The sequence below is a fragment of the Leucopleurus acutus genome (genome assembly GCF_964270905.1).
Source record: "Leucopleurus acutus genome assembly, chromosome: 7".
NCBI classification, from domain to species: Eukaryota; Metazoa; Chordata; class Mammalia; order Artiodactyla; family Delphinidae; genus Leucopleurus; species Leucopleurus acutus.
This window is the reverse complement of record NC_139150.1, coordinates 36,726,527-36,862,614: the sequence shown is the minus strand read 5'-3', so window position 1 is coordinate 36,862,614 and position 136,088 is coordinate 36,726,527. Positions and strand designations below refer to the sequence as shown.

At 50.0% G+C, this 136,088-nt stretch overlaps 11 protein-coding genes across 21 annotated transcripts in view; 5 read left to right on the top strand and 6 right to left on the bottom strand.

The window, feature by feature from the left end:
* Positions 1-9,564: 9,564 nt before the first annotated feature.
* SIT1 (signaling threshold regulating transmembrane adaptor 1) lies at positions 9,565-10,513 on the bottom strand (the record flags this gene model as incomplete). The annotated part of the gene is made up of 5 exons (XM_082842243.1): positions 9,565-9,798; positions 9,890-9,951; positions 10,039-10,097; positions 10,184-10,319; positions 10,441-10,513. The coding sequence occupies 5 exons, from the start codon at positions 10,511-10,513 to the stop codon at positions 9,565-9,567; spliced, it is 564 nt and encodes a 187-aa protein (XP_082698369.1).
* Positions 10,514-15,370: 4,857 nt separating this feature from the next.
* CCDC107 (coiled-coil domain containing 107) lies at positions 15,371-18,291 on the top strand (the record flags this gene model as incomplete). Of its 2 annotated transcripts, none has more annotated exons than XM_082841956.1 (6): positions 15,371-15,537; positions 15,626-15,786; positions 17,511-17,571; positions 17,661-17,751; positions 17,848-17,960; positions 18,044-18,291. In XM_082841956.1, the coding sequence occupies exons 1-6, from the start codon at positions 15,432-15,434 to the stop codon at positions 18,289-18,291; spliced, it is 780 nt and encodes a 259-aa protein (XP_082698082.1). In that variant the 5' UTR covers positions 15,371-15,431. The 2 variants fall into 2 exon arrangements, with proteins under 2 accessions (XP_082698082.1, XP_082698081.1); XM_082841955.1 differs by having other exon boundaries at positions 17,508-17,571.
* Positions 18,292-18,811: 520 nt separating this feature from the next.
* Positions 18,812-22,020, bottom strand: ARHGEF39 (Rho guanine nucleotide exchange factor 39; the record flags this gene model as incomplete). The annotated part of the gene is made up of 9 exons (XM_082843007.1): positions 18,812-18,847; positions 19,031-19,119; positions 19,373-19,602; positions 19,765-19,893; positions 20,141-20,211; positions 20,811-20,929; positions 21,191-21,311; positions 21,579-21,673; positions 21,883-22,020. The coding sequence occupies 9 exons, from the start codon at positions 22,018-22,020 to the stop codon at positions 18,832-18,834; spliced, it is 1,008 nt and encodes a 335-aa protein (XP_082699133.1). The 3' UTR covers positions 18,812-18,831.
* Positions 22,021-30,790: 8,770 nt separating this feature from the next.
* Positions 30,791-36,303, top strand: CA9 (carbonic anhydrase 9; the record flags this gene model as incomplete). The annotated part of the gene is made up of 11 exons (XM_082842451.1): positions 30,791-31,190; positions 32,036-32,065; positions 32,319-32,489; positions 32,623-32,765; positions 32,847-32,939; positions 34,007-34,073; positions 34,910-35,067; positions 35,275-35,419; positions 35,550-35,576; positions 36,024-36,105; positions 36,237-36,303. The coding sequence occupies exons 1-11, from the start codon at positions 30,806-30,808 to the stop codon at positions 36,301-36,303; spliced, it is 1,368 nt and encodes a 455-aa protein (XP_082698577.1). The 5' UTR covers positions 30,791-30,805.
* A 1,132-nt stretch (positions 36,304-37,435) lies between these two features.
* Positions 37,436-45,047, bottom strand: TPM2 (tropomyosin 2; the record flags this gene model as incomplete). Of its 3 annotated transcripts, none has more annotated exons than XM_082842393.1 (9): positions 44,844-45,047; positions 44,275-44,400; positions 41,041-41,174; positions 40,825-40,942; positions 40,657-40,727; positions 40,442-40,517; positions 39,879-39,941; positions 39,651-39,720; positions 37,436-37,579 (listed from the first exon to the last, which is right to left on the bottom strand). In XM_082842393.1, exons 1-9 carry the CDS (start codon positions 44,955-44,957, stop codon positions 37,497-37,499), a joined length of 855 nt encoding a protein of 284 aa, XP_082698519.1. In that variant the 5' UTR covers positions 44,958-45,047. The 3 variants fall into 3 exon arrangements, with proteins under 3 accessions (XP_082698519.1, XP_082698521.1, XP_082698520.1); XM_082842395.1 differs by lacking the exon at positions 40,442-40,517 and adding an exon at positions 40,122-40,197; XM_082842394.1 differs by lacking the exons at positions 37,436-37,579; positions 40,442-40,517 and adding exons at positions 38,609-38,691; positions 40,122-40,197.
* Positions 45,048-50,539: 5,492 nt separating this feature from the next.
* On the bottom strand, positions 50,540-82,556 carry TLN1 (talin 1). Of its 3 annotated transcripts, none has more exons than XM_082843027.1 (58): positions 82,242-82,556; positions 76,145-76,312; positions 75,804-75,901; positions 75,410-75,539; positions 75,156-75,308; positions 74,749-74,891; positions 74,512-74,639; positions 73,726-73,786; positions 72,967-73,071; positions 72,484-72,639; positions 71,612-71,713; positions 71,366-71,442; positions 70,959-71,139; positions 70,671-70,784; positions 70,449-70,557; positions 70,051-70,259; positions 69,788-69,886; positions 69,333-69,383; positions 68,613-68,780; positions 68,128-68,422; positions 67,399-67,565; positions 66,413-66,541; positions 66,134-66,250; positions 65,918-66,031; positions 65,578-65,712; positions 65,283-65,411; positions 65,005-65,107; positions 64,659-64,867; positions 64,195-64,314; positions 63,792-63,989; positions 63,461-63,600; positions 63,184-63,277; positions 62,992-63,081; positions 62,755-62,877; positions 61,318-61,461; positions 60,668-60,829; positions 60,289-60,429; positions 60,014-60,195; positions 59,681-59,813; positions 59,362-59,463; positions 59,106-59,276; positions 58,871-59,020; positions 58,662-58,763; positions 58,463-58,582; positions 57,553-57,699; positions 57,216-57,382; positions 56,924-57,107; positions 56,708-56,833; positions 56,487-56,603; positions 53,439-53,624; positions 53,190-53,297; positions 52,559-52,664; positions 52,235-52,359; positions 52,008-52,133; positions 51,812-51,874; positions 51,519-51,701; positions 51,240-51,368; positions 50,540-51,110 (listed from the first exon to the last, which is right to left on the bottom strand). In XM_082843027.1, exons 2-58 carry the CDS (start codon positions 76,272-76,274, stop codon positions 50,985-50,987), a joined length of 7,677 nt encoding a protein of 2,558 aa, XP_082699153.1. In that variant the 5' UTR covers positions 76,275-76,312; positions 82,242-82,556; the 3' UTR covers positions 50,540-50,984. The 3 variants fall into 3 exon arrangements, with proteins under 3 accessions (XP_082699153.1, XP_082699154.1, XP_082699155.1); XM_082843028.1 differs by having other exon boundaries at positions 82,284-82,556; XM_082843029.1 differs by lacking the exon at positions 69,333-69,383.
* Positions 82,557-82,600: 44 nt separating this feature from the next.
* Positions 82,601-86,761, top strand: CREB3 (cAMP responsive element binding protein 3). Of its 2 annotated transcripts, none has more exons than XM_082843035.1 (10): positions 82,601-82,729; positions 82,941-83,078; positions 83,184-83,331; positions 83,408-83,475; positions 83,584-83,682; positions 84,892-84,998; positions 85,109-85,177; positions 85,824-85,908; positions 86,006-86,090; positions 86,169-86,761. In XM_082843035.1, exons 2-10 carry the CDS (start codon positions 82,941-82,943, stop codon positions 86,483-86,485), a joined length of 1,116 nt encoding a protein of 371 aa, XP_082699161.1. In that variant the 5' UTR covers positions 82,601-82,729; the 3' UTR covers positions 86,486-86,761. The 2 variants fall into 2 exon arrangements, with proteins under 2 accessions (XP_082699161.1, XP_082699160.1); XM_082843034.1 differs by lacking the exon at positions 82,601-82,729 and adding an exon at positions 82,763-82,845.
* A 36-nt stretch (positions 86,762-86,797) lies between these two features.
* GBA2 (glucosylceramidase beta 2) lies at positions 86,798-97,688 on the bottom strand. 3 transcript variants are annotated; one of them, XM_082843030.1, is made up of 17 exons: positions 97,073-97,688; positions 93,887-93,978; positions 93,474-93,589; positions 91,188-91,406; positions 90,642-90,881; positions 90,314-90,416; positions 90,002-90,155; positions 89,786-89,911; positions 89,415-89,587; positions 89,077-89,181; positions 88,760-88,867; positions 88,508-88,659; positions 88,279-88,385; positions 87,989-88,131; positions 87,794-87,909; positions 87,503-87,694; positions 86,798-87,207 (listed from the first exon to the last, which is right to left on the bottom strand). In XM_082843030.1, the coding sequence occupies exons 1-17, from the start codon at positions 97,405-97,407 to the stop codon at positions 86,920-86,922; spliced, it is 2,769 nt and encodes a 922-aa protein (XP_082699156.1). In that variant the 5' UTR covers positions 97,408-97,688; the 3' UTR covers positions 86,798-86,919. The 3 variants fall into 3 exon arrangements, with proteins under 3 accessions (XP_082699156.1, XP_082699157.1, XP_082699158.1); XM_082843031.1 differs by lacking the exon at positions 97,073-97,688 and having other exon boundaries at positions 90,642-90,876; positions 93,887-93,980; XM_082843032.1 differs by lacking the exon at positions 86,798-87,207 and having other exon boundaries at positions 87,567-87,634; positions 87,761-87,909; positions 97,073-97,504.
* A 729-nt stretch (positions 97,689-98,417) lies between these two features.
* Positions 98,418-101,665, top strand: RGP1 (RGP1 homolog, RAB6A GEF complex partner 1). Its single transcript, XM_082843033.1, has 8 exons — positions 98,418-98,615; positions 98,993-99,129; positions 99,418-99,501; positions 99,603-99,752; positions 100,027-100,173; positions 100,385-100,512; positions 100,719-100,908; positions 101,415-101,665. Exons 1-8 carry the CDS (start codon positions 98,500-98,502, stop codon positions 101,636-101,638), a joined length of 1,176 nt encoding a protein of 391 aa, XP_082699159.1. The 5' UTR covers positions 98,418-98,499; the 3' UTR covers positions 101,639-101,665.
* A 188-nt stretch (positions 101,666-101,853) lies between these two features.
* On the bottom strand, positions 101,854-103,615 carry MSMP (microseminoprotein, prostate associated). The gene is made up of 3 exons (XM_082843036.1): positions 102,711-103,615; positions 102,417-102,525; positions 101,854-102,043 (listed from the first exon to the last, which is right to left on the bottom strand). The coding sequence occupies exons 1-3, from the start codon at positions 102,838-102,840 to the stop codon at positions 101,863-101,865; spliced, it is 420 nt and encodes a 139-aa protein (XP_082699162.1). The 5' UTR covers positions 102,841-103,615; the 3' UTR covers positions 101,854-101,862.
* Positions 103,616-136,007: 32,392 nt separating this feature from the next.
* Positions 136,008-136,088, top strand: part of NPR2 (natriuretic peptide receptor 2) — a gene marked incomplete at its 5' end in the record, with an annotated part of 17,019 nt that continues 16,938 nt past the window's right edge. For all 3 annotated transcript variants that reach the window (XM_082842045.1, XM_082842044.1, XM_082842043.1), the window contains one exon: positions 136,008-136,088. This exon is cut by the window's right edge and continues 586 nt beyond it. In XM_082842045.1, coding sequence (XP_082698171.1) covers positions 136,008-136,088 — 81 coding nt within the window.

Here is a 136,088-nt window from a genome sequence, read left to right as displayed (position 1 = left end):
GTTTGGTAAGGCAAATTTCTCTTTTTCTTTTAAAATATTTGTCCTTGACTCTTCTTTGAGATACAAATTGGAACTATCTTAATGGTATACTTTAATTTTGGAAGAATTGACATTTTTTTCTGATATTTTATCTTCCCTTCCAAAGGGAAGGGAAGAGGGAGTGTTGAGGGAGTTCCCCGGTGATCTAGTGGTTAGGATTCAGCACTTTCACTGCCAAAGAGATGGTTGCATTTTCTGTTTGTCCCACTTTTGCTTTGTATCTTTTAATTATATTGTATAACTTTCTTCATATGAGTACATATGAAGTCTTTTTTTTTTTTTTTTTTTTTTGCGGTACGCGGGCCTCTCACTGTTGTGGTCTCTCCCGTTGCGGAGCACAGGCTCTGGACGCACAGGCTCAGCGGCCATGGCTCACGGGCCCAGCCGCTCCGCGGCATGTGGCATCTTCCCGGACTGGGGCACAAACCCGCGGCCCCTGCATCGGCAGGCGGACTCTCAACCACTGCGCCACCTGGGAAGCTCTCTTGTTTGTCCTACTTTTGCTTTGTATCTTTTAATTATATTGTATAACTTTCTTCATATGAGTACATATGAAGTCAATTCTTGACTAAATTTACTTACTATAAAAATTCCAGTCATAAAAAAAAAATGTCCTGGGAATGTAATGTACAGCATGGTGACTATAGTTAATAATATTGTATTGTATATTTAAAAGTTACAGACTTCCCTGATGGCACAGTGCTTAATAATCCGCCTGCCAATGCAAAGGACAGGGGTTCAAGCCCTGGTCGGGTAAGATCCCACATGCCACGGAGCAACTAAGCCCGTGCGCCACAACTACTGAGCCCTCATGCCACAACTACTGAAGCCCACGCGCCTAGAGCCCATGCTCCACAACAAGAAAAGCCACCACAATGAGAAGCCCGTGCACTGCAACGAAGAGTAGCCCCCTCTCACCGCAACTAGCGAAAGCCCGAGCAACAAAGACCCAATGCAGCCAAAAATAAATAAATAAATTTATTAAAAAACAAGTTACTAAGAGAGTAGTTTTTTTAAATTAATTTTTATTGGAGTACAGTTGATTTACAATAGTTTCCGCTGTACAGCAAAGTGAATCAGTTATGCATATACATATATACACTTTTTTTTAGGTTCTATTCCCATATAGGTCATTACATAGTATTGAGTAGAGGTCCCTGTGTTATACAGAGGTTCTTATTAACAGAGTAGATCTTAAAGGTTCTCATCACAAGCAAAAAAAAAATGTAACTATGTGCAGTGATGGCTGTTAACTAGAGGTACTGTGGTAATCATTTCTCAATATATACAAATATTGAGTCATATTGTACACCTGAAACTAATATGATGTTATATGTCAATTATATCTCAATTTTTTAAAAATTTACATACTGTATCATAGTGGTTACAAGGGTAGTCTCAGTGCCAGCTGCCAGGATTCAAATCTGAACACTTAACATGTTACCAGCCAATGATCTGGGGTAAATCAATTAATCTCTCGTTCCTCAGTGTTCTTTTCTGTAAAATAAGAATGATAATAGTAATTGATCTCAAGAGGGTGTTGTGAGGATTGCTTAGAAGAGTGCATGGCATTATGGTGACTATAATTGTTATTATCCAAGAATTTTATAATTTTATAACTGAATTGAATATTTCCCCATTTTCAATTTGAAAAGATGCTTATTGCTAGAATAGGAAAAAAGCAATTTGTTTTCATTATATTTATCTTGTATCCAGTCAACTTTCCAATTTGTATTGCCTTTTTACTAGTTTTTTTTTTACTAGTCTGGAATTTTTTGATAATATAATCATATCAGCAAAAAAAAAGCTTTATAATTTCTCAGATAATCATAACAATTCATTCCTTTGTCTTACTGCATTTGATAAAACTTTCAAGATACGTTAAACAATGAGGATAATAACAGGCTACATTTCTGTCTACATTTTTATTTTAATAAAGTGATTTTAGTGTTTCACTATTAAGAACAGTACTTGCTATTTAGTAAAAAGTCTGATATATTTAAGCAGTATTCTTTTTTACTTAGAGTTTTTATTAGGAACAGTATCAAGTTATGCTGGCTCTATGTATTAAATATGGGAGCTTTTCTTCTTTTTCTATGACAAGTTTAAATGGCATGGAAATTACCCTTATTGAATGTTAGATAAAGCTCAGCTGTGGCACCAACTGAACGCAGTCTTTTCCAAAAGTAGATCCCTAATTACCTTTCTATTCTAGTTTTTTCTAAGATCAGTTGAACCATTCAACCTTTCCTCTTTCTTTTGGGTCAATTTTGGTAATTTATATTTTTCCTGAAATGTATCCATTGCCTCTAAATTTTCAAATTGTTTGCTGAGTAATTTTAAGTTGCACTTTTTAATAATTCTTTAATTCTCTCTTCTAACTGTAATAATGTTTTCTTTCTCATAACTAATGTTTTCTATTTTTACTCTCTCTTTTTTTCTCCTCGCTTGGGCTTGCAAGAAGTTTTTCTATTTTATTAGCACTTTTAAAGAACTTTTAAAAAATTTGTGCTTCTTAGTATTTTTGTTTGTTTCCATTCATTCATGTCAGCTTTTGTTATTTCCTGATTACTTTTGGTTTCTTTCCTTGCTATTTTTCTAATTTTTTGAAATAACTATTCCCTTTATTTTACCTCTCTTTTTAAAAGCTTGCTATCTTTATGGTATTTCAGGGATATAATATATTATATGATACAGGGTAATTGAGATGGTTTCTGGTATTACACTATTTTTTCATTCAGCATTTAAATTTTGCGAACACAGTAATTTTGTCACTTTTTAAAACCAGCTTTACTGTATTGCAATTTATATATATATTAAGTTTTTTTTACATACATTAAATTTTATCAATTTTAAATTACAATCCTTGAGTTTTGCTAAATGTATTTGGTCATGTAACCACCACCACAGTCAAGATACAGAAGATTCCCAGCACCCCAAAAGTTCTCTCCTACCGCTTTCTAAGCAGTCCTCACACCAGTTTCAGCCTGAAACTTAAATTCCCTTTGTTGGATATCAGCATTACCACTGTTTTCTGTTTATCTGCCTAGTATCCCTTTCCCACATCTTTATTTTGAAAGTTTCTTCATCACTTTAAGTGTGTTTCTTTTAAATAATATGGACCAGAATTTGATTTATAACCGAGTCTGACAGACTTTTAATGGAAGAATTCAGTCCAGTCATGTTTACTGTAATGAGTGATGTATTTGATTTGTTATTTCCATCTTACTTGTTTTTAAATTTCTTAACATTGTTGTGAACTCTTCTTTTCTTTACCTTTGCTGGATTGTGTTTACTGTAATGAGTGATGTATTTGATTTATTTCCATCTTTCTTGTTTTTAAATTTAACATTGTTGTGAATTCTTCTTTTCTTTACCTTTGCTGGATTGAATGAATGGCCGTTCGTCCCATTTCCCCCCTTGTTATTTGGAGTTCATCATTCTACTAATAGTTACTATCCTTTGCCCTGCTCTCTATATAGGCACACATGACTCTCCTAGTGTGTGAACCCAGAACAGCTATTTCCATCCTACTCGATTTATCTTCTACTTCCTCTACACCCGAATAAGATATGGTCTTTAGATGATTTTCACTACCCCTCCCTCTCTCTTTCATCCTCCCAACCCCTCGCCACTTAAGTGCTAGAACACTTACCTTCCCCTTATCTCCACTTCCTGATTCCATAGTTTTATTGAGATAATTTAGTCATTATTAGAATTTCCCTCACAGTGTGTTCCATCTGTTCCAAGCGTCCTTATTTAGCATTTTTATTACATGTTATAAATACATAGAGATATAGATATAAATACATAGATCATGGTTCGTTGCTCCCCACTGCTTTCTTTCCTCTTCTCTTCATCTTCCCCTATCTTGAAGTCTCTGTTCTGATTCATTTGTTGTTTCATTAGAGTCTTCTCTTAAAAGTATTTCTCAGATGAGCTACTGAGTGATTATTGCAAATCTTCAAATATCTTTCTTTCTTTCTTGGCTGGTTCTGGGTCGCAGGTCTTTTCTCTCATTAACTCAAATTCAGTTCTGCTGTCTTTTAACTTCCACGGTAGCAGATAAGAAGAAAGAACTTTCATTCTCCCTGGATATGTGTAAGATTTCTCATATCCTTAGAGCTTAGGAATTTTAACCTGTATGTGGCTAAGTGTGTGGGTTTTTTTCTTCTAGTTTTATTGAGATATAATTGACATACAGCACTCATAAGTTTAAGGTATACAGCATCAAGATTTGATTAACATACATCATGAAATGATTATTACAATAAGTTTAGTGAACATTCATCATCTCATATGGATATAAAATTAAAGAAATAGAAAAACATGTTTTTCCTGTAATAGGAACTCAGGATTACTCTCTTCACAACTTTCATATATAATGTGCAGCAGTGTTAGTTACAGTTATCATGCTGTACATGACATCCCTAGTATTTATCTTATAACTGGAAGTTTGTGCCTTTCGACTGCCTTCATAAGTGTGTGTCTTTTCCTACCAATCCAGTCTGTAACTTGAGTCTTTCTTCAGCTCAGGGAAATTTCATCTATTATTTAACTATGACCACTCCTCTCCTGTTCCTTTTTCTCCAGGAACTCATAGAATTTGCAGTTAAGTCTCCTGGGTCTGTTCCAATTTCCATCTTTCACCACATGATTTGCATCTGCATATTTTTGTTCCATGCTTTGAGATATTTCATCTATTTGATTTTCTAGATCTGTTTTTGAGTTTTATCAGTGACTATCCTCTCCTTTGATTTATCTATGGACATTTTTAGTTCTGATATCACATTTTCATGTTCAGGGAAATCCTTTGTGTTTGAGCTTCACACATACCTCCTCCAGGCTCTCATTTTTTCAGTCAGAGGTTCATCTGTTTCCTCCAGCAGGTCTCTCTGCCCTCTGGTTTGTTTGCATTCTCCCAGCCTCAAGGGCTGAGAAAGTCAATCCACCATGAGTTTTTTGGAGAGTCAGGGAAACTCAGTAAAGCCATTCATTGTTCCTGGGAAGCAGGCTGTTTCTGGGACTTGCTGCCTTCCTGAAGGTCTTTGCTCTTGGCTCTGAGACTGTTCTCCAGAAACTTGTCTGCAGGGAATTCTCTCAGCCAGGAGTTCAGCAGAGCCCACGTAAAGCTCATCACCTAGGGATTTCCCTGGTGGTGCAGTGGTTAAGAATCCGCCTGCCAATGCAGGGGACACGGGTTCGAGCCCTGGTCAGGGAAGATCCCACATGCCACGGGGCAACTATGCCCGAGCGCCACAACTACTGAGCCTGTGCTCTAGAGCCCGTGCTCCCCAACAAGAGAAGTCACTGCAACAAAAAGTCCACGCACCGCAACGAAGAGTAGGCCCCACTGCCTCAACTAGAGAAAGCCTGCGTGCAGCAATGAAGACCCAACACAGCCAAAAATAAATAAATTAATTTTTTTTAAAAAAGTTCATCACCTATAGCTGGGAGCTGTTGGGGGGTGTGGAAGCTTCTGTAGGGTGGCCACATGCCCAGAATCCCCTCGCTCTGGGTAGTCTAGGTATTATTGACAGATATAGTGATATTCACCAAAAGACTTAAAAACAGAAGCCATTAATAGTAGGTGCCTCTGGGAACTACAACCTTTTACTTTGCTTTTTCCCCCTCTTCTAGGATTTCTCAACTTTGGCATTTTTAACTTTTGCGGCCAGAAATTCTTTGTTGAGATTGGCTGATCTGTGTGTTTAGTGGCATCCCTGGCCTCTACCCACTATAGACCAATAGCACTCCCTCTCCAATTGTGACAGCCAAAAATGTCTCCGGATATTGCCAAATAAACCTTGGAGGGTACAGTCACTTCTGGTTGAGAACCACTGTTGTATACCCTTCAGATGTATTTGATTTTTTTTATCATGTGCTCACACTATTCCTATAAACATTTAACTGAGGTTATGAGACAGAGGAGGACATACAAAGCTGTTGTGAGGAAACAGAAGCATGAAGTAGAGAATATACATTAAGGGATGCTGATGCAAATTAGCAAAGTGGGAAGAAATTGGGAAATAAATAAAAGAGGCAGAGACGGAGAATCTGAGTCACAGGACTGGAGGAGCAGGAGTGTGAAGACCCACATCCTCCTGTCCCAAGGTCCCCAGTGATGCCAAGATCTGAGATCCAATAACAGTCTGCACAGGCTCAGTCAGATCATAGCCACTGTTCTGGGATTCCCATTCCATCCAGTCTCTTAATTACCCCAGGTTTCCTTACAATAAACACCCCTCTACTTAAGCTAGGCTAAATGAGTGTATTCCTTATCAACAAAGTCCCTGTAGATTTAGTGCCCAATAAAGAGATGGCTCCCCACTGTTGCTGCCAGTATTATATTCCCTTCTTAGCACCACACTTTAAGAGAGATTCTGGTCAAGTGAAACAATGGGAAGGATGAGTAGGCTGCAAATATGGTCTATAAAAGAACTGTAAAAGGAACCTTAGAAAGCTCTTCCAGGGAAGAAGGGGGGAAAAAAGGCTTAGGCCATCCAGCAAGACTGGCTTCCAATTCCTCCAGGGCTGTCATGTACAGGAGGAAGAAGACTGATTGTATGCCTGTAGCTTAGGAGGCAGAATTGGTGAAAAGTAACATGCAAGCAGATTTTACTCCCCCCGCCAAAAAAAAAAAGTCTCAATAAAAAAGATAGGAAAGCAGCATTTGGTAAGGTAGTGAGCTCCGAATCTCTGGGAGTGTTTAAGAAGAAGCTCACAGTGTGGTTCCTGCAGTGGGTATAAGTTTGGGTCAGATCTGTCAGCCTCCTTCCAGCTATACAATTCTATAGAAATGTAAAAGCTTGGCAAGAGGCTAGGTTAACTCACATAGTATGCAGAAATCTCTTAGGGTCAAATGGCATGATAGCACATTCAAGTATTAAATCAGAGGAGGGTGGCTGGTGGAGGAGTTGAGCAATGAGGTTTAGCATCTTCAGCTGGCCTTGGTCAGCTGGTCTTTCCCCACAGAATTAGTCAGAACTCGTGGTTGGAAGAGTTAGAAAATCTAACTTAGTCTGACTTAAGCAAAAAAGGGACTGTATTAGCTTACATAACCAAAAAGTTCAGTAGGCGGGTCTAGCTCTGGGCATGGCTGGATTCAAGGTTTCAAATGAAGTCATTAAGACTTGGTCTCTCTCCGTGTCCCAGCTTTGTTTCCCTCCTTTGTAGACAAAACCAGCTTGTAAGTTTAGAGTTATCTTGACAGTGCAGAGCAAGGTCAACGTTGGAGGGGCCTTGCCTGAAGGGGCTTCGAGGCCCTTCCCCACCTATAAGTAATTCCTTAAGAACTTCCTATCATTGAGCCTTTGACGACCCAAAGACCCTGCCTCTTTTCATCTTGAGCCTTGAGCGTAACCCTGTTCTCCCAGCCGGAATCTCAGGAAGAGGGGGAACGCGGGGCCACACCCCCACCCCCGCGGGCCCTGGTGGCTTCCCCTAAGGATTCGCCCCTGGGAATTTGCCGAGGACAGGGCTCTCCTTCTGGCTGGAAACAGACACCAGTGAGGGAAGGTAGGCTGCTAGGGAAAGCACCTGGAGCTGTGGAAGGGGCGAGAACTACCAGGTATTTCGTGAGACGAGTTGATCAGCTAGCGAGATGTGGCAAGGGTGTCTGAGGCGGATCTGGCTGCCCCGACTTATTTCCTAGACTCAGGGACCAATTAGTAAGTTGCCACAGTCCTGGCGTTCAGTCCTGAGGGCCTAGGCTAGGGCACGAGCCTCGGTGATAGGCGAGATAAGACGGTAAGAAAAACTCAAGGGTTGTAGGAGGGGGAAGGCAGAGGGTCCAGGCCTCGAGAACTGGAAGGAGAACAAAGTTCAAATAGCACCCAGCTTCAGACAGAGTGAGTCCGCTAGGTTCCGCGAACGGGGGAGGCGGCAGCTCTGAGAGCTACACGGCCAGTGCTTCGAGAAGCCCCGGGAGACTTTCGGGGTCAGCCCCGCACGGTCTGGACTACATCTCCCAGCATGCTGTGGGCAGGGTAGCATTACGCCTGCGCAGAGGTGGTGACGAGGCCGCGTCGCACCAGGCGGGGGCGCTCGGGGCTTGGTTCGGGCGCCGCGGAAGCCCGCGGGGAGAGGGAGATCGGGGAGCGGAGGTCGGGTTCCTAACTTGGCGGCGTTTAAGACCTCGGCTGCGGCTCCCGGCTCGTCCCAGGAGGTTGGCGGGACCCCTTGCTTCTTCCAAGGTCAGGGCGTCACGTCTCCCAGGCCGCGGACACGTTGAGCCGTCTTTAGCGCAGCAGCCCTCAGAACCCCACATCCCGCTGCCCGCGGTTCCCCGCATCCGGTGCCCGCCCCCAAAGCCATCTTCCCTCCCACACAGCCCCAGCTGCCTGCCGTTAACCGCGACCGGGGCCTCTTCTGGGGAGGCCCAGGTTGGGGGTCCTCAGAGGTCCAGGAACCCTGGGGCATTTGGGTTATTGTGTGTGCGTGGAGAGGCGTGTCGCCCTTCTCATTGGGACCACCATGCTGGTCTCAGGCTCAAGGTTCCCTTCTCTGTGATTTTCTCTGGGACTCTAAGTAGGAAGGAGAGAAGTTTGGAAGTAAAAGCCTCAGCTTCCCCTTTTTTTCTGCTCAAACCTCAGTAGGGTCTGTCAAGAGATCTACAGAGGCTGTAGGGGAAAATGGCCCAGACCTCAGGCTGTGGATGATGGCCCTGGGGAAAGTAGGTCAGAGGGTGGGAAACTTGCAGACCGCAGGTGATGGGAGTGGGGAGGCTCTGTGTGCAAATCCTGGGGACGTTCCCGCAGCAGCTGGGCTCCGGCCTCCACCCGTAGCACCCACCCCTGCATCACTGATGCTGCGGCCCTTCTTGGCCCCTCTTTCCCAGGTAGACGCTCCCAGAAGTGCTCTGTGCAGAGAGCAGAGGTCACCGCCCCACCATGTGGGGCCTGTTGCAGGTTTGTGGCTTTCTAGGTGAAATCTAAACACTTTTTCAGAAGTTTTATTTAAAAAATTGGGCACATAACAGAGATGGCAGGATGGAGACTGGTATTCTGCCAGGGTTCTCAAGTCAGAGACCAGGCTTGGGTTTCTCAGGTCACTGAGCTCCAGGACCCCTCCAGCTTGTGGGCTCCTGAGGAGGATGCCCATCTGTGTCCTCTCAGACTCTTACCACCACGCCCCCCCCACTTCTTGTGTCTGAGGAGACACTGTGGTGTCAGGGGTAGACTAAGAGGCAGCCAGAGTGGGGAGGATCGGGTTAAGCTCCGGAAGGAGTGAGGACCTGGGAGTTTGGGGGTTGAGAGGAATAGATAGAGGGAAAAAAACGGTGGAGAGGGGGCCACTGCCTTTGCTTCCTCCACCCTCAAGAAACGGGGGGCCTGCCATTCCTCTGAGATGTCTCCCTCACAGCTCAGATAGGAAGTTCGGGGAGCATAACTCCTGTGACTGAGCAATGGCTGCCTGTCTTTAGGGGGTGGTTGGGAAACAGTCATGCCCCAGACAGAGTAGCAGTAACCCTGGCAACAGAGGAGGCGGGGGAGTTGTATGCCCCACTGTGCCAGGCCCTCTGTCTCAGCTGGGTGCAGGCTGGCTGTTGGCGTAGGCCTGGTCTGGAAAGGAAGCCCGGGCTCTGCGGGTCTGGGCACACACTGAGGCGTAGAGCTCCGGCTCGGGGCTCGAGGCCTGGGGCTTTGGCTCAGGGTCCAGCACCACCTCCGAGTACTTGATGGGGCTTCCAGGGCTGGGGATCCGGCCCTGAGGAGGCCTCAGCTGCAGGCTGGTATAGCGCATCACCTCCTCTGCAGCCTGGAGTTGCAAGGCTGTTAGAAGTTCACTGGACCCTTGAAAAATCCCCCACTACCTTCCCTCCCCTCTTCTTCAGCCACAACTGACTCACCCTGGCAGGGCCTCCAGGTGTTGGATTCTGTTGGTCTGGCCCCGGTTCTTGAGACAGTCGTCCTAGAACAGGGAACAGGAATCTGGTCACTTTTTGTTCCTCCCCCTGCACCCTGGCCACTGTGCCCCTACCCTCTGAAAGCTTCCTACCTGTCTGTAGATAATGCAGGTTCCCGTACAGAGGGACCTCTTCCGCAGACTCTCCAGGCCTGCAACACAGAGTTTAGGGGATGAGAGGGTGCTTGTTGGTAAGGGGGAACTCTCGATCAACCCATCTCTATTGCCCCCCACTCACCGTCCCTGTCCCGGATGGTTCCTGCTCCAGCCACTAGTCCATTGGAATAAGTGCACAGCCAGTGAGATGAGAAGCAACAGCGTCACAGCCCATAAGAGGGCCCATAGTCCCCAGGCCTTGGTCACGGAGGGGATTCCTGTATTTGTGAGAGGATGGGGGTGTGTGTGTGTTACTGCCCAGCCTAACCCTCCAGGTCCCAGCTGGTGGGACATGGAGCCACGTGACCCCTCCCCCTGCCCCTGTCCCGCCCAGCTCACCAGGCAGTAGCAGATCCGTGTAGTTGTCACTTCTGCTCAGACCTGCTGGTACAGAAGCCGAAGTTGCAGGCATCCTGCCCTGAGCCAGGGGGTCAGCCTGATTTATGGCCCAACACAGCTGCGGCAGCCCCCTTTACTCCCACCCCTCCCTGGGCCTGGCCCCCCACGGCTCAGCACCTCCAATACGGGTGGTGGCAAAGTTACTGGTTTCCGGGGAGGAAGGGGGCGGGGAGGGATGAGTGAAAGAACAAAGACACCACCTTGTGCCTGCACCTGCACTACCCAGCAGTTCCTGGGCTTCCGCCCCCACCCCCATCTCTCCTCTGTACCCTGTAGCAACTTCTTCGGCCAGAGAAGAGGCAGGCCTGAGTTTACTGAGCCACTGGGCAGGTGAGCTCATGAAGACCCCAAGGCGGGCAGAAGTGGCATGAGGCGGGAGCGACAAGACAAGGAAGCCAGGCCTTAGGACAGAGATTCCTTTCTGCCACAGGGTGTATGCCTTTTCTCTCCAACTCTGAGTCCCATGACAGAGAACAGAGAACGTATTCCTCAGTGAGCATGTTTTGAAGTGAAATGTGATGAGGGGGCCCCCTGGTACTTACAGTCCCACTACACCCTAAGGCTGACCCGAGGGGCGTGTGTTAAGATGACCTTTGTCGTTGTTATTATTATTGGTATAATAGTTTGGGGGCTAGAGGAAGCTTGATTCCCTCCCCCTGGTCCACTTCATCCAAACTGTCCCTAGGAGCTGTCAAGCTCAAAAGTTAGCTGATTCAGATCCTTCATAGTTCTTAACATGTACACCCTCAAATGTTTTACATCAAACATTGAAAAGGGTTTACTTCCCCAGATCTTGATTTTTCAATGTCCTTCACCAATAAAGACAGTCAGGGTGTCATGGAGAAATGCTTGGCTCTGGGTCCACTCTCAGGAAGAAGTAGAATGAAAGCTCATATCTGACAGCAGTGATGTACTTGAAAACTAATTAGGACCCAGAAGGATGCAGAGGCAGGGTGAAGGGCTCTACTGGCACATTGCAGCACACTTTGGACCTCAGAAAGGAAGATATTGGGTTACACACATTGGATGGAGGAAAAGAATTCATGAACCCAAGGGTGCCTTTAAAAACACAGGAGCGGGAGTCAGGGAAGGAAAGGTGTTCTTTAGAGAAGATGCCAACTGTGAAGTGTAGTTGTGCAGAATTAGAGAACCACCATCTGCTACCCACAATGCCATCACTGAGCCAGCAAGAATCCTCACGGGTGGTCAAAGCCTTTATTAAGGAACAGGGTACCAGAGACAGACCACTTGTGATGATGACAGGGAAAGGGACCTTCATCATGACATTCACAGACACCTCTTGAACCAAGTGCCCAAAGTGATGTTCTGTGTCCCTAATGGGATGCAGTGGGAGGAACTCTACATTGCCCATGTGATGTCCTGGACAAAAATGTTCAATGGGAATCAAATTATGAAGAAACAATTAGGCAAATCTAGAATGGGGGACACTCCACCAGACAAGTGACCTTAAGCTTTCCTAAAAGTCAATATCATGAAAAACAGAGATGGGGAGGGACAGGAGCAGTGTTCTAGATTGAAGATGAGTGGGGGCTGATGGATGTTTTCATTGCCTTGGTGATGCTTGTGCTTTCATGCATTATACATATGTCAGCAATCATGAAATTGTGCACCTTTGTTTGTACTTTATTGTTTGTCAGTTATACCTCAATAGATGTATTTTTTAAAAGAGAATTTTTTTCTTGGTTAAAAAAGCCTGAAGCTAAATGACAGTGTATGAACATTAATTGAGATTCATATTTGGAAAATAAATTTAAAGATGGCTTAAAAAAAAAAAAAGTTAGCTGAATTAGAGCAACCTCTGCCCCAGATCTGTCCTGGGAAACAGCCCTGTGTTTCCACTTGTTTGCTTCAGGGAGCAGCAGAGTACCTGCCCTGCCCAGAAACAGCCCAACCACATGGGAGGCTGTTGATGTGGGAAGAGGGATTTAAGTTCCAAATATAAACCTTAGACCAGAGGTCAGAGATCTGTTTTGTCTGGCCCATACAATGTTTTTTAAAAATTTAAAATCATTGCAGTAATGTGCCAAGGATGGGGATGGCAGGAGAGATCCTGCCCCTCCAGGCAATAAGAGGGTATTGTCTGTAGAGAATTTAAAAACAAAACTGACTAAAAATCAGTGTCCTTTTTTATTATCACCAAGTTTCAGCAATTCTAAAAAATGTCAGTGATAAAATATTCCTTTCTCAAAAATATTTTGTAGATCTACATTCTAAATTGTTGTAGTTACTGATGAGTTTTAATACTACTATATAAGCTTCAAATTAGCACATTTATATTACTTATCCTTTAGAAGTTTTCTAATCTACGACTTCCCTGGCAGTCCAGTGGTTAAGACTCCATGCTTCCACTGCAGGGGATGAGGGTTCCATCCCTGGTCAGGGGAATTAAGGTACTGCCTGCGGTGTGGTGCGGCCAGAAAAAAAAAAAAAAAACTATTATAATCTACATGGAAGTTAATCTGTAGAACGCCCAGTTATACAACTGGCTCCTGACACAAACAGGTTCATTTTACATGTGTTTATAGCCAGAATTAGTTCTTAACCATTTGGAGTTATTCTTTGGTTTGGGCACAATTTCTGTCTCCTATGATATTACACAGTCCTGCATTTAACCAGTAGATTTACAATGAACAATGGTAGCACAGTGATTAAAAAGTCAAATAAAATGACGTTGAGTTACTTTAATTCTGTCATTCTAGGTGACCACTTAGTTTTTATTTGTATTGAAAATTTCTGGAATTTACTGACAAATGGAATTTTAATGAATCTTTGCCAAACATCTTTATGTTTAAGACTTTTTTTTCAGGGCTTCCCTGGTGGCGCAGTGGTTGAGAGTCCGCCTGCTGATGCAGGGGACATGGGTTCGTGCCCCTGTCTGGAAAGATCCCATATGCCATGGAGCGGCTAGGCCCGTGAGCCGTGGCCGCTGAACCTGCCCGTCTGGAGCCTGTGCTCCGCAACGGGAGAGGCCACGACGGTGAGAGGCCCGCATACCGCAAAAAAAAAAAAAAAAAAAAAAGACTTTCTTTTCCTATTTGTATGTCTGTTGCTTCATGTGAAAGAAACTTTTTTGATATGAAAATTAGTAAAAGGCATTCTTTAATCAACTATGCGTGGAGACTGACAAATCTAGCTGTATTCTCTATTAAATAGGAATATGCAAAAATTACTTTTGACGAATTTGCAGAAGTTAACTTTAAAAAAGAAATTAGAGTTATCCATTACTCAGATAGGTTAAATGTAAGTATAAGTTTTTTGCCCCTTTCTCAAAAAATACAATAATGTAACTAAGAAATATTAACCCATTACCCTTTCTTGTTCTGTAATGTATATTTAATTTTAACTATTTTTTTTATATCGTCAAGATTGTATCTACAGAGTTCAACGAAAGAAATAATTCACTGTTTGAATTTCTGGCCCTTAGTAGTTTCTTTTCTGGACACTATTGTTTCATTTCCTGATTATTACTGAAAATAATTTTGTTATATAGAAGAGGAGACTTTTTAAAAATCTCTCAGGTGTCAAATATGCTAAGTCTACCACTGATTCCTCGTCAACATTTAAAAACTGGAGATTTCCAAATTTTGAAATCCCGATTTGTTGATCTATTGGAAAAAAATCAGAAGAGCTGGCAATAGTGGGCCCAAATTCCCTAAAGGCAACAATCAGCTGGGGCCCATTTATCCTATTACACCTGGCCTGAACCACTTATTTACATTGATTATGTCAACTGGCTTAGAGTCGAGGATTGGACTACTCTGCTCTGCAGCCCAGGCTGCCTCTGGGTGGTCGGCTAGTCAAATAGGAGAGGCAGGATTCTAGCCCAGGCAGAGATCAAACCTTGTTGTGGGGCTTCCCTGGTGGTGCAGTGGTTGGGAGTCCGCCTGCCGATGCAGGGGACATGGGTTCGTGCCCCGGTCCGGGAAGATCCCACATGCCGCGGAGCGGCTGGGCCCGTGAGCCATAGCCGCTGAGCCTGCGCGTCCGGAGCTTGTGCTCCACAACGGGAGAGGCCACAACAGTGAGAGGCCCAAGTACAGCAAAAAAAAAAAAAAAAAAAATTTATCGTGTTACCATGCTACACGATAAATGGTGGCTATTACAGGCACTTGCCAGATGGAAAGGGTGGGGAAGAGGAAGCCGTTGCACGAAATGGGAATTGCATAAAAATGATACAGTGATGTATTAGGCCACAGGAGGAACAAGTAGTTAAGGGGAGGAATAAGAAGTAGCCCAGGGGTGTAACTTGCTACTTTCTAGAAAGGTACAAAAGTAGCCGCGCTGAGAATGAGCCCCGTGTGGTTGGTGCGCACGATGGCGCACTGCCTGCGTAACTATAGAAGTAGACGGATGACACCCCCAGCAACACGCCGCTCGGCTCTCCCACCAGCTGCGGGATCGCTTCTTGGCGGCTTTAACCGTGAGAAGCAGGGACGGTCTAACGTACATGCGCACGCGGCACTCTCTGCCAGAGGTCCGGGGACTTTCCCCTAGGCGCAAGGAAGGAACTAGTCCCCAGTTCGTAGCCTAGGAAACAGGCCTTCAGCACAAGCTACGTTGTGAGTCTCGCGGTCTAACCTTTTATAGCTCCACGGGGAAATTTATTTTTCGGTTAGGGTGACGAAATTGGTGGCGTGGCAAATAAAAACCACTTCCAGTTATAATCTTCTAAGACTGTACGCTTCTGGAGACATCCTGGCTAACAGAATACCTATATAGAGGTAAGAAATGAACTAATTTCTTAAATGAACTAAGCTGGACCCACAGTGCTATGCAAATAGGCCTGGCCCCGCCCACACACTAGGTGGGCGTGACCTTCCTGGGAAGCCCGGAGCTGAACGGGCTCGGGAGCGCTCGGGTGCGTCCGACCTACGCCGGCGCCGCCTCGGTTCTCGCGGTGTCTGCCTGCAATGGCGAGCGTGGTGTCGCTCGCGGGTTCGCTGGGGCTGCTACTTGTGTCAGCGCTGCCCGAGGTGCTCGGAGACCGCACCAGCCCCGACCACCGGGCACACCCAGGTACCAGCGAGGGCAGCTGGAGGGAGGCTGGGACTGCCCACAGGCCCCAAACCCCAGCTGTACTGACCGCTTCTGCCCTCCTCTTCAGGGGACGCCGCCCAGGTCGGCCCTGGGGCCACGGAAACCCGGCGGCGGCCGCCGCCGCCACCGCCCAAGAACCAGCGCGAGCGGGCCTGGGCCGGGGCACTGCCCTTGGGGGCGCTGTACACGGCAGCCGCCGTGGCTTTTGTGCTGTACAAGTGTTTACAGGTGCGGGACGATCAAGGGTGGGGATGCCCCGAGCCTGAATCTCCCCGGGGGACGCTATGGTACCAAGAAGAAGACACATTTTCCCTTCAGTCTGTAAAATGACAAGAGTTCCCTGGCTTTCTAAGATTATGGGGTTATTTTGAGCATCCAGCGTGGTAGTGGATGTGAAGGGCCTTTGGTAAATTGTAAATAAATAATGATCATCACATTTAATCCTCCCAACAATCCAGTGAAGAGGTTTAGTCACTTGCTCAAGACCACCCAGAGCTAGTAACTGGTGGAGCTGGGATTTGAACCCAGCAAATGTCCATACTACAGTAAGTGCAGTTCCCGGTGAGATTCCAACCTTGGCACGAGCAGTTGATTACTGTAGCCAAAGTGCTTTTAGAGTTCGAGGTAACAAGCAGTCTCAAGTTCTCCTTGGGAAGGAGGCCCTGCAATGTGAACTGACAGTATATTGTGGTGGATTGAAACTGTTGAAATGGAAAGTAGTACCTCCCAGGGCTCTCCCTTTAGCCCTGGCCCTATCACTTACTTGCATTGGAATATAGAGGGCTGAGCCAATTTGGAGATGATATGAAACTAGAAGGGATGGCTAATCGTGATCCAAAATAGACTTGACAGGCTAGAATGAGGGACTGAATATAATGATGAAATTTTACAAGGATAGATAATAAATTCTATTCTTGGACCCAAGTATAGTATGAAAGAAACATAATTTGGCAGCAGTTTATTATTTGACAAAGTTCAGTTGTGTGATGTGATAACCCACTTCCCAAATCAATGCTAGGAAGGAGGTATTGTGCTTTATCTTCTGATCAGAACACTCCTGGAGAATGTTACTCTCTTGAGGGCACTGTTTTAAGAGCAGTACATGCTCTTAAAACAAACCAGAGTAAAGCAACCAGAGAAAACCGTGTCAAATGAGCACTGACTGCAAAAGATTGGCACTATTAAACCAGAGAAGACAGGGGGTATGACCAATTGCTTCAAATTCCTGAGGGGCTATCACGTTGAAAAGATATGATTTTGGAAGGCTCTGATCAGTACCATGAAAAGAAGATGCACACAGGACAGTTTCTGGCTTTGTGTATAAACTAACAACCAGAACTTTATCAAACTGATGACAGCTGCTCCTTCCTGGAAGTGTTTCAGTAGACTAAACAACCACGTGCGGGGCATACTGACATGTTGCTTCCTGTCCTGGCTGAGGAGCTGGACTAGTTGTGATTGTGATTCTCTGAGGTAAAAACCCACTAGTTTTGTCTACCTGAAATTGTCCTCCTCCTTCTGGCTTTGGAGACTGAGGTAATTTATTTACTTATTTTTTTGTAAATTTATTTATTTTATTTTGGCTGCATTGGGTCTTCGTTACTGTACGTGGGCTTTCTCTGGTTGCAGCAAGCGGGGGCTGCTCTTTGCTGAGGTGTGCAGGCTTCTCACTGCAGTGGCTTCTCTTGTTGAAGAGCACAGGCTCTAGGTGTGCAAGTTTCAGTAGTTGTGGCACGTGGGCTCAGTAGTTGTGGCTCACGGGCTCTAGCGCGCAGGCTCAGTAGTTGTGGCGCACAGGCCCAGTTGCTCTGTGGCATGTGGGACCTTCCCGGACCAGGGCTCGAACCTGTGTCCCCTGCACTGGCAGGCGGATTCCTAATCACTGCACCACAGGGAAGCCCCAAGACTGAGGTTATTGAGAACCTCATTGCCCTTGCCTTTTTCTACAGCAGGGGAAAGATGAGGCTACTTTTCTCCAAGAGGAGGGAGACAAGAAGGATTCACTGCAGTCAGGTGGGTTTTGCAGAAGTCTGTACTTGGGGGGGATTAAGGGACAGCAGAAGGTTGGTAACCATTGCTCTCCTTTTCTCCCTTACCCCCAGAGCAACAGCTGGCCCAGCTGACACAACAGCTGGCCCAGACAGAACAACACCTGAACAGTCTGATGGCCCAGCTGGAGCCCCTTTTTGAGCGGTAAGCAGAGCAATGACCCTGTGGCTAGGGGAACTTGTGGTAGGTGGGAGAGGTGGGCACAGAGATTGGGCAGCCTCTGAGTGGACATATCTGCAGTGTGACTACCCTGGCTGGAGCCCAGCAGGAGCTTTTGCACATGAAGCTACAGGCCATCCACCAGCTGCTACGAGAGAGCAAACCAAACAAGGGTGTGGAGGTTCCAGAACCAGGTACAGGGTTGGGAGGTGAGAGTCTGGTGGAGGTAGAGACAAAGCCTCTCAGACTGGAACATGCCTGATCTTCCTCTTCACAGAGGCCAGCACACCCTTTCCTGAGGACTTATCTATAGAGGAGGACGAGGAAGAGGCTGGTGACAGTCAGGCCTGGGAGGAGCCCCTAAACTGGAGCACAGGGACGAGGAACCTAGCTACTCCCAGGGAAATGGAGCAGGGGCTAAGGAGAAGATGCCGGAAGGCTGCAGCAAAGGGCCCCAGTCACAGCCCCCACCGGGAAGGAGGGACAACAGCTGACAGTTTAGTAAAACAGAGTCTGTTCTTGTGACTGGATGATCCTGTGTGCTTTTTCCATTCCAGCTGGTCACACACACACACACACACACACCCATACTAGGTGCCTAAAAACAACTGGGCCTTCTTGAAAAGCTTCCCTTATTAGGACATAAAGAGGCTGTCTTCCAGTGCAGGAGCTGAGAAGACAGAGGGAGCTCCAGTCCTTCTCTTTGTATTCCTGAGGCCGCCGTCATGCCAGCCTTCAGGGCACAGAAACCCCTTTTCTCATATTGCATAGCTGAGATAAAAAGCTTCTCCAAAAAAGAAAAAACTTTACTAAAATCCTGTGGGAAAATAAATTATAGAAACTACATACAACATAAAAATAGCTGGTTCAGCTGAGATTCAGTTGGGTCAGGTTTGGTGTCCAGATTCTCAAGAGCTGGTCAAATGACATGGCGTGTCTTGGTCTCACGCAAACACAGAATGACCCTTCTCAAACCGTGAAGAGTCTGTGTTTTGTTAGTACTGAAGAAGATTCCTTTGTACTCCCGACTCCGAGGTATCCTGGACTCGAATTTGTAAGATTCCTCTAGTTCTTCTGGCTGCTGTGGAGAGAAGATAGTCCAGGCACTGGCATGAGCACTCTTTTCTGACAAAACCACCCAGGGTGTTGGCTGGGGGAGTGGGGTGAGGGGTGCGAGTGAGCTCCAGACGTGAGAGAGGCCCCAAACTGCTGCCTCCAGCTCGTGGGCCTCACCACAGCACTCTTCTGAAGGGAAATAACTTACCTGCTGGCCAAAGTCAGACTGCGGTACCAGTGCGACAGCTCCTCCTGGTCTGTGGACATAAGCAGTAGCTTCTCGTGGGGAAAGGACAGCTAGGGAGAGACCACCTCTTAGCACATGGCTCAGAAATGTCCAGCCTTAAGCTAAAGGCTCTGCTGTTTCCATTGAGGTAATTTAGGGCTGAAGTGAGAACCAGGTATGAACCCCAAGCCCTACTATGCTCTCAATGTAGGTGGCTCAGTTCCTGTGAGGGGGGCCCAGGCCTAGGAGATGAATGGTGCACAGGCACTTGAGGTATATTTTGGGCCTCTCCTACCTCACCTAGGGCTCTCGCCTGTTACTTACGCTGAGCAGTCCACCACAGGGGCCTCCTGAGTGGCCAAAGACCCTGTGGAGTTGACACTCAGCCATGGGGTAGAGGGCCTGGCAAGCAAAGGTGCCACTCTGCAGCAGATGCAATGCAGGTCGAGGCTTGGCCATGAGGAGTGCATCAGAGAAGAGGAAGAACATTCGGGGCCGAGGCTCCCCTCGGGGAGGCACCACCAGCAGCCAACCCTGGCGTAGGAACCAGCGACCTGGGGGATGGGAGAGCTGTTATTCTGGTGCAGCTTCAGGACCGTGATGCACGGAATAGAAGAAAAGGGAGGCTGACGAAATGGGGGGTATGTGCTGGCAAAAGGGAGGATGGGGGGTAGGAAAAGGGCAGTTTGAGGATTGAGGGGAAGCACACAGACTACCTGAGATAAGCCCCTTTGCCTGCCGTCCACTGAGCAGAGCCTGGACACGCTGGAGGTGCTGGTCATTCTTCTGTTTCTGACTGATGGTGTGGACTCTCTGGGCAGTGTCACTTATCCGCCGGGCAGCCCCTGGAATAATATTCCATGCCCCACTCCCAACACAACTTTGACTTTGGGTGAATGGTGGTGGTGAAAGGCTATTCCAGAGAGGACCAGGGTCAGAGTCTAACTTCTTAAAGAGTATGTAGGGCAATAGGAACATTGTATACAAGTCATTGGAAGATAGGGGCATATCAGACATTGTTGGAGGTCAGAACCAGAAATGGATACAAGAGAAGCAGTCTCCAAGGACTGCTGTGGAGGAGCAAGAACATACTTGTGAGCTGTTCATGGTCAGGGCTGTTGGGACCTGTGTTTTCAGCCAAAGCAATGGCAAGATTCTCATACCTGGAATTAGACAGTTGGAAGTTATGAGGGGAAGTAGAGCTGGGCAAAATTTCCTCTGCCTGACACACAGATCACCCCCTGTACAAACTTCAGTTGCAAAGCCAGGAAAGACCTGCTTGTGGCTATTTTATCCCCCTCTTTCATCTGAGACTCAGAACCTGGGTTCACACCACATGGCCCTCTTCCACTCCACATTGAAGAGTCAGAGGGGCAGACTGACCAAGGTTCAGGAGGCCAGATCCCAAGGTGAAAGTTAATCAACTTAAGGAGGATGCTACAGACAACTAAGTTCTTAACTCATCCGCAGGGACAAATTCTAAGCTAGGCGAGCCTTTCACCTCCAGAAACCCTGTTGCTAACCTTATTACAGGCCCCTCACTTCAGTGTAAGTTCCACAATCCCAGCTAAGGGCCTGAGGCTGCACAGCCCAGGTACTCCAGTGGGTTCACATTTACTCTTGCAAAAAGTTTTTGGGAGCAATTTGTCCCAGGAGAGACACAGTGGGACAAATCCCATGGAATCCCACAAAGCTGAGAGCAGCAATCATACAGACTCAGAATTCTAAGAGAAGTTGGCTGTGTCAGGGTGAGATCACTCACTGCTGGAGCCTCTGCAGAGGCAGAGGGAGCAGGTCCTGGAGCTGAAGGCCCCCAAACTCAGGGCGACCTTCCTGAAGTCGCACAAACCTCCGGAAACGTTTGTTCTTCTTTAATTGCTCCTAGAGTGACGGGGAAAGAGTTGGCAGCAAGGAGAGAAGCCTCTCCTACTATTGTATTCTTCGGTGTACACATCCCCAGCCCTCAGGAAGCTGTGTGCTCCTGAGAGAACCCCGTCTCCCTACAGGGAACTTAGTACAGAGCTGGACACCCACAGGGCTCTATAAATGCAGGAACAGTATAAATGAAGTTTGGGTCTGCAGATGAAGAGGCAATGTATGGAGGAAGAGGGGAAGGAGGACTTGAGGTCATCTTCAGGTTACCTGCAGGGTGGTCCGGGACCTCTCAGCGTTGGCAGCAAATTGGGTGTAGAGCTCCAGGTGGGGGCAGAAGCCCTCCAGCCCCTGTCCCCAGCGCCCTCCTTCGAGGTAGGGAAGCAGCTCTCTGCGTAGGTCAGGACAATAAAAGAGCAGCCCAAGAACTACTCAAGCACCACCTCTTTTAATTCTCCTACCCCTGCCCCGGAGGTAGTGCTATTACCCCATTTTACGGGTGGAGAATTGGGGCAGATTAAGGCACTGGGCCAAGACCACAAGTGAGGTAACTGGCAGACTCCGAATGTGAACCGGGGTCGCTCCGACTCTGAGCTCCGTGCACTGCCAGAGGCCAGAGCTCTCCCTCCTTCTCTCTTCCCACGCCCCTTCTACTCACTGGCTGGCGCCGTAAATGAGCTCCCAGGGCCCAAACAGGGCCTGGCGCTCTGGTGGTCGCAGGGTGCCCTTGGCTCTCAGAATCCCCACGAAGTACTGCGGAAGGAGAGAATACCGGCATGCAGTCCGCAGAAACATGAAGCCAGTGCCAAGGCACCGCTAGAAACTGTAAGTCGGCCTGAGGTCCCTACGTGCAGGCGTCCAGGTCAGGACCCACGGTACCCCAGTCAGGGTCACCGACCTCGTAGGGGCCCTCTCACACCCTGGGGTCCCCGCCCCTACGGGAGGGTGTGCGGGCCCCGCACCGTGGCCACCAGCCCCAGCTGTTCCTGGTAGCGCCGCTCGGTCTCCAGCAGCTCCCGGGCAGTGCAGGCGCGTTTCCGCTCCCAACGGGCACGCTGCTCTTGCACCGGGCACCGTACGCTGGGGCCCGGACTTTCCATGCCGGACTGAAGGGTCGGCACTTCCAGCCGCAGCCCGCCAGAGATTCAAATCCCAACGGCTCAGAGGGCGGGGCCGTGGGGGCGGGGCCTTGGAGGGGAGCGCGCTCTCTGGCGCCTAGAGGCTGCGCGCAGGACGGAGCATGCGCAGCTGCCAGCTGAACCGCATCAGGTCACCGCCAGGGCGGCGCTGCCGGTGTGCGGCACCTTTCGGGGCAGGGCAGGTTGGGGCAAGTGGGTGGCCCTCCTTTGAGTAGCACTAAGTTGGGGCAGCAGCGTGGACTTTGAGTCAGAAGAGTTGGGCGTTTAGACACGGGCAGGGTCGCAGTGCCCCACCTGTAGAATTAAGATTCTGTCCTGGGCCCATGCCAGACACCGGGGTCCAGTTGTCCCCAATGCTTTTATTTATTACTAGGAATCCTCACGGGTCACCAGGTTTTGAATATTTTGGCCCCCGGAAAAGTTGATAGGCTTTAAGTCACTAACTTGCTTTCTCTTTCCATACTGATCCAAAACCTGATAGCCAGTTAGCTTCCGGTCAGCAAGTGTCAATAACTAACATGGTGGGTCGGAATTGCTGTAATTCTGGCCAAAAGCTTAGAGTTGATGAGTCTGTGTTACCTAGTCCAGTGATAAAATGTACCAGATTTTCTTTACTTACTTAGGTCTTTTTGAAAACTGGCAATAGCCTTGGAGGGTAAATTAGCAGTGCCATTTTGTCAGTATGCATGAGATATCTTAAAATGTGCCTACTCTTCTAACCCAGCAATTCCATTTCTAGGAATGCATCCTAAAAAATAGATATGTGGACAAAAACATATGTACTAGGATGGGTGGCAAGATGTTCTAACAACAGAAAACTGGAAATCACTTAAATGCCCAATGGTAGAGAATTGGCTGGGAAAATTATGGTAGAGCCATTTGAAGAATAATAGGAAAGCATTAATGATGTAAAAAAGCTATCAATATGGGAAAACACATAGTGTATTGCCGAGAGAAAAAAAGCAGGCCATAAAACTGTGTACAATATGATCTTATTTAGGTAGTATAACATATCTATGACTGGAAGGATAAACAATCAAAAGGTGATTGTGGCTTTTATTTCTGGGTGATGGGATCAAAGATAATTCATTCAACAAATATTTATTACGCACCAAATCTGTTCCAGGCACTGGCCCACTGAGGGGGTGAATGGGATAAATAGGGTGACTTTTAAAATTCCCTTATACTTTTCTGTTTTTTCCAAGTTTTCTGCTTGAGCATGCGTGCATTACTTTGTAATTAGAAAAAAATGCTATTAAAAAGCAAAATGTTAGAAACTTTAGACCCTATTCCTACCACTGAGGACTCCTAAGAATCTGGGCCCGAAGCCAAGAACCAGGGTATTGTCAGGATTCTGAGGCCGCCTCTAGCTCTCTGACATTCTAAGTATGCTGAGGAAGGAGAAATGCTGGCCTTAGATCAGGGAAAAACTTGAAGGGCTCGATGGAGGCAAGAGAGAGTTTGGGTCAGACTACCTTGGACGGGTCACAGGGGAACTGGTGATGCCACATAGGTGGAGGACTGGCTACACTGTCTCAGGTGAATGTGGGACAGTCCACACTAAGAGCTCAAGGGTGGAAGGGGGCAGATAATCTCATGACAATTGGTATCACCATGAGCCCAGGTAATGGGAACAGAGCACACTCCCAGGGCGCAGTCAGTGATGGGTGTGTTTGGGTATCCTGCCAGTGTGCGAACGTGCTTTAGGTGGATGGAAGAGGACAGGGGAATAGAGCCTGCTGTGAGCTCAGGTTGGGAAATCACTCAACTTTTGAGGAAGAAGAGGGCAAAGCTGAGCAAGACACAGTGAGGACACTTGGAGACAACTGATTCCCTGGGGACCCAGTGTCCCACAGAGCAAGTCAGGCACACCATATTCTGCCCGCAGCTCTCCCCTAAAGCCAAAGGAAAGAGGGGCCAGGGAAGACGGTTAAGAATCCGCCTGCCAATGCAGGGGACACGGGTTCGAGCCCTGGTCTGGGAAGAGCCCACATGCTGTGGAGCAACTAAGCCCATGCACCACAACTACTGAGCCTGTGCTGTAGAGCCCCTGAGCCACAACTACTGAAGCCCGCGCGCCTAGAGCCCGTGCTACACAATAAGAGAAGCCACCGCAATAAGAAGCCCTCGTATCGCAGTGAAGAGTAGCCCCCCACTCAATACAATTAGAGAAAGCCTGCGCACAGCAGCAGCAAAGACCCAACGCAGCCATAAATTAATTAATTAATTTAAAAAAATAAATTTAGGGCTTCCCTGGTGGCGCAGTGGTTGAGAGTCCGCCTGCTGATTCAGGGGACACGGGTTCGTGCCCCAGTCCGGGAAGATCCCACATGCTGCAGAGCGGCTGGGCCCGTGAGCCATGGCCGCTGAGCCTGCGCGTCCGGAGCCTGTGCTCCGCAACAGGAGAGGCCACAACAGTGAGAGGCCCGCGTACCGCAAATAAATAAATAAATAAATTTTAAAAATAAAAATAATTGGGGGGGTGGAATTCCCTGGCAGTCCAGTGGTTAGGACTCGGTGCTTTCACTGCTGGGGGCCCAGGTTCAATCCCTGGTCAGGGAACTAAGATCCCGCAATCCACGTAGCTCGGCCAAAAAAAATTTTTTTTTCCCTCTGTCCTTTAATTACCCTCAACCTCTGCTTTCAACTCACTGGAGAAGCCCTAGGGATGCTTTGAATAATAATTACCAGTCATTCTACAAAAATTAAATGCCTCTCACGCACCAGGTCTTATGCTAGGTATGGAGATGAAATGGGGGACAAGAGAAATGTGACCCCTGCCCTTATGAATGCTTTTAATCCAGCATGACACACATGGTAAGGAGTCACCATAAAGTGAGATACACGTTACAAAGGAAATATAGGCTTCTATGCATGCAGGAGTGAAGGGACTGGCCCTAGCCTAGGAGTCAGGGAGGCTTCTTGGAGGAAGTGACATGTGAACTGAAGGATGCCAGGAGGATAAACAAAACAAAACCTGGCTAGGCAGGGCCGGCAATGTGGGTGCGGTGGACAGAGAGACAAATAGCATGGACAAAGGCTCGGAGATACAACACACATGCACACGCATGCAATGCATTCAAGGAACTGCTATAAGTTTAATAAGACTAGAGCACAGATTGCAAAGGAAAGTGTGATGAGAAAGGAAACTGGAGAGGTAGACACAGGCCAAACCATAGAGGGAATTTATATCAGTAAGACTGTGTCACAAGTAATCGTAAATCAAAGTGGCTAAACGATAAGATAAGATAATTTATCGGCTCATGCAACTGAAAAGTCCAGATACGGGGCGTGGGGGGACTTGGGTTAGCTTAATGCAGCAGCTCAGTCAAATCACCAAGGACTGCTTTCTACCATTCTACTCTGCCTTCCATGGTTTTATCATCTTAAGGCTGGCTTCCATTGGGGTTACAAGGTGGCTGCCCACAGTTCCAGAGGCTGTGTGTTTCCTCATCCATGTCTGGACAAAGTGAAAGTGAATTCCCTCAGTTATCAAATACTTGAGACAGAGAGCTTCACTCTGACTGGACCCACCTAGGTTGCAAACCCATCAAGGAGAACAGGGCAATGGCAGCCCTCTGAAGGCCATGTCAAGTAGTACTATGGACTTTATCCTAAGGGCAATGGGAAACATTCAGAGGTCTTAAATAGGGAGTGAGATTATATGTGCATTTTAGAGAGATCACCCTGGCTAGCTGGACTCAGCAAGACCCATTAGGAGGCTGGTGCAGTTACCCAGGTAAGAGGTGATGGAAGTGTGGACTAGGATGAAAAATGAGGATGAAAAGTTTAGAAGGTAGAATCCATAGTGCTTGATGACTTGACTTTCCTTCAGACGTGAAGGAAAAGATGAAAGATGGCACCAGGCTCCTGGCTTAGACCACTTGGTGGAGTATGGAAGAAGAGGTTTTGGGGACAAATGAATTCGGCTAGAGGCCTGTTGAATTTGAGATACTTGTGGGACATCCAAGTGGGGATATCCATTTGGCGGGTGGTTATAGATCTGACATGGGGTAGTCCAACCTGGGGATACTTGGCTGTCCTCAAGTATAGAATCCATGGGAGTAAATGAAACTGCCTACAAAGGACATGAAGAGGGATATGGGCAGAAGACATGAGGGTCCCCAGCACAAGCTCATTCCTTCTCATCCCGTGCACCCACTTCAGTTCCAAAATGGCTGATGGTGTAGTGGGCTAAATGGTGGCCCCCATAAAGATGTGTCCATGTCCTGACCCCTAGAACCTGTGAATGTGACCTTATTTGGCAAAAGGGTCTTTGCAGATGTAGTTAAATTAAGAATCTTAAGATCATCCTGGATTATCCTGGTGGGCCCTAAATCCAATGGTAAGTGTTCCTATAAGAGACATCCAGTAGAAGACATAAGGACAAGAGAAGAAGGCCATGTGAAGTCAGAAGCAGAGACTGAAGTTATGCAGCCACAAGCCAAGGAATGCCTGGAGCCACCAGAAGCTAGAAGAGGCCTTAGAGCCTTCAGAAGGAACAGGGCCCTGCCAACACCTTAATTTCAGACTTCTAGCCTCCAGAACTGTGAAAGAATAAATCTGTGTTGTTTTATGCCACCCAGTTTGTGTTAATTTGTTACAGCAGTCCTAGGAAAATAATACTGATGGTGAGCTGGGCCAGAACTACAGGTGAGTCCCCAGGGCCCCAGAAGGGCTGTGATTTGTCTTTGCTTCCAATCCATGTCTGGGGAATAGGGGGCTCTTTTTCCTCCTACTTCACCAGCAAATAGCTCCCTCCTCTGCAGCCCTGGGATAAGCAGAGACATGGCCCTCGATGTCTTAAGACATAGACCCTAATGACCAAAAACTTGGCCTTAAACAACCACAGAGAGGTCGTGTGTCAGGCTGGGGTGGGGGGAGGGGGTGTCCTTAGTCAATCAGTCCTGAGTACACTCTGTCCCTGAGGAGACTCAGGAAACAAGACTCTGGGAGCTCAAACCTGTTTTAGGGTTTGGCAGCCTCCCAGTTGCAAAAGCACGATCTTGGGTCAGAGTCCACATTCCCCACCCAGACCAGAGACATAGTCACACACAGAGACAGAGAGCTCAAGAAAGAGACAGCACCATGGAGAATGGCACTTGGGAAATTAGGGAGCTGTAACACAGAGAGAGCTGTACCTAGATGCAATCTGGACTCTGAAATACTGAGAAAAAGCAGCAGAGATGGAGGGGAGACATGTGGACACATAGAAGTGCCAAGGAGCATTGTACAAGGAGACCCTGATGGAGGTCTAAAAAGGAAAAAGGTGGAAACATTCAAAACATTTGGAAAGAGGGAAAATGAAATAAAACTAAGATTGGTGTTGGAGAAAGTTCTAGACATACAGACTCCAGACTTCAGTTAGCATGGTGTTTCTGTCCTCCATGCTTCCCATGACCTCCTCCACCTCAACTAGATTAGTCGTTACCACATTCTGTCTTGTCCAGGCCCATCCAGTTTAGATATTACCATGTACTTTCCATGTGTCTGGGTCCAACCAAGGTTCTGACAACACAGCTGACCAAGACAATGAGCTGACCATCAGGAGTTCACACTGGATCAGATTGCCATGGATGGCTCTTAATTTAGCTCCAGAAATGGCAACCTAGATCGTTAGGCTGACTACTTCCTAAGAAGACTGCTTGTTCAGCCATACAAGTTTTGGCATACAGTATGACAGTCACTCTGACAAGGCAGACAGTTTGGGGTGCTGTAGAAATGTGATGTCCTGCTCCTGGAATAATTGCGGTTTGACACACACAGGCCATTGACAATGGGCTCCCTGAGGGCAGGGAGGGCATTTAGTTTGGTTTTTCTCAAGCCCTGTCTCGGTGATCTGCAGAGAGAAAAGTGATCAATAATAAAGTAATACTGAACAAAAGACAGACTCAATCAATCAAATACTGGACCCTGCCCTTATGGACCTCAAGGCTATTAGAGCAGATATAATGTCATAAATCACCTTAATATGAATTGGATGCTAGACAAGGTTGTTAGTGAGGGCAAAGAACTGTGGTGGTTCAGAGGCACCAGAAATCTCTTCCTGTGGTGTAAAGTTGGTCAAGCAAGACCTCCTAGAAGAGATGGCCTTTGAGCTGAGTCTTTTTTTTTATTATTTAATTTTTATTTTATATTGGAGTATAGTTGAGTTACAGTGTTGTGTTAGTTTCAGGTGTACAGCAAAGTGACTCAGTTATACATATACATATATCCATTCTTTTTCAAATTCTTTTCCCACATAGGGTATTACAGAATATTGAGTAGAGTTCCCTGTGCTATATAGTAGGTCCTTGTTGGTTATCTATTTTATATATAGTAGTGTGTATAGGTTAATCCCAAACTCCTAATTTACCCCTCCCCTCCACCTTCCCCTTTGTAACCATAAATTTGTTTTCTAGTCTGTGAGTCTGTTTCTGTTTTGTAAATAAGTTCATTTGTATCATGTTTTTTTAGATTCCACATATAAGTGATATCATATGATATTTGTCTTTCTCTGTCTGACTTACTTCACTTACTATGATAATCTCTAGGTCTATCCATGTTGCTGCAAATGGCATTATTTCATTCTTTTTTAATGGCTGAGTAACATTCCACTGTATATATGGACCACATCTTCTTTATCCATTCCTCTGTCGATGGACATTTAGGTTGCTTCCATGTCTTGGCTATTGTAAATAGTGCTGCAATGAACATTGGGGTGCATGTGTCTTTTCAAATTATGGTTTTCTCCAGATATATGCCCAGGAGTGGGGTTGCTGGATCATATAGTAGTTCTACTTTTAGTTTTCTAAGGAACCTCCATACTGTTCTCCATAGTGGTTGTATGAACTGAGTCTTGAATAATAGAAGGGATTTAGACAGAGGAGATAGTAAAGCTGTTTAACATGTTAGTGGGTGCATTCGTGCACAACTACTGACCTACCAGAGTGGAAACTGGTTGGGGCATTCAAGTGGGGTCCTGGAGCCCCTGCTGTGTCAAGCATTACTTCTTTAGTGAGTTCATAAGGTCAGGACAGTCCCTAGGGAGGAGTGGGGTAGCAGGAGCACCCTGGAGTTAGGGACTAGTTACAAACCAGATTATAAATATTTCAATATATTTAATTACCTATACAACCATACTGGTGTGTGTACTTACTGAATGTTAGCCCCAGATAAGGATCTCCTGAGATGGCCTCACTCTCTTCTGGTTTGTTGAAGCCATAGGGGCCTTATTAGAATGTGAGCTGTAGAACAGCAGAGGCTGTTCTCCAGTTCAATGCTGCATCCCTAGGGTCTAGAACAGTGCCTGGAGGACTAGAGGAAGCTTACCAAATGTTAAGTGAATAGGCAGAGTGGGAATCCCAGCCCATTGTTGGGGTCCTCTCACTATTCATCTCCTTGCACCCACTTTCCCCCTCCAATTCGTACACCACACTACCCTTCAACATAACCTAGAATGAGATTTGGATTCTGTCATTCTTCTGCTCAAAGTATTTGGTGCCTCCCTTTTGCCCAGAATGCCATTTTCCCCTTTTTTTTTTTTTTTTGGTGGTACGCGGGCCTCTCACTGTCGTGGCACAGACTCCGGACACGCAGGCTCAGTGGCCATGGCTCATGGGCCCAGCCGGATCGGGGCACGAACCCGTGTCCCCTGCATCGGCAGGCGGACTCTCAACCACTGTGCCACCAGGGAAGCCCCTCCCCTATTCTTTTTTAAACCAATTGAACCGCTACTTCTTTAAGCCCTGATCAAATTTTGCCTACTTCTGTATTACTTTCTGAGGCAGAATTCATCTCTCTCCCCCAAATATTATGATGATTTTTGCCCTCACTCACAAGACAGTAAGCTCCTCGGGATAGGGACTGCGTCTTATTCATTTCCATACATCTAGTCTATTAGCCCAATGCCTGACATATGGTAGATGCTAAATAAATAGAAGAGTGAAAGGCATTCCCAGCAGTGAGGACTAAATGAACAAAGGTGGTCAAAGGTTTGGGTAAAAAATGAATAGTTTAATTTGGCTAGGGTATGAGGGAGAGTGGTAGGAGAAAAGATGGAAAAGTCTCTTTGGTAGTATTTTGAGGGGACTTGGAAGTCAACTAGAGGGAGAAGATGGGCAGATAGAAGATACTTTGGTAGAATGTGGAAAGCCAATGGAGGTTTTTGAGCAAAGGTGTAATATGATGAATAATACATTTAGTTTAAACCTATCAGACTCTCTAATAAATATATACAGTTTTCCATTCATACTCAAATTCGCCTCCCACCTACTCATCCATCCACCCTCCCACCCCCAGACTCCCCCCACAGCTTGCCCTACCCCTTCACCTGCTCCCTGGCTGGGCCAGGGATGTATATATGGGCTGCTTCCCCTCTCAGCCAGAGGACGTGGGGTCCCCAGCTGCCTGGGACTGGGAAGCAGGCCAGGGTTAGCTGAGGTTGGCTGGCGAGCAGCCAGGCGGTGCCAGGGAGAACCTGTATAGTGCCAGGTGGTGCCTTGGGTTCCAAGCTGAGCCCATGACCCTGATAACCTTCTACCTGCGCACATACCTGCCGCTCACTCCACCCCATGCCCAACTTTGCTATCAGGGAGGGGGCACAGGGCCAGACAGACCTGCAGGGCTTTGGCTCCATCTCTACAAAAGGGCCTTCTGTGAGCCAGTCTGCTCCCCTCCAGGCTTGCTCCTCCCCCATCCAGCTCCTGTTTCTGATGCACGTACAGACCGTACACACCGTGTCCCAGGACACCCCACAGTCAGCCGCATGGCTCCCCTGTGCCCCAGCCCCTGGCTCCCTCTGTGGATCCCGGCCCCTGCCCCAGGCCCCGCTGTGCAGTTGCTGTTATTACTGCTCCTCCTGGTGCCTGCCCATCCCCAGAGCCTGCTCTGGATGCAGGGGGCTCCCACCACAGGAGGAGATTCATCTGGGGAAGACGATCCACTGCGTGAGGAGGACCTGCCCAGTGAAGAGGATATACCTGGAGAGGAGGACCCACCTGGAGAAGAGGACCCACCTGGAAAGTTGGATCCACCTGGAATGAAGACTGAAGCAGGAGAAGAGGATTCTCTGAAGATAGAGGATCTACCTACTGTTGAGACTCCCAGGGATACTCAAGGCCCCCAGAATAATGCCCACAGAGACAAAAAAGGTAAGTGGTCATCAGCTCTGCAAATCTAGGCTCCAGGAGGTTGATGCTTCCCCTCATTAAACCCCAACCCAGGTAGGGATTATTCAGGGAAGGAGAGGAGCCTGTACTCTGATGGTAGTTTTTCCCAACCCCAGGGGCTCCCATGCCACTAGCCCTTTACCCCCTTTCAGAGCTAGATGGGGAGACAAAAAGGGGCACAGATGGAGAGAGGTAAGCAGGAAGAGACGGGAAAGAAGAAAGGGGGAGGCTGGAGAGGAGAAAGATAGGAATGTGGAGAGAAAACAAAGGTGGAGAGAAGTAAGAGTATGAGGGGAGAGAAGAGGAAGGACGGGGGTGTACCAGAGGAAGAGCAGGAAGGGCTTGTAGAAATCACCTCATCTTCAGCCTGCAGATGAGGAAACTGAGACCTAGGACTAAGGAAACAGCAGGTAGGAGAACCTGGTATCTTGACTCTCAAGCCAGGAACTTTGGAAAACGAGCTGGAGACCAGAAAGGGAACAGGATGAGTGGGGAGGAGGGATGAATAAGGGAGAAAAAGGTCTACTGATTTGGGCCTGGGAACTGAGGCCTCCACCCATTTTAGAGACCCTGAGACAGTGGTCGCAAACTGGTATCTCCGGGGCCAGCAGGATCTTTGTGTGGCCCGTCAAGCTGTGGCGTTTTACTTGGCTGCCATCTATAGTGCTTTACACCTGGCCTGCTTCAGGCATTTCTGTTACCTGCTATGCTTCTGTAAGACATCTGAATTTGTGAACCTCTGCTAGTGAAGGAGACCCACCTCCTTTTGGCCGCTGGGGAGGGACTGGGCTCAAAGATCAGCTTCTTCATTCTTCTCATTTATGCAGGGGATGACCACAGTCATTGGCGTTATGGAGGTGAGACACCCACCCCCTGCACAGACCCAATGTGGGCACTCAGCTCTGCTAGTGCCTGCACCCCCCGCCCTCTTCCCCCGCATCCGCGTCTGCCAGTCCCTGACACCACCCGCTGCCTCTCTCCCTCCACATCCCTTATTTCTGTCTCCTGTCTGGATGCCTCCTGACTCGACCCCATCACTTTTTCTACTCAGCTTCCCTAAAAGTTCCTGATCTTGTCGTCAAACTTCCTGTACATACTCTCCCACTCCAGGCGCTCCGCCATGGCCCCAGGTGTCCCCCGCCTGCGCTGGCCGTTTTCAGTCCCCGGTAGATATCCGTCCAGAACTCACCGCGTTTTGCCCAGCCCTGCGGCCCCTGGAACTCCTTGGCTTTGAGCTCCCGCCACAACCAGAACTGCGCCTGCGCAACAATGGCCACACCGGTGAGGCGGTCTCGGGGCGGAGCCTCGGGGAAGGGGCGGAGGCTAGCTGGGGATGAGGGACTGTCCCTGGGAGTTAGGCTCGCGCTCTGCGGAGAGAGGGGCGGGCCCGGCTCACCTGCCTCTCACCACGCAGTGCAGCTGAGTCTGCCTCCCGGGCTGGAGATGGCCCTAGCTCCCGGGCAGGAGTACCGGGCCCTGCAGTTGCATCTGCACTGGGGGGCTGCGGGTCGCCCGGGCTCGGAGCACACGATTGGCGGTCACCGTTTCCCTGCCGAGGTGAGCGCGCAGCTGTCCGCGGACGGTCGAAGTGGGGCGCGGGGTAGGGGATCTCGCCCACTCCTACCGTGTCCTCTCCAGATCCATGTGGTTCACCTCAGCACTGCATTTGCCAAAGCTGACGAGGCCTTGGGGCGCCCAGGGGGCTTGGCCGTGCTGGCTGCCTTTCTGCAGGTACCAGCCCTGGACACCCCCCACCCCTGCTTCCCCAGCCCTCGGGCTCAGAGTATCTTGCCCCAGAGACCCCCCCCCACCCCGCACCTGGCTATCATCTTCATTTACTCATTAGTTCTTTCATTAACACCCACTGTGAGCTGGGCTCCAACAAAAGGTTCCAAAACTGTGGATCCTTGTCTCCCCACAGCCAGTGAGGGAGGCTGACAGGATAGACATATACACAGGACGCAGAGTCAACAAGGTAGTCAGGGAAGTCCTCACAGAGGAGGTGAAACTTGAAGCCTTCACTAGTGGGAAAGAAAAGGAGATATTCCATGCAGAGCGAACGGTACATGTAAAGACTCAGAATATGGCCCATTCGGGGAATGGCAGATGCAGTAGAATGGACATAAGGAAGAGTCATTTCTCTAATACTCTTATAACCCATAATTTCCTCTTTGCAAAATGCCATATTGTCTAGAGAAGCATTTAGTGACCTCTTTGGACCTATACTGATCAGGAGTACATACACAATGATTAGAGGAGGCTAGTAGGTTGGAGGGATGGTGAGACACCTGTGGATGGTGAAACACCTGTTAGGCTCACTCCCTCCCTGACTCATGATCGCCAGCCTCACAGCGCAAAGTTCAGAGAAGCACCTTGGAAATAGCATGTCCTGGCTCCAAAACTCAAACACATGAATTATTAAGGTGAATGCAGAGCTAACATGAATACAAAGGTTATTGGGGTTTCCTGTGGTGGGGACATAGAATGTGTGTGGAGTTAATGATGAGTGAGATTGGAAAAGTAAGTAGAGCCCATCATTGAGAACCTTGTATCCTAGTAAAGTGACCCACCATCCTCCTCTTCCTCCAATTTGCCATTGAAAACTAGTCTGCCTAGTTATGTCAGTTTGCAAAGTAGGAGTATATCGACCTTGAATAATAATACATGAGATATTGTGTTCCCCCAGTGTTCTCAGAGCTGGGAACTGGGGGAGGACTATGGGAACCCACCTCACCTTCAGGCCTCCAGCCATGACCCTAAATACGTGTATGAATCTATCTTGCATTATCATCTCCTAGGAAGGCCCCGAAGAAAACAGTGCCTACGAGCAGTTGCTGTCACATTTGGGAGAAATCGCCGAGGAAGGTCAGTTTGTTGGTTTGGCCACTACCCTTGATACCCTTGTTCATAAAGAACCGCTCTTGGGGAGCCTCAGGTCTGAGGATGGAGAAGGGCTCCCTCCCACACAGAGGGGTTGAAATGTGAACTGGCCTACTGTGACCTTGATAATAACTATGAAGCCGAACACAGGCAAACAGGCAAAGGCAAACTGCTGGCTACAGGTTATGTTTAAAAGCCAAACAGAAACTAAGACAAAAACCAAATAAGACCAAAAAAATAGTGTTTGGAACTTTCAGGGGTTGAGTCTGGTTGAGTCTAAAATTTTTCTGAGAGATGTCTATTACTCCTTCATAAGCATCAAATATTTTAAATTTGTTAATACTTTTGTTGGAAATCTTTCTTTCCTTCTCAGTCACTCTAGGTCATTTTAAACTTCACTTGCCCAACTGGACCTTAAGTTTTGCTAAACTAGAGAGAACTGTGTTTTTTGAGTTTTGTGTGTTTTTAAAGTTATAGGTATTTATTTACAAGTTATTCAACTCATTTTCTCTTTTGATTTACTCTGGGCTTAAATCTGCATTCCAGCGTGTTATCACAGTGTGCAAACTAAGAGTGAAGACTCGGAGGGCCAGGGGAGCAATTCTCTCACTCTGTGCGCCCCAAAGCCTTTTACTACCTCCTGAGTCATGTCTTGCGCTGAGTTATGGGAAGGGACACACTCAGTGAAGAAGTGGTTTCTGGGAGTTGAGTCAGCTTGGCTTCTGGGAGATAAAAATGTATTCCTGTACCCCAAAGCTTTGTTGTGTGTATGGCCAGGGGAGTCAATCTATGTGGGACTCCAGCACAGGTCCTCTCCACAGACTCTGAGACTTGGGTCCCAGGACTGGATGTATCTGCACTGCTGCCCTCTGACCTCAGCCGCTACTTCCGATATGAGGGGTCTCTCACCACACCCCCCTGTGCCCGGGGAGTCATCTGGACTGTGTTCAACCAGACAGTAAAGCTGAGTGCTAAGCAGGTGGGGCTGGGGTGTGGTGGTGACATAGGGGATGAGGGGGAAAGGGTTGTAGGTGGAGGTGAGAAAGAGGAGGCATAAAGAGATGAAGTGGCCGTGTTGGGGATGAGGGAGACGTGGACAGTGGGTCCCTGAGGTGCTGGCTGTAAGCCTGTGACCCTTTTGCTTCTGTGTCATGAGCCCACCCCCACTGTCTGCTGACCTCCCTAGCTCCATGCCCTCTCTGACTCCCTGTGGGGACCTGATGACTCTCGGCTACAGCTGAACTTCCGAGCTACACAGCCTTTGAATGGGCGAATAATTGAGGCCTCCTTCCCTGCTGGAGTGGACAGCAGCCCTGGGACCGTTGAGCCAGGTGCAGCTTTGTCTACTGATGCCATGCCCCCTGCCCCCAGCCACAGGTCCCTCATCCTCCCCACGTGTCCTCAGTTGTCTGTCACTGGTGATCACCACCCCTGGCTCTAATGTCTCCTTTTTCTCCTCAGTCCACCTGAATTCCTGTCTCGCTGCTGGTGAGTCTGTGCCCCTCCTCTGGTTCTTGAGGCTGGGGGCATCCCTTGGCACCATCCAGCCTCAGGGGCTAGTCAGGACCACCACTGCTACCTCTCCATTTCTGCAGAGCACACTCCAACCCCAATAGGATAGCATCAGATCAAGGCAGGGGGGTTCCCCTGTTGTCCCCAGTGCAAGAGTTGGTCAGAATGAAGCTCCAGAAATCTCCTTGCATCCTCCTTCCCAAACAACCTCTTTCGTTTTGTTTTTAGAGAGGAAAAAAGTGCTCATCTTACCCCTTCTTGTGTATCCACCCCCATCCCTTTGCTGGCCTCTGCTGGATTCGGAGATGCTGGGGGCAGCTGGAGAACTTGGGGCAGGGGTGGGGTTCAGGTGGAAGAGGCTCTGAGGGAACCCTACAGACTCCTCTTCACTCCCTGAGGCAGTATCTCTCCTCCTCCCTCCAGGAGACATCCTGGCCCTGGTTTTTGGCCTTCTCTTTGCGGTTACCAGCATCGCCTTCCTTGTGCAAATGAGAAGGCAGCAAAGGTATTTTACTAACCCTCTCCCTTAGGCCCAGCCCCTGCTGCCCAAGTGGAGTCCAGAACAGCTTCATGCAAATTGCATGCAAATGAGCTCATCCTTGGTGAGATTTCTGATTAGGGTTCCCTGTTGTGTAGACACCCAAGTGGGACCAAAGGAAGTGTCAGGTACCACCCGGCAGAGGTCACGGAGACTGTTGCTTAGAGGCCTGCAACTTGGAGAATGTGCAGAGAAGCTGGCCAGAGGAATCTGAGGGGGAGCTGGAGACTTTGTCCTGCCCATTACACTACTTTCTTTTAAGCCTCCAAAGATATATTTTTTAAATAAATATTTCTAATAAAATCTGTGGAAGGCGTATCCTTGTTCCCCAAATCAACAGGATGGTGTGTTCATTTCCTATTGCTGCTGTAACAAATTACCACAAACAGTGGTAACGGAAATTTATCCTCTTAAGAGTTCTAGAGGTCAGATGTTCAAAATGAATCTTCTGGGCTAAAGTCAAGGTGTTGGCAGGGCTGGTTCCTTCTGCACACTCCTGAGGAGAGGATATTTTCTTGCCTTTTTCAGCTTCTAGAAGCCAAGCATTCCTTGGCTTGTGGCCCCTTCCTTGCATCACTCCAATCTCTTGCTTCCATTGTCACATCTCCTACAACTGCTTTTAACCTTCTTGCCACCCTCTTATAAGGACCCTTGCAATTATGTTGGGCCTACCCAGTTAACCTAGGATAACCTCCCCATCTCAAAATCCTTAGCTTAACTAAAGTCCCCTTCCCATGTAAGGTAACATTTCACAGGATTAGGGTATGGACATCTTTGGTGGGGGGACATGATTCTGCCTCATGTAGATGTTATCAGGAAGCAGGGAGAAATGACCGATATTGTTGGAATGACTCTGTGTGTGTGTGTGTGTGTGTGTGTGTGTGTGTGTGTGTGTGTGTGTGTGTGTGTGGGCAAGCTTGGTCTCTAGGCTTAAAATCACACTGAGGCTTTTGGGTTTTCACCCTGCTCAAGTAAAACCTATGTAGCTTTGCAGTTTTGCCTTCCAGTCGTGCTGCCCGGCCCAGCCACTTGCTGGAATGGGGCAGTGCCGCTGAGAGCAGCTCCTTTGCTCTGTGGGGAGTAAGGGCCAGATGTTCCCCCAGCCCTGCCAGGCTTCTCTGCTTCACACAGCCTGTTCACAACCCCTCCTCAGTGAGCCCAGGGCCCCACCCCTCTGGCTCACTCAGGGGTCCTTCCAACTCCACTCTTCCCCTGGGGCATCCTCTCTACCTTCTCCACTTTGGAAAACCACCACCACCATCCCCAACACCCAAGAAAGGCTTAAAGGGCCCCGTGATACTGGTAACATCAGTTTTATTCGGTGGCAACTACAGCCTGGCCGGGGGCAGGGCCAGCCCTCACAGGTTGTTGAGCTCCAGCAGGGTCTGGTCGAGGGTCTGGTGGATCTCCACGTTCTCCTCCTTGGCACTGGCCAAGGTCTCTGTGGGGGGAAGCAACCCGTGAGGTTGGTGGGGGAGAAACATGGGGAGGCATGGACAGGGGATGTTACAAATAGACACGGAGTGGGTTGGAGGCACAGGAAGACCCAAACATTCAGGGATCTGAGGACCCTGTGGGTGGGACAAATGGATGGACTGAACAAGTCAGACAGGGATGCCTCACTCAAGGCTCTGGGGCCGTGGAGGTGGGATGGGAAGGCCTGAGTCATAAACTAATTTACCCTCCTTCTTTAAAAGGTTGAAGAGAGTTGGAAGCAGGAGGAAAGACAAAGACTGAGCCAGGAAAGGGAGTGTCAGACAGACAGACAGACAGACTTGAGGCAGAAAACAGACCTGCAGGGAAAGCCCCATGGTGCTGCCATCCAGTGTCTCTCCAAACTTCATCCCAGACCATTCACAACCTTCTCACCCCTCCCCTGCACCTCACCATTCCACTTCCCTTCCAGTCATTCTTTTAGATCCTGGAATCACAGCTTGAATGCTCCAAGGGCAGTGACATGCCTGGGTCTGCAGAAGGGCGTGTGTCTCAGAGGCACCAGAGGGCCTGTGGTTGACTGATGTGGTCATATGTGCCCACATGCAGCAGTGAGAGTCATGCAGAGAGGGTTCCGGTGTGGGCCACAGTGTTTTGTGGGTGAGATCAGTAGGGGAGGGGGGGGGTCACAAGATCAGGGGTGCCCGTAGGAGCCAGGGTCTCAGCAGTGAACCAGTGCTCTGTGGGGGTGATGGAAGTGCTCTCTGGAGGGCAGGAAAACAGCGTGGAGACCAAGTTGAGTTTATTAAGCAGCAGAGAGCGGGAGAGGCTGGCGGGTAGAGGGAGGAGTGGATGGATATAGAAGGATGAAGCAAATGCCACGGTGGGCGGCAGCTGTGACGGGGGCTCTCCTAGGCTGCGTCCAGCCTGGCTGTGCAATGTTGGCAATTTCTGCTCCTCCTGCTTGCCCCCCTCCCCATTACAGAGAGTGGAAAGGAGAAGAGAGAAGGGGCCGCGGGCCACACTGGTGAGAGGCTCAGAGGGAGGTGATGTCGTTGAGTGCGTTGTCCAGCTCCTCGCTGATGGCCTTGTACTTCATCTTCTGTGCATAGACTTCGTCTGGGGGGTCCAGGGGAGTGGGGCCAGGTGGGAGTATGGGGAGAGGGAATGGAGGGAAAGAGGAACAGAAGGAGAGAGGGTAATGGAAAGAGAGAACAAGAATCAGAGAGAGGTGGACGAAGATGGAGTGAGAGAGACAGGCCAGAGAACAGGCTGGACAGCTGTCAGGGCCCCCTCCTCCCCTCTCTTTATCCCTATGTCTTTTGCTCTTTTCTGTACCCCAAACTGGTGCTTCCCCCCAGGAGCTCCTGCCTCCCCCAGGGGCCTGGGGGCACAGTGCTTTGCATAAGCAGGAGTGCTTGCTTCAAGGAGAGGGTGCTCAAGCCAGAAAGTTCTAAAGTCCTAAAGTTGGAGAGAAAACTGAGGCTTGCCTGAGAAGGCTGGAAGCAAGAGAAGAGGGAGTTATGAAAGTGAAGTAAAAAGGAAAGACAGCTTTAGGCACAACGCTGTCGGTAACAGTGAGAAGTAGCTACAGACTAGCAAATGCCTGGATGCTTGTTTTCACCAAATCTAGCTTCAAAAAGTATTTTCCATTAATGTTATCATGAAAACCTAGATAGTAAACCAAATAGCTCTCTATTTAATGAAGAAGGTGCTGCACTTGGACACAGAATTGTCTAGATCAGAGTGTGGTGTGAGGACCAGCAGCATCTGCATTACCCGGGAGCTCGTTAGACACAGATTCAGCCCAAAGTCAGCAGTCGCTTCAGAGCAGCACCCAGGAATCTGTGTTTTAAAAACCCTGAGGTGATTTCCATGCTCGCTCAAGCTCGAGAAGCACTGGAGGTGACGGGGCTACACCTACTTGGATGGGAGGCACAGACCGCCAGAGTCTGTGGAGTCCTAGGTGGTCCAACCCTAATTTACCACTGGCAAGTATCATGGGATGGGAAGATAAGTCATGGGGAATATGGACCTGTTTTAAAAGGTTCAGGGGTACAGAGGAATATCCCTTTTACCTTCCAGGTCATCAATGGTTTTCTCCAACTTTGCCACCGACCTTTCGGCAAACTCTGCTCGGGTCTCAGCCTGGGCATAAAGGCAAGATGGGGAAAATGACAGGAGCTTAGGCCCTCCCAGACGCTATCAACTTTCTCTTCCGTCCCTGTCCCCAGATTCCCTGCCACAGGAGGTCTCTGGCGGGTACTGGGGGGCTTGAGGGGGATTTGGACTGGAAAGACTCTCACCTCCTTTAGCTTCTCCTCCAGCAGTTTGATCTCCTCTTCATATTTATCTTCTTTGGTGGAATACTTTTAGGGACAGACACATGCCATCAGTTCATCGCCTCCACAAGTCCTTCATTCCTCCACGGAGCCCCACAGGCTACTCCTGATTTTGTCTCCATCAAACATCCGGCCCTGCCCTGCCTGGGCCCATCGCCTCCCTCCCCTGAAGGACCCCATCCTCACTGCCCCTCTACCCCCCTCTACCTTGTCCGCTTGGGCTTCCAGGGATTTCAAGTTGTTGGTAACAATTTTCAGCTCCTCCTCTAGGTCCCCACATTTACTGCAGGGGGTGTGTGGCAGGGTGGGGTGTGAGGGCACAGTGGGGGAGACAGCGGAGATGGCACAGTGGGGGAGGGGTGGAGGAGAGAAGAGAAGAGCAAAGTTGTGAGAGTGACAGCAGGCAGAGTTTAGGAGCCCCAGGCCCTTCCCGGCCCCCAGCAGGTGAGAGAGAGCAGCCTGAGATGGAGGGGAAGGTGAGCCTAGAGAAGGTGCCATTGCCCAGAAAGGTCCAGAGAGGTGACTACCTCCTCCTCTGAGGCCGTCAGGGACTTGAGGGCCTGGTCCATGGTTCGCAGTTCCTCCTCCAGCTGCCTGGCTCGGCTGGGGGCAGCACGTAGGGGTCAGAGGCAGGACCCGTCCCTGTGATCCCACGCCTGGGAAACTGCCTCCCCACTGTGCAGAGTGCCCCAGAGCCATGGGCTCAAGGCGAGTTTCACTTGCCGCCCTGTGGTGTCCTCACCTCTCAGCCACCTCAGCTCTCTCTTCTGAGCGCTCCAGCTCTCCTTCCAGGATCACTAGCTTCCTGGCCACCTGTGGGGATGGGGAAGAGAGGAGGAGGAGATCCATGGTGAATGACTGGGGGTGTCTGGGACTCGGGAGTGAGAAGAAAGTGGGGCAGGGCTCTCACCTCCTCATATTTGCGGTCTGAATCCTCAGCGATGTGCTTGGCCTCCTTCAGCTGCATCTCCTGCAGCTCCATCTTTTCCTCATCCTTCATAGCTCGGTTTTCGATGACCTTCATTCCTCTGAGAGTCAGGGAGAGGGGTAGGGGTCGGGTTAGGACCAGCAGAGACAGGCTCCCAGCCCCCTCCCTGGCCCACCCTCTGAGGACCCCCCTGCCCACCTCTCACTCTCATCAGCTGCCTTCTCAGCCTCCTCCAGCTTTTGCAGGGCTGTAGCCAGGCGCTCCTGCGCCCGGTCCAACTCCTCCTCTACCAGCTGAATGCGGCGGTTCAGGGAGGCCACATCTGCCTCGGCCTGTGAGTCAAAGGTCAGAGGTCAGAGAGGCTTTGTCTGCCTTGAGGATCAGAGAGGCTTCAGAGGATGGTTAAGATTCTTGTCAGAACGAACCTAGGTTTCCTGACCTCCAGAATTTCAACCTATTTTTTTTCCCCCCAAACCAACCATCTTCTGTGCAGACTCTGTGCTCCAGCCCAAAACATGCCCTCCTGGACAAGCTCCACTCCCCTGCTACAGGGCCTCTTCTAGCACGGTGCATAATCTCCAATGGTTATGTGCACACAGATCCCTCCATCCCTCCTGAGAGCCCTCCAACTGCTGGGACCAGGTCTGAGGCAGCCCTGATGACTCCTCAGCAGAGCCTGGCCCAGGCAAGGGGTGGGGAAGAATCAGGCCAACCAGACTGCAGTGCTGCTAAAAACCGCCAATCACAGAATCAAGCTCTGTGATGTCACTCGCTGCCAGGCAGACCCCTAGCGGGAGGCTCCGGAAGCAAGCCAGGCCTATTTAGGACACCCTAGGCTGTACCAAGGGTACTCCCTGCCAATGCCCGAGGCAAGTGAGGTCGGTGCGAGGGCAGTGTGAGTGGCAGATCAGCCACTGATCCTGCAGTACAGAGGCAAAATCATGGTGGTTTTGGAGAACGTGCACAGAAACAGACGATACCTTGAGAAAGAGAGGACAGAGCAAGAAGGGCCCCAGTAAGGGAAAATGAGAGAAGTAGTGCAACTTGGTGTTAAGAGCGTCAGCTCTGAGTGACACTGTTGTCTTTGAGCTACTTGTGTGACCTTGGGTAACTTATTTAGTCTCTCTAAGCCTCAGTTTCCTCCTTTTTAAATTGGAGTTGACAATAGCAGTTCCTACTTTGTAGGCTGTTCTGAGATAATGCAGTGCTTCTAATACTGGATTAATAACAGGATCATCTGGGAGGTGTATAAAAAATACCAGGTTCTCTAGCTCCATGCTGGAGCCACTGAACTGAGATCTCCAGGGCAGGGGCTTGGAAATCTTTCCATCTTTTTTTTTTTTGCGGTATGTGGGCCTCTCACTGCCGTGGCCTCTCCCGTTGCAGAGCACAGGCTCCAAACGCGCAGGCTCAGCGGCCATGCCTCACGGGCCCAGCCGCTCCATGGCATGTGAGATCTTCCGGGACCGGGGCACGAACCTGTGTCCCCTGCATTGGCAGGCGGACTCTCAACCACTGTGCCACCAGGGAAGCCCCCCCTTTTTTTTTTTTTTTTAAAGCTTCCAAGGGATTCTGATGACAAGCAATCTTGGGAAATAGTAAAATAATATGCAGAAAGCACTTGAATATGTGCCTGCAGAGTCCACACCCCATAAACGTTAGGTTATCCCTTGTCTCTCCCTCAAGGACAAAACACAGAAACCGCGAGATTTAGGATTGGAAAGGAGAAAGGACCTTTCTTTCTTTCTTTCTTGGGGGAAGAAGAGAGTGACAGGGAAGAGATGGGTGGCAGCACTGGGGGTAGAGGGAGTAGAAAGCAGGTCCTGAGCGATAGTGTAGGGCAGGGGAAACAACACCATATATAGAAAGTAGTTGCAGCTTATCCTCCAGGTGCTGAAGGCCACCTAGAGTGACAAGAGCCCATCCTGGGCACAGGGCCATATGACTCAATTGTGGAAGGATTCTGGGACAGCACTGGGGTTGGTAAGAATGACTCTGGGGGACACTGGAGGTCTATTCTAGAGAGAGATGAGACTCTGCAAAAGGGAAACTCTTCATGGTAGTGGGGTGACAAATGACTCTGGAGAATCTGGGAAGTCCTGGGGCCCGCATCACAGGAATGACTTTTGCCATTTTCTGCTTCTCAAGTTCTTCCCAGTTACGGATGCTGCCCTCTAACTGCAGGACAGGCAGTGCTGTCCCCTCTGCACAAATGAGAAGCAAGAGAGAAAGGAGAAACTGAGGCACCGTGTAAGTTAAGTGCTGTGTTCAAGGTCACACAATAAGTTTGGGCACTGTTTCCTATCTTCTACTGGTGCTGCTGCCCTGCTTCCCCAGCTCTGTCCCTGTCTTCCCCTCCTCCCTCCAGCCCCCACCTAGCTCCTTGGGTTTCCAGTCCTTATTCCAGCTGCACTGGGCCTCAGTTATTTATAGAGTGTCAGATGCCCAGGGTCGTCTTCACTAGCAGCTGCAGGTCAGTTCCCTCCCAAGTGCCAGGGCTGGTGAAGAACCAAAACCGAAGGCTGGAGGTCAGAGAAACCAACCTTGGGGCTAGGGGGGGATGGGGAACAAGGATAATGGTCAATACGAACAGTAATGTCTTCTCTGATCTCGGATGTTCAGACCGTGCGTATGCGAATCCCCCCATCCACCCAACCGCAGGCTCATCTTAAACTTAAGCCTGGGTGGAAGGCAAACGGGGAGCATGAGGCAGAGAAAGTACCATGTCCAAAGTCTGATGGCCGTTCTCCTGCCTCGTGGGGGGAGGGGTTGGGAATGGCAGGAGGTGGAGAAGTCTGGTTAGCGGGTGGGGGGTGGGCAGAGGAATCTCCGAGTGAGCAGAACTTGCCAAGGTGGCTGCCGTGGCGTTTGTGGCTCTGTCCCTCTGCCCCGTGGCCTGGCATGGTCTCAAGGCCAAGAGCTTAATGAGGGTAAGTGAGGGACCGACAGAACCTGAGCTGGCGTCCCAGTGCACAGCAGGGCCGCTGGAGCCAGAAGTCAAGGCCAGGGAATTTCTAATGGCCCCCCCCGGGGGTGTAGCTCAAGTCAGCTCCCCTCTTTGAACTCCTCTCCCCTCCCCTGCCCCGCACCCCGAAAAGGTAGCTGCAGGCTCCTTTCCATGTTCAGCTGGGGGATTAGTTGAGATGGACGGTAAATTCTTGTGCCACCCACCCCCGCGGTGACTCATTGCTTGGTCACTGTACACGCTAAGAGCTGGAACCTAACGAAATTACAACACTGTGTCCTCTGGGGGAAGTGGGAAGTGGTTTTGATTTACCCACTGTCTTGGATTATTTGTGCCAGCTTTTGCCCTAGCCTGGGTTCCTGCGAGGAAACGGTTTCTGTCCTGGTGCTGAAGGTCCCCTCCATCCCCATGTCTGGGACCCCTCCCAGTGCACTAACTCTCCCACCATCCCCCAGGTCCACACTCACATCGGTGGCTTTCTTCTCAGCCTGCTCCAATTTCTCCTGGGCATCCTTCACTGATTCGGAATACTTTTCCACCTCGTCTTCCGTCCCTTTCAGCTTCTTCTGGAGGGCCTGCTGCTCCTCCTCCAGCTGGGAGAGAAAAGCCTCAGTCAGCCAGGCCCAGGCCCAGGCCCAGGCAGGAGGCAGTGGTGCGTGCGAGGGGGTACTAAGAGATATGTAGAGGCTGTCAGGGAGGAAGAGGGATAGCAGAGGAGGGACAGTGCAGCCAGGGGTGTTGTAGGGACCTGGCGGGAGGGGAGAGAGAGCTTCCGACCCCAAGGAGCAAGGGCTATCATGGCTCTGCAAGGGCAGGAGTGGAAAGGGGGGGACCGGGGCTCCCCAGGCTATGGTGGGTGAGATGAAGCGTGGCTCTGGCTAGGGCCCTGAGGGGTACCGTGAAGGCCCAGCAGCCCTCACACTGGACAGTAGAGAGCCTTGGACAGCAGGTCAGAGGCTGGGGGGCACCGGGCAGGGCCTACCCCACCCGCATTGTGGGGTGGCGGCAGGGGATGCCCCGGGCCTGGGGCCCCCACCTGCTTGCAGCGGTCCTCAGCTTGCTTCTTGTCGGCCTCAGCCTGCTCAGCGCGGTCGATGGCATTCTCCTTGTCCAGCTTTAGCATCTGCATCTTCTTCTTGATGGCGTCCATGGTTGCGGTGGGAGACCGGCCGGCCGGCGGGCTGTGGGGTGGACCGGGCTGACTGGGCTGGCTGCGCGAAGTGGTTGCACGGGTGGCAGGCGAGGAGGACCAACCGGGACTGGGATGTCCCAGCCGCGCGGGCGCCTAAAAGGCGGGGAGGGACCGGGCGGAGCCGGGGGCCAGGACCCTCCCCCACCGCAGCCCAAACCTTGTAGGGGCAGAAGCGCTGCAGGGTCGGGGGGCGCGGCCACCCCCTGCGCCCACCCCCTCGGGGCTCCGCCTCTCCCCCCTCCCTTTCCCCACCAACCCCCCCCTCCCACGGCCGTCTGAAGGGAAAGTAGATGGAGAGTCTGTCGAAAGAAAACACCGTAGCGTTGCAGAGGGGAGGGGACCCTGGGGCTGGGGGCTCCGCGCTTCTTCTGAGTGACAGCCCAGCCCAGTGGCAGCTGCGGCTGGGGGCCCTGGGGCTATTTCGGGGTTTGAGCTCACGGCAGCTGCCCGGGCGCAAGGACCGGAGTGTCCCCCCCATCAGCTGCAGCAGCCGCTGCACTTAATTTAGAAGTTTCCTGTAAATCCCCTCGGATTAAATGTCTCTTGGAAGGCGGGGCTTCTCCGCCTTTCGAGTGCCTCAGTTTACCCTGAGTCCCAGACTCTGGGTTTGCGTTACCGACGTGGCAGTGAGAGCGGAGAGTCTCTCCAAGGACTTGGGGAAACTGAGTCAGGAGGGGAGCCCAGAGACCCAGTCGCAGTGCGGGGCGAGGCCCGGCTGGCTGCCCCCGAGGGCGGGCCTGACCTCTCTTCCCCCTTCCAGCCCCTTCCAGCCCCTGCCTCTGGAGCCAGGGCCCCTCCTCCATGGTCGCTGGGACTCAGAACCCAGCTCCGTGCCCCGCCTGCCCCACCCCCACGTGCCCCGCATATTTTCCACGCGGCTTCTGCCGGGCAGGACGCGGCGCGCTCCCCTCCCCCGTCTCCATCCCCTCCCGGGACACGTCCCTCTGCGTCCCTTCCTTGCCCCGCTCCGGGCTCCACCGGCCCCACCGCCCCTCCACTCACCCCCACCCACCCCCGCTCTCGCCTAACCTCCCCGTGCGCCCTCCCTTCTCCTCCCCTTCTCCCGGCGGACTCTCCTCTCTTCCCTTGTGAGCCAGCTTTACGCTGAAATTTCTTTTCTGCCCTTTTTTGGGATGTTTCCCGTGGGGAGGCGGAGCCGGGCTGGGGCGAGGAAGGCAGGGGCGAGGGTAAGAGTTACTGAGCTGCTGGGCGTCAGAAGCTGGGGGTGCGGTGTCCTCTCGGACCGAGGCCACCAGAAAGAGCTCCGGGAGCTGGGGCCTAGGGTCGGGAAATCAGAGGCACGGGCGCCAGGCTGTTTTCGTTTTTCTCGGGGTGGGGTGGGGGGAGAGGAAGTGGAGAGCTGCCTTGGAAGGGGGGAAAGGGGAGACCAGGCGGAGGAAGCCTTGCTCCCCAGGGGCAGAGGGGCGGGAGGCCTGGCTTTCGCTGGCGGGTCGGGAACTGTGGGAACCATGGGTCCCGGGCCCCGGGTGAGATGGGGGCGGGAAGGGAGGGGGCTCTGAAATGTATTTAGATCTGCTTAGGCGACTGCTGCTACACATGGAACAAAACTGATCTCGCGGTGTTCACTCCGTCTCCTTGTTTCCCCAAACTCGTGAGAGTCGCTTCCATCCACCCTGTAGCCAGTGCCAGACCCCTGGCTGGTAATCAAGAGCTCCCGTCCCTCACTTCCCACATCCACTTAATCCTGTAGGTTCTACTTCCTACAAATGAGGTTCCTCCTCTGAAGTCTCTGGGGTTGCCTTGGGCAGCTCCTTATATTACCTCCTGCCTGGGTCTGTTGTGGTCTTACTCCTGGTTCCCCAGCTCTCCTCCACATTGTTACACAAAACTCTTTCTTTAAAGTTGGTGCAAATAGGACCCTAAAATCCTCCCAAACCCCTCCCTTCGCCCTCCCTCTTTTGATGGGAAAAATCCACATCTCTTAATATGGTATATAAGGCCCTTTGTTTTGGCTCCTGCCCACTTCTCTAGCTCTACCTCCTTTCATTTCCAACCTCACCCCCAGTACACAGACTTGTACTTCTGTGCAGCATTCATACTGAGCTAAGTGCAGGAACTGGAAATCACCATACTTCTCTTGAAGCTTCCACCTTTCTGTTCTCTCTCGCTAAAATGCTCTTCCCTTGGCTGATTCCTGGTGGCTGTAAAGACCAAGTGGCAGCTTTTCTGGGAAGCCTTCCCTAGCCACTTGTCCTGACCACCCTTTCCACCTAATAGGTACATGTTTCTGGTGAAGGCTCCTAACTGACATTCTCATAGTCCCTGTTATAACTGTCCTTGTACCTGTTTGCCTCCTTCACTGATCTCCAGAACAGGGACTGTCTTTTTCAATTCTGAATCCCCAGTGTAGCATAGCATCAGGCATAGAGTTGGCACTTGGTAAACATTTGCCGGGTGAATTTTTTGTGCACCAGGTTCAGAATTCACAAAGATACTATGTGGATCTAGGGGAACTCATGGTCTAGTGGGCCAATTCTCAAACTTCTTCATCTTAGAACCCCCATACACTCTTAAAAATTGAGAGTGGCGTTTGAAGATCCAAAAAGCTTTTGTTGGAGTCATATCTATCATATCTATCAATCTGTCAATACTTACCATATTAAAATGGAAACTAAGAAAAAATTTCAATATTTATTAATTCATTAAAAGTAACAGAAACAAACCCATTACACATTACCATGTTAAGATACTTTTAATGAAAAATAACTATATTCACCTCCCCAAATTAGTGAGCGCATGGCAGTTATTTTACATTTTTGCAAATCTCTTTAATATCTGGCTTAATAGAGGACAACTGGATTCTCAAAATCTACTTGAGCTTTCTATCGGTTGCTATGTATTGGTTGTTTAAAGTACCGTATAGGAAGAGAATCTAGTTTCACACAGATACGTAGTTGGAAAAGAGAATAGTATATAGCTGACCCTTGAACAAGACAGGGGTCTGTGAAGTTGTAAACCCATAACTTAACCCTCTGTATGCTCGGTTCCTTCGTCTTCATGATTCTGCAACCCTGGATTCAACCAACCGCAGATCACGTAGTACTGTAATAAACTAGTCCACATTATAAGTGGACTAGTGCCATTCAAACCCATGTCGTTCGAGGGTCATTGGTATTTGTAGCCTTTTTGTGTGATCCTGGATATTCTTCTTTGATGCTACATCAATACTTGACAGGTGGTATGCTCTTAAGGGTTAGTTGCAATGAAACTATATCAATAACCTTTTTGTACAACGTTTCATTGTAACCAATTAGTCTGTATTGCACTTTGGTTGGATCTTTTACCCAGGGATAATTTTGTAACATCAAGCACTGGTCATTTGGAAAATGATTCACTGAGCTATGCAGATGTTTCAAATGTCAATACATTTCATTATATATTAGTAAAAAAATCATGATGGTTTCAACAGAAAAGTTTAAGTGTGGGGAAGCTGTAAAGCTCATGGCAGAAACAAGTTTTCTAAAATTCTAGTTTTCACTTGAAAGCTTGAATTGGATCATTGGCTACAAGTACCGTCAGGTTTTTCCCTGAAGTGATACAGTCTGGTTTTTTGTATTGGTTTTCGAGAAAAGACCTGCCAGACACCCAAGTCTGATAACCATGGTTTGTCTGTCAGTCATTCCTGCAGGTAAATGTGGCGCTCCATGAAAAAAGCAGCTAGTTCAGCTCACAACTCAAAGAATTGTCTAGGTGCTTTCCTTTAGACACCACCATACTTCAGTGTGCAGCAGAAGTGCTCTATGCATACTTCCCAGTTCATCACACAGAATATTGAAAAGACTTGTTGCTAAAGGACTAAGATTTAATAAAATTAATATTTTTTTACTGCCTCATCAAGGACATTCTTAAGTAAGAAGCCAGCACTTATTTCTTAAATTGCTAGTGCATGGTGGTGCAGACCACAATGACTATTTGTAGTACAGTTTGAGCTACTGCCTTGATTTGTACTAAGGCAGTTTATCCACCAATGTTCTTGCACCGTCAGTGCAAATGTTGACACTGTGAAAAAGGAAAATAATGTCTTAGTATTATTATGAAAGTAATCTTGACCTTATGGACCCCTGAAAGGGTCTTGGGAACCTCTAGGGGCCGGAGGGCCAACCACAGTTTAAGAACTGCTGATCTAATGGGTATTCAAGTCTCTCCCCAGAAGGCTCCCTGAGGCATCACTAGTGAGAGGTACGTGATTGGTCACAATTCCTGAGGACATGGCAGGGAAGTGGTAGCAGGAGTCAGCAGCTGTCCTGGGCTCATAGCTGGAGGAGTTCAAACAGTCTGGACTACCACTTGTTGGGGAAGTTTTAAAAGGGATTTGATCTCTAAGGTCCTCAACGATGCTAGGACATTGTATCCGGGGTTAGGGGGCCACGGCAGTACGTATTGCAGTTGCCAGTCTGCGTCAGAGAGGTGATAATACATCTCTGTTTTCCAGTGCTTAGCATGGGCATGGCTTAGTAAATATTGAATGAATTACTCACAGGCGACAGGAGTGATGGTAGGAAGTTGGCACCTCCCCTAATGGGCAGCCCTGGGGAGGACAAACTCATTCTGTCTACTTTAAACTTACTCTAATGGTATAGGAGTAGAAGATGTCATGGCTTCAAGGAGGTGACAGGAGGTGACAAGAGTAGCAGCAGATGGGCGTAATTGTGTTCTACTTGGAGGGAGAAGCAAGGAGATAACTGGGCCCCAGGGCTGGTTAAAGAATCATGCATGAAAGTAGCGGCAGATCTGAGAGGACTGCCAGGTGGTCCATGCAGTGTGGGCAGTGTGGGCAGCGTGGGTGGATGTGGAAGGAAGTGGAAGCACACAGCACCCACCTCCCTGACCACTTCCCTCCACTCAACCTACAGGGTAGCAGGGCAGCTGGAACAGGGCTGCGAGCACCCGCCTGGCCACTAGGGGAGCTCTGGTCTCTGATTATGCGGCCTCACACTTGGGTCCGGCTTTTTCAGTTACTTTTGTTCTAGCGCTATTCTAGGCCGGTGCAGCAGCAAGGCCTGGGAGGGCCTGGAAGTGCCCAACCCAGTCAACAGTTGAGCCTACCTGAGGCAGCCTTGCTTGTTAACTGCCTCAACCAAATCTGTGGCCACAATTCTCTTAGGCCCAGACACTTGTATCCATAGGCTTACTGTTTTCAGCAAAGCTGCTTTTTGAAAATTCGGATTTGGCTAGGGACTGGATTTGTTCACATACTCTGAGCAGTGATGAAGCACAGGGTGTCCCTTGCAGCCACAAAGAGCAGCGGCAGCTGCTGTCCCAGCAACAGAAGAATGACACTTGGTGAGGCGTAGGCGCTGGCCAGTGAGCTAGGGGACAACAGGAGTGCGACTCCTCGGGGACAGCTTCCCGACGAGGATGACTTCAGGGATCTGGGTGCAAGTAGGAGGAAGGGGCCTCGGGGCAGACTGCCGGTCTGCCCCCGCTCCATTTCTGAGCCAGATCAAGTGGGTACAGAACTGAATCCCACTCTCTCTGCCCTGCCCTGGGGGAACCTCCTCATGAAGCCAGGCAGAGGCTGCAGGCAGAATCACCTTTATTGGAGCATGACCTGTTGGGGGCTTGCACCCTCACGGCCCCCATAGGTAGCTGGGGGGTGGGGCTCGCCAGTATCAAAAAGGAGGAGAAGAGCGGAGGCTGTGGGGACTGGCTGGAAGCTGCTGGCGGGGTGCAGCGGGCTGGGGCCCTGGCAGGTTCGGACTGAGGTACAGCAGCGTTAATAATACTCTCGGAGCGTTAATACTCTGGGGAGGGGCAGGCACTTAGGGGGCCCTAGGGCATGAAGGCACTTGGATCGGGGAGGGGACAGGGGATGTGCAGTGGGACTGGGCAGGGCCAGGCCCGGGGTTTGGCAGGCACTTCGGGCAGTGCTGGGGTGGCAGGCTGGGCCCGACAGCCCAGAAGGCTTTGGTGGTGGCAGGCACAGTCTCTGGGCTGGGTCTGCGTTGAACAGAAGCGGCTGCCCTAGTGCTCATCTCGAAGCTCTGAAGGCAGGAACTTGTACTGCTGTTGCCGGATCTGTGCCAGCTTCTTCCGCGCCTCTTCCAGCTCTCGTTCCTTCCGAAGCATCTCTTCCTGGGCGGCAATGATCTGAGGGATGGAGATCAGGGACTCAGGTCAGTGCGTATGTGCCTTAGGGTTTAGGGTTGTTGAGACCGGCACGGGCACTGGGACCGCCCTGCTGACAGTGTCCCTCAGAGTGTCTGGCACAGAGCTTACCTGGGCAATGCCCCCGACCATCTTCTCCTTCACCACCACTGTCTCGTTCTCCTGCTCTTCAAAGGCTGCAGCCTTCTGTGCCGCCTTCACCAGGTTATCCGAGGCTCGTTTCACTGCGTTGCCGGCAGCCTGGGTAGAGAGAAGGCAGCATGAGTTGAGAACTCAGGTAGGGTCCCAGCTGAGAGAGTCCCTCAACTCCCTCACAGAAAGCATGCCTCGGGGGTGACAGTTTAAAGCAGCACAGCTCAAGGTATAATGGGATGGGTCAGGGTTCCTCACCTGAAGCCGTTTCATTGCCTCAGAGTCCTGGTCTGCCTTGACCTTGCAGGCCACGAGGAGCTGGGCTGTGGAGGCGGCGACCTGCTTGGCTGATGAGATGAGCTTCTCCTGGCTGGCGTGGCCTTGGACAGCTGCATTGGCTGCCTCACACAGATTGTTGGTGGCTGCAGCCACCATCCGGGCCTGAAACAGGGAGATTAGATTACAATATGCCTCTTGCTCTGGTCCATGCCCTCTCCAGCCTTCTCAAGTCTCTGAAGCTCAGAGGGATGTAGGGGGAGTTATACACTCACGGCAGAAATGAGGCCCTGGGACCACTGCCCATCATCCAGTGCATTGGCTGGAATGGCGCCCACCTGTGGAGGAAGGCGGGAGCCTGCTTAGACCTGTGCTCTCCGCAGGTCCTAGGGGCCTCCCAGCTACAGTGCAGGCAGGTGCGGACCGCAAAGCTGCTGCCGTCCCCTTTCTGCTGGCTGTCCGAGTCCTTACCTTCCCCTGGGCCACCAGTTCCCTCTGGGCGGCTGACGCAGCCTTCACCAGGGCACTGGTGGCTGCTGCGATGGACTTGGCAGCTTCTAGTATCTGTTCCTCGAAGTTCAAGGACTCGTCCGCCTCCTGCAAAGAACAGACGAGGGTTGCAGAGAGAGATGGAAAGTAAGAGGGGCTGAAGGTGCAGATGTTCTGAGGGTAGGGGAGAGGGAGGAAGCAGGACTGACCTTGGGTTTGGCCCGGGGCTTCAGCTGCTCCAGCTTTTTGGCTGCAGCCTCAATGGCAGCCGCAGCTCCCAGGAGCTCGTTCTCAGCAATGACTGTGGGGTCCTCTGGGTCCACCCATTCTGTTCCTGGTGGGAAGAAGTGGGAAAGGAAGAGGCTAAGGCAGAGCAGGGAGGTCAGGGGCACTGGGCAGCACGGTTACTAGCACCGGGGCCCTGGCATCTGTGAGGACTATGGGCAGAGGCCAGCTCCAAGCAGACTACCGGAAGTAGAGGTCTCCCTGGGACAAGCGTCTCCCTTCCCTCCCTGCCCCTGGTCGCCCCTCACCCTTCATGGCCTCAGCAGCCTGGATAAGCTCAGTGACTGAACCGGCCACACGCTTTGAGTGCCCCGTCAACTGCTGCTTCAGTTCTGGGCTGGGCTTCTGCAGGGTCTGGGGAAGACGGGGGCAGGGAGCAGGGAACATCAGATCTTAGCGTCTACCTTGACCTTTGAAAAAGGGCAGATCAAAACCCTCCCCACCCCGCCCCCATTCCTAGACCGCTCCACACCACAGCCTCAAACACCACACAGCCTATGCAGGTGGACTCCAGGCATCACACGGCACACATGGTGAAGACAGTGGGGCTGGGCTGTGTGTCACTCACCGGCTGACAAGGAACAAGGAGAATGATGAAATGAGAAGAAAGAAGAGATGACGAGGTAGAGAAGGAGAAGGTCAGGTGGGAAGAGAGGAGAAAACAAAAAGAGGAAGAGATGAGTGGGAGAACCAAAGATGCTGAGACTGATGGGGCCCCAGTGGAAAGGAGACTTGGAAATAAGAACAGATTTGGGGAATAGATGGTGGGGTTGGGGGGGAGATTTGAACAAAAAATTAGAGAGCGGGGTCTGAGGCCTGTGGGAAGAGCACTGTGTGTTTAGGGAGGCTGATGTGAAGAGCAGACAACTCCCGCCTTACCAGCAGCACGTGGTCCAGCAGTTCCAGGTAGCCATTGGCACATTCCCGGCCATAGTGCAGGGCTCGAAGCCGCACATCAGGGGCCACTTCTGGGTGGTAGGCTGCTTCCTATACCACCGGGTAATATGTTAGCTTTAGGATCCTTTGGGAGCTCCCAGTCCCCCAAGTCCCTACAGTTTCTCCCTACCATGTTCTGCCCTAAAGCTGCCTCACTGCCTCAAACTTCTGCCTCACCACAAGGATGTCTACCTTGCAAGCCCGAAGCATATCTGCGATTGCACGGCGACTTAGATTGGCTGTGGCAATGACATCCTCCTGGCGACAGGAGTTCCCAGCGGCCACAGCCTTGGCTGTTGCCATGGTGATACCCTTGGTCATGCGGATGAAATCTTCCGGGGTAGAGGTCTTGGCAGGTGGCTCTGGGGAACAGAAGACCTGTTGGGGGTAGAACAAGAAGAAAAATTCCACAGTAAGTGAGGCTGTAAGATAGCACAGCAGTCATGTGATTGGTTTATTCATCCATGTGTTCACTCAACAAGCATTCACTGAATATTTATCATAGGTCAAGTGCTTGGAGACTTTCACACGTTCACAGCTAATATAATAGAAGGCAGCTGGTTGTCATTTCTGACTGAAGTGATCAGGGAGAACTTATCTGTTTGAAATTAAAGAAGTACCTCTGAGCTGGGTTTTCATTCGTAAAGAGAAGCCTTGACAGGTTGAGTGGTGAAGGTGGGCAAGGAGCCAGGGCTTAAGAAATATAGATAACAGGAGGGCTTTTTTTTTTTTTTTTTTGCGGTACCCGGGCCTCTCACTGTTGTGGCCTCTCCCATTGCGGAGCACAGGCTCCGGACGCACAGGCTCAGCGGCCATGGCTCACGGGCCCAGCTGCTCCGCGGCATGTGGGATCTTCCCGGACCGGGGCACGAACCCGTGTCCCCTGCATCGGCAGGCGGACTCTCAACCACTGCGCCACCAGGGAAGCTCTGGGAGGGCATTTTAGGTAAGTGGTAGAGCATGAATAACCAGGACATCAAGTGGGAGAGTATCAAGGAATGTTCCAGAATACACGGATGAAGGAGAAAAGATTGTTGGGGTCTTGAATATCAGAATAAGGAAGTTAGAATTTCATATAATATGTAAAAGTCATAAAAATATTTTGATGTATGTGTTCATCCAACAAATTACTAAAGATCAGCTACGTGGCAGATTCTGTGTGAGGTGCTAGGAATGCAATGGGGGATAAGGTAGACAAGGCCCTTGTTCTCGTGGAGCTTACAATCTGGTTTTGGATACAGATTATACATAGGTAAACGAGCAAAGAAACTAGACTGTGAAGGAAAAAAAGAGGGTGCTGTGATGAGAAAGAAAAAGGAAGTCCTTTTTCATAAAGGTGGTCAGGGAAGGCCTCAGGAGGAGGGGATGTTTAAGCTGAAGCCTAAAGGAGTAGAAGGAACCAGATGTTCAAAAAGCTGGAAGAGAGCAAGAGCAAGGGCCTGCAGTGGGCAGAGCTGAGAATGCAGTGGGCCTGGGGCCTGGGAGGGGAGGAGAGCAGGGGCCCTGGGGCCTGGGAGGCGATGGTAAGGAGAGTGGATTTTACCACAGACGCCAGGGCAGTCACTAAAGGGTTGTAAGCACTGAAGTGACATAACCTGATGTATATTTTTAAAAGATAATTCTGGGAATTCCCTGGCAGTCCAGTGGTTAGGACTTGGCGCTTTCACTGCCATGGCCCTAGGTTCAATCCCTGGTCGGGGAACTAAGATTCCACAAGCTGCACGGCACGGCCTAAAAAAAAAATTATTCTGGCTACCGTGTAGAGAGGATGGACTAGAGGGGGTGAGTGGAGTGGGGAAGCAGGGAGATTAGACAGACGCTATCACATAAACACAGCTAAGGACCGATGATGGTTTGGACAAGGTGGTGGTAGCAGAGGTGGGGCAAAGGGCAAATGAAATCTATTTGGAGGGAGCACTAAAAGAACTGCTGATGGGCTCAGATGTAGGGAACGAGAGAAAGATGTTAAAGCTGGGTTTCTATCTTTAGGAACTGAGTTACTAAGAGGTGCCACTTACTGATATGGGAAGATGAGGGAATGATCAGGTTTGGGAAGCAGAAAGTTAGGAATTTCAATGTAGACATCTCTAAGGAGAGGCGAAAACAGAAGATGAGAAAGATGAATTTAGAAGTTAGAAAGATGAGGGCCTTCCATGGTGGTCCAGTGGTTAAGAATCCGCCTTCCAATGCAGGGGACGCGGGTTCGATCCCTGGTCAGGGAACTAAGATCCCACATGCTGTGGGGCAACTCAGCCCACGTGCCACAACTTACAGAGCCCACACGCTCTGGAGCCCACAGCGAAAGATCCCGCATGCCTCAACTAAGACCCAACACAGCCAAATAGATACATAAAAAAAAAAACTTAGAAAGATGAGTAGGAAAGATGAAAGTGACAGAGACTGAAGGCAGGGACACCAGGTAGAAAACTGGCACAGCAGTCAAAGTGAGGGAGAGTGCTGCCAGTGGGTCCGGAGAGGAGGGATGAAAGGAAAAGAGAACAGAGGAGGGTGGCTGGCAGGACCTGGCGATGGCCTGAATATGGTGAGTAAGGCAGTGAAGTCAAAGATGACTGAGGGAACCTTCAGGACCGGGAGGCTGTTACCATCGTTAGTGGGAAGCAGCATGTCAGGAAGAACAGCTGGTTGGGAGGCACTGCATCTCGGTGCTGATGTCAAACAGGCAGTTGGAAATAACTAAACTCAGAATTGGAATTCAACTTGTTAGAGAACAATAAAGAGAGTGGTTAAACTTCCCAAAGAAGAGGACAGAGTAAGAGGGCGATATGTGCAGTTCTGGGAAGGCCTCCACGTTTACTAGGTTGAAGGTGATTCAATGACGACTACAGAAGAGACGCGGGAGGCAAGAGAAAAGCCAGTGTCAAGAAGGCCAAAGGAAGAAAGGCTTTCAAAGAGAGGCTTGCTAAGGGAGTCAACTGCTTTGAAAATGTCTGAAGAAGATGAAGGCCAAGAAGCGGCCACTGCATGTGGCAACTAAGAGGCCATTGGTGACCAGAGAAAGTGGGGGGATGAAAGGGAGGTGTCAAACGCTAGGGAGGAAATAGGTGAGGAAGGGGAAGACAAGAGTGCAGCTCGTATAAGAAGTCTGGCAACGAGCAGGAGACTGTGTATCAACGTGTGTGTGTGTGTGTGTGTGCGTGTGTGTGTGCGTGGCGCAAGTTCACAATCTATCACGACCCTGCTCTCCGACCCAAGTCCCCGATGCCCCAGACTTGCACTCACCGCCAGTTCCTGCCGTATGTGCTCAGTGGTTGCCTCCAAGGCCCGTGTGCCTTTGGTGGCCTCATCCTCCACAGCTTTCACAGTCTTAAGCAGTGACGTCACATTGGTCACCATCACCTGGGGAGCATCAGAGGAGGGAGGGAAGGAGGGATCATTTTAAGGAACAGGAGGAAGCACAATGATCCGCTCCCTCCCCAGAAGCAGCTCTCATTTCCTCCCACCTTGGCGGAGTTCTTGAGCTGCCACACGGCAGGGTCATCCCCAACTTTGCCAGCTGCAGCCTTTGTTGCACTGATGAGGTCTCCCAGGGCCTTGGCCACATCTTTCACTGCATTGATCAGCACCACCTGTGTGGGGGAGCAGAGGCTCTGGTCTGTGGGAAGAAAAGGGGGAACAGGAAGTGGTTCTGGCCAGAATTAGGGGTGTGAGTTGGATACCTGGGTCTCTGGGTCCTCGGCTCCCAGGCTGGCTGCACCCAGCTTGACCACGTCGGCGAGGCGGGTGATGGTGGCCACAGAGGACTGGGCAGCCTGTGCCAACTTCTCCTGGCTCCCAGCTGCGTTCTGCACCAGGACCTTGGTGTCCTCCACCAGCACCTTTGCAGTCTTCAGAATGCCCTCTCTGGGGGAGGGTCCGGCCCAGTCAGCTCTTCTCAGGCCTCCCCCGGCCCCTCCAGCCTCTGTGGCCCAAACCCCGCCCTGCCTCCATGAGGCCCAGTGCCCTCCTCACCGGTGGTCAGCGAAAGTTTCAGCGCCCTCTCGATTGAGTGTGCCAGCGGTAGCAAACATGATGGTGGTGTCGAGGTCGGCAATGATGCCGGACACAGCACTGGCTGCCGTGATGCAGGCCTGGGTGCCACGATTCCCGGCCTGGAGCGCAGCCAGCACGTGGGAGACCTGGGGGAGGAGAGTCATGTGGCGACTGTGGCCGGTGTCCCGTGAAAGGGAAAGGTCACCGGTGTCTGAGAGAAGGGACGGAGGAGAGGGCTGGGAAGGCTGGAGGAGGATGGGAAAGGCTGCAGGGTTGGGGAGCCTGGCCCTCAGTCCGTGGGGATGAGCTCGGTCACCTTCTCAGAGACTCGCCGGGCGCACTCTATGAGCTCCTTCTTGGTGTAGGCGTCACTGGGGCTGCACTGCAGGGCGCCTGCCTTGGTGGCCAGAGCAGCACAGCCGTGTCCCAGTTCCTGAACCCGGTGCTTGATGTGGGCACCTATCTGTGAGCAGGTGAAAGAGGGAGATGGATTTTACGAGAGGCGCTCGGGTACGTCCAGTGCGCTCGGAGGAGTCACTAAGGACCTAAGAAACCATGCACTGCAGACTGAGGAGGTAGTGAGAAAAAGCGCCCAGCACAGACTTGTCCTGTTTCACAGCCTTTAGTCAGGAGGCCACCTCCCACACATGGAAAATACTGGCCTGTGGGCACCAGCTGTGAGGACCTTGTTAAGCACGGTGAGGAGGAGGGGAGAAGCACTTCATGCTGGGGTATCTGAGTCAGAGGCCACGGCTTACAAGTTGGCCTGTGTGCGGTGCGGTTGTGGAGGGCTTTGGGGCTGGGGATTAGGTGTGTCACGCTAAGATCCATTTTTACTTGCTTTCTTGGAAAGCCAGGAGCTTAAGGAAGGAAGCGCTTCAGGGCTTTACAACAGAAGAACCAGGAAGGGAATACAGGCTTGCAGCACAGCAGAAAAGCAGCCACAGGCCCAGAAGAGGGTCAGCAGAGAAACAGCGGCAGACCAGGAAAGCTCTAGATCCTGGGCTGTCTCCTTTATGCCTGTGACCGAAGGCTTTGATGCTGTCCCTATGCGGAGCCCTGATCACTCTTTCGTGGAGTGGCCCTGAGGAGGAGTTCCCCTTTCTATGAAAGATCAGAGGGGGCGAGGGTGGGACAGCCCCAGAGGCTGACATGATAGAACAAGGGGCATGCCTCTGGGGTTTCCTGTGAGGCGCTGGGGAAGGTCACAACTGCCTCCGAGTTACCTCTTCATTTTCAGCAGCCACAGCTGCAGGCTTGGCCTGTGAGGCCAAACGGCCATAGTCACTGGTCAGCTGGTTAGCGAGAGGGCCCAGCTCCTCAGGGCTGGTGTTTGACTTGGTTACCTGGAGACAGTGGAAGAAGTGAAGTTATGTCCAAACTCGACTTTCCAAGAGCAGTCCTCTTCTTCTCTCCCAAACTCACCATCTCCTGAACGGTGACAGCAATGGCCTTGGCTGTCCGCACCATAGTTGTCTGGTAATCCACGAAGGAACCTTCTGGTTCACCCATTGGTCCTTCATCTAGCTAAGGGGAGAGAATGGGGGAAGAGGAAAGATTGTTGGTCTCTGCCACTGGGCTCAGGGACCCTGGTCCACAGTAGGCTCTGTCCATGGGCACCCCAAGACTCCAACCTGGTTGATGGCCTGGGTGATGGAGTCCACCATGCCGCCGACAACCCCGGCAGCACTGGCTGCCTCGTTGAGGGTGGCTGTCAGGTCCTCCACGGCCTCTGTCATCATCTGTACAGCCTCCTCCAGGGCTTCCTGGGTGTGAGCTGCTTGCTGTGGGGCAGACTGAGTGAGCTGGGGCCCAGCTGTTCCTGCTTCTCTTACTGTAGTAGCAGCCCCTCAACCCGGCCCTCAGTACCTTGGGGTTACCGCCAGCCTCCTTGGCCGTGTACAGCAACTGCAGGGCAGACTCAGCCAAGGTTTTGGTCTGGTCCAGGAGTGCCATCTGCTGAGGATGACTCAGGGTCTTGGAGGCAGCACCCACTGCAGCCAAGGTGAGTGGCTCAAAGTACTGGGCCATCTGGGACACCTGAGGCAAGGGTTTGGAATGGGTCAGCCGGGCCAGGTACCCTTGCTTACCCTATCCCGGTCTCCCCACGTGTCTCCCCAGGTACCTTGTGTCCCAGCTGGGAGGCTTCCGCCCGGGCAGCACTGGCCAGTGGCTCAATAAGATGGGAGATCTCCTGCACTGCAGTGAGCATCTGGGTATGCAAGGCCTGGGGAGGAAGCGAACTTTAGCTCTGACTGTGACCTGCAAAAGGACCCTCTAGTTGCACAGGACCCCACTCTTCCTTCCACATCCAACTAACTAACCCCCTTGGCATGTTCCATACCCTCGATGTTTCTATGAAGCCCATTCCCAGATCCCCCACCTTCCTCAAGCCTGCCATCGCTCCTCCCAGACACCTTTCATAGAACCCCCTTCCCCCTTACCTCTTGAGAGATTCCCTCACGGGGAGCAAGCTGCTGGCTGATTGCGGCAAGGGAAGCCTGGTCTAGGTCCCGCAGACAGCTGTTCAGAGCTGCAATGGCCGCCTCACACTCCAGCTGCCCTGGAGCCTTGTCCCTGCAGACACATCACAGGCTCCAACACCAAGAACGTCCCTTTAACATAAGGCTAGCCTGCCTTTCCCTGTATCCCCCGAATCTTGGACAACAGGTGTTCTCCAACACCATCCCATCTCATTGCACGTAAGTGCCCACCCCTCCATTCTGTCACAACGTATATCCCCCAGTCACACTGGTTCTCCAGCCCGCCCCCTGTACCTCATGCTTGTAATGAGCTTCTTGATGGAGTCTGAGACCGTACGAGAGTGGCCAGCCAGCACCGACCAGCGCGGGGGGTCCCGGGGATTGACTGCCAGGGCCCGGGCTGTCTGGATTAGGCCCCCGGCACTCTCCAACATTGTCTTGGCAGAGATCACGATGGGCTCCATGGCAGCCCGGCCCTGGGGAGAGGGGAAGCAGGGAGGTGAATCTCAAGACTCCTGGGAAGATGAAGCGGCAGACGGCCCATCCATTCTGCCTTCACCGGGCCTCACCTCGGGGCTGATCTGGGCGGGAACGCTGGAGAACTCAGGGTTGGACGCAAAGGCACTCAGATTTTCCACAGCCTCCAGCAGCGGGGCTGTTGCTGCTCGGCACTGCACACGGTTCTCCTCTGTGAAGGCCCCGTCCAGCGCCTGAAAAGGGAGTGATGGGGAGGCCCTCAGGACGGACTGTAGACAAAGGCGGTGCAGCCCAGGTCTCCCTCCTGAGCTTAAAGGGTGTGGGGAGAGGCTGGTGATGACCAGCCTGGATAGGACAGGCCTTGGGCTCAGGCACGTGGGATTTGGTAGAAAGCCTTAGGGAATGACAGGGGGTCAGGGGAGAGAAAACTGGATAGGTCAGGGAGAGGCTGAGAATTCAAACACCGGGAACCTTGATGGTCTTGACAAGATTGGCCGTGCTGTTGGCCACCTCCTTGGCCGATTGTACGAACTGGCGCTTGGCTGTAGGATTGGCAGTCCGGGCAGAAGCCAGGCGGCAACTGTTACACAGTGCAGACGTGTGTTTGGCCACAATGGTGGCTGCAGAGAGCACCTGAGGAGACAGAAACGTGGAAGAGCCACAATGAGGGCAGGAGGGAAGTGTCCACTCCAGGGAGCAGCCCCTTTCGCTTGGGGGATGTATAGCAATACCCTTGGAAGTCTAATTAGGAAAGACAAAGTCACCTGAAAAGTCAAGATCTGGGAGAGAGAGATACCCAAAGATGAGCATGAGCAGGGTGTGGGGGAAAGGAAGATGAAAAGCCGACACACTGATGGAGAAATAATAACAGGCTCTGTAGGAGAGTGAGCTCAAACATCCATAAAGAGGTGGTGAACTTGGCAGTAAGTGAAGGAACAATGAGAAGCACGGCAGGAGAAGACAATGACCCAGAGATGCTGTGGGTAGGGGGTCAGAGCTGGGGCCCCAACCTCTCCTTCCCCACATGTCCTGCATCTCCCTCTCCCCCCTCACAGGGCTGGTCTGTCCTGGCTCAGCAGCCTTTCCCAGGCTTGTCCATGGTGCCTGTCCCTTTGAGTTACCTGGGCCTGGGTGCAGCCAGGCTCTCCCAAACTCTGACAGGCCATCTGAATTGCCTGGTTTGCTCGGGCAAACTGTGTGGGCTCCACCAGCCCTTGCTGTCCAGCTTGGCTATTGGGGTCAGAGACGCCAACCAGATATGCAGCCTGGGGAGAGAGAAGAGGTGGGGTGAGGAATAAGGAATATTCCTTAGGTGGGACTCGAATAGCGATAGTGGGGACAAAGGGGAGCAGGGCTAAGTTTAGTGGCCAGGGTTCTATGTGAGTGGAGGTATATTAGCTAGCTATAGTTACACTATAAGAGGCAAAAAAAACCTCTCCTGTTTTGTTAAATTTGTTCAAACATTTCAGAAGATTAAAAAAGTAAAAAAAGAAAAAAAAAAAGGAAAGACACAAAATAAGGTTTTTATTAAAATTCTATATGTATGTATTTGTATGCTGAGTCTTAAGGTGAAAAGTACTGCTTACTGTAAGTGGCAGTAAAAAAAAGTTAGAAAGCCCCATACACACACACACAAAACCCCTTTTAGAGATAGTTGTAAAACTATAGAGGGTGTTAGGCTAATTAACACTTAACGATACCTCCAAGCTTCAGAGATTTGGAAAGGGGGAAGGGATGGGTATAATGGTTGCCAAAATCTGTTTTTGCTTGGAAGACCATCATAAGGTTTGATTCTTACTTCACCCAACACATGGTAACTTTGCTTTTTCCTCTTCATGCTATTCCAGAAATAAGTTAAACCATATACCGCAGGCCACCCAACAGAACAGGACACGGGGAGGTAGGGCGACTGAAGGAGCAGGATGATAGGCCTTCAGGGACACAGTCTGAGATGATGAGCTCTCAAGCCAGTTTGTTTTAAGGATTCATATACAAAAGCAGAATACTCTGAGCTAATAGGTCGTTTTACACTTCATAATGTAGAAAAAGGCAAAGTTAAGCGGTGACGCAAGTAACTGGAAATTTAGTCCCTGGTACTATTCTAATAAAGTAACAATTATGTGGGGACTTCCCAGGTGGTCCAGTGGTTAAGACTTCCACTGCAGGGAGCCCAGGTTCGATCCCTGGTCAGGGAACTAAGACCCCACATGCCTTAAGGCACACCTCCCTGCCCTGCCCCCCCAAGTAATAATTATGTGAAAATAATTTGCATATGCTAATCAGCACATACCAAGAAAACTGGGTCTGGAAACAGCCCAATGATTGGACAGTGTAACCATACCTCAAAGCACCAGGGCTCAGGGGTGACAGTGATCAGAACTGCTGGTGTTCTATGACTGCTGACAAATATCTCTACTTTAGGAGGGGGAAAGATCCCCAGTTTCCATACAGTTGGCTTTGCAAGCATAACTTTTTGAGTTTTCTGCAAGTGTGTCAGGCTGCGAGGAGGTGGGGGAGGGAAAGCAGGGGCATTCCAGGGACCATCTCAGGAGCATAACCTGTGCAGCTGCCTCGGTGAAGCCGCAGAGGGCCTTGGAGGCTGTGGCAATGGCCTCCCCAAACTCTGGCAGGTTTCCGTTCTTGGCATTTTGGGAGATGCCAGTCATGGCCTCACCCAGTACCTGAGGAACACAGTGTGTCAAGAGAGTCAGAGCCTGTCCTCAGAGGGACAGAGCAGCCCCCAGTTAGTTCCATCTTCCTGTCCTCCGCCCTCCTGGGTTCCTGGGTGCACTTACCTTTGAGTTTTCCATGACACTGTCCAGGCAGCCAAAGTAGGACATGTCATTGATGGGCTGGACTGGGTTCTCTAGGAGTTCCCGGACCGTCTGTAGAGGGGGAGGGTGAAGTGAGATCCAAGACACCCCCCTCACCCTCCAACCAAGAACCCTTTCCTCAACCTCAACCCCATTTAGCCTGACAGGGCCCACCTCCAATTCCCGCAGGGCATTGTCACACTCTTTCTGGCCGGGCGCCTGCTGGGTGCACATGGTGATAAGCTGGTTGATGCTGTCAGTCACTGCCCTGGGAGGAAGAGAAAGTCAAGTGAATGAGCGCAAAGGTCATCATTTCTGCATCCTGTATGTGTAGGAAGTCTAGTCATTTCTCTTTCGCCTGGAACAACTCCTAAGCCAGGGACTTCTCATGAGATGTCCCCTCCCCAGTCTCTTCAACATTCTAGGGCTGGGCTTCCCAGCTCCCACGTACCGGGCAGCTGCAGCCAGCTGACTCTTGAGGTTGGGGGCTGCAGGGTCTGTGGACAGGGCTTTGGCGGCCAGAAGAAGTTTGCTTGAAGACATGGAGATGCCCTTCAAGTTGGACACAACCTGGGCGCGGTCCTCCTGGCTCTGTTGAAGGCAAGAAGGTCAACACATTGTCCAGTCCTTTCTTATCTGTCTCTAAAAGGGATCTTCTGTCCCAGACACTCAAGTACTGCTAGAGACTGGGGAGGGGAGTGAGCCAGGAGCAGGTGAGGACTCTGTGGTCACAGAGATGCCTCTGATCTAACCCTCGAACAGGACCCAGTGCCTCTTCGTACCGGGGCCTGGCCTGCCATCTCCACACCAGCTTCCAGGAAGGTGCTGAAGTCCTGTCCGAATCGACCTGAGGCTCGAGCCAGGTCCTGAGGGGTTCCCCGAGAGGCCTGCACCAGTTCTGTGGCTGCCTGATTTAGCCCAGCAGCGGCTTCATTCAGGCGGCTCTGAGCTTCTTGAAAAGTCCCGGTGCTGGGGGGAAGCTGCAGGGTCAGAGACAAAGTCAGGTGCAAGAATGGGAAATGATGTGAGGGAGAGTCTGGTAGAGGAGCGCTGAGAGGTGGGCACAGAGCCTGGGGGCAATGAAAGGGGATACATCTGGGGAGTCAGGGTCAGGGAGAGGTCCAGAGGTAGAAGCTTGGAGTCCTTCATCCTCCCTGTGCTCCCCCCACACCCCTGTCCTCCTACCAAGTCACTCAGGAGTCGCTTGCTGGCATCTCCTACTGCTCTCAGGGCATTGTCCACATCTCGCTGACCAGGCAGGCAGCTGACACAGCGGTTCAGGGCCTGGGTCACTGCTTTGGCCACCTGAGGTGGGAAAGGAGACAGGGGTTGCCAAAATGGAAACAACTGGGAGATCCCCTCCTCCACCCATGGGAGACTCTGAAAGTGAAAGCAGAAAAGGGGTGTTTTAGCTGAATAGGCCAGGGTATCACGTTAGGGTATCAAGCGATGGTGACCAAACTTCCCCAAATGTGGCTTTCAGCTAGGCCCCTGCCTCAGTCTAGCTAAGACACTTCTACTAAGACTGAGAAGGAAGGGCGGAATCCAGAGAGGAGCTGCGGTGTCGATGAGACTCTTCCCCCGTCAGGGTGGGCCTTCTGATGGGATCTGGGGGAGAGGCAGGGAGTGGCCCTGTCCCAATACCTGACCTGCGCAAGCCGCTGCTGGCTCTCAGGGTCCCCTGGATGGCCAGCTGCCTTCTTCGCCTCCTCGATGAGGCTGCTGGCCTTATCCAGTACATCACTGGCTGTGTCAAGCACAATGGCTTGCACCGCAGGATCTGATGTCAGGGCAGCTACGCCCCTGGCGGCTTGGGCCAGTGACCGCAGCCCACCTGCCACATCCCGAGCTGCGATACCTGGGGAAACAAGGAGAGAGGAAGGAGAGGAAAAGGCACCGTCACTGCCAGGCCCTGCTGCCAGTGGCTTCCTCCGTACAGCTCCCATTCCCCCATCCTCCTCACCACGTGCCCCATTCCCAGCCCTGTCCATGTACCTGCGTAATTCTCATTGCCCTGGGCAACCTCCCCCAGCAGCTGGGCGATGGCGGAGCTCACTGCTTTGGTGCTGTTGCCCAGGTCCTGGGCACACTTCTCCATCTAGGGATGAAGGAGGAGACTCGGGATCAGGCGCAGGAGGAACTGGGAAGAGGGAACCTGAGCAGCTATTCAGGGACAGCTGGCAGTTTGAGTGAAGGTTCTGGGCAGCTCTGGGGCACGGGTGAGAAGGAAGACCTCAGGGTTTGAGAAAGAATGAGGTCTTTCGAATACCTACCGTCTCCCCAGGTAAGGGCTTAAGCTTGCCATCTCGAGCTGCTGCCTTCACTTCCTGCAGATCTCTCTCTAGATTCTGTACCACACTCAGAGCAGAATCCATCTCCAAAGGCCCACATGCTTCCTGAGCCTACAAAGATATGGGGGGCGGGGGGGGGGGTTGAGGTGTAGGAGGTACACTGTGTCTCATTCACGCCTCAGGTTACACAATTACCCATTTTAGGATATTCTGAACAGATTCTCCATCATCCTAGGACTCCCCCCTCATCTTCCAAAAAGGTAGCCAGCTCCTATACCTTCTGGGCAGCGGTGCGGAGTTCAGCCAGCGCGGTGCCAAGGTTTTTAGCACACTGACTCAGCTGCATGGCCGACGCCTGGTCCTGAACTGTTGGCACTGAGGCCTTCGCGGCTGCCACCATCTTCCCACCTGGCTGTTGGGGAACAGGTAGGCAGATGAAGTGTACCATACGCCCTCTGGGCTTGGGTACAGGGACTGATGACGGTCAGGATGTGGTGAGGACTGGGGCTCAGTACTGGGAGAGAGGCTATTGGCAGAGATTTAAACTGATTAAATCTAAAGGTCTCATAGAAGAGTGGGAGGGGTCTGGTCTGAGTGGTGAGCGGAAGATGCCTTGCCTGCAGGAAGCTCTGGCTGGCAGCGATGAGGGCTAGCTGCGCACTGGGACTGTCAGGCTGGGCTTGGCTCCCTCGGACGCCCTGCACCAGCAGTGGAATCTGCTCTGCCACAGCCTGTAGGTGAAAATGTCATCAGGGCCACCTCTCCGCAGGCTGGGGGAAAGTCCCCCATCTTCCATGCCTCCTCCCGCCCCCACGCGCTTCCTGGTGTCTCACCTTGCAGCTCTGCATCAGCTGTGGCTGGGGGCCGGCAGAGGCCTTGGGGGTGGAGGCTGCATGTTGGGCCGCAGCGATGGTCTGTGTAGCTGAGGCTGCAGCCTGCTTGGCTGCATGCTTTAAGGACAGAATAGTGAGGACGAGGCCCGGACATTCCTATACCCTGTCCCTGGCTTACCCTGCCCGTGCTATCCCCCAAGGAAACATCAGCGTCCCCACACATCCCTCCCAGTTTCATTCCTCCTAGAGCACCTACGCTGGCTTGGTTCCCAGCCTCACCTCCAGGCGCTGCACCAGCTTCTTCTTGATGGCATTCTGTGCAGCTGCGTTGGTCGCCATGCGGAGACCCTCAGCTGCCTCCCGCAGTCGCTGCTGCTGCTCCTCACTGTCAGGGTGGGCGGCTGCTCCCTGAGAGGTGGCGAGGGGACAGTTACCACACTGCGTCCCTGTGGACCCTAAATAAACTCTTCCCTGACCCCTCCAAACTCAGAGGTATCTTCCTGAAGTCATTTCTAACTACCCGCACTGAAAGGTAATCATAGTTGAGACGAGCTACCTCAGGCAGGCAAAAAGGAGCCTACAGGGGCTCTGGCTTCCGTCTGGGATGCTGAAATCCCTTTCTTGGGTAGAACTGTTTCTGCTTCCCCTCTCTGGGGAAGCAGCCATATTTCTTCCCCCCCTCCCCACAAAACACCACTAGCAAACGGGGGTGAGCAGGGCTCTCTGGGACAAGGATGCGGTTTAGAGCAGGGATCTCAGGGATGCCAAAGCAGGGGCCCTGGTTACTCCTGCAAACTGAAGAGCCCCAGAGCCCAGGGAGCCGGGAATCTACTGGCTTCTTCCTGACAGTCCTCTGCACCCTTGTGTCCCTGTGTCCCACCGCCTTGTCTTTCTCTGTGCTGCTAGCAGCGGATCCCCTGGGACTGAAGGCCCGCGTGCATTCACAGGAGACCAGGAAGCAGAGGGATTCAGGAAGCAGACAGGTGGTGGCAGCAAAGTAGGGCAAAGTAGGAACCGCAGGCCTTGGTCTTAGAGGAAGAAAAAGGGTACAGTTTCCTATCAGTCAGCAAGGACTCTGGGAGTCACACTGGCTGGAAGCGGGGCGCCATCCACTCACCGCCTAGGGGCGCATTTTTTCCTCAGTGCTTCTGTATTTGTTCTCTTGTATCTTCTGCTTTTCACCTCTCATAAGTGAGGGTGACTCTCTGGACCCTTCTACCTCCCTACAGGGCCCAGTCTGGGGGTGTGCACAGAAGGCTCTCTACCTTGGCAGCCTCCACCATCTTGGCTGTGGCATCGGCCAGGATCTTAGCGGCGCTTAAGAGCTTGCGGGAATTCTCCAGATCACTCTCCCCCTCGGCATCAGCCTTGATGGCATTGACCAAGTCAGAGGTGGCTTGGGCTAGGATGCGGGCCTGTCGCACCATCTCACCTGAGAGCGTAGGCACAGTCAGCGAGGGGAGCCAGAGACACTGAGAGGGTGTTGGGGGTGGAGGAAAGTGGTGCAGGCAAGGTGGGTAGGGCTTTTAGGGACAGTAAGGAGACACAGAAGTTCTTGAAGTGATTTCCCTGGAGTTACTGTTTCCTGGGTTTAGGATCTTGGAAAGGAACAGATTTCCTGGTGCGTTCTGATGGGAGGAGGGGCCGGGGGACAGTCTCCAATGGGCATTTTCCGTAAGTAGTCTTGAGAGGATGAGACTCTTTGTGAAGGATTTTGGGGGTTAGGGAGTAGAACGGGGATGGCTATCTCTTAATAATATCATTTTCCATCTTTTTTTGTGTACACGTTGGTATGTTCTTTAAATACACCAAGGAAGGCAGAGTGGATATCATATTCCTGCTTTACAGATGGGGAACTGGAGAGTTCAGAGATTAAACACCCAGCCCACTGTGCTGAGTGCTTGGTGGGGGGGTGATGGGTCTGCAAGGGAATTTCCAGTGGACTCGGGGAACCTCACTGGGATTCTCTGTCTTCCCAGGGGGGCTGTCCTTACCAGCATCACCCATGGAGCTAAAGATGTTCTCGGTGACAGTGAGGATGGTGTCAGTGGCCTGGTCATAGCGGCCAGCAGGCCCAGCCCCTGTGGCGTGGGCCCTCACGTGCTGCAGCAGCTCATTCAGGGCCTGGGTGACAGCTGTAGCCGCTGCTCCTACTCCCCGCAATAGCTGCCCATCCTCTGTGGCGGCCTGGGAGGCGGACACACAGCCCTCCACGGCTTTGGCCACTAGTCGTCCGGCCTCCACCAGCTGCTCTTGGCAGACAGGGGAGCTGATAGTAGGAGCCACCACCTGTGGGCAAAGTGAGTGTCAGAGATGTAGGCGAGGGAAAGGAGTCGTGAGGTAGGGGTGTCTGTGGTGTTCACAATAGTTATTAGGTTGGGTAGTGAGGCCTTGGGGGCCAAAGAGGTAAAATGAGAGGCTCTTGTGTGTGTGGTAGCATCACTCCTAGGCATAGGCTGCAGCAACCTTTGGGGCTCACCTTGGTACAGGCCACCAGCTGGGAGGTGGACAGGGCACACTGTGTTGCTGCAGCAATAACCTGGGTCTGAAGCCCTGAGTCCTCTGTTCGCTGGGCCACACTCTTGGCCTTGAGGACCAAGGCAGCTGCAGCACTTGCCACAGCCTTGGCTAGCTGCATGAGCACCTCCTGTGAGAAAACAGCAGTCAGCATGGCCTGAGATCCAGCTTGGGATCCACGGACCCTTCTCAGAGGCATAAGCTGTTTCATTAGTCCCACCGACTCCAATCACAGAACAGTGTGCGCAGAAGCAACCAGAACCTACCCCAAGCCCCTGCCTCGAGCACCAAGTGGGACAGAACCCCCACCAAGGAACAAACCCACACCGAGAGAAACAGTGTCTACACCAAAGGGAGAAACGCATGAGGCGGATACACTCGGACGGCAATGGGGAGGGAGGGTGGGCAGCGCTGTTACAATGGGATGGAGGGAGGGGTCCCTCCCACCCCCAGCGTCTTTTCTCCATTTCTTCTCAATCTTGGTTGGAAGCAGTCACCCTGGAGTCTTGGGAACAAGTCCCTGTACTACCCTTCGGACCCCATTTTCTCAAGTCCTGCCTGGGCCGTGCCTCCCCAGCTCCCGTCATGTTCTGCTCCCCCAGGAGGCCAGGGGAGGGGGCAGAGCGAGTGTATGCGGCTCAGAGAGGACAAAGCTGGGAAGGCCCAGGCCAGAGGCCGTTACCGTGGGGGGATCGGGGGGAGATGGCACCCCAGCCCCTCTGGGCGCACAGATCTGCATGGGAAATCCAGGATGACAAGTCAGCTGAGGAGACGGGCATGGGGCGGGAAGGGGGAGCGAGAGGAACAGCGTCCTCTGGGTGTGTGGTCCACAGGACTGGAAGCGGGGGTTCAAGACGCCCTCAAGTTGGGGTGAGGGCTACATACGGGAAAGATGACAGGCAGCCAAAAACGTATCACCAATAAGGGCCAAGGGTGAACTAACAGGTTAAGTTTGGATTCAGGGGTTCTGAATTCTTATCCCCAAAAAAGGGACTGGGGGTTCCCAGTGTCATCCCTGGAAACAGAGGTTCAGGTTGGCTCTGAGGGGTCAATTTACAGTAGCAGGACAGGAGCTGGATTCAGGATCAGAGGTTACCTCCTAGAAGCTGGGGTCTGGGGGTTGGGTAAGTCACCAACCTGGAAGTGGGGGTCAGTATCACTTTCCCCAATTTGCTGCAACAGCTCCCCACTGGCCTGGCCCACGTTCCCAGCTGCTTGCAGCAGGTTCTGACGGGGCTGTGGAGAGTGAACACCGGTCAGAAGCTGCCTAATCCCTGCCCACATGTCCACGGGTCCTACACGCCCATGGGTCTCACCCTTCCATCCCGCAACATGGACCGCCCCCTTCTCCTTGGGCTCAAACCCTCCCCTCTCCCTAGTGCCAACCCCTGGCCCCTGACCTCGGCACTGGCCGGCTGGGCACTGCGCAGCAGTTCTGACACCGCCCCCGCCAGGCCCTTCGCTGCCTGCAGCAGGGGCCGGCCACTGCCACCTTCGTCCTCCAGCAGGGCAGCCAGCAGCTTCACGCCACGGGACATCTCCGTCAGGTTGGAGGAGATTGTGGTGACTGCACAGCCCACTGCGGTGTAGTCTGTCTCGGCAGGGTCCCCTGGGGGGAGAAGGAAGAAGAGGAGGCCAGTCACAGGCAGTTAGTCACACACACGTCCTGAGAGAGACGTACACACGAAGTCCCTTCCGTGAGTCAAGGTGCAGTCACACCGAGCCAGTCACACTCACGCTTGCACATGCTCGCCCTCCCCTCCGCCACCGCACACAGAGGGCTGGGCATCCGGCCTACCTGCTGTCAGGTTCACCACGGAGGCAGTACCGGCTGTGATGGCGTCTACCTGGGAGTGGATTTCATGCTTTGATTCATCCATCTTGTTCTTACGCCAGGCCTTCGAGGCCTGAGAGAAAAGAGGAACAAACCTCAGGACCTGCTCTGCTGCAGTTAACCCCAACCCTGCTCCTTGGAGTCCCAGCTTCAGCACCATCGGCCTCTCCTCCGTCCCATACTCACAGCATCCTGGCCCAGAGGGGGCAGAGTGTCAAAGTCATCCAGAGTGGCCTGGGCAGCCTGCACAGCTTGCATGCTGGAGTTGATGGTTCCAGTGAGTGCCTGCTGGGCTGACGTCTATGAGTCAAAGAGAGAAGTAACAGGGAACATTTAGAGGAGAGAGAAGGCAAAAGAGAGCCTGAGGCCGAGAAGGAGACAAATAGGGACACGGGAAAGACTGCCGAACTCCTGGCTAGGCCCAGCCAAGGGGGGCTAGGCCCGGAATCATGGCGGCAGTGGGGGCACTCTTACCAAAGGAGGCATGTGTCCTCGGTGCATCTGGCCACTGGTGATCTGCTGCTGGGCAGGTGGCATGCTGCCCACCTGGAAATTTTCAGGACCAGAGGCTCCGGAGCGCATGATGGCTGGCAGGGCCACGGAGCCATGCTCCACCTTCCCCACCCGGTTACACTGCTGCTGAAGGACTGTTGACCTAGAGAGGGGACGTACGGGGAGCACTCCGAGGACCTCCTCCTCTCATCCCTTCCCACCCCACTCTACAGCCTCCGCACGTCCTGTGGTCCGGGCGGTGCGTGAGGTCTCACCACAGCCTGCGACTGGTTAGAGGCATCCTAAGGACTCCCCACCTCCCACAGTCTTGGGGGTCCTGCCTTGCCTTCCCTGCCCAAGGGATGGGGTCAGCCCAGTTCCCCTCGTACTTCTTGGGGGACACCGAGTCCTCCAGCATAGTAGACTCCTCGTCTCCTTCCAGTCCAAAGTGATCCTTGCTTTTTTTCTGTAGGGAGAAAAAAAGAACAAGAGTTAAAGAAGAGGGAAGTGGGAAAGGCAGCCTTTTCATTCCGCAGTCAGCCATCTTCCGGAACTTGGGTCCCCCTTTCTAAAGGACCGGCTTGGGGACAAGGTAAGGGAGGAGAAGGAGAAGGTGGGGGTCAGGCAGTGCTCACCTTCTTAAGGATGATATCGATGTAGCCAGCAATGAGCTGTGCGATCTGCTCCCCCTCGGTTGTCTGCACCGAGTAGTAGCCATCTTGGTAGTCCCCGAAATCCTAGGGGGACAAGGTGGGGACTCAGTGGGAAAGCCTGAATCCACCCAGGATGGGAAAGGGTGGGGCGGGAGCCCAAGGTTGAGCTGATGAGGGATGCTTCCCCGCCCCGTGCCAAGAGCCTCTAGGACAACAGCCTTTCTTTAATCTCCTATTTCTTTATTTTCCTTGGAGGGAAATATTTTATTTCCGAGGAGTGCTCTTTATGCTACAGTTTCAAATGCGTGGCATTTAGGAAATCTCTCTTCTCTCACCCTGAATTGGGAGGACACATTTATCATTTATCATTAAATGACTATAGTTAAGGATTAGTACTACTACCCAAAATGGAAAAACCACCTTTACTAATTTCCCTTCTCAGTGGGGCACTTCCTCAAGGTGGGATCAGTTTTCAATTCATAATGCCAAAACATAAAGCTAGAGGAGGAAACTACTGTAGTAGCTGTAGTAGCTGTTGCTGAAAGAGGGGAGGCTTATTTTTCTTTCTGTCACCTTTTTCTTCCCTCTCCCCAAGTTTCCTGTGATCTCAGCTTGCTGGTTACAGTTTTGTTCCGTTGATTTAAAAAAAATGTTTCATTTAAGCTTTCCTCATTCTCCAGGAGAGTTTCCCCTCTATTCTAATCTCCACGTTCCTGCAATAGTTCCAAAGTTTTCCTTTTTTCTGGAGTTGCATTCAGTGCACCTACCCCTGAGCAGGGGTGCGGGGGAGACCTCTGTGGCTGCCCCTTCTCTGAAAACTCCAAAGCCCTTTCTCCCCCGAGACCCCAGCTCACCAGGGTGAAGCTCTTGGGAGAGGCAGCCCAGCGTTTGATGTTGGTGAGGTTCCACTCCTGGATCACCTCTTTGGTCTTCTCGTCCACTCGCATCACACACTCCTTAGTGATGCCCAGAAGCCTGGGCACCAACTTGTTTTTTCCTTTCATCTTTTCCTGTAGGGCAGAGGTTGTCATTGGTGTTATTGGTCAGGGGATGAGATCCAGACCACAGTGGGGTGCCGAGGTGGGCAGGGGTGAACCAGGGTGTCTATGGATGGACCTGGGACAAGGCTATGTTAGGATAAAGGGAAAGGGAAGGAAAATGCAGGGTAAGGAGGGAAGTGATGGTGGAGAACTGACAAAGGGGCAAGTTTTCACACGGAAGAGAATGAGATTCTTGGGGAACAACGGGAAATGTGACTGGGGGCAGGGTTAGAGGCTCAGAGAGGAAAGGGTAAGAGTGTAAGTAAGGGCGGGCAGAGAGAAGTATCCGTAACCCACCTTGACCAGGAAGAAGGAGACGCCGTACGTCTTGAGGGAACGGGCTAGCTTCACATAGCGTACCTTGGCCTCGATCTCACTCATCTGTCCACAGTTCTTGTGTGCCTTCGAGTATGAAACGGGGAAACATTTAGCAAAATGTGGGGAGGATGATATCGCAGATGAGGAATTAAGTTGGGATGTGAACTATGATGGGAGAGCATGATGGGAACAGAGGAAAAGTTAGGGGGATGCAGGCTATAAAAAATGAGAAGGTGAGGGGATGGGGCTGATAAAGGATATGCAGAAGCAATTATTCAAGAAGCGAGGGATACAGTTAAGGAACTTGCAGACATTCTGTAGACGTGAATGGATGGTTAGGAAGTAGAAGGTCAAATACAAGGCCTTTTGGGCTGAGGATTCAAAGAGTGGGGATAACACCTTCCGTCTGTACGAAGATATATACTCTTCACAGTAATTTAGGCATACTACCTCGTTTGATTCCCCTATCAATCCTACTCAGGGAAGATAGTTATCCCATGTTAGAGGTAAAGAAAAGAAAACAAGATTACTGAACTGAGTTCCACAGCAGATGCAGTGTGCAGGTGGAGACCAGAAGCCCAGGTCTTCTGCTTTCTCGGTGCAGGAGGGGTGGGAGAACAGCTTGGAGGGTGGAAGCAAGGTAGGGGTGATAAGGAGGGGGCGGGGGTCCATTTAGTCAGTAGGATTAAGCAGCAAAGCTCCCGGGTCATCCCAAACACTTTCCCCATCCCCATTCACCTGGAAGATCTTACGCTCTCCCTTCTGCTTCACATACTCCTTGGGCAGGAAGTCCTTCAGGCTACACCAGAAAAGGGAGGGTCAGCATGTAGTGGACAGCATCAGGGCTATGTGGGCCATGGACTGTGGGCCTAGGGTTGTAAGGAGATGTCTAGGAGAGTATTATCTTTGGGGAGAAAGAAGACTCAAGGGACTAGAGTCTGGATTGTCCCTGAAATCGAGATGACTTCGTACTAACTCTTGAATACAGCCTGTGTCCCTCCTTACAGGGAAAGAGACTAAGGGAACTTGAGTTGGAGGCTCATTCCTTCAGGAAAAGAGGGTCGAGAGCACAATTTTAGGGGACCAAGGGCAGAAGGAGCTCACGAGAAGGATGACCATGCTTGTAGGAAGCTGAGAAAGCCACACCAAACTGTAGATATTCTGAGAAACACCAGTGGATGAGACCTGTGAGACTTTGGAAATCTGATGTTCCCTGTGACGAAAATGTACTTTCCCTCTGGCTATTGCAGTACAATTCTTCAGAGCATCTCAGAAAAGTTACATGCTCACTTCAGAGGTAGGGGGCAGGGGCAGGGATTCTGGACTACATTTATATTCCACATGAGGCCAGGGAGGAGACAAATGGACGATGGACGCTGAAAAGGTACCCATGTGGGTCAGACCCTGGGACCTGAGAAGAGGAAACAGGGGAGAAGGACTGGGATGGAGACAGGCCCGTTGTGCTGGGGCCACAGTGGCAGGGAGTCCTGGGCCCTGCCAGGGTATGGGATGAGGGTCACTCACTCGAGGAAACCAGCCTTGTGCTTCTGCTCATTGTGGGGCCCAAACTGGATCTGGCATTGGAAGCCAGCGAACTCACAGGCCTTGTCGAAGGAGACAGGGTGGGAGCCATTCAGGATGTCATCTCGTGCCTGCAGAGCACAGCGAAAGGAGGCCAATGTTGTCTGGGATACAGAGATACCCCCACTGCGCTTCTGCCTCTCTCCCTACCACCCCATGCCAGGCAAGTCCTTTCCCTACCTGCACATAGAGAAGGTTCAGCTGGACAGGGTCCCGGGAGTCCACATTCTGGTCTGAGTAGAAGAACTTCCTCCGGAGCAGAAGCGTCTCGTGCTCCTCCACTCCCTGTTCCCTCAGCGTCCGGCCATGGTCCAGCCAGTTCACTGGGACACAGAGAGTCCTCTCAGTGTCTAGCCCCTAGAGCCCCTATGCCATCTAATCTCTGGCTTTTTGTTTGTTTCTTCATTTCCTACCCTCTCTCACTAATATGTTAAGTTCCGTGAGTGTAGGACTTTGTTTTACTACAGATGCATCCCCAGTGTTTAAACAGTGCCTTGCAAAAGCAAGTATTCAGTAAATAACACAGAAACGGCTGCCCCTGCCACCCTGCTTGTTTCGAATGCCCTCTTCTGTCCCTTTCTGCTTACGCTCGTCATCTGTGTGCAATTTCTGCTTTAGTTTCTCCATCTTCTTTTCATCTCGCAGCAGTGTCTTGTCCTTTCGTAAGGTCCCTGTCACCTCCTCCTTCTTCTCTTCCATGAGCTCTCGAACCAGTGAATATTCATCATGGTTGGTGATGCCTGGGGGAGGGGGTGGGTTGGCAGCATCCCAGGCACCGCAGCCAGGTCTTCCGGCAGAGCTGGGGCCTCCCCCTGCGCCTCCGGCCCCACTAGCCCCTTACCAATGCGGGCACAGATGGTCATGAGCATGTCAGTGACGGTCTTAGAGTCGTCCACCATGACAGTCTTCACAGTGCCATCCAGCATACGGATCTTCAAGGGCCTCTGTTTCTTCCTGTACTCCATGGTGTCCTATTGGGGCAGGAATAGGAGGCAGGGGCCCACTTTAAGCTAAAGGTATTACTTCCTTTTCAGGCAGCCAGAGGCGGAAGGAAAGTAGATTACTAAAAGGAAGACTATGGTGGCTCGCTCGAAAGCAGGGTATTATGACTGCCTGTAATAGAAAGAAGGCATGGAGGAGGTCAGAGACAACAGATGTGGGTGCTGAAAATAGGAAGTGGAAGGAGGGAAGTGATGGAAGAGGATATTGGTGGTCCTTGATGAAGTCATACTCACCCCATTTCGGAGCATGTAGTAATCCAAAGCTTTCCCGGCCTCCAGCCATATACCCTTTTTGGGGTCATCGTCTGACAGAAATAGCCCAAAGTCGCTGGCTAAAAGAGAGGATGAATCACCTCAGACTTATAAGGACCCCAGTGTGGCTGAATGGCTGCACCACTGCCCCTTATTATTTTCTCAGTGATCTGGGGCCTAAAGGGGAGGGAGGGAACCAAGGAGCATAGACCTGAGAGATGAAAAGCCTTGGGGGACAAGAAAGTCATCCCCCAAGGCCAAGAGCCTGGGAATGAGAAGGGACCAAGGACTCCCGCCCCAGCCACCTGGGTCGTCAGACTCACGAGGGCCAGACAGGGCCTCTGGGATCCGCTCACGGATGATGCGACAGGCGTCATACACCATGGTAGACGGCTCGAACTGCATCGTCTTTACCACATTCCCAATGCTGATCTTCAGCGAAAGTGCAACCATGGTGGCGGCTTCTCCTCTCCAGCCTGGCTATACCTGACCTGTGGCATCAGGGCATTAGAATACACCCTTGTTGGAGGAGAGGAGGCCCCCCAGATGGAGGCCCAGGAAAGGGAGTCACCAAAGCAGATAGCGGTGAAGTTGGTTTTGTTTTATTTAATAATTTTAAAGAATGAAAGATGAGTTGCATCAGATGGGTGCCTAAGGCGTCTAAGACATCTGAAGGAGAGGCTGGTCTGCAAGGTACAAAAGCAGGTCTGAAACGCAGTGTTACCCGAGGACACCGCCCCGCCCCCAGCACTGGAATCTGTGCCTCCCTTTTTTCTTCCAAGTGTTTCTCTCTTACCCTTGTCCCTGCTCACCTCCTTTCCCAGCCCCGCCTCTGCCCTGTTTTCATCCTTCCTGGTTCAGTCTTCTTCCCTCTTTGTCTCTTACTATACCCTGCTGGCTTCTTCCTGTCTGGAATTTTCAGAGCTCTGCCCTGACTCATCATATGATCTTCCCTCTCACAGCTTTAGCCTCCTCCTCTGCAGAATGAAGACGTTATATTAGATAATCCCCAAGGGCTCTTGAGACCTGCGAACACTGTCTCTAGCTAGTTCGGCAGGGAGGCCAAACACTTGCTGTTCAATCCATCCAGGCCCACTTGTCTCAGCTTTCCTCTAACCTGACATGCTGGGGGCCTCCCAGAGGAGCTTGGCCCATGTTTGGTTTCCCAGCAGTCAAGCTAGAATCATGATCTTCTAACCCAAAGGGATCTCAGAAGTGATCTAATCAACTCTTTAATTTTGCTGAAGGGGAATCAGACCGTGTGTGTGTCTCTGTGTGTGTCTCTGTGTGTGTGTGTGTTTCAAAGCAGGTCAGAGAAAGAGCCCAGTTCTTCTAACTCAGTCCTTGCTCCTTCTAAGTCACCAAGTTACTACCCAGTTCTCACGGTAACTCCTCCTATGCTCTCTCATCTTCAGTTAGTCCTTCTGAAACTCTGCCCTCCATCTCAGCTGCCTCTCCTGACAGTATTTTCATTGCGGCCGGGGACACCAGTCTCACCGAGCCCTCCCGGCACCACCTCTCAGTGGAGGCGGCAGGCAGTGCAGAGTGTACCAGACCACACGTCTGCCTAGCAGCTGATGATGTGACCCAGCTCCGCACAGAGACTGGTGCCTTTTACCTCAGAGAGTGAGCAAATCTAGGCTGCCCATTGCCCTCTCTACAAACTGCTAGCCCCAAAGGGGAGAAAGCAGACTAGACAGAAGGCTGGAAGCAGAGGTGGGGGTGTTAGGAAACAGCAGCTGAGGATCAGGGAACTTGGCAAGGGGTATGTTTTTGGAGGGTGAAGAGATTAGGAGGGATTGAAAATCTAGGTAGAAACAGGAGGCAGGAGGCAGATGTGGGAAAGGTCTGGACCAGGGATATGATAGACAATTTCTAACCTTATAAATAGTACAGAGTCTCAAAAAAGCAACAGCCACAGCTCGTCCTCTATCGTTACTCCCAAGAGCGGACTCTCCCAGTCTCCCCACTACTAGGTTTCTACTCCCCTCCCCATTCCTGGAGCACCTCTCCCCATAGCTGGACAGACCTGGCTGTTGGGTCGCTGGAAGGTCTGCGAAGCTGAGGGCACACTGAAAAGACCTTAGACCCTAAGCTGAAATTGCATGTCTCCCCCCATTTCCTCCGGACATATGGACACCCCCTTCTTCCTCAAGCACGGAAACCTCTGGTGAGACCCCGATAAGGGAGTTGAGTCATGGCTACCCTCACTTTCAGGCTGGTCCTCAGTGGACATCCACATGGCTACAAGAGGGTGAGGGAGGAAAGGGAACTGAGAGAGTTGGGGGCGATGATAGCACAGAACCAGGCCCCTGGAAGTATGGGGAGAAGCTATCCAATTCCTGTTCCGGCCTGAGAACTTTGCTCCCCTTTCTATCATGTTTTATGGAACAGCAACAATGCCCCCCCTCCGTGTCCCCCTCCCAGAGAACTCCTCCTCCCTCAAGACATTCCTGAGATACATTCCAGAGGAGTTGGGCAATTGTGGGGGGGGGGGGAATAGAGGACAGGAGGTCAAATCCCAGCAAGGAATGGAATGTAAATGTACTGGGAGTAAGGAATTTGGGGTACATAGAGAATACAGTCAGAGCAGGTACCCACAAAGGGAGCTGCAGAAAGACAGGGAGTTACAGAGAGGGACAAAGGGAGAGAGAAAGCTGAAGACAGAGTCAGAATGTAAGAGGGCTGGGGGAGTAACACTCAGTCTGTTACCAAATTTGGCCTCTGAGTCTGTAACCGCTGAGAGGGAGGGGAGGGTTGTGGGTGAGACTGACATATCCGGCCTCAGGCTGCTGGAGGCTCATTTAGGGCTGGACTGGGCAGCTGAAGGGCTGGACCTGACTTCCCCCAGCACGACCCTTCCCCACCTACATCCAGATCCATGCATATTCATTCTCCCTAGATGTACCCCAGCCTATGCAGAGAGCTCTTTCCCACAAAGCTACTTACACAGTCTCTACCTACACATTATCTCAAACACACAGCCCTACACAGATCCATCACAACCACGTCATCTTCCCATGGACTCCACCCCACGCACACAGCTGGGACGTACAAATACACCTCTATCGGCAAGCACACAGCACTCGGCCCCAACACCTCTCCTCTCATTATACAGACATTCTCCTTCCATCCATCCAGTGAGCATTTTCGAGGGCGTGTTATGGGAAGGCCTTGGGCCAAACTCTCAGTGGCGGGTAAGCCCTAGCCTCTGCCCTCAATGGGCTCCTGGTCAGCAGAGTGGATGAGCTACATACAGAGTTACAGAAGGCAGGATGTGGTAAGAACCAGGTGGTATGTGCTCACGGGAGAGATCCCTTTAGGTCAGGGAAGGGGGACTAAAATGTCTTCACGAAAAGTGTCATTTGAAGTTAGGATTTAAAAAAATAAAGATAATAAAAAATAACAATGATCTATCTTTTATTGACTATATGTCAATTTCTTTGTGTACATAATTTCATTTAATCCTTACAGCAACCCTGCAAGGTAGGTGTCGGTATTTCCATTGTTACAGATTAGGAAACTGAGGCTCAAAGAAGTTAAGCACTTGTTCAAGTGTTTAACTTGAACAAGTCACACAGCTAATAAGTCACACAAACGAATAAGTTGTGAAGCCAGGATCCAAACCCAGGTCTCTGACTCCGAAGCCCAAGCTCTCTCCACTATTCCAGCCAGCCGGAGATGAGTCAGGGGTGGCATTCCAGGCAGAGAGAATAGCATAAGCAAAGGTGGAGAAGCAGAAAATCACGGAGGGGCATTCAGGGAAGTGAGGAGGCAGGCTGGTTGAAGCACAGCGTACCTGCAAGTGAGCAGTGATGGGGAAGTCAAGGTTACGGTGGAAAGGCAGGGGGGAACTCGGCAGGAGTATGCGGAATTTCACCTACCGCAGGGCAACAGGAGGCAAAGGGAGGCTTTGATCAGAGAAGGGGCATAATCAGAACTAAACTTTAGGAAAATAACTCTGGCATCTACCTTGGAGATTGGTTGTAAAGACACTGCATTAGCACAAGTGGGAGGTAATGAAGCCAGAGTTAGAATGGTGGAGAGGAGGACATCACTCATTACAAATTTTAAGAGGTAGAACTGACAGGAGCTGATGACAGTCTGTCCTCAGGAACCAAGGCCCAAAGTCAGGCTGGGGTCCCATTGCTTCGCGTCATAAGTAGGCACTCAGAGTGGCTGGGAGAGCTTGAGTTTAGGCAAGGAACTGGGAAAGGGGGAAAGAAAGGAGCAGATGGAGCTGAGAATGTGAAGATGAGGCTGCAGTTAGGGGATGTGGTTAGCAGCCAGGTAGGGGCAGAAGGGATGGGGTTAGTGACTCTATCAGGCTGGAAATGGGGAAGACAAAGTGTAAAGAAAGACTGGGAAGATAACAGTAGGAAAAATAGTCTATAGTTAGTCACTGGATCAGGCTGGGGGAAGAGGAAGAATAATTATGTGGATGGTGGCTAAGACAGGGAATGATGGAGTGAGGTCAGAGGCCAAGTCAGGCTGCAAGAGGTTGAGAAGAGATGTGGTAAGTGGCTAAATTAGGCTACATTAGTGGGATGGGGGGGAGAGTGAAGGGACGTTGGCAGTGTCTAAGTAAAGATGGAGTTGAGGGGAATGGGATGCAGCCAGTGGCCGGGTCAGGCTGGGTAGGGGATAGTATTGTGGTCAGTGGCAGGGTCAGGCTGGGAGTGAAATGGGGGTGTGGTCAGTGGCCTGGCTGGGCGTGGGATCAGCAAGATCCAGTTTCCTCTTTGGGTCTCATTTCCTCTTTTCTCTTGGGGCAGTGGGGGAAGGGGATCTATAACTAGACCAAGAAATTAAGGAGGCTTAGAATCAGGGAATGGCACATAGCAGGGACCGTAAAGACCTGGCAGTAGTGTTGGACTGGTGGTGGGGTATTCAGCAGATGACCTGGAGGTATGCACTTGAATGAGTGGGTGAAAATGGTGGGAGAGTGCTTTAAAATGATGGGAAAGCTCAGATTTGCACGAGGGAAGGATGTGCGGATTCAGGGGTGGGAAGGGAGGCAGAATTGACACTGAGAACGGATGGTAAGGTGAACAACACGGGAGCATTAAAGGCAAGGGAAGTATTCTGTAAGTGGGTAGGCCTGAAGGGTGTGAAATGCAGGGCCAGGGAGGAGAGTTGGAGGGGAAGGTTTAATATCCAGGGAATGAGGGAAGACGGAGGCAGTAGGGCTGAACTTTCAGAGGATTAAGCCATCCCCTTCTCCCATGGGAGCAGTTTCCTTGGTCTGCTTCCTCCTTAATCACCATCCCGTCTCCCCTAGGCAGTCCCCCACTTGTTACTAAGCCTTGTACACCTCCTGAGTCTCTAACCCTTTCCCACCTCCTATCTTTTAAACAGCATGGTCCAGGAACCCCTGCCCCTCAACTGTGGTGGTCACAGCAAGAGCCCTAGGCTTAGACAGTAGAATGAAGCTGGAATCCCAGATGCTTGCAATTCTAGCTGAAGCCCAGAACCCTTGCCTGAAATTAGTTTGTCATTTCTCTGGGCCAAAGAAGCCCCTGTGACTACAGAAGCATAAGAGCCCTCCCCGCAAAACAAGGGCATCTACTTACCGCCAATCTCTTAAATTTACCTGCCCGAGGTCAACCACCCTGACCTCAACTACAACACCGAGAACTGCCCGAATTTCCTAACATTAACCCTGACCCTAATTTGTCTCCTGATTCCCAGTACTGGCTTTGACACTCATCTCTTTCTTAGCACACACCTGAATCCAATCCCTGATCCCTAATTTTGATCTAATTTTTACCTTTAGCACCAAATCCCGACCTTAACCCTAAATCTTGACCCCTAAACCTAAAGCTCATTTGTCACTTGATTCCTGATTCACCCCTTCCGTTTATCCCTAATACTGACTATGCCAACCTTCTCTAATCCCTAAAACTGGACTTCTAACCTAGTTCCTGTTGGTGACCCTTAACCTGACCCTGAACTCTAACTTTGACTTATGTTGGCTATCCTAGAAAACAAAATAATGCTCTTAATCCAAACTTCACCTACACAAAACGCACCTGACTCACACTAATAAATCTAAATTTTAACCCCGGTTTTATAACTCCAAAAGCTAACCTTAACTCCTAAACCCAACTCCACCTAATCTGCAACTCACCCAATGTGTTCCTACTCACCCGCTATCAACTAACCTCAAAGCCGATCCCCGCCCTGCGCCACACTGCCATCCACTCCTCACCCTCCCCCAAACTCATCTGCTCCCAGGAAGGGCCTGGCTCCTGAAAAACGGCCTATTTAACTCCGAGCACGGAGATACACTGGACGCTGATCTCTCCAACAGGACCCGAAACAGACGCAGAACAGTCAGCGGCCCCGCCCGCCCACCCGCCTCCCGGACCTGGCTTCGCAGCCCCACCCTGAAGCCCCAGCTCGCCCAGTCCTCCCTACCTGCGCTGCCCGGCTCTGTGCCCCGCCCGCTGGTCCGCTAACCCTCTCGTTCTCCGGGTGGCTCTCAGGCTCCGGCCTCGCCCTCTCTTCGACACTCTCTCGGCCACTTCCGTCCCGGGAACGTCCCCCACCCGCGGGCGGCGCCCTGGGCCCGCGCTCTATGGTCGCGGGGGCTGCAGGAAGCTCCTCTGGCTCCAGCTCTCGATGCTCGGGAGCCCGCCGACTACCGGCAGCCCCTCCCCGGCAGGAAGCGAGGGTGCGGCGCAGCCAGGGAAGGCGCCCGAACTGCGCCGGAGTTCCCTTTTAGGCTCTAATCCTTCCTTCTTCTAGCCCGGGGAGAAGGCGGGGGCGGTTCCCCAGAATGCCCGCCCCCAGGGAGTGAGGGGGCGGCAGGCACGTACCCTCTATTTGCATAGCGCCCGGGACGTGGCGCGCACCGACGCCGCTTCCGCGTCGGGGGGAACTCAAAGTCCCGGAATGCCTCTCGGGTAGGTGCGTCACTTGTGTTGTGTTGGAAGTTGCGGGGAATCGAGTCTGGGAGGCGGGTCCGTTTTCAGAGACCCTGCTAGCAGCTAAGAGGAAAACCCCGCTGAGGAGCCTATAGGTGGGGTCGACTGACGGTCCGGGTCGCGCGTAGGGTTGGGGATTGGGGCCGGGTGGAGGGGTGAACTCCTGCGTTTCTGCACATCCTTTCCGTAGATGTCTCATATGGAGCTGGCGTTGGACCCGGGTGACCGTGACCTGCTGGGCTTTTTGCTAGAGGAAAGCGGAGGTTTGGTGGCGGCGCCCGATGAGGCCTTGGAGGCTCCGCTGGGTTGGGAGCTGCCACTTTTTGAGGTGGGTAGGGGTCTGAGTCGGGGAGGCCCGGGGCCGGTTGTGGGGTGTGTCCCTGAGGCAGTGGGAGGTGATAGGTTAAAGCCTGTTAATCTGAACCCTATGCAGGCTCTGAGCAATTGGGACGTAGAGGATTTCCTGAGCTGCCTGCCGAGTCCCCCAGCACCGTTGACCGTTTTCAGCAATTCTAACCCCTGTCTTGTCCACCATGATCACACCTATTCTCTCTCACGGGAGCATGTCTCCATAGATCTAGGTAAGTCTGTAATAAGTGAAGTTTTGGGGGAGGAGAGGACTCACGGGCCTGGCTATTCATACTTTCCCTTTTTCAGATACTGAGAGATATGGAGAAGAGGGGGCTCAGATGACTCCATTGCATGTGGAGGAGCCGGCAGAGCAGGTACTTGACTTGATTTACAGGAGGATTATTCCCCGCATTGCACGGGTTGGGGCAGGATTCCCCATTCGTTTCTGACATCCCTTTGCAACTCTGCTGCCCACCTCTCAGGAACCCCAGGAGATTGCTAGGCTAATACTGACTGAGGAGGAGAAGAGGCTCTTGGAGAAGGAGGGGCTTACCCTGCCTGGGACGCTTCCTCTTACTAAGGTAAGACTCCCATTGGAGGAGGGTTGTGAGTCCCAAGTAGGCCAGTTCTGTTAATTTTATATCAGTAACTTGAAAAAGAACTGAGGTGAGAGATTAGCACATTTGTTGTTACTAGGAAGCTGGAGCATGTAGTTAGTGTGCTGGGTGCAAGGGCAGATGGTGGTTTTGCAGGGCTTGTACAAAGTTTGGTGTGCTTTTTAAGTAAAAATTCAGAATTATCAGGGTAATATTAGTAAAGGGATTTGGAAAGTACTGTGCAAGCATGGGTCCCTGACACTTATATTTCACTGGTTTAGCACTAATCTACCTATAGCTGAATAGTAGAATTAAGTATTAGGGTTCATCAAGGCTGGATTGAGTAGTATAACAAGAATACGTGTAAAATCCCGATTTTCAAGCAGTGAGTGGTGGCTTCACATGCACAGCATTGTGATACTGTGATGAAATCAATGTTCATTAACAGAAAGGTTAAAAGAATTTTAAGTTCTTAAAAGTACAAGTTGAGGGAATTCCTTGGCAGTCCAGTGGTTAGGACTCTGTGCTTTCACTGCTGAGGGCCAGGGTTCAATCCCTGGTCGGGGAACTAAGATTCCACAAGCTGTGAAAAAAGAAAAGTACAGGTTGAGTCAACAGTGTGATATGGCTACTAACAAAGTGAATGGAGTTTGGAAGCTGTATCGTCGGATACCAGTAAACTAACAGTGTTGCTGCTAGAAGGGCAGTAACCATCTTGCTCTCCTTTTTACTGGCCAGAAAGCATCTTAGTGTCCAGTTTTGAGCCCCGATCTTTTACAGATATTAAGAGGATGCAGTCCATCCTGCGAAGAGTAGATAAGATGATGAGTTGTTTTTTGCCCAGTTTTTTTTAAACTCTGAATAAATGTCAAGTGCTTTTAAATAGCTAAAGACCTTTGTTCTATTACAGCCCCAGAGATCAGGTGCTAGGTAAGTCTAATAGGTAGAAATAATAGAGGCAGATGTTGGCTCACAATAAGGAAGTTTTTTTTTAGTTAATAAAATTGTTACAGTGGCTTGGCTTGTGAGGGCATTAACAACTGGTCCTCAGAGGCACTCAGACAGAAGCAGAGTGCCTGTTGGTCAGGGAAGCTGTAGAAGGAATTTCCACATTAGGAAGATCGAACTCAGTTGCCTTCAAACTCTTTGGTCTAATGTTCCTCGGATGATACCCCTTTTCCTGTCTTCTCTCAGATGGAGGAACAAGTTCTGAAACGAGTGCGGAGGAAGATTCGAAACAAAAAGTCTGCTCAAGAGAGCCGCAGAAAGAAGAAGGTGTATGTGGGGCGTTTAGAGAGCAGGTATAAAAGGGAGCGGAACTCGGGGGTGGAGAGAACAGAGGTAATTGGAAGTGTTAGGTTTTTTAAGGGTGGATACAGGCCATGCCCCCACATCCCTGTTATTCCTCCAGGGTTCTGAAATACACAGCCCAGAATCTGGAGCTACAGAACAAAGTACAGCTCCTGGAGGAGGAGAATCTGTAAGCAACTCTTCGACATCAGTCCTTTCTCATCCCTCCCATTTAATACTGTCTCAGTCTTTCTCTTGCTCCACACTTGATTTCTAATTAGGCAGCTCCCACGTGTAAGGTCTGGTGCTTGGCCTTTAGTGGGTCTCTGATTCTAAGAAGCTCATAGTAGCAGGGAATAAATTTGCAAGTAACTGTGGATAAGTATCAAGAAGGAGAAAGGAGGGAATAAGAAAGACCTCATGTGGCGGATGGCATTTGATAGTAGATAGGATTCTGGGGTGGAGGTGTGGGGAGCATTCTAGGCAGAGAGAACACAGCATAGTCCAGTCTGGCTGGAACCCTAACACGGGTGAGTTGGGCTGGAAGGTAGAGAACGTATAATCCCTAGTGAGGATTGTGTGCAGAGCCGATCAGGCAGTGTAGAACCACTGAAGGGGTTTGCAGAAGGAGTTTAAATCAGGGCAGAGACGTGTGTGTTTGTTTTAGTGAGGTCAGGCATTTTGTTCACAGAGAGGAAGAGATCACTTGCAAAAATAGGTCCAAAAGTAAGAGAGGATCCAGTGCACAGGTGGAGGGGATGAACTTAACAGGAGGGTTTTGTTGTATGTCAGGGTGCCAGGCCAGGGCCTCCTGTCTGTCCCCTCTCTTCCTCTAGGTCCCTTTTGGATCAGTTGAGGAGACTCCAGGCCATGATGATTCAGACAGCAAACAAAGCCAGCAGCGGCAGCACCTGTGTCTTGGTGAGGATGGTGATGGAAGGAGAGATTCTCTTCTCAGGTGGCACGGATAGGGGTGCAATGCAAAGCCCTTCTTCATCTCTTTTCTCCTGTGCTCTAGGTCCTGCTGTTCTCTTTCTGTCTCCTTTTCGTACCTGTGATGTACTCGTCGGACACAAGGGGGAGTCTGCCAGCTGAGCGTGGAGGTGAGATCCTTGAGGATACCATTAAGGAAGGGCTAGGGGAGAAGCCCAGCCTGCCCTGAACGGCATTTGTCTCCTCAGTGTTGTCCCGCCAGCTTCGTGCCCTCCCCAGCGAGGACCCTCCCCAGCTGGAGCTGCCTGCCCTGCAGTCAGAGGTACCAAAGGACAGCTTGGACCATGAGCTCCAGGCTCCTAGCAATTCTTGCTGCCTCTTCTATCACATGCCTCAAGCTCCTAGCACAGAGCCTCCCCTGAAGTTAACACTGCCTGACAGTTTCTCAGCGTCCTCCTGCCCAGGTCCCATCTTTCCCCTGCATGCAAATCTCACAAGTGAGGGAGGATGGCTCTCTACCCACAGCTCCACGTCTGTTATCTTGCCGGGCAGATATTCAGGCTAGGTGTGAGGATGTGGGGGCCTCAGTCATGGTCTGCAGCCCCCAGTCTGTGTTCAGAGGAAAAGGGACGGGAGGGGGCTCGCCTCAGGTCCTGGTGCCCTGTCAGGAAGCCTGAGGACTCAAACACACCACACTTACTGGCTTTCTGGGTCTTTTATTTGTACCCATGTATGTCTGTCACCCCATGAATGGGCCTGGGGGAATCAACTGACCTCCTTGAACACTTCATGCAGTGAGGGGATGGGGTGAAGAAAGAAATAAATAAGTGATTCTGACGCATGGGTCACCCTCAACCCCTCTTTACTGGCGCGGTTGGGTGGGGAGAAGGGAGGGCATGATTGTCCTGGTGGCTCAGGGCTGCAGGAGAGTGGGGGTGGGTGTGGAGGAGGAGGAAGGGCCAGGCTGAAGGCTGGGCTGTTAGCGCCTCCTTCCACAGTTCACGAGGCGCACTCTGGGCTTGGGTTTGCCACGGCTTCCTTTGGTCCAAGTTTGGGCCTGGTGCTCAGTCCCGTGTCCTGTTTGGCGATTGGCCCAGGGGCCTTTTTATGCTGCTGCTGCTGCAGGGCCAGCTGCATCGCCCAGATGCTCAGCGGCCGCATGTAGGCCAGCGAGCGGAACACCTGCTGCTGGCAGTACGCCTCAGGCGTCTGGAAGGCCAGGCCCAGGCGTTCCCACACAGTACGGTAGCAGCCTTCAGCTGTCCGGAAGCCCTCCCAAGTCAGGCCCTGTCGGGAGAGATGGCAGTCATATTACTTGGCAACCTCTGAGTAGCTATTTCAGCTGGACAGATGGAGAGAATAGGGTCTGTGCCCTCAGGGAGTTCCCAGCCAGTGGGGGAGATAAACTTGACTGACAGGCAGAAGCCTGAAGGCAGGAGATAGAATGCATGCCAGGGAAAAGGGGGAGGCTCTCTGGATGGATAAGATGACATTGAATCAGGCTGTATATAAGTTTGATGGCTGAGGAAGTTTGCTAGGCCAAGGTACAGATTGCAGAGAGTTGGGGAAGGGAGTGAATTACCTCTTGGATCATGGTAGCTGCCAGCCCGTAGACCACACCCACCCAGACTTCATCAGACTGGACACTGGATCTATCAGGAACACCATGGGGCTGCATTCCATTCACAGCCCCCATGGCCCCTCCTGCAAAGCCCTGGACATTGAATTCAAAGATAGTTTGGAGAGCACGGACCACATGTGGGGTAGGAAATACCTAATGGGGCAAGGGAAGAAACACAGTCTCTTAAACTTGGTTCCCACCTCCAGGAAAAACCCTTACCTTTCTCTCCGGTTCCTCCTCCTAGTCTCTCACCTCACTGTCTCCTTCTCCTAGGCCACTGGCCCTCAGGAACCACTGGCCAGCACACTGGTCAGACATGATGCTATAGGACTGAGGCTGAGAGCTGCAGTCATAGTTGTAATAGCGGCCTGGAGAAGGGGAAGGACAAAGTAGGGCTCCTTGCCTCCCCAGAGCTGCCTTAAGATTCTTTAGGATCCCCCAACTCACCATTCCACAGCAGTCTCTCATAGGCTTCTTGGCCCCGGCTAAGGATGGAAGAAAATTTATCCTGGACCTCCTGTGCCCCACACAGAGCAGCCATCTTGACCATCACAGCCACAGCTGCCAGCCACAGTCCTCCACAGTAAGCACTGATCAGAGACACAGGTTCAGGGAATTAGCCTGGCACCTCTAGCCACTCCCATGTAGAAATAATAGGCAGTCACTCGTCCTTAAGCCCACAATCCCTTGATGCTCAGTTCCCCACCTCAGGTCCCTGGAAATCCCTACCCCCCAACCTGGGGCCTGTGGTGACCCATCCATCATAGGTTTGGTCTGCATAGCCTCCATTCTCAATGAGTCCATCTTGGTCCTTGTCAAACTTCATTTCAGACTCCATCACGGCCTAGAGAGGGACCAAGATACTGAAGACCTAGATGCTAAGAAAAGACAACAGTAGCCAGCCGGGCTCTCCCCAAACACCAGGCAGCATGCCCCTGGCATGACCACTGCACATGCATCCCTTACCAGACACACAGGCCACATGTCCCTCAGGAAGCAGTGGTCACCCGTCAGGTAATAGTCCCGATACACCTGCAGCACAAACTTCAGGTTCAGGTCCTTCCAGTCCGCAGTATCATGGACCACATATGCATTGACCCGGAGCCATGGCTCATCATCTGGGGAGGGGAGAAAACCTGTTTCATCTGCACTGCAGGGTAGGGTAGAGTGTGCAAAAATCGAGGAAGAGAAGCTCACTTGTGGTGGAGGGACTTTTACCTGGATCCCCGACATCATGAGGCACGACGTTCCTCCTTTTCACAGGTGCTATTATCCCACTCATCAGGTACTGTTGCTGTGCCAGATCCTCCCTGAGAGTGGCCAGAGCTGGGGGAGCAGATACACAAGCGGGGGGCGCGGGGCAGGGAATGGGTAGGCTTGGGGTAGGGCACAGAACTGTGTGTGTATGACTCCAGAGGGGAACCAATACGCAGGATCCACATTATGTTTGGGTGGAAGAGGCAGTGTGAGGGACCACAAAGGTTCAGGGGCGTGGGGAGCTAAGAGGGCGGAAGAGGCACAAAAGGGACCCTCACCCATGTCATACTGCAGGCTGAGCTCGAGTTTGGGCCAGAGCATGACGAGGGCAAAGGAAGCGTAAAAGTGGACATCATATGTGTTGTACATGCGATATTCCTGGCCTGGAGGAATGAAGGAGACACACTGTTGCCAGGATTCCTGCTGCTCCTTCATACTGCCCTGCCTAGCTGCTCCTCTAGCATTGGGGGTGGGGCACTGTCACACTCCATACCTGACACCCCTCATCCCAACCAGTACCCTGGGATAGGCAAAACCCATCATCCCGCCTGGGGGCAGGGCACCAACTGGCCTCATGGATATGGCCTGCCATACTGCGTACACCAGCGGCCCATACCTTCAAGGTAGCCGAATCGACCATACTCTCGTAGGAGGGGGCGGAGCTGACACATGCTCCCCACCGGCTCCTCTCGTAGGCAGTCCTCAGGAACTTCCAGCCATACTGTGCCCCCATCAGCCAGGAAGTATAGTTCATTGAACAGCGCAGATTTGTACCAGGCAGGCAAGGATCTGGGGAGTCAGGAGGAGGGAACAGTCCAGTGAGTGTGGACTCCCAGGAAAGGACGGATTCTGGGGTTCAGCAGAGTAGGGGTCCCAAGTGAATCCCAGCCCAACTCTGCTGACTTTGGTGGGTGGAGACTGAATCAAGGAGTCCCAGTTGAGGTGTGAGTGCCTGGGAGAAAGGCAAGAGATGGGCCCCGTTGGCACCTGTCATCCAATACCGGGCTCTGCCAAGCCGAGATCCTCTCTTCCCAGTCTGCGTATCTGCACAGTGCATAGTGGCTAAGGGTGGGTGCTGCATCACCACCTGGGCCAAAGAACCTTGTGTACCGCCTGGGGTGGAGAGAAAGGGGAGGGATGAGAATGTGGGCTCCAGCTCAGAGCCCCAGCACCATGGACCCTGTGCGCTCTCATTCCCATCACCTGTAGTAGACCTGGCCCTTTGCTCCAAACATGATTCTGGGCATGTCCCAAGCCAGTGAGAACTCCAAGCGGCACTGGCCTCGAGGTGGCAGCTTGCCCATAACACACACTGCCCCAGCGATGCCTACTCCTTTCTGCGAGGGGAGGCTTTGGCCTGAGAGAAGCGCAAGATGAATCAGCACAGGCACCCCCTTCAGCCGCAGGGGTCCCTAACATGGGACTAAAGCCTGCTTATTACCAGGCCTCCCACCCCTGCTCCCAAGACAGGGACAACCTCTCTTCCCACCACCTCCCTGTCAGACCCCCCATTACCAGCGAGGGAGTCCAGCTGTCCATCCTGAAGTAGATCCTGCCACACCTGCTGCCCAGTGCTGTCAGGGTCAAAGGCTGTGAGGTGGGTTACCATGGTATCTGCCTGTTAAGGGGCCAAAGACTCTGTGAGGAGAAACTCCACAGGTACGCTGGCTCCTGACTAACTCCCCTGAATATATTCCCGCCTCCAAGTTCCAGAGGCTTGGGTGGTGAGGGTGGGACTCAGGAGGTGAGGAAGTGAAGAGACCATGGTGGCATGGGGGGTGGGCTAGGGCCAGGCTGAGAGTAGGGGTTCAGAGGCTATGGTATGGGGCAGCCTCCTCCATACCGTGAGTCGTGCAGCCACAGCCATCGTGTAGGGATTTGGAGGGGTTGGATGATGCAGAAGCAGCCCCTGTACAGTCTCCCCATCACGCTCCAGACAGAAGGGCTCATTCCACAACCCCCCTGGGGCATCGTCTTCACCCCCCAGTCCATTCCGCATGGAGAACATGATGGACACGTCCAGGGCTTCATCCCCTTCATTTTCCACATCCCACACAAAGACTCCTACAGGCAGGCTGCTGTCCTGGGAGCAGAAGATCAGACTCAGATGGTCCCAGCGTATCCCTTCTGGCCCCACTCCCCAGCATCAGTCCTTGGCACCGATGATCTGACTCAAATACCCGGCAATATACTCTGTCTTCCACTTGCATCTCCCCATATTGCCTGGCAGGCTGTCTGCCAGGAGACAGAAGACCAATTGGGCGGTGGTCCTGGGAAACCAGCATGATGTTCACTCTCCACCCCCTCTTGCATAGGTCATGGAACTTCCAGGAGAGACAGATCCTGGGGAAGGGAGAGCAATGGAGGAAACACAGAAGGGGAGCCTCACCTGGTAGTCATGGGGCAAGATGGGTGTGATCTGGCGGCAGGTGAGGGTGACATTTTGGCCAGGAAGCTGATAGACAGTCCAGGCTCGGGGATACAGGGCGTGGTAGAATGCAAAGTACCCACACAGGCCCCAGTTCCAGCTCTGCAGGACACTCGGGCGCTCCACAGACAGGACTTGCTGGTACACAGTCTGCCCTTTCCGGCGCAAACACACTGTGAACTAAACCAAGAAGGTACATGGGCTGGAACGGGGTAACCCACAGGTACCTCAAACAAGTCTCCCTCTCCTCAGAGTAGCTCCTGCCCTGCCAGAGCCCGCAGTGGCGACCAACGCACCACAGCCTCACTCATCCCCCAGGCCTTCCCCCCCAGGCTCGGAGTGACCACCGAGTCGTGCCTCCCCCATCTATCTCCCTTCACTAATGTGGTCTTAGTGCCCTAAGCCAGGCCCTCACCATCTCTGCTTTTACTCTTCTGCCTCTTCTGAAATTTGGATTTCAGACTGATCTTTCTTACAGAGAAATCAAGATATGTTAGTCTGTGTTTATAATGTTTCAGTGACTCCCCGTGGCCCTCAGGCTAAAGTCTAAACTCATCTACCTGGCTTTCAGGGTCCTTCTTGATGTGGCCTCTCCCCGCCCATCAGACTCATTACCTGTTCGAGCCCTTATATTCTGCTCATATCAAATACTGTTCCCTGAGAGCACTACATTTCCTCCTCCACGCTTTTGCTCATGTTCACGCTCCGTTTGGTAAAACCCCTCATCCTGGGCTTCCCTGGTGGCGCAGTGGTTGGGAGTCCGCCTGCCGATGCAGGGGACGCAGGTTCGTGCCCCGGTCCGGGAGGATCCCGCGTGCCGCGGAGCGGCTGGGCCCGTGAGCCATGGCCGCTGAGCCTGCGCGTCCGGAGCCTGTGCTCCGCAATGGGAGAGGCCACAGCAGTGAGAGGCCCGCGTACAGCAAAAAAAAAAAAAAAAAACCCCTCATCCTTCAAGGCCTAGGTCAAATGCCATCTCCTCTCCTCAAGCAGTGAGTCATTCTACTGTGTGTCCCCCTACCCCTCTAGTCTAGCATGTTATAATGTGCTCACATTCTGACTCCCTGACTCCTCTGGAAGGAGGGCTATGAGGGATTAATATCTCTTCCTTGGTTCAAAGTATGCCTGATATCTTTAATGTATATATGCCTGTTATATTTAATGTATATATCAAATAATTTTTTTATGTTGTTGTAATAGTAGGTAATGGTTAAGACCACAGGCTTTTAACCGCAGAGAAAACTGGTTCTGAATCCCTGTGCTTCCATTTACCAACCATGTGACCTTGGGCACGTTACTAAATCTCTTTGAATCTTAGTTTCCTCATGTGTAAAATGGGCCTAATAATGGTACTTCCCTTGTAGGACTGTCTTTAAATATTAAATATTATACAAAAGAGTCACAGGCTGGAAGACATTCCCCCGGGATACCTCAGGGATGAGCCACAGAGGAAGCCTGGGCCATTGGGCAAGGCTGGTAAACCTGAACTAGGAAGGGCATTATCATTAACAGGACTCAAGGTCTGCTAGTCATTTCTCCTTTGAAGATAAGCTGAAAGCTGGAGGCCTCCCTCAGACAGGAAATAGGAACTTGGTGGACAACTCAACATGGGAGGGCACTAGAGAGATATGATGAAAGGTGGACCACATGCCTCTGGCAATCAAAGGCCTTCATCGCTCCTTGATGAAGGAACACAGTGAAAAGAAGTGAAGCTTCAGAAAAGGGAAGAAGTCTGGAGATCTATGCCTGGGAGAGGGGCTTCCCAGGCCCCCAGCCAGAGAGACCTCCAGAGGAGTGACCACCAGCAGAGAAGCTGGCCTCTGGCTGAAGCCTGGCAAATCAGGGCGAGCAGTGGGCGCTCTGTATCCTGTCCTCCTGTGCATTTGTAGACTGTTGGTTTGTTTTCCCTTCTGATCTTTCAACCAGGTTAAGTGATCCTGGAATTCTCTGACTCTCTGTGGCTGGGTACTGGCTCAGCTAGTGGAACTGGGGCAGCAAAGTAGGTAGGAGGCATTTACTAGAAAAATGAAGGGCACAGGGGTACCTTTTTTCTTTCAGGAAATGTGTGCTCTGAGTGTCTCGTTCCTATAGTACATCCTAGCACAGGGCTGGGCACACAGAAAGCATCCTGAAAGTACTTACTGGACTGAATCATGTACATCTCTAATTGCCACATCCTACACTAGCAAAGAGACCCTTCCTGGCCTGGGAAGTACTGCCTGGACCTCTCCTCCACCTCCTGGCTCTTACTTGATCAGCAATGACTGTTTGGTGCTGGTACATTCCAGGATTAAGCTGCCAACGACAGAACTGGCCTCTCCAGCCTCGGGTGATAGTGCCTCCCCCAATGCCACCCAAGGGACAACCTAGAGAAAGAATCAGGATGGTTAGTGGGGCATGGGAGAGGAAAACGAGCCCATTTCTCACTTTCTAGACTATAAAGATGGATTCCTCTAAACACCATGGGGATATCAAATCGACACATTGTACATTTCAAACTCACACAATGTTATATGTCAGTTATATCTCAATAAAGCTGGGGGAAAAAACCCTAGGGGATGGGTCAGAGCAACTTAAATAAGCTGAAAGCCTCTTTGCCTAGCTCTGCAGTAGGCCTGGACGCTGGGCCCTCTGTGACTGGGGAGAGCTGGAGTGAGGCTCACCATAGATCTGTCTCAGGGGCACAGAGTTGATGAGGTCGATGAAAGGTGTCTTCTTCTCCACCTGGGTCTTCCGGTACCACCACTGCAAGTACCTAAGGAGCAAGGGGCAGTGTGAGTGGAGGGGCGGCGGGCGGCAGTCACCGGCCTCTCTTTGGACACCCAGCTGTGACTTCCCATTAAATGTCCCAAGGACCCATCGCCTTCACTTCCAAACCTCTCCTACTCTCAACATCTCTACAATTCAAGGTCCCCTCATCTTCCCAGTCACCCCAGGTCACAGTATGGGACTGTCTTTGTTTCTCCTCTCTACTCTCCTTAGAAGGAACTTTCTGATCTTTTCACACCACTAACTCCACCACCACTGCTTTAATTTACTCCAGGAACTTTCGTCTGAGGTGCTGAAAGGGCCAGTTATGGTTTCCTGATTTATAATCACTCCCACCCCACATACAGGCATAGGCTGCTGCAATAACTTTCTTCTTTTTAAAATGATGATTTTTCTTCCTGATTATGAAAGGTGAAAATCTGGAGAATGCACTAGGTAGAAGGTGAAAAAAATCCCACCCATATACAACCAGTGTTTACATTTTGGGGCATTTCCTTTTAAGTCTTTTTCTTTTAAGTTCAGCTTTTAAACTATAAGCTTTCTAATTTTGCTCTCTCATAATATCCCAGTAAAGCGTTCTAAAAACCCCAACATTTTCCTGGTCTTATCACAGCTCTGTATCCAATAGGCAAAAGATTCTGTTTGGGATTCAAGGCTTTGACATCTCTCTCAAGTCTATTTTCTAATCTTCCTTCCTACAAATTCCCATTCAGAGTGGGTCCTCATTAAGCAACCCCTGCCCTGCCAAACTCTCTCCCAATTCCACTCTTCTCCCTCACCAGCTAGTTTATATACATTGTTCAAGCACACCACTTGTAACCATGTAATTGGGTAACCCCGCTGAGGCTTAGTTTCCTCATCTACAAAATGGGGATACCTATTGCCCTTCCTACCTCAAGGAATGGTTGGAAGGGCAAATGGCACAGTAGATAGGAAAGCCACAAAGTGGAATATCTGTGCGTACACTGTCTCAACTCCCAGTAAGACACTGTCCTGTTATTTTAGTGTTCCTCATGAGAGTCTGACATACTTTTAAGTTTCTTGGGGAAAGGGACAGTGACAAAGACTAGTTGATTATTACCCACAGCTTCAAGCACAGGGCAGGGCACATGGTCTGCAGTCAGTAACTATTTGCTGAATTTACAAAGAACGTATGTACAGACAATGGGGCATAAGAGAAATGAACAGGGACAGGAGCAAGGGGAGGGAAAATCTGACTAAAGAACAGGGAGGGTACATTCTGGGGGTGAGAGGAGAGGGAGGGAAGACGAAGGATGGGATGATTGGAAGGCAGATCTTCTTTGCCAGCTTAGAGGAAACTGGACTTTGAAACTGGAGGCCACAAAGGATTGGTGAAGGGAGGGAGGGCACAGCGCGGATTAGGGCAGTGAGGGAGAAATGCAAGATATGAAGATAGGCAGAACAAAGGAGTATCAGGCGCAGAACAAGCACTCAATACATATTTACTGAATGAATGGATTCTGGCTGAAAGGGAGAGCAACCAAAATTGAGTTCTTACCGCTCCAAGGCCAAGAGAACTCTGTCTTGCTGGAGCTCCTAATCACAGTACCTACCCCCAGTTCAGCTCCCTCTCAGAGCCCACCTTTCTCTCACTCCACTTAGCTGCTGGCCATTCCTGACCTATTTGGCCTTTTCCATAATTTCAGCCCCCACTTAAGAATAATCATTCAGAATTCTTCCTTGTCTCACCCCTGCTTTCTCCTCAATGCAGGACCTCATCTCATTCCAAAACCCCTGTGTCAGTGATCCCCACCCTGTCCTGGGATGCAGAGCCAAGTCCAGGGGGCTGAACACAGCTTCAGGCCTCTGTGATTTGGCTCATACTTAGGGACTGCGGGGTAGGATGCCTACAGATGGGTTCTTGACCTCCACGTCCCCACCACATGCACCCCAATGTGCTGCTCTCAGTACCCCAGCCCTAGATCCTATTTTGACCCAAAGCCTTTTGGGGTCAAAACTAGGCCGGGTCAATTTCAGAAGCAGCCTGGAGGGATTATTTTTGTCTGGTACAGGCCACCCAGGGGAGCTGGCAAAGAAGTCAGATACCCAGGCAGCCACAGGCCCTTCCCACTGCCTGGGGCTTGGGTTAGGTACACGGGCTCCCCACCCCAGCCCCAGAGCACTGACTGTGGAAGAGAAGGAGCCCCTATTTAAGAGGTTGCCAGGCCTGGGTTTCCCGAACTTTAAGCCTCCCTCCCCAGCTCTGTGTTTACTGTGTGGACTGACTCAGGATGACCTCTGGGTGATGCTTTCTGTTCTCACATCCACCTGCTCCTGTTAATAGGTCTTGGCCCCATCACTAGTCTTTGAACTCAGTGGGGATCTAGAGGAATCTAGAGGAGTTCTACAGCCCAGGATAAGCTCTTGGAGTGTCTGCCACCCTTGTGTAGGGGGAGACCAGGAAATGCTCTGGAAGATTATTACTAAGCTCTGGGGACACCTAAGGCAGTGCCTCTCTGGTCAAAGGTCTTTGCTTTTTATATAACGGGCCATCTATTCCGGAATAGAGTGAACAGCACCTCTTATCGCTCTCTCCTTATGATTGAGAGCAGGAAGGCTCTCACCCTTTCCCTGGAGCCAAAGCTTGAGGAAAGAAGCTGATGGGTGTTGGGACTATTAAATGCTGTGCCTAAAAAAGGTTCAATGAATACTCCAGCTGCTCAGGAGAATCTGGGGCTGAGAATCCCACCCCCTCCCCAGAAAACAACATTGTATCAGTACCACAGCCGCCAGAGTATCCCTTCCTACCTTGTCACAAAGTACAGCTAATCCCAAAGAGCAATCTCTGGAAAAGAGGGTGTATGTGAGAGGGAGCCTAAATGACTACAAGGCCCAAATGCTCCTGCTCTTTCTTGCTAAAAAGACAAGTTACTGGAAGGAAGGGGGTTGCAAAGAGATGTGACCTGGTCTCACCCTCCAAAACCATGGGCTTAAGAATTACTTTGGGAATGGGGGCCACCTGACTAGGACAAGGTATCCACCTATTTCTCACCCTTTCCTGCCGCTGCTGGAACAAAGTGAGGTATAATAAGGTAGTCTAGGCAATGGGATCTACTCACCTCAAGCCCATGCCCAAATGCTTCATTAGGTTGCTTAGCGAGACATTGTTGGCATTAAAGGGTTTCCTCTTCTCTGCAAACTCGTGAGCCAGGCAGATGCGCCAGCCAAAGGGAGGCACCTGGTAGCCCTTGGCTTTACCCTCATAGGAAGCCATCAGCGGCCCAAAGTCCTGCGGATTGCTGTAGCCCTGCTCATTCTGGGGTTGACTGTCTTCAGGGTTCTGGCAGTCTGTAACCTGCACAGCCTCAGTGCCTCCAGTATTTTCAGGGCAATAAGCCTGTGGATCCCCTTTGGCACAGCTGGTCTCTTCCGAGGCTGGGACTCCGGTTCTCATATTCCCTGGATTCTGGGTCCCCACGACCTCGGTGGTCTCGGTTCCCGAGCTTTCTGGTACAAAGTATCTGGCCAGCCAAGCCCAGATGTGGGCGCGGATTGTTGTTAGGTGTTCTCTCGGAGGGCCGGCCTCTGGGGAAAGCTGAGGTGAGCTGGTGTCTCCGTGGAGCCGGGGAGCTGTTGCTGCTGCTGCGGTGGCGGCGACAGCAATAAAGCCGCCACGGTCTCCCCCTCGGTCCTCTCTCTGGGTCCTGGGCGGGAAGGATCCGGCCTCGACGTCATTGGGCCGCGGTGATTAGCTGGCCCTGCCAAAGGGCGACTGGGCCCGCGGAGAGGGGAGGAGCCCTCGGGACCAGCCCGCCAGGCACCGCCCCCGGGGCCGGCCTGGGAGCTCGCGGCAGCACCGGTCCAGTCCCTGGGTCGTGGCACCAGACCCCCCCAGGAGTGGGCGCCGGGTCCCGCCGGCCGGTATCCGGGACGGCGCTCGTACCCGGGTGCCAGCCCGTGGGAAGGTGACCCAGGGTAGCGGGACCACTCGAGCCCCTTCCGGCCCTGCCGGCCGGGCGCTTCCGGCCGGAAGGGGCTCCGAGGGGGAAGAGGTTGGGGGGGGGGGCGCCGAGGGAAGTCCCGCCTCTGCCGCGGCCGCAGCCACGCACTAGGTCCCGGTCCGGTGGGGCGGGCGACCGAGGGCCTCGGTGCACCGAGCCCCCAGTTTCGACCGTGCGAGGTGTCCGGGCTAGGGGCGCGAGCTGCCGGGCGGCCGTGGCCCTGGGCTGGGACGTGGAACCTCGAGGGAAGGGGGCGGAGGCGGCCTGGGGGTCCCGGCGGGGTAGGGGGAATATTCGGCGCTGAGCGGGGCTGGGGGCTGGGATCCAGAGCGACTCCCTCTCTCTCCGCAGTGCCGAGTCAGCTGCCGCCATACCTCCCTTCCGCCTTCCCGCATCCCAAATCTGGGCGCTTCCCTCTGACACCCTGGTGCTGAACGTCCATTACCGGGGTCCTCACCCCAAGGCTCACCTGAGACACCCCTCCGGGCCGTGGTACTGACCTCTGATACCCCTTGTCTCCTTCTAGATCCGATTCCGGAGCTGCCATGATTGAAGTGGTAGCAGAGCTCAGCAGAGGTCCTGTGTTTCTGGCAGGGGAGACGCTGGAGTGTGTGGTGACCGTCACCAACCCCCTGCCCCCCACGGCCACTTCTGCATCCAGGTGGGGATGCCGGTACTGAAGAAGGTGGTCCTTCTGGGAGGAAGCCTGGTATCTATAGTGCTGAGCCAGAGCTCAGGTTGTCCTGTGACTACAGCACCACCTTCTTGCTCATTGTGATCTCATTGTAGGAAAGGCTAGTTAACATTTAAGATGTGGGTGACATAGCCCACCACTCTCCTCTCCTCTCTCCTCCCCCACTCCCCCTTTTACCCAGTATACTTCTCTTTGTTTAATGGTTTCTCTTTGGGGTTCTGGATTCTCTGATCCAGAGGACAGCCGCCTCACTGTGTTGGTCTTCTCAGTGTGGTAGGGAGTTTGGGGGAGCATTTGTGAGGTCAGGAACTGCCCTCTGATGTCCTCTTTTCCTCCTCCCACAGTGAGGCTCTGGCATGGGCCAGTGCCCAAATCCACTGCCAGTTCCATGCCAGTGAGAGTCGAGTAGCACTGCCTCCCCCTGACTCCAGTCAGCCAGATGTCCAGCCTGAGAGCCAGACTGTCTTTCTACCACACCGAGGTTAGAGATGGGGCATTTGCCTTTGGAGGGGGATGGAATCATTGTTACCCAAGGGTGAAATTGTCAGATTGTTCTGGTGGGTCATTATAGTCTCTGTTGCACTGGGGATGTGGAAGAGTGTAGTTATTGCTTTGGCGGCGTAAAACTGTTCCTATTTCACAACGAGAAAAGAGGAGTGGCTTGGTTTGGGTTGCCCTTTATGGCAGTGCTTACTGCCCCCACTTGCTGTGCTAGCCTTCTCCAGTACTAGACAATGGGGTTATTAAGTTGCAGTCTTATCTTTTCTAGGTGAGAGGGGTCAGTGTATCCTTTCCACTCCACCAAAAATCCTATTCTGTGACCTGAGGCTAGACCCTGGAGAGTCGAAGTCATGTGAGTGACTGCCCCCTGACCCCTCGATTGCCTTCTAAGGCTCCTGGAGGGAGGACCTCTCTGGCTGCTTCTGGCTGCCCTGACTACTACCTCCCAACCAGACTCCTACAGCGAAGTGCTGCCTATAGAGGGACCACCCTCCTTTCGGGGTCAGTCAGTCAAGTATGTCTACAAACTGACCATTGGCTGCCAGCGTGTCAACTCACCCATCACTTTACTCAGGGTCCCTCTGAGGGTTCTTGTGCTGACTGGTAAGTAAGGGTTCCTGGAGGGAAGGGCTGGAGAAGAGCCTCACCAAAGCAGAAATGATCCTTAGAGGGTTTGTGAGAGGGGCTGGAGGGAAGCTTCCTGGTCTTAGTGAAGGTGTGAGGGGGTTGGGGAGAGAAGGTTCTGGAGCATAGGTGAGATGTGTACCTCAGTCGTGGCGCCCCTTACCTACAGCCCTTTCAGGTTGGAGTCTAAAACCCTACCCACTACTCTTCTCTCTGTTCTCTCCCACCACCTCTCCACTCATTTTCTCTCCAGGCCTTCAAGATGTCCGCTTTCCCCAGGAGGAGGCAGTTGCCCCATCCAGTCCATTCTTGGAAGAGGATGAATGTGGCAAGAAGGACTCATGGCTCGCTGAGCTGGCTGGGGAGCGCCTCATGGCTGCCACATCCTGCCGCAGCCTCCGTGAGAAGCCCTTCACATTGTCCCACCCCATCCTCCCCTCATAGTATTCCTGTCTCAGAGATTGAGTCTTCTAGCTGCCACATTCTCCTGAGGATCCAGTGATACCTCACCCCAGATTCTAAAGGAAAAGCCCCACCTTTTGGCCTCTGGCTTCCAGCCCTAGACATTCCCCAGTGCGGACCCCAGGCTTACTGTGTCCCATTCTCCCCAGATCTGTACAACATCAGTGATGGCCGAGGAAAAGTTGGGACATTTGGCATCTTCAAATCTGTATACAGACTTGGCGAGGACGTGGTGGGGACCTTAAACTTAGGGGAAGGAACTGTAGCTTGTTTGCAGGTGAGAAAGGAGAGGGACTTTGGGGGAACTGGGTCTGAAGGTCTGGGTGGAAAGAGAGGGCCTGCATAAGCGGGGTGGCAGGTAGAAATGGGCAGTGAGATCACCCAGGATCCCTCTGGTAAAACAGCGTGAGGTTGGGCTGCCCTCCCACCCGGAGTCAGCGCATCCCAGCGCCTGCCAGCACACACTTCTCTTCTTGCTCCCAGTTTTCAGTGAGCTTACAGACGGAGGAGCGTGTGCAGCCTGAGTACCAGCGGCGCCGCGGGGCAGGGGGTGCCCCCTCTGTGTCTCATGTCACTCATGCCCGGCACCAGGAGTCCTGCCTACATACAACCAGAACGAGCTTCTCCCTCCCCATCCCTCTCAGCTCCACACCAGGCTTCTGCACAGCCGTTGGTGAGACCCTGACTATTACCGGGGGTGGGGGGGCACGGTAAGATGCTGCGCTTAGGTAGCGTATAATGAATCCTGATTCCTAACACACTCCCAGACATACCCATATCCAGTCTGTGACCCTCAACACTTTCTCAGACCTTCAGCTTGTTTCCTGGGTGCACTGACCCCTAAATTCTTAACAGCTTTGCACATCTTCACTCCCCCTACCCACTGGGACCCTGTGATGCACTGATCTCTGACTCGCCATTGCATTTACTTCAAGCTACGAAGTCTTGACTGTCTCACACTTGGGTTATTAGGTAGTTGATGCCATCATCCTTACTGTCACGGTTCCAGTTTACACACTAGGTTTCTTCAGCCAAACTCTCGATCCTAGCTCCCTGACCCACACCTCCCCGCTCTTCCTGAATACAGGTTTGTTTTTTTTTTCTCATTTGCTAACCACATCCTGTCATTGGGTTTACTCCTGGCTTCTAATGCTTCTACCTTTATCTTTTTTCCCACAGTATCCCTGAAGTGGCGTTTGCATTTTGAATTTGTAACATCCCGAGAACCAGGTTTGGTGCTCCTACCTCCCATGGAACAGCCCGAGCCTGTCACCTGGACAGGGCCTGAGCAAGTGCCCGTGGACACCTTCAGCTGGGACCTCCCCATCAAGGTGCTGCCTACAAGCCCTACCCTGGCCTCATATGCGGCCCCAGGCCCCAGCACCAGCACCATAACCATCTGAAACTGGCCCACGTGGCACTACTTTCTTCAGGATCCTGAGAACTCAGCACCTGGACTCTAGTAGGGCCCATTTTTTCCACCTGGGGTCCAGTGGCACAGATAATGAGAGGCAGGCTTTCAGCTGTAGCATTAATTTATTTATTCAGAATAAATCGGCAGCTTCTAGTGGTTTCCCTGGAAGTGGCAGCAGCAGTGGGCAGTCAGCAAAAGGGCGGTCGGTTGAGTTTAGCTGGAGTGGGGAGCAGGAGCCGCAGGAATAGGGGTGTTAGCTGAGCCCCACTCTGGGTTGGGCCCTCCCCCTTTGCAGGGCAGCCGGGGGTCAGATTTTTGCACCAGGGAGAACTGGCACGTTCCTGCCTCCCGACGTACCTCACACCCAGCGGGGAAGTCGATAGGATGTTGGGACCTGGGGAACCAAAGGACGGGGAAGGAGTCAGGACAGTGAAGGTCCACCTTTATCCCTGCCTCGCATCCCCCCTCCCAGCATTCCTCCCATATCTTCCCCGAGTGCCCCTGTCCCCCCTAACCGAGTTCTTGCCTGCCATATATGGATTTTTTTCGTTTCATAGCAGGAATATTTTCCCTCCAGATCCACCCCAACTCCCCTTACTTTGTAGCCTGAAGCCTTCTCTCTCACATTTTTGTTGGTACCTTCAGGTTCGGCCAGCTTCATACTGCTACTTTGTTCATTCTCACACCACAGCAATCTAGTCATGACCTGGCCATCTCTCAGTCACTCACATCAGAGCCATTCTCCCTGGCCCTCAGTGGTCACTCACGTGTCACAGCAGCCCACACCGACGGGATGCAGGCAGGTGCAGTGGAAACAGTCCTTGCGGAGCCAAGACTCGCCCAGGGTGAAATATTTCCCTTCATGGTGGCAGGGCGCTAGGGAAGAGCAGGAAATGTTAGTGTGCTGGAGCGCAGGGAGTAAGTGCTGCCGCCCCCGCGTTTACCCTCTCCTGTTTCCCAGCTCGGGGGGTCTGGGTCTTCCGACACAGGATCACCCCTGAGCCCCCTTCCTCCCAGTGCCCTCTGCTCCTGTCCTTCCCTGACGCCTCACCCAGCTTTACCTTGAGCTTGGAAGTAGCACTTGCTGTGGACTCCTGGGTGCTGGAGGAGCAGAGATATCACCAAGCAGGTGATCCCCCAGCCGCCCAGGGTCCCCTTAGCCTGTCCAGCCCAGAGCATCCATAAGGCCATTCCTGCAGTACGGCCCTTTCGGACCGTTCCTGGCTTCTGTTCAGGCTACTCTGGCCTTGTCTCCTTGGCTTTTCTTTGTTTCTCTCCTCGAGTCTTAGTTTCTGTCTTTCTCCCCTGGGCTCCTGTCTCGCACCATCTCCGTGCCCTCTCACAGGCTTGGGGATGTTTATAAAGTGAGGACCCTGGCCCCCTGCTGAGTAGAGCTGGAAAAGCTGTAGCTCTGTTTCCTGAGGTGAGGGCATGAAAACAAGAGGTCTAGCTTTAACAAGCTGTGAGAGCTGATTCATGCCCCACACAGCTAGGGGGAGGGAGGTGGCCATGGAAGGGGCACTGGACTGGGCACTTCCCCAGCAAGGAGGTGGGACGGGTGGGGGCCCCCAGGTGGTCCCCAGAACTCCTCCCTGGCCTGGAGAGGAAGCATTCCACCATCTCCCCCCGCCCTGTAACACACACACACACACGCGCGCGCGCACACACACACACACACACACACACACTCCAGGGGTGTGTACGCTGGGATCCCTGCCTGGACCGGAGGGAGGCATTTCCTGGGGATGGCTCATCCTGTGCCCCAGCCAAACCGAGGAGATGCAGTAGGGTGCGACAGCCAGAGGCTCCAGGAGAGCGAACAGGCACCTGGAGTGGAGAATGTTTCTCTCAGACCCTAGGGCAGGGTCTCCTTGCAGTATTCTAGAGATATGGCTGCCCCTCAGAGATTAGGGCTGGGGGGCAGGTGTCTCTTTTTTACAGGCATCCCAGAGATTATCCATTGTTCATCACCGCTAAACATACTGCAAATAAAGGTTCTCCCCATGTCTGGGGATGGTTCTTTCAAAGAAGAACATCTCTAAATGCCCTAATGGTATGGGTCTCTCCAGTTTCACAGAGATACCGCCCTTATCTCCTGTACATTATGGAATGAGAATTTAGGAACTTGTCCTCTGACATCCTTTTTTGGGTTTCCTGCAGGTTCTGGAGAACCTAAAGGTGGGTGATTAAGAGTATAGGTTATAGAGTCAGACTCTGGATATAGATCCTGATTCTACTTAAGAGCTGTGTGACATTGGGCAGGTTAGTTCACCTCTCTAAACCTGTTTCCTTATCTGTAAATTGGGATAGCAACATTAACTCATAGAGTTGTCAAGAGGATGAAATGAGATAATGCGTGTAATGCTCCTGGTACTGTCCCTGGCACGTAGCCCTCCGAAAAGAGTGACTGCTGTGGCTGGTGCTAGACGTTCCTTTCTTTGAATGATGGTGAGCAGCTCTGTGTTCACAGCTGAGAGCTTCTGCTGGGGCTGCTATCTCCTGGCACAGAATTCTGCCCCTTTCACACTTAAGCTTCTTGTCATCCCTACCGCCTTCAAAACCTGCCTCCAGCAACATTTTGCTTTTGGTCGGTGTATGCTTGAAATTCTAAATGTCTGCTTTGAGAAAGTGTTGCTAATGAGTCTACTTTTCCTAGGTCAGTACCCTCACTTCTACCCTGGGAAGAGGTATCCTTTTTTCATCCTTCTAGCTAACTTTAGGACTCCTGCTTTTTCTGGTAAGGATTCTGATCCACTTCCCATCCTCACTCAAATGAACTCTCAAGTTCTCCTTTCTGACCAGTCTAATGCTGGCCATCTCATTGGTACTAATTGCCCCAATCAAGCTGGATTTCTTTCCCTTTTTCACACTTCAAAGACCCCTGTTCCAGCTATTCTCCTCCTACCCACAGGGCCAATCACTTTGGCATTTATTCTATTTTTCCTTGTAAGTCTCTAGTTCCATTTACCCCAAGACTCCCACTCCCTGCCACCCAGTGGTTCAGATCCAACTACTTCTGGCTGACTTTTCCAGAGGGATACCCTTCCTCTCACCTCCTCACCATTCAGAAACAACTTCGCCAGTCCGCCCCAAACTCCCTGTTTTCTTCCAAGAAGACAGCTTAAGTGGCTGGAGATGCGGACTGCACCGCACCTTCCCCCTAGTCAGGTCTGATATCCTTTCCATTTCAGAGGAGCACCAAGAGAAGAAAAGAAAACTCACAGAGCAGCAAGGTGCCCGGATATAGGCTGGCGTGTGGGAGGCATGGCCTTGGACTGCTCAGGGCTGGAGCAGGTGGATTAGAAGCCCTGACTAATAGAAGGGCCCAGAAGTCTTGTCAGTGGTCAGTAGCTCTGCTGGTGCCTTTGTGGGGCACCAGCTGACACCCTTGATGTTTGGACCATAGACTACCTTCTGCTTCTGTATCCTGGAGCCAAACCAATAGGGGGCAGACACTAGGGGGGAGCTAGGGAGCTTGAAGGTGGTGGTGGTGGTCATGCTGTAGGCAGGGGGGGCCCGATGGGGATTGGTGTGTGTGAAGTCATGGGACAGGAGAGGTGAGAGTTAACCGCCTGTAATGAAGATGAGGTAGGCATATAGGGGCAGGAGTAGGGGTCTTCTGGAAAGAAAGGCTGGGGCGGAGCCAGGAGCCCTTTCCCAGAAGTTGGGTGGGGGAGAGGGCGGCGGGGAGGTGTTGGTTGAACCCGTTTCTTGCACGCCTGCGGGTGTGCGCGCTCGCGTGTGCATCTGCCTAGCTTCTCGAGGCCAGAGGCCACGCTTGTGGTTGCCGCGTGTGTTGGGGGCTGAGGGTTCTGTGGTCAGGGCTCAACTCCGCGATGCCAGTTGGTGCGGGGGGGGGGGGGCGCGACGGCTGGCTCTCGGGCCGGGAGGGGGCGGCTGGCGAGCGCTGACCACGCGGGGACAGAAAAACATCCGCCGGAGGCTCGGCTGGGCGGCGCTCCAACAGCTCCGGGCAGGTGCGCGCGGTGAGGAAGTGAGCGCATTCCGACCCCCCAGCCGCTGGCCCTTCGGTGAGTCACCGCCGACCCCCGCCGGATAGGATAGGAAGGACTGGCAGCGGCGGCGGGGAGGTCTGGGGGCCGGAGCCCTGAGGGGCAGCTGGGCTGGCGTGGGGAGCCGGGGGAGGGTCGTAGAAGCGCCCGAAATAGTTGGGGGGAGGGCCCCGAGGGGTCCGGGTCTGGGTTTCGCCCAGGCTCGAAGCACCTAACAGACACCCATCGACCCGCAGAGCTTGTGACTGCCCGGGGAGGCGGGCGAGTCCCCGGGGGAACACTGGAGCTGAGGGAGAGGGGCCCCGGGGCAACACAGAGAGAGTCGGGGAGGAGAGACCCGGAAAGGGCCGGGAGAAGTGCGTGGCTGCGGAGCGACAGCGCGGTTGGCTGGAGTGCTGGATAGGCCTGGGCCAGCCGGAGCCTTAGATGGAAGGAGACTTCCACCCAGGCGGGAAAGGGGAAATGGCCACCCCCCTCCCCCCCAGAGATCAGGTCTGTCCAGAGGCCGTGCGCGCCGAGAGTGAGAGGTAGGTTAGGGAGTAGTGGGAGTTAGGGCTCTTTGGGTACAGTTGTGGCGAGGTCACTAAAGGCTTTGAATGCCGAGATGAGGAATTCAGATTGGCCTCGCAGGCAGAATCGATGGTCTCTAAGCAGTAGTGAGGAGCTTAAACGCAAGGTGATCTGTGTCTAGCACTACTGTCGCCTTCAGTCTTTGCCAAAGGATTAGGCATTGATCCTCTAATTTTTATAGTCATTTAAAATTGCATGACTACATTTATCAAACGAGTTAAGTAATTTCGTTGAATTTTTAAAAAGAGAAACGTTGAAGAATCTGATTCAGTATTTGATTTAAAACCCAAAAGTGAGGCTACCAAGATTAGTTACATGGCATCGAGTCTTTTCCTTTGTCTTGCTTTTGTGCCATTTTCCCCTCACTGATGCCTGGGAGTTCTTGTGTTGTTAATGCTTCAGTTCTATGTCAGTAGCATAGCAGTTCTAGTTTTCCTCTCCCTCATCTTACGGTCTTTACTTTTAACGTTAACTTTTGTCTGTGCAGCCCTTTAACTTGCACTATGTATCCTAAATCCAGTAAAACATTTCATTGGGCTATAGTATAGAAAGATAAGTAACCCAGCTTTACCATATATGTTAGGTTACTTATTATCGTCTGTGGACATGTGTGTAACTATAAAGTTTCTATATTTACCCTGTGGCTGATAGAGAGATACAGCTAAAGTTGTTATTCAGGATAGTATTTCTATAAACAGAGCAATTTATTAGTCTTATTTATCTTCTAAAATCAACTCTACAGTGTCAGAAACTGACACTAATTCTATCGTGATCTTTTAAATTGATGTTATCTTGGGCCAAAGGCAATTGCAAAGATTAGGACTGTTATAATTTATTTTCAAGATCCTTAAATTCCAGTTACCTTTGGCCCCAAGCAAGAAAATCTGGGTCAGTTAATTTTTTAGAAAGAATATAGTTTCCCACTCTGGGCCCTGTTGTTTTCTCCTGTGCTGTTTCAGCCCCAGCCCTACCTTATTCCTAGTGGCCTTTGCCTTCATTCCTTCTTTGCTCTGCTGGGCATCTTTAGAGGAAAACTTCACACCAATTTCCTCTACCATAAATTCTCTCCCTCCCCTCAACTCTACACTTCTCTTTGCCAACATACACCACTGCTTCTTCATTGATTTTGTTTCTTTTAAGCCTACAGCCCTTTCTGGCTCTTTTCCATCTTAAACTCTCTTATGTTGAAATCTCTTTTTCTTCCTTTCTCTTTGGTAAGACCTCGGATTTTTAAAAGGTTAGGCTTTATTTATTCTGCATGATCCACTTCTGTCTTCCTTCCTCTTCTATCACTTTTTTCTTATTCTGGACTCTTTGTACACTCTATTATGCTTTCTTTCAGCAAGGCTTCAACCTTCTCCTTGTGATTAAACATTCTTCCTCTATATACAGCACAAGATGCTTATGCTTCCATTCTGTTTCCTACAAGAAAAAAAAGTCATCAAATTCACATCTACTTCAGTCTCGTCTTCCAATATTTTGCATCCAGAGTCATGACGTGGCTATTGTAAAGTCCATTGAGTGACCACTTAAGCTTGGTGTCGTGCTAGGCACTGTAATGGTGCATTTCATAATCCTGGTGCCAGATTCCTAAATGCTTACCAGTAGTAATGGATGTTATCACATGTGTGTGCATCAATGCTCTCACATATGTATACACACCAAAGTACACAGATAATAGAACCATAAGTTAGTAAATGACTATGAATATGTATATTCAGTATATTACATTATAATCAAGCCAAATACATTTTGGGGTGGAAGATGAGGATGAGTAAATTCATAGCTAGGATAGAAGGTTAAGAGACAGTATCCTTTGGCATTCTGTATTCAGATGAGAAGGAGAGAGTCTTGCTTGTGGAGATCAAGAGACTGTTTGAAGGTGGCTGAGTTTCAGGAGTTGAGAGAGATGACTTGTAAGACTGTGATGAATGGCAGGAGGATGGGATGAAGGGGGCAGAGTCCCAAGAACAGACAGTTGCTGTACCCAAACAGCTCATATTCTCTCTGGCTAGAGAATATAAAAGATTCTTGGGTTGTGGTACTGGTTTCAACTATAGTCAAGTTTCTCTTGATAACCTGTATTGAAGTTTTCCGGCCTTGTCTCTGCACCGTTAGAACCATTCTTACCAATTTTTTCTTTTTAATTTTTTCTGCTTATAAATCGGTACATAAATGATAGCCCCACCACTAATAATTAACCCCCGGCTAACCATCATTAATTTTGACTAAGTTACTTATCTACTTATACGCTTTAATTTTGCCTGCCTGCCCCACAGTCTACTTGTGGTAGCAGCGACTTTTAAAATGCCGTTTATGACTCTCACTTTTATCTCATTTGTAAATTGCTCTTTTCTTAAAATTGTAGACTCAAAACTAGATACTGAGAAGGCATCTAGTTCTTTGTTATCTCTGAAATATGACCAAGGAGGTCTTTGCTTAACTGTCTCCACTGAATGCAATGGGTTACTGCCACCTGTGGTGAAGGTGGCCCATTCTATTGTCATCTAGCTTTAGGTACTAGAGGTTGTTCAGCTAAATCTGCCTTGCTATAGCATCTCATTTGTTTCCCCGTAGTTCTGCTCCTTGAAACATATGGGAAAAGTCTACTTGTTTTTCAATGTGGCAGCTCTTTAAAGATTTGAAAGGGTTTGTATTTTGTTAGCTATTTATCTAAGCTTTTTTCTTTACTCCAACACTGTTCAATAGAACCTACGATGATGATGGAAGTGTTCTCTACCTGTCCTGTCTAAACAGTAGCCACTAGCCACATGTGGCTATTGAGCGCTTGAAATGTGGCTAGTGTGACTGAGGAATGGAATTTTAAATTTTAGTTAATTTAAATTTAAATAGTTGGAGGAGGTGAGTGAGTCTTGTGTTAGCATAGCTGTAAACTCTGGGAGTTAGTACACTGTCACATGGCTGTCTTTGGGCTGCTCCAGAAATCTTATGGTCACCTCAGACCTGGTAAAAACATATGTAACTGGGCTCTTGATCTGTCTGGAGGCCAGTCTTACATGTTGTCACAACTAGAAAAAAACACAAATCCAGCCCCCAAAGCCCTGTTGAGTAATGTCAGTTTTTGTTGGAAGTTTCTTAGAAGGGATAGAAGATGAAGGCTATATCTCATCTCCCATATCTCAAAAGCAACAGTTAAAAAAAATCCCTCATTTAATCTCTCTCCCTGAGAGTCCCTAAAGTCCCTCTCCCTTCTCTTCCCTTCCTTCTCAGAAACGTCTTTCCCCCTCTTCCTTGAGCCTTCCTCGTCCATGCTCTTTGAGCACACCTCTGCCCCCTGCTCCTTGGAGAAGGGTTCTTGGGTGTGCTCCTCGTCCTCCAGCTCCCCTTAGGGAGAGGTAATTCTTATGCCCTAGGCTTGACCTTCCTGTGGCATAACTGCTGCATTACCCGCATTTTTTCCCTGCAAGTCTTCCTGGTGCTTCAGCTTTGCTTCCGCTCTTGACCCCACGATGCCAACACAAATAGGGAGGCCTCAGGTTACTAGGACAACCAGGGCACAGGAAACCGTAGAGGCTCAGCACTCCCACAGGCATCACAGACTGGCTGTGCCAGCTCGCTTTCTCCTTAGGGACTCAGTCACACCTCCTAATCCCCATCCCCAAATTACCCAGACTGGAGGATACCCAGGCCTAAGCCACAGACCCCTGATTTTGCAGACCTGGTGGTGGAATGTGGAGTGGGTGGGATGAGGAATGGTGAATGAAGCTTTCTTACTAACACTGATATTCCAAGTCACCTTGGTGATAATTAACTTTTGTACCAGTGAGAATTACATTCCCCTGAGAGCTGATGAGATTATAAGCTTTATTTATGTTATTTATACTTGCTACATTGCACCTTGAGTCTTGGATCTTTTTGGATCCCTGAGTAGATGTTTTCACAATTTGCTTTGGGTTAAAAGATTTAGCAATCTACTTCTGATACACTGGCACCAGTTAATGTTTAGTAAGAAAATAATGGTTACCAAATAATGAATTTAGGTTCTATTTACACTTTATTATAAAGCTAGTCATTTGTTTCAAGGAAGACCATCTGATTTGATTAAGTCTTTAAAGCTGTGAATAAGTGCAGATCTACTTGTACTTAGATGCTCAGAGAATGTTGAATTGATCCAAAACTGGAGCAGGCCACTTCTGTGGAACATTCCTGGTAGGCCAGAGCAAGAGAGAATAAGGGGGGATAAGGTAGACTTGAGAGCTCTTCTCAAACAATTGCAGGACTGTCTTGTGGAAGAGGGGTTAGATTTACTTGGTTTAGCTTCACAAGGTGGAATAAGGACCTTTATTTCAGATGGCAGTGATGGCGGACAAATTTTGACTTAATAAGGAAGAACAGTTGAATAGTTAGAGGACCTCAAATTGGAATGAGCTGAATTGTTAGGCAATGAATTATTTGTGACTGTATTGTTTATATAGAGGTCAGATTACCATTTGCAGAAGCATTGGATGAGATTTTGGACATTTAATTGGATTTGACCTGTAAAGAGAAACAGGCAGATTTATCAGAAGTCAATTCACCCTTTCTAATATGATTCTGTGCCACCTATTGTGGTCAGTACGATTTTCCTAGACACTTCTGCCAAGTTTACCCACCTGAGTCACTGAATATTAGATTTGGTAGTAGAGTGTTTAGAGACTTCTCTAATGCTGTGCACTAGTCCTCTGTTGATTCCTCAGGAATGCCTCCGAGGTGGCTGAGAGGTGTAATGAAGGAGAGCTGGGGCTCTGAGCCCTTTACCTGTGCAGGGAGCGGGGGTTCTGCTGGAAAAAAACCCCAACGCTTAAAGGCCCTGATATTCCAGTTTCTTCATCTTATTGACAGGGGAAAAGATATGGAGCAGGGACGTGTCTTACCAAATGTCACACAGCTAATAAATTTCAGAGCTGCAATTCAAATCTAACTCTTCTAATTCCAATCATTTGTTTCTTCCACTCTACTAGTCTACCTTATAATTCAGGAAAAGTTTCTCTCCATTTTTCTGACCACCGCAGTAATCCAGAATTTTATTTCTTCAGATCTACTCTTCTCTGTTAGCCACTGAACTAGTCTCCCTGCTGTCCAGTCTCTACTTCTTGTCTATATTATCTTCACTGTTGCCAAGTTACTCTTCATGAAACATTGTCTTCATCATGAGATTTCCCTGCTCGAGAACCTTTATGTCGCCTGTGAGAACTTTACAGCCTGGCACGTAGCTAGCATTCCTTAGGATTCTTGTTCAGCCAGCTGAACTTGAGCTCTTATGGGCTGTGTAATAGTGAGATTAACCAAGTCCCACCCTACCGCTAGACTCCAACTTTGGTAGAATTTTTATGTACATTTTTAATCACGGATGACGATAAGATACAAAAGAAATAGAAGATCACAGCTAATAAAAAGCAAGTTGTATAACAATACGTATAATATAATCCAATTTATATGACACATGCATTTTTTAAAAACAAAAATGAGATATATAGAAACTGGAAAAAAACACACCAAACTGGTGACAGACATTAACTCTGATGAGGGGGATTAAGAAAAGTTGGGAAGTAGGGGAGGAAGGTGGGAACTTAAAATATGTATTTCTCCACTGAGGAAAGCCTCACAGAGTGGAAGGGAAACCTAAGGAACCAGGCTTGGAACTGACAAGAGAAAGAACTGCTTAGTTGTCTTGCCTGGCTCCACTGCAAGCCATTTCTTTGCCCCTTGCATCACTCTTTGAAAGAAATAAAAGTCGCATGAGATTATTGGATTGGTCAAGCTTAAGTCATGGCCCATCTGTGGCCCTATCAGGATACAGAGAGAAAGGATCTGGGGGAAGGACCCCCTAGGGAAGCTCCTTGGTTTCTGTCGAGGGAGGGCAAACATTTGATTTTACTCTCCCAACAAGGCTGTACACAGAGCTGGAGAGTCAGTAGCCTGAAAGGACATCAGAGTAGTCTTAGGATGCTGGGGGCTGGAAATGACAAATGTCCACTGACTTCATCACCCCTCCCCCACCTATCTGCATCTGGATCCTAGGCCTGCCTTTTCTTTTGGCTCAACCAAGCCCTCTGGTGTGGTTTGTTTTTTTGTTAGTTTTTTTTTTTTTTTAAGATGGAAGCATTACTTCTCAATTATGTATTGAAGATTTTTTGGCCACGCCGCACAGCATGTGGGATCTTAGTTCCCCGACCAGTGATGGAACCCATGCCCCCCGCTGTGGAAGTCTTAACTTCTGGACCGCTAGGGAAGTCCCTCTGGTGTGGTTTTAACCTTTACTAGAGAATGAGGGGCAGTGAGTTAAGGGGATGGGGCAGAGGAGAAGGGTAAGGTAGGGCAGGTAGAGGGCAGTTAGCAGGTTTTACTTTGCTTTCTCCCCTTCCTGTGCTTGCACAGAAAGCCTTTTCAGTGACTGACAGTTAAAAAATGATCATAATAAACATTTGTGAGTCCAGTTACAAATAAAAACCTTATCCCTCTGGCTGTTCTAACAACCTGCTCCTCTGATGGAGGAGCCATTCTTCCCCTGTGTCATGTAGACTGTGGCCAGGGAGGCATTTCTGTCCCTCTCCCGTGTATGTGTCCCTGCCAGCACACACACCAAATGACTGTCTGCCATATTTGGAAGGTCCAGACCCCAATCAGAGTATGTGCCAAAAGTATTTTGTTTTCTCACAGGGGGGATTCTTCACTTTTGAAGCATTAACCTTCTGATAAAAAATACCTTTCTTCACCTCTTAACATAGCTTAGGCCTGACTTTTTGAAAATTAACTTGAGTTAATCACAAGAGGGTGTGCAAATTTACACTCTAACTTCTGTGAAAGCAAATTCCCTGACCTAACTCTATTTCTGCTGGTTAGAGAATCCATTCCTCTGGTATGTTTCAGAAGGCTGATGGACCAGGGATAATCTTATACCACAACGGACTGATTAACCTCTGTAAAGACGTATTGGCCAGCTACCATTAATAACAAAAAAAGACTTAAATAGCTCCTTAACTGTTGCAGAATAATTATTTTTTCAACTTTATTGAAATGACAAGATGATGCACACATTTTATTTATTTTTTAAAATTTTTTTAAAATTTTATTTTATTTTTGGCTGCGTTGGGTCTCCGTTGCTGCACGCGGGCTTTCTCTAGTTGTGGCGAGCAGGGGCTACTCTTTGTTTTGGTGCGCGGGCTTCTCATTGCAGTGGCTTCTTTTGTTGTGAAGCACGGGCTCTAGGTGCATGGGCTTCAGTAGTTGTGACACATAGGCTCAGTAGTTGTAGCTCACGGGCTCTAGAGCACAGACTCAGTAGTTGTGGCGCACGGGCTTAGTTGCTCCGAGGCATGTGGGATCTTCCTGGACCAGGGCTCGAACCTGTGTCTCCTGCATTGGCAGGCGGATTCTCAACCACTGCGCCACCAGGGAAGTCCAATGCACACATTTTAAATGTGTAATCACTGAGTTTTGACAGATTTTTACACCCATGTAATCATCTCTGCAGTCAATATGTAGAACGTTTCTCTCACCCTCCCCAAATTCTCCTGTTGCCCATTGCAGTCAGTCTCTCCCCAGCCCACCTCAGACATCCACTGATCAGATTTCACCGTAGATGTTTTGCCTACTGTAGAGCTTCGTGTAAATGGAATCATACGGTATGTATCCTGTGTATGGCTTCTTTAATTCAGCATTATGTTTTTTCTATCATCCATGGTTTTGTGTATACCAGTAGTTCATCCCTTTATTGCTGAGTAGTATTTCATTGTTGGATATACCACAATTAGTTTATCCATTCACCTGGTGATGGGCATTTAAGTTATTTTCCACTTCGAGCTGTGAATGTTCACATACAAGTCTTTGAGGATATGTACACATGTTTCTTGGATAAATACCTTGGAGTGAAATCTTAGGTCCTGTGTTAATTGAATGTTTTTAACTTGATAAAGAAAAAACTGCCAAACTTTTGCAAAGTGGCTGTTCAATTTTACATTTACCAGCATTGTATGAAAATTCCAGTGTTCTGCATCTCCATCAGTACTTGGTATCATCAGTTTAAAAAAAAAATCATTCTAGTAGCTGTGTAGTGATATCTCATTGTGGTTTTAGTTTGCATTTTCTCAAAGACTAATGATACTGAACATCTTTTCATGTGCTTAGTTGCCACCTGTATCTTATATCTGGTGAAGTCTTTTTAAATATTTTGCACATTTAAAGAATTAGAATGTTTGGCTTCTTGTTATTGCATTGTAAGAGTTCTTTATATATTCTTGTTATTATAAAGGTTTTAAAATATTCTGGATACAAGTCCTTTGTGAGTATATGAATTGAAAATATTTCCTCACATTCAGTGGCTTGCCTTTTTATTTTCTCTACGGTGTCTTTGGAAGAGCAGAAGTATTAAATTTTGGTGAAGTGTAATTTCTTACTTTTTTCTTGTCTAGTTAGTGCTTTTTGTGCCCTGCATAAGAAATCAAAGTCACAAAGATTTTCTCTTGTGTTTTCCTCTATATCCAGAAGTTTTATAGTTTTGACTTTCACGTTTAGGTCTATTTATGTTTATGATCCATTTTGGTCACTTCCTTAACTTTGTCCTCACTGCACAACAGATGCAGTAGGAAAGGGGGAATCTAAAATAAAGATGATTACCTCTCTCAAAAGCAGATATATTGTAGAACAAAATATTAAACTTTTCTTCTGTATATTGTTGTCTTCATCTAATACTATGTATTAACTATTCATTAGTAAAATATGTATCATCAGCTACTGTGGGTCAGGCACTGGAGATACAGCAATGAACACACTAGACACTGTCCTTGCTCTGTGGAGTTTACATGTTGATGGGAGAGGTTGGGTTTTAGTGAGCATCCATTGTATGCATGGCAAAGTCAAGAAGATGTCATTGCCTCTATCTGTGATTCCTCAACTGAAGGAAGTATTTCAGATCCTTGGCAATCTGCTTAATCTTATTGTATGATAGAGCAGGAACCTCCTTCCACAAAGGGTCACTAATCTGTAGAGAAAAGGGAATCTTGGGCTGCATACGGCCCGCTATAATGCAGTAGGGGAAGTGGTGGAGCAGTACAGGATGGAAAATGGTAGTAAATGGTCTCATGCTCCTGCTACTGCTGAGGTATAGTGACTGGACTTAATGCTGTCTTCCTTGGTTTAAGCTAAGCATTTTGTTTTTGTCTCTAATCCTGTTTTTGATGTCTTTTTGCCAAAAAGAGTTCACTGATGGTATCTTCAGAGAACTCTTCGATCTCTTTCCTGATAGCCAGAATGCCAGATATCTTCTATAACTAACCATTCGTATGTTCTTTAAAACCAGTCATAATTTATTTGTGTTAAATATACCACCATTGTTCAAGCCACCTCAAGTATAAGTGCCATTTACTATTAACGTTTATAAACTAGTACTAATATTAGATAACCAGATAATAAGTGGTGTTAATTCAGAGTAGGATGAGATCACTGTGGCCCACTTGACCTTTAAAGAAGAAATAAAGCTTGAACTAGTCCTGAAAGTTAAGTAGGATTTTGGTTGATAATAAAGAGGGTGGATTAAATAAGGAGGGTGGATTAATTTGGATTAATGGATTTGAGGAAAAGGAGATTAAGGACCAGCACATACACCATTCATGGTATAACTCCCCTATCATCTAGCCATAGCAAATGTCATTAGTCCATCGTGGCACTCATTCTTACTGAGCCTGGACACAGCCCAGTAAGACTAGAACTAGATAATAGGAAAAAAAAATGTAGACATTAAATGGAGAGATATTTTGAAAGAGGTATCAGTGAAAATGTCTGACCCTGGAGGTTAAGATGTGGGGCATCTCCCATGTGCAACCGGGAAGCCCTTGGTACAGTGACTGTGAAGGGTTTCTGTTGCATCTGTGCTGAAAATACAAGCATCTGAGGGGTGTGATAGGCATCACAACCAGGCTCAGAAAGATAGTGCCAGGGGACTTCCCTGGTGGTCTGGTGGTTAAGAGCCTGTCTTTCAATGCAGAGTACGTGGGTTCGATACCTGGTCGGGGAACTAAGATTCCCACATGCCGTGGGGCAACTAAGCCCGTGCGCCACAACTACTGAGCCCGCGCGCTCTGGAGCCCGAGCGCAAGTAGAGAAGCCTGTGCGCTGCAATGAAAGATCCCATGTGCAGCAACTAAGACCTGACACAGCCAAAAAAATAAATAATAAGAAGAAGAAAGATGGTGCCGGGGAAGACAGTGCAATTTAGTTTGCTGGAGGGGGCCATTCAGGCCGTTTCTAGGCTGGGAGAGACCCTAGAGTTTCACCAGCCAGCAGAATAAGCAGCAAACAGGGGCAAAGGAACATTGCTCTGGAGATCTAGGAAGCCAGAGGACCACCAGCTCAAGGAGTTCAACTTTCTCCTGCTGCTACAAAGTCCCCTTCCCCTCGTACATCCAGATCCATCTCCAGCTAGAGAAGCAGGGGAGAGGTGGCTATGTGAGAGACTGAGCAAGTTTTATTCAAGAGAGTCTGAGCAGTACCTTAAAGACTGTTGAAATGATCAGACCTGACTACATTAGCCTGGTTCAGGGACTTCTGAAGGATGTGGTGTCAGCAACTGTGAAGATGTACAAAACCTTGATGTGAGTAGAAGGTGTCAGTCAGCTCATCTGCCACCTTTGACGCGGTAAGGCAGGAGTGAGTGAGGAATGATGCAGGCCTGTGCACATGTTTCCAAGAGGGGCTAATTGGGCCCATCTGAGCTAGGTTAGGATGGATGCTCAGTGCACTCAGATTCAGGGGGACTGCTTACCCATGTGTACCTGCCTTAGCAACACCAATGTCCCAGCACTGGCTGGACCCATGGCCAAGGAAGAACCATGTGACTGGAACACATCCACTACACCTGGCCCGGTCCAACCTGTGAGGACATTCCTGTGATCTGCTGTTTCCATTGGCATCTACCTTTTATCTGACCTCACTCATCCTGAGGAGACCATGTTTTGGGGAGTCATCCAGATTTCTTGGATTTTGTCATTTACTCATTTTCTCATTTATTCTAATATTAGTTGAGTCTGTTATGCCACACACTGTGCTAGGCACTGAGGATACAGTATTTTGTAGTGGTCAGGAAATAAACAAATAACTATAATGAAGTTTGAGCAATATTAAGTTTGAAAAATATTACTAAGAAAGTACAGAACATTATTGGAATACACATTTTGGGGGGACCTCGTCTACAAAGGAAGTAGTGATGTTTACGCTGTGACCTTTAGAATGATTTTGAGGTGATCAGGTGAAAGGTGGGAAGAATGTTTCAGGCAGAGGGAACAGTATATGCAAAGGTGACAGATATGAAAGGAATGAAAGAAGTTCAGTGTATCTGGAGCCTAGAGGGGGAGGGGAGGGATGTGATGTGAGATGAGGCTGAAGAGATAGGCAGCGACCAAATCATTGAGCACCATGAAATCCATAATAAGGTAGTTCATCCTACTATGGAGGCCATTCAAGTGTTTCTATGCAGAGGAATGACGTTGCCAGCACTGCATTATGGCTGTTCTATAGACAGAAGACTGGAGAGGATCAACGCTAGATGCTGGGAGACCACTTAAGGGGCTGTTGCATTGGTCCAGGTGAAAGACGAATGGTAGTTTGGACTCCATAGGGTAGAGGCAATGGAGAAGTGGATGGCCTTGAGAGGGCATATTTTGGAGGTATATCCAGCAAGACATGGATGTGGAGAGTAAGGGAGATGGAGAATTCAAGGATGACTCAGGTTTTTGGCTTGAGCATGTGGGTGGATGGTGGGTCATTTACTGAGTAAGAGAACAATGGGGTGGGAAGATATTTAGGGGGAAAATCACGTGTCAGGTTTTGGACACAGGAGTTCGAAGTGCTTGCAAGGCCATCAAGTGAAGAGATCCAGTAGGCAATTGGATATATTAGTTTAGAGCTGACAGAAATGGACTGGTGATTCATTTTTGACCTATAGAAATGGTCATTGGAGTTATGCGTATAGATATAATTGTAGACAAGAGAGTTGGGTGGAGAAAATCTAGAGCCTCAAGGAACACCAGTCAACCCAAGGGACAGGTAGAGAAGGAAGAGTTGGTCAGAGACAGAGAGAGCTGGTTGGAAGGAACCGGCAGTGTGGTGTCACAGAAGGTGTGCCACTACAGTTTGCTCTAGAGATGTGTCAGAGCGTTTGGCTGGACTCCTGATGGTGCTGAAGTTACCTATAATGTTTGATGGGGTGGGTGGGCTACAGAGGACCAGAGGAGCACACCTGGAGCTCCCCACCTACCTTAACAACCAAGCAGCCTTCTGCCTGTCGAATCTGAAGAAACCTGGACTCCAGGAGGTAGCAGGGGCTCAGAGGAAGGAAATGGTTCTCACACAGGTGTATTACCATCAAGCCTCTGCCTTTAACCTGGTGAGGTTTGGAACGATCAGCATGAATCCCAGTCTATGGACCTGAGCCCTCCCACAGATTTGGTTGCATTCTTATCACTTCTTAGAAGTGTATCCTCATCTTTTCTTTTTCTTTTTCTGTCTTTGCCACTCTGATTCTGCTGCCCAGTTGGTTCCCCTTGGTTCTTGATCTTTGATTTAGTTTGGCTTGCTCTCCCTTTCTGAGGAGTAGCTTTCATATATACATACTTCTTTTTTTTTAATTTTAATTTTATATTGGAGTATAGTTGATTAACAATGTGTTAGTTTCAGGTGTACAGCAAAGTGATTCAGTTATACATACACTTGTATTCTATTCTTTTTTTTTAAGTATTTTTTTTAATTGTTAAAAAATTTATTTTTGGCTGCATTGGGTCTTCGTTGCTGCGTGTGGGCTTTCTCTAGTTGCGGGGTGAGCAGGGGCTACCCTTCGTTGCGGTGCACAGGCTTCTCATTGCAGTGGCTTCTCTTGTTGCAGAGCATGGGCTCTAGGTGCACGGGCTTCAGTAGTTGTGGTGCACGGGCTTCAGTATTTGTGGCACATGGGTTCCGTAGTTGTGGCTTGCAGGCTGTAGAGCGCAGGCTCAGTAGCTGTGGCACACAGGCTTAGTTGCTCCACGGCATGTGGGATCTTCCCTGGACCGGGGCTCGAACCCGTGTCCCCTGCACTGGCAGGCAGACTCTTAACCATTGCGCCACCAGGGAAGCCCCCCATGTATCTATTCTTTTTCAAGTTCTTTTCCCATTTAGGTTATTAAAGAATATTGAGCAGAGTTCCCTGGCTATACAGTATTGGTTATCTATTTTAAATGCAGCAGTGTGTACATATATACACACTTCTAATAACCCCTCTGCTTGACTGACAGGCCCTGGAAGCTGCCTCCTTGTGCTTGTAATAAGCAGTCACCACCGAGCACAGCCCAGTTTTATAGGCCTAAATAAGTGTAGGTGCTTCCTTTACCCCTCTAGAGGTGTTAGTTGCTCTGAGCCTTGGAAGTTCAGTTCTCAGTCATCTCCTTCTCTTCTGTTTTGCTTGGCTGAAGCATATTTATTAGCTAGATTTTAAGGTGGTTCTACCTTTCAGTAGAAACTTGGCTTTTATATCTATTATTCTGGGCTAGTATCTGGGCCCAGTCTTGTTCATGGCCTTAAGGCTTTTGATGGCTTTTCCTGTGGAGTAATATTCTGTGGAGCTTTCTACCATGTGCTTTCTTTCCTGCCAGGATTAGTCAAAAATTAGCCCCAAATTGCTACCCTCCTATTCCAAAAGTCTGTAACCTTTATGTTCCTTGTATTGGGTCTGAGGGATGACTGTAGCCCTTAGCTTATTTCAGGACCCATGATTAACATACCCTGGGTCTAAATAATGAATCTGTAAGCCCAGTGGTGGCTTGTAATTTCTATACAGAAGCTTAAGGGCAGAAATCTGATTGGAAGGGGAGGGAGGCGTTTAGAAGATTCATCTTGACGCTGAGTCCAAAGAGTAATGTGACCAGCTGACTAGGACTGATCACCAGAAAAATAAAAAACAAAGATATGCTTAATAAAAATATGTACTTTGTTCATATAAGTGAGTTTTATAAATATAGAATCTAGGACCTTTAAAAATATTTTGTAGGCTAATTATTTCATTTACTTAGTTTCTTCCTTCCCCAAATAAAGTATGATACCGTTAACCTGAGAATTTTAAACACATGCTTTGCTGACTTTTTCTGTTTGTATTTTTAAAATATATTTATTTAGGCTGCACCAGATCTTAGTTGCGGCACGCGGGCTCATAGTTGCGGCATGCATGAGGGATCTAGTTCCCCAGCCAGGGATTGAACCCGGGCTCCCTGCATTGGGAGCGTGGAGTCTTACCCACTGAACCACCAGGGAAGTCCCTATTTGTGTATTTTTATTTGGTTTACTTTATGGGACGGGGGAAGTAGTTTACTGCCATCGATGCCAACAACTCTTCCTCAGTTCCTCCAAGCAGTCTTTTCCTTGGTAAGTTATACTGTAAAATTCTAATCATTACTGTTGTGCAATATCAAAATGCCTTATATATGTAGCAATGACAGCACACATGCCCACACCCAGGGAAACAAGGTCATGTTCCACCTGAAATTATCTCCACTGAGGTGATAGATCATGCCATGATCGTGGATGAACTCTCCGAGGAAATGACTATGGGAAGAAGAATGCCAAAAGCGGAGGACCAGAGCGTTGGTGGGGAGATGGGGGTGGGAGTGGATGGCCACAGTTCAGAGGAGGAAGAGGATCTACACCACAGTGAGCGATCAGTGGACACTGAGGTGGAAGGATGACTAGGAGGATGAGCTGTGGTGGAAGCCATGGTAAGAGATTTAAGAAGAAGGTGTTGGCTGACAGTGTCAAATGTGTTCGAAGTATAGTGGAGGAACTTACTGTCCCCTGTAAAGTAGGAACTGCACTGGGTTCTTCCTCATCTCGATTATTTATAAAAATTTTACACTAGACTATTCAATTCTATTCAACAAGTATTTACTGCGGGCTTCCCTGGTGGCGCAGTGGTTGAGAGTCCTCCTGCCAATGCAGGGGACACGAATTCGTGCCCCAGTCCGGGAAGATCCCACGTGCCGCGGAGCGGCTGGGCCCGTGAGCCATGGCCGCTGAGCCTGCGCGTCCGGAGCCTGTGCTCCGCAACGGGAGAGGCCGCAACAGTAAGAGGCCCGCGTACCGCAAAAAAAACAAAACAAAACAGTATTTACTGAGCTGCATACTAACTGTGGTGGAGTTGTATAAAAGAGGTAGAAAGTGTTTTAAAGTAATATGTCTTTTTAAATAAATATACTGGTTAATTTGTATATAAAAGCTCCATCAGTTTGGAATGGTATATTTGTTAAATGGAAACTACAGACCTATTTCAGTGACATTTGAAGAAACATCTTTTGGTATCCTTTCATCCCTGTGATACCTTTCTTTTTTTAATCCTCATCTAATTTTTTCTTATTATAAAAGTGATACATAATCATTGAAAATACAGTTATATGTAAAATTCTGACTCATCCCCAAAAGATAGTGATTCTTAACATTTTGATTTATATCATCCCAGGTGTCTACTGTGTATTTATATATGTGTATGTGTGTGTTTAATGAAACTGGGCTCATTCCATACGTTTTTCAACTTTCTGTTTTCACTTAATGATATATCATGAACAATCTTTGATATCACACATCTCTGAAACAATGTTTAGTGGGCTGCTTGGATTTTAATGTATGAGTGTAACATAATTTAATTATACAATGTCCTATTATTAGAAACTTAAGATCTTTCCTAATTTTTCATTATTACAAACAGTGCTATATTGAGTATCTTTGAAGCTAAATCTGTGATTGTTTTCTTTAGCTAAAATTCTTGAAGTGGAATTGGTGGGTTAATGGTAAAAATATTTTAAAGGTTTTTGATGGAAATCACCAAGTTGCTCTCTAAAGTTGTTCCAGATTGTACTCTTACTAGTAGTATGTGAGAGTACCATTTTCCTACCCTCTTGCTAGCGTCAGGTATTATTATTTCAAAAAACCTTTTTTATAGGTGAAAAAATAGTCCTTCATTGTTATTTCAGTTTTATAGCCATTTTATATGTGTGTGTGTGTGTGTGTGCGTGCATATATATATTCGTTGGTGGCAAATACTTACTCTTCGAAGATAAATTTTATGAAAACAGAAGTGTTTTAACAAGGTGAATGGTCCATCTTGGTAGTACAGTTTTCGACTGAATGTAGATGTGACCCTGAAGAGGCCATATCCCAGGTCTGTCACTTACTAACTGGATAGTCTTGGGCAATTGGTTAATGCCTCTAGGCCTCAGAGTCTTTACCAAATGAGCACTATAATAGTACCTGTCTTAGGGAGTTGTTAGGCAGATTAAATGAGACAACTAGATGCAAAACGCATGGCCCAGTAGTTGGCATACGGCACAGAATAAATATTAGCAGTAGTCATTGATGAGCCTGATTTTCTCGTGTGGTCTCAAACTGGCTGAAGGCAGCATCAAAAGTGAAGTTTCAGAAACAGTTTTTTAAAGGCATCGTCTTGGGAGTGATCATCTAGACTCCGAAGGATACTGTTCTTTCCATCAACAAATACCGTAGGTGCTGAGAGGATCCAAAAACGAATAAAGCATGTCTTCTGTTTTCAAGTAGCTTACTGCCTCACAGGAGGGATGAGATGTACCCTCATTACTCTAATATGAGGCAGAAAGCGAAAGCCTCGCAGAAGAGGTCAGATAGAGCACCGTGAGGGTTCAGGTGAGGGACAGTTCTCTAACAGATGGCAGCAATATTTGAACCAGACCTTGAAGAAGGGTTAGGATTTGAATTTGTGAAATATGGGTTGGGAATGGGGAGGGTTTTCTTGGCAGAAGGAATCACCTGAGCATGAAGGCAAGTAAAGCTGGACATAGAAATCTGGGTATTATCAACCTCTGGCACTAGCTAAAATTGTGGAAGTGGATAAATGTGTAATTGGTATTAATTGCACAAGTCACAGACTTGGAGGTGTAGAGATTTTAACTTTTGTTTTTAGAACTGTTATCCCCCCTCTCCACTGAGAGAGGAAAGCTTACTCTTGTACATTTCAGGTATATATCTCTGGGCATTCTACCAGTTTAGTTCTATCCTTCAGAATTTTAATTCAAGGATGCAAGCCAGCCACTTGTAGGGAGGCTTGTATCCTTGTTACGAGTCTCATCTTGGTCATTTCCTCCCTCTGCAACAGCTTATCACGTTCTCCTCTCCCCATAGCTGGTCCTTTTTAAAATTTTTATTGGAGTCTAGTTGATTTACAATATTGTATTAGTTTCAGGTATACAGCAAAGTGCATCAGTTATACATATATCCACTCTTTTTTAGATTCTTTTCCCATACAGGTCATTACAGTGTATTGAGAAGAGTTCCCTGTGCTATACAGTAGGTCCCTATTAGTTATCTATTTTATATACAGTAGTGTGTGCATATGTCAATCCCAGTCTCCCAATTTATCCCTCTTCCCTTCCCCCCCCCCCCCCCCCGGTGACCATAAGTTTGTTTTCTACATCTGTGACTCTATTTCTGTTTTGTAAATAAGTTCATTTGTACCATTTTTTTAGATTCCACATGTAAGTGATATCATATGGTATTTGTCTTGCTCTGTATGACTTCCTTCACTCAGTATGAAAATCTCTAGGTCTATCCATGTTGCTGCAAAGGGCGTTATTTCGTTCTTTTTTATGGCTGAGTACCAATAGCTTGTTCTAAGAAGATGATGTCCAGTGGTGGTTTTGATGGATGGTGCATAGATAACTCCTTAGAGACGCGTCCACTGTCTACCTCACCACCAGCAGGTGAACCCTGCACATCCTCTTGCTCTTTCAGAGACTCTTAGGGTTGGCACTCCAGCTCACTTTCCCTTCTAAAGCCTACAGTTCCCTCTGGGCCCATATGAATTTAAGAATCCCTTCTCTCCACTCCCGGGTCCTTAGGAGACTCAGCCTTCCAGCATCCCGCACCCCCCATAATAGTACATGCACCATCCCTGAGAGGCTGGCCACTGGCGCTCTGGACAAGGCAGGCTGCCCAGGTCCATCACTGGATGATCCAAAGGGTAGACTAGATGTGTGCTTAGGGCACCGGCAAAGCAGGGCCATGAAATAGATTTGGAGGAAAAGATTTTGATATATTTTTTTAAATGTGAAAGTAGTTACTGTGGGAAAAAAATCAAATTTATTGTACTTCTTTATATTTACATTGTATTATATTGTAAGTGTAAAGGACTGATTTTATTTTTATTAATTTTTTTGGCGGGTGGAATACCATAATCTTTCAGTGTTTGGGGTTTCTAAAGACCCTAATTTGGCCCTATGCAGGTCTAGTCTCCTCTTTGACTCCTCCGAATTTTAAGGGGCGGGATTGTCCTTGCCCTTGTCAGCGGCCCCTTCCCCAAATTATCCTGACGACAGGGAAGTAGGGAGTCCATAATGCTCCTTTCTCTCTCTTTTCCCCAACTCTTTTTCTCTTCTGATTTCCTGTGTTCTTTTGGAAGAAGAGGAAAATCAATTCTGTCTCTTCATTCCTCTGTGTAACTCAGTCTGAACTCACACCAATAGCAGTGAGCTTTGAATTTAGCAATGTTGGAATCGGGGTCTTTGCTCTCAATAGCAGTCAGTTCATTTTTGGCTTAGCTGCCACATTTCGAGGTCCAGCCAGGAAAACAGAAATCACTCTAAGTATTTAAATCAGAGGGAATTTCATCCAGAAAATTAGCTATAAAAGTGAAGGAAGAGCTGGGAAGCCGTTCAAGGGAAGGCGAGGCAACCCAGAGATTAGCAACAGCAGGAATCGTCTTATCATCCCTGGGCTGAAGGAACAAGGATGAGTTAGAAGCTGGAACTGGGGAGCGCCTGCCTGAGGGCGGCTGCAGCCACAGGGGACACACAGCTTCTGCGGGAGATGCTGGCCAAGGCAGAGGGAGAAGGGGAGGAAACACTGGCTCTGGCTTCCTTCTGACATTCTTCTGTCAGTGCCCCTCGCTGACAGCATTCAGCAGGGATCCGGGAGCCAGGGGCTCAGTCTGTGAATGTCAGCCTCGCTGGAGAGGGAACGGCGTGGATCTGATAAGAAACAGGCCAAGGACTGAATGGGTGGGTTGGGCCAGTGGGCGCAGGAAGGAGCCCGTCACCACTTTGCCACATAAACTGGCTTTTGTCCCTTCCTAGTTAGTACACTTCTTCAGGGTGGGTGAGGCAGGCAACTATATTCTGACTTATTTTTGTGTCCTCTGAAGTCCTCTCAATAAATATTTGTTATATTGAACCGAATTTAACCGAATTCCTAAACTCTCTTTTGGGCATGTATCACTGACTGGCTCCTCTTCTTAGACTTTTCAGTGAGGAGATGAAAATTTTGAAGACCTTTGCACAGTTGCCATGAAAACAAGCAGACTCATTGTCTTCAAACATTTCACCTTTCCAGACTGTGACCTCAAACTGCTGATGGTGGGGTCTCGTTCTTTTTGGGTAGGAAATATCTGTAATAATTACCATAATAATTAACATTTATATAATGCCTTACAACTTACAAAGTACTTTTACATTCATTTTCATCATAAGTAGGTTTTAATCTGGGGATCCTGGAATTCGTTTCTTCGTCCTCTGTCAGACTAGCGTAAAGCTTAGATTTGAAAGAAAAACATCAGGGTTCTTCTCTTCTGAATCGCAGATAGTGGGCAATCTTCTCGGCCCTTTTTGTTAGATAGTTTAGTTACTTTCAGTAGCTGATGGACATGTTCTCAGCTGCCGTTTGTTGGCAGAGACTGGCATCACATTACTGCTCCATTTTTCTCTCTCAGGGACCTAGCAGGTGTTTGAAGACAGTGACCATCTCATCTACTGACATGGGGTCTTTGCAGTCATATGTAGCACACCTGTTGTTTTTAGAGCCGTATTCTCATCCAAATATGTATATATGTACAGTTGGCCCTTGAGTAATACGGGGTTTAGGGGCACCAGCCCTCCAGGCAGTTTAAAATTCATGTATAATTGTAGAGGTGGCTCTCCATACGTGGTTCCTTATCTGCGGATTCAACCAACCATGTAGTACTGTAGTACCTATTTAATCGAAAAAAAAAATCTGTATATAAGTGGGTATCATGGCCTGATATGGAAAAAATAAGTTGAACCGTGTTAACCAATCAGAATAGTTTGGACAAAACATGTCATTTAGAAAACTGGCATCTGGTGTGGACTGCTTCTGGGTGTATGCACGTCCCTAAATGTCTGACCTTTCAGGATTTGCCTTATCTGCATAAATACCACTCCTTCCTCCTACATAGAGAACACTGGACTCTCACCTCCTGCTTCCTTTCTCTTAGACTAAGATTTGTTAATCTGGGGTCCTTTGGCCTTCAAGGGTCTCAGAAGATCCTGGGTCCATGTGTCCCCAAAACGATATGCAAACTTGTGTGTGTAATATATATATGTGCCTTTTGGGGGTGGGGGGTAGGGAGAGAACGTGTCCATGGCTTTCATTCAATGTTCTACCCCCAGCCTGTCTCTGTCTTCTTTCTTTATTCTGCCTGAACCTTCAACTCCTAGTTCTGTCCCTCACTCAGAAGATGATTTTGCATCTTCATTAAGGCATGCAGTGGAGCCCCTTATTTCATAGAACTTGTCATATTATAGAAGATATTGAGTCGAATTTTTCCTGTTGCCCTGGAATTGGTGACTAGGGTCTAAAAATGGGGACAAAGAAACACTAAGCACCACACATTCTGGAGAGAGCAGCTAATGGCTGGGATCAGTCACCCTCTCGAGGGCTTACAAAGAGATAGCAGAACTGGCCCTGGTACCTCTAACCACTAACCCCACCCATCCCTCATCACCTCACCTTGTTCCCAGTCTGTGTGAGGTGTAAGAGGACTCAAGGGAGGGAGTCATGAGCCTACCAGGGAGTACCTCCCCCTCCTTTTGCCCCCCCAAACCAAGCAGGAGGGTATCAAAGAGAGTCTACAGGAAAGAGAGGCTGATTTCTCATTCCCTGGCTAGACTCTGTGTTTAGACAGTGGACTTGTTTAGCTCTGCATTTATCTGAGAAGAAGAAAGGCAATTAGGCGTGAAAGACAGGGGCTTAGCGATAGAATAGCCTGTATTCCTTCTGTTTGGCTTAGCAAGGACATGTGAGTTTCTCGTGGTTCCGGGGATACTGAGGAAGATAGCTGGGCTTGAGCCATCTTGCTGGTAGTCTATGCAAGAGGCTGCCTGCTGGACAGAAGCTAGGAGGGTTAAAGGAGGTGACCTGGAGCGGGATTGTTTCCATCAGGGCACAGCTCAGTGGAGAGGCCTCACAAGTGCCCTGTAAGAGAGCTGGCATTATGACATCTGTCAAACAACAGGCTCGGGTGGCCTGTCGTCCACAGCCCACAGTGGTTTGTGATGACAGATACCTTATTAAGTGAGGAGACAGTTATCTCTTCCCTCTCTGCTCTCTTCCTGGTTCCCAACCCCTGTAGAGCTAGACCCCTTGTAGAGAACCTTCTAGAGAAGTAGAAGAGGAGGAGAAGCCACAGGAGGGAGCATGCTCTCCTCCCCACTTCAGGTTCCTTCAGCCATGGCTCAGGCTTGGACTGGAAGAGGGAAGGAGACGAGTTCTGTGTTGGACCTGAGATTGGAGTTTAAATCAATTGGATTGGACTGAATTGTCACATAACTAAAAAGGAGCGGAGAGCTGTGGAATCTGTCTGTGCTATTGTGAGGAGTGGGAAGGAGACATGTCAAGGCACAGATGAAGACTGTGATGGGGTGGGTGGCAATGTTTATACCTAGCTGAGTTCAATGCTCAACCAATAGTTACATTTATCTATCACTAAATCCATCCCTGAATTCATTGTTCCATCTTCCCCTGCAGTCTAAGAGGATATGTTTCTTTTTCTGTAAAGTGAATCCCTCCATCTGTACTCTTGTTTGTTCATTGAGAAAACATTTATTTGACATCTTAAATGTTTTGCCCCTGTTGAGGTACAAAGATTAAACATGAAAGAAATTTTTCCCTTGTAGAATACACAAACTAACCGGGTAGGGTAGAAAGTAACTACCTGCTTTAAAAACAACATCTTAGGGCTTCCCTGGTGGCGCAGTGGTTAAGAATCTGCCTGCCAATGCAGGGGACACAGGTTCGAGCCCTGGTCTGGGAAGATCCCACATGCTGCGGAGCAACTAAGCTCTAGAGCCCGCGAGCCACAACTACTGAGCCCACGCACCACAACTCCTGAGGCCCGCGCACCTAGAGCCCTGCTCTGCAACAAGAGAAGCCACTGCAATGAGACTCCCGCGCACCGCAGTGAAGAGTAGTCCCTGCTCTCTGCAACTAGAAAAAGCCCGTGCAGAAACAAAGACCCAACACAGCCAAAGATAAATAAATAAAATAAATTAAAACAAAAAAATATATATTGTCTTTAAGAAGATACCTGCCTACCCCACTAGGTCATGTATTTTATGAGAGAAGGAACTTTTTTTTTTTTTTTGGCTGCACTGCACTGCACGCAGGATCTCAGTTCCCTGACCAGATATTGAACCCGTGCCCCCTGCAGTGGAAGTGCAGAGTCTTAACCACTGGACCACGAAGGGAAGTCTGAGAAGGACTTTTTATCTTGCTAATCTTTGTACTTCAACACTGGCAATACATTTTGGATGTCAAATGACTTGAGTTCTGCATGATTTTTGAATGTTCCACTAAACATTTGTATAGGGTGTCATATATAAATAAATCTGGTCTGTTGTTACTTATCCTAACACTGGTGTTTAATGTTTTGTTTTTTTTTTTAAAGGAATGGCTTCTGATCTTACTTCTCTTAAACCCTAACTTACTCATTCCTTACAATTAGGTGCAAGAATCTGAGTGCTTCAGTAAGTCTTCTATGATGGTCATGTCCAATCATTTATGTATTGAAATACCTATTATTTTATTATAAGTTATTGTTTTTTATTTCTCTTTTATATTAGATTTGGGACATTTTATTGGTGTTTTGAAATTATGTGTATAGATAGCTTGTATTATCTATGAATTTCGTTTTAGGTTAGTAAAGGTGCTGTTATTTAAAATATTTATTAGAATAATGGAGACTTAGGTCTGATAGGATCGAGAGCCACTATGTAGCCATTGGTTTCCAAAGTGTTGTTTGGAGCCACAGAGCTCAGATGTTTTGCTCATGAGCTCCCTAAAATAACAATAACCCCCTCACACCATTTTAAGTTGAAACCTAACATTTATTATCCAAGTTTACATTTATGTATTGTTAACAGGAGATAGAAAATACTAATCATTTTATAAGTTGAAATAAGCTGAGGATTGACTATAATCATAAAAAATATTTCATGATGATTTGACAAAGTAGACTTTGAACTATCTTATTGAATAGAGCACGCCAAATACGAAATAAGTTACTGAATTTTTTATCCATGGGTTTTTTTCAGTGTATCTGAATTTTTTCATGGCCCGTAAGACTTTCCAATTACATTTTTTTAAAAGTCAGGTTATTGAGGTATAATTTATATATGGTAAAATTCAAATGTGTACTCCAGTTACTTTTAAAAGAAAGTATGTCACTAATGTATTTTCCTTTGGCTGTGCCAATTGTAGAGAATCCCAGCATGGGCTAAACACCCCATTTCCAATGCCACGTTTTACCCTTAACAGAAATATGTATATGGTAAGGAAGGCAGGAAGCCCCATTAGTTTAAGGCCCCTTGATTAATCTTTAAACATTTCCCTAACCAATATCTTCATTTATAAATCCCTTTGTTGGGTGCCCCAGTATTTACACTCTAGAACAATTCATCATAGTAAGGTTTGGCGGCAAGGGACATGCCTTTCTTTTGTAAAGCGGGGGAAGGACTATGTGAGCCCAAGTTCATTCTCCAGAAGATGAGTTTTAGGAAAGAGTACATATGGAAGACTAGGGCCTGGAAATGGATTCCCTTGAAACGATCTGTATATACATAGCCCTTGGAAAATCTTTCTGTACTCCCCTTGCTTGAAGGCTACCGCCCAGAGGTTCAGGGCTCAGAAGCTCTCTCTGAGAGGGCATGAAGGGCAGGGGTTGTGGATTTCTGGGCTCACTTCTACTACTTCTCCTGGAGCACCTGGGCTTCTTTTCTGTTTTACATTTAAACTTTTGTTTGAAGGAAGGGTTTTGCTGCTAAAAATATCACTTTGAAAAGCACAGCTTTCATGGGGAACCATTGAAGAAGTTCAAGCAGAGAAGTGACATCATTAGGTTTTTGTTTCAAAAGGGTCATTCTGGCATCTGAACCTGTCATCGCAGAGGATGGATTAGAGAGAGATGAGACTGGAGGTCCAGAGACCTGTCGCAGAGGCATTGAAACAGTCCAAAGGAAAAACTGTAAGAACTGGAGACTCTGGGCTCCGTCCCAGAGTGGCAGCATCCACTTTAGATGGAGCAGGGCCTTCGTGGTTTGTGAGTCCCCATCCAGCTGCCTCTCACATTTACACTTCCTGCGTGGCCCTGGAGGGCCTGTGCCTTTGTGACCCCAGCCTTAGAGGAATCTTTGACTCTTTCCTCTTCACCTGTGGATCCAGTCTGCCACCAAGTCCTGTTGTTTCTTCCTTCAAATCATCTTGTATTTGTTTCTCTCTCTCCATTACTATTCCATCATCTTAGACCAGGTGCTTAGCATTTCAAGCTTAGATTTCTCCAGGAGCCTCTTAACTTATCTTCTTGCTTTCAGTCTGTCTGCCAACCAATCCTACCTTGCCACTGTAGCTACTCTTTTTGTTTTCTATGACGTAATTCAACCATGTAAAATGAGTATAGTTTTGTCAAATCTTGCTTCAGATTTCTCCTCCTGTCCCAGTCTTTGGCTCCTCTAGAAAATTCTAAGCAGAGCAGAAGATTAAAATAGGGATTAATACATTTCCATTCTCTAGAAGTTGTTGTTTAGATCTAGAAGATTATGTTTCCTTTGCTTCTTTTTATGTGAGATATTTGTAAATTGAGCAGGACTTAAAAGGTGAGGGAACACCTGCCACTTTTTCTCAGTGAAAGATTTTGTGAAGAAAGTATAATTTTAAGTAGAGTAGAGAAGGAAATATAACCGAGAATATCATATTTAAGACTTTATGGCATCAGATGCTCCCAAGGGGTGGTAAGTCATTACTGGGGATGTTAACAATGGTGAAGGGTGGGAACAGGAACATAGGGAAACGGTATATAAACCTGGGAGAACAGGCCAAGTGTGGAAGAGCAATGGGAACCACTGGGACCTTCTTGGACACTCACAGAGGTGCTGGTCCAGGCTTGGAGGGAGCAGATGGATGAAAAAATGGGTTCACCTGGAGCTTGAATCATCATGGAGATAAATGTGTACGGTGGCTTCTCCTGACAATTCTTAAATTGCTTCCTAGGCATCGTTGGCTCTCCAGGAAGCATTTTCCATGGAAAAAACTGCTCTTCTGGACCGTCTTTTCACAAAACTGATACCTGTGGCCCTCACAGTATGTATCATTTCAACTTTCAGAATACATATCCAGACAGGTAAGTTAGAAGCTGGGATTTGATTTGAAAATATTTTAAATTTTAAAACTTTTTTAACTTATACAAGAAAACTGTGTGTGAATTCAAAGTGAAAAACCCTTGACCCTGTAAACAGTAATAGCAGCTCTTTGGGGATATTGAACATGATGAGAAGGTGAACCCGAGGTCTAGGACCATGCTGTGTGCTGCTGTGTGGAAGGTGAGGGGAGTCGGGAGGGGGAGGGGAGTGGGCCACATGAGCAATAATGGGGGTTTGACCTGTTTCCAGGAGTCTCTCTTTCCCTCACTAGGGCTAAAAGAAATAATGCAGAATTTTAGCAAGGTCTTTTTTTTGCCTTTAATATGTTTCGGTATGTTGTTTTTTTGTTTTTGTTTTTAAATTTTTTTTTGGCTGCAGCCGTGTGGCTGTGGGATCTTGTGGGATCTTAGTTTCCTCACCAGGGATTGAACCTGCGCCCTCCGCAGTGAAAGTGAGGAGTCCTAACCACCGGACCACCAAGGAATTCCCACTGTGTTTCTTTTTTATACTGCCTCTCCCTCTCCCTTACTGAAATGCTGCATTTGAAAATGTATCTTTTCTGCCTTATTTTATCTTACTTTCCGCGGCTGCTCTCTGCCCTCTGTTGGCAAGTTCTCTTGGACCTGTCTTGTGTGCAGGAGACAATCACATATAAGTCAAAACCTTTTTCTGCAAGTCAGGTTGGTTAAGCAGAGAGAAGACTGGAAGGTGTTTTGTTTCTCTGGAATCCTATAGGCTTGGAGGCACAGTCTTGGTGTAGAGCAAACCGGAGGGTCCAGAGTTAGCTGTGAAATCAGGGAGATTCCAAGTTCAGTACTGAACTGGGAGTTTGTTTGGGGCATCAGGGCTTGACATGGAGATTGGCATGAGCCTGAATCCCATGTCAGTCTCAGAACTCAGCAAGAGTCTTGAGGATCCTTTGGTCTGAGTGTGACAGGCCTCAGGACTTCTTTGCACTAAGGAAGAGGGCAACTTGGAAACTACCATAGCTTCTAGCAGCTAGCTAACTGATGCTCCACAGTTTAGTTCTGGATCAGATATGAGGTGTTTGGGCTGGCCCTGTCCCAGAAGAAATTATAGATGGTGTCTGTGAAGTAGTGAGAGGCATTACCAACTCTACAGAGATAAAGTTGGCTCCTAGCTGGGTGCTGCTCAGGCCAGCAGGACCTTTAGGTTTCCCAGGCTTTGTATGGGTAGCAGTAGGGCCACCAAATACAGACAAAATCTTATTGTCCATATCAGTGAGGACATAATTAGATAGTTGGAATAAATAGATAATTCATCTCATTTATCTAATATTTTCAGCCTCTCCCTACAAATAAACGAACAAAACAAAAAACTTTCATTGGATGTTAATAAGAAACAGCATTAAGTGATTAACTTTTATTTCCCTGACCTTTCCCGCTTTCTAGTCTTAGTGGCCAGTTGGAAGGAAGAGGGAAGGGGCAAGATGCTTGAAATGACATGTCATGCATTTAAACTTGTCTCGGGAGTCTGGGCAATAGTGGTGTCTGGTCCTCACTTGGGTCTGCAGGTGTTCCAGAGAGACTCTTCTGGGTCTTTAGTGGCCATTACACTCTAAGCACAGCCTCACATGGTAAATTCCTTGAGTCAGCAGAATATCTGTACAGAGCCCCACCTTAGAGACCAGGAAACCTGGATTCTAGTCTCTGCTCTGCTATTAAAAAGCCATGTAGGATTGGGGGAGAGGGGCGGGGTAGGAAGCTATGGGACTTCCCTCTCTGAGACTCAGTTTTCAATTATCTTTAAATGAGGGGAGTGAACAATATTACTTATAAGATTCCTCCTAGCCCTGAAATTCTGTAATTCTGGCAGAGATTGTGTCATTTGGATTTGCTTCTCTCATTAAACTGTGTGTAGTTGCTTGAAAAGTATTATTTGGTGGATTGCGTCTGAAGTTAGAGCCATGTCTTTTTCAGGTTGTCCCATCACCCTTTTGACTGGTCTATATCCTTCTTTTCCTTGCTCAGATAGGACGAAATTTCTTTACACTAACAGTGTCAGGAGCTGGAACTGGAGTTAATCCATCTGTGTTAGAGAAAGAGCTGCCCTAAGGTTTTCATTTCTACCAGGTTGAGGGCAAGAGACGTTGTTGGGGGGCTTGCCTTTGGCCTCTGTGCCCAGGGATTCCAATTGTATGCTCCTCAAAGGTAAGTCTATCATTCAGCTTTTTGTATTCACCCCCATAGCTTGTGCAAGGCAGCCAGTGTTCAATAAAGTATCGTACCTAAGAATAAAATGGCATTGTCCTTAATTTCCCCCCAAAACCACTAGGTGTCGCCTTCATCTCAGAGAAATTACGCCCCTCCACTCCCTGCCCGCCCACCCTCCTCCCTCTACTCCAGCTTTCTCAGCTTCTTGGCACTCTGATTTCTGGAGAAGTGGCTTGAAGCAGGAGACAAACTGTGGCTCTTGGCAGGGGGAGGAGCATGGGTTTATGTGCATCTCCTTTATGACAATTTGAGGAAAACTCCCTAAGGTCCCATGCAGCCCCTCCCAGCAACCATGATATCATCCCTCACAAGCTGTTCCTCGGGATCAGATCAGCACTCCAGATATGGGGTGTCTGGGGTGAGCCTTCTAGGATGGAAGCTTGGGAGTGGGGTGGAACCCAAGGGGGGCACAATGGGCTTCCACTACTGGGGAAACGTTTTGCGTAATCAGTCTCTGAGCCTTTATCAGGTGCAAGCCCAGGCTGTGCAGGAAGACAAAAGAGAGAAGAGGCTGCTCTGGGCTCCCACCCTGGAGCAGATGGTGTGGTGGGAGCCCAGTGGGCTATGGTGGCCTCTGAGGACACGGGAGGGCACATTGGGGTCGTGGGGACAGGAAGAGGGAGATTGGAGGGTTGAGTCCTAAGGAAGAAGGAGACTCATGGACTTCGTAAGGACTCAGGAAAAATCGGTCACCGGAGCGCCTTGGTCCCGGAGGGGCTTATCTTCCAGGGAGCAGGCATGTCTTACTGGTGAAGGAGGGAGAGGTTCCCGTCAATGAGAGGGGTGCTATCGTTTACTAGGTGGAGGACAAGTGAGGATACTGAATATGTGGGGATCCCTGACTGTTTCCTGGAGGCTGGAGTGTTTGAGGGACTCAGGGGAGTTAAGAAAGGAGACCCTAAGAAGAGCGGGATACGCGAGGGGTGGGTAGGGAGGCCCTGGGCTCGTGGGAGTGTGTGAGATGGAGAGCGCGCGGCGGGGTGGCCCAGGGGCCTGGGGGAGACGTGGTAGGCCTTAAAGTGAGGGGACGCCCGGGACCTCGCCGGCCTGAGAGGCCCTTGCGCGGAGCCCCCGGGCTGTCGCCGGGTGGGTTGGAGACCTGGGAGGTCCCCGGGCGCCCGGGTGGGAGTGAGGAGTCGGGAGGGGGGAAGACAGCAGGCGCCGGAGGGTGGGGCCGGGCGGGGGAGGAGGAGGGGCCGCGGGGAGGGGGCGGGGAAGGCGCGGGGCGGGGGCGGGGGCGGGGGCGGGGGCGGGCGGCCTGCCCGGGGAGTCACACTCTGCAGCCGCCGGCGCAGCGAGCGGAGACGGCCGGGCCGCGGCAACCTGACCTGGACGAGCGGCGCGCCCGGGGGCCCAGGCGGGGGGCGGGAGGAAGCGCGGGGCAGCGCTGGCCGCCCGGACCCAGGAGAAGCGGAGCAGAGAGGAGCGGGGACACGGGCGGGGCCGCCGCAGCTCCGGATGGGACCAGCGCCCTGGGCCCGTTAGTCCAAGCAGGAGCTTCGGGAGAAGCCTTCACAGGGAGATTTACCCCTGCCTTTCCTTCTCCTCCGGCCCAGGCCTCGCTTCGCTGCCCGCCTGCCCATGGTCCCAGTCCTTCCGCCGCGCCGGCCCCCTCCCACCTTATCCCCTTGGTCCTTCTTTTCGCAGCTCTCTGCCCTCCTAGCCCTTTCAGCGGTGAGGTCCCCCCAGGCCTTCTCTTTGTACCAGCCAACCCCCCCGCTCCACCCCATCCCAGTCTCGGATCCCCTTTTCCTTCTCAGCTTTAGATTCATCAGACGAATTCACCTCTCGCTCTCCCCATCCCAGTCACAGGCCCCCTTGGTCCCTGCCTCCTCCTGCCACCCTACTCTTAGCCCTCCTCCGTCCCTGCCCTAGGCTGGTGGACCCACTCCCCGGGGCTTCCTCCCATCTCCTCCTCCCCGATTCCTGCCACTTTCTGTATCCCAGCCTACCTAGCTTATCCTCACTTCTCTCCCTGGCGGCCTTCCCCAGGTTCCAGGCTGGGCGGTGCTTGTGGCTCCCCCGTAGGCCAGAGTGGCCCCAGGTTCTGGGGGGGGTGGGGCCGCTGCTTTCTCCCCATGGCACTGCCATCACTCCTGCTGGTGGTGGCGGCCCTGGCAGGTGGGGTGCGTCCTCCAGGGGCGCGGAACCTGACGCTG

Bases quoted from the DNA above. Each gene is read 5' to 3' on its own strand.
- GBA2 (XM_082843030.1), bottom strand. From the start codon at position 97,407: ATGAGAACCGGAGTCCCAGCCTCGGAAGAGACCAGCTGTGCCAAAGGG. The intron at 93,979-97,072 runs GTGAGTAGATCC...CTTGCTCCTTAG, and splicing joins CATTTGGGCATGGGCTTGAG to GTACTTGCAGTGGTGGTACC. The intron at 90,882-91,187 runs GTGAGGCTCCCC...TTCTGCTCCCAG, and splicing joins TCTTGCCCCATGACTACCAG to GACAGCAGCCTGCCTGTAGG.
- TLN1 (XM_082843027.1), bottom strand. From the start codon at position 76,274: ATGGTTGCACTTTCGCTGAAGATCAGCATTGGGAATGTGGTAAAGACG. The intron at 65,713-65,917 runs GCAAGGCATCTT...GTTCCCCAACAG, and splicing joins CCAGCCAGAGCTTCCTGCAG to CCAGGTGGGAAGATGGTGGC. The intron at 51,702-51,811 runs GTGAGTGTATAA...TCCCTGTTTCAG, and splicing joins CCCAGGGCCTCATTTCTGCC to GCCCGGATGGTGGCTGCAGC.
- RGP1 (XM_082843033.1), top strand. From the start codon at position 98,500: ATGATTGAAGTGGTAGCAGAGCTCAGCAGAGGTCCTGTGTTTCTGGCA. The intron at 98,616-98,992 runs GTGGGGATGCCG...CTCCTCCCACAG, and splicing joins ACGGCCACTTCTGCATCCAG to TGAGGCTCTGGCATGGGCCA. The intron at 100,513-100,718 runs GTGAGAAAGGAG...TCTTGCTCCCAG, and splicing joins GAACTGTAGCTTGTTTGCAG to TTTTCAGTGAGCTTACAGAC.
- MSMP (XM_082843036.1), bottom strand. From the start codon at position 102,840: ATGGCCTTATGGATGCTCTGGGCTGGACAGGCTAAGGGGACCCTGGGC. The intron at 102,526-102,710 runs GTAAAGCTGGGT...GCTCTTCCCTAG, and splicing joins GTGCTACTTCCAAGCTCAAG to CGCCCTGCCACCATGAAGGG. The intron at 102,044-102,416 runs GTGAGTGACCAC...TTGGTTCCCCAG, and splicing joins GGTGTGGGCTGCTGTGACAC to GTCCCAACATCCTATCGACT.
- CREB3 (XM_082843035.1), top strand. From the start codon at position 82,941: ATGTCTCATATGGAGCTGGCGTTGGACCCGGGTGACCGTGACCTGCTG. The intron at 83,476-83,583 runs GTACTTGACTTG...CCCACCTCTCAG, and splicing joins TGGAGGAGCCGGCAGAGCAG to GAACCCCAGGAGATTGCTAG. The intron at 85,909-86,005 runs GTGAGGATGGTG...CCTGTGCTCTAG, and splicing joins GCGGCAGCACCTGTGTCTTG to GTCCTGCTGTTCTCTTTCTG.